The sequence below is a fragment of the Tinamus guttatus genome, unplaced genomic scaffold (assembly GCF_059628265.1).
Source record: "Tinamus guttatus ecotype Peru unplaced genomic scaffold, ASM5962826v1 Tinamus_guttatus_pri_ptg000365l, whole genome shotgun sequence".
Lineage (NCBI taxonomy): Eukaryota > Metazoa > Chordata > Aves > Tinamiformes > Tinamidae > Tinamus > Tinamus guttatus.
Genome location: NW_028288899.1, coordinates 233,236 through 351,942, shown reverse-complemented (window position 1 = coordinate 351,942; position 118,707 = coordinate 233,236). Strand labels below are relative to the sequence as shown.

At 38.9% G+C, this 118,707-nt stretch overlaps 2 protein-coding genes across 3 annotated transcripts; both read right to left on the bottom strand.

Annotated features, from left to right (window-relative positions):
- Positions 1-263: 263 nt before the first annotated feature.
- COMMD10 (COMM domain containing 10) lies at positions 264-103,277 on the bottom strand. The gene is made up of 7 exons (XM_088530303.1): positions 103,207-103,277; positions 103,004-103,094; positions 101,908-102,018; positions 98,914-99,069; positions 85,069-85,179; positions 1,117-1,176; positions 264-478 (listed from the first exon to the last, which is right to left on the bottom strand). The coding sequence occupies exons 1-7, from the start codon at positions 103,236-103,238 to the stop codon at positions 440-442; spliced, it is 600 nt and encodes a 199-aa protein (XP_088386429.1). The 5' UTR covers positions 103,239-103,277; the 3' UTR covers positions 264-439.
- A 4,550-nt stretch (positions 103,278-107,827) lies between these two features.
- ARL14EPL (ARF like GTPase 14 effector protein like) lies at positions 107,828-112,912 on the bottom strand. Of its 2 annotated transcripts, XM_088530295.1 has the most exons (4): positions 112,832-112,912; positions 109,890-110,009; positions 108,514-108,653; positions 107,828-108,134 (listed from the first exon to the last, which is right to left on the bottom strand). In XM_088530295.1, the coding sequence occupies exons 2-4, from the start codon at positions 109,998-110,000 to the stop codon at positions 107,912-107,914; spliced, it is 474 nt and encodes a 157-aa protein (XP_088386421.1). In that variant the 5' UTR covers positions 110,001-110,009; positions 112,832-112,912; the 3' UTR covers positions 107,828-107,911. The 2 variants fall into 2 exon arrangements, with proteins under 2 accessions (XP_088386421.1, XP_010219230.2); XM_010220928.2 differs by lacking the exon at positions 112,832-112,912 and having other exon boundaries at positions 109,890-110,166.
- Positions 112,913-118,707: the final 5,795 nt, after the last annotated feature.

Genomic DNA, 118,707 nt, shown 5'->3' with positions numbered 1-118,707 from the left:
AACAGTTCAGAAAGATAGAGATTTCATTAGCTATCGATTTTATTACTACTGTTACTACTAAAGCTTTATATTGCTTTTACGTCTAAAAGATATATTTTATTCCTGGTCTCTCATTAGTATACAAATTTCCACTGGAAGCAAATATCACATGTAACAGGACAAAAAAGAAATCTCTGAAGCAAGGCAGCATTCTCGCTTTTTCTGCAAGTAAAACTATTCTTCACAAATGCTCAGAAGAACAAGAAGGTCCATTTGAACCTTCAGAACTCTTAACAAAACCCTCTCTTGGCTAATGGTACTGGTCTAAAAGGAGATAAGCCATATAATTTTCCAGGAAGCAGTGCACTGAATCCTTCAGCAAACACAGCTTGGCAATCTATCTGCAATTCAAAATAATGAGGTGGCAGGAGCGCGATGGAGAAACAGGTCTTCAAAAACATCACGTAAGGGAATCCAGCTGTGCTTGTATAGTCTCCAGCTATTTAAAGGGACAAAAAGAGAGAAAAAAAACCTCACTCATAAAATGTTGTTTAGAAACATGCAAACAGAAAAAACCTCACATTCCAGTGTCAACTATGCATACTAAATCTATTCATATATTAATATAAAATCCTGCACTAATGAATATTTTTTACATGCAGCTATTACAATTCATTGCTGCAGTTTACATATTCAGATTTTAAAGAATTAGTTGTCTAAACACTTTTTTTTTTTTAACACGTACAGCTATTTTGCTGTGAATTTCCAATGCACAAGGTAAAAAAATAATTCAAAACAGTTCATTTTGACTGAATTATGAGGCTGGCTTTTTGACTGGAGGCATAACACAAAGATAGAGCTCTTCCAAAGAGCCTGCCGTTAATCATCAGCCTTCCAGATCTCACAGCAGATACGCCCAGAACGACCCAAACCTCTGTATCTCGGGCATATTCCAGCTCTGAATGTACAAACTCTTTCTGAGAATGCTTTATATGATCAAACTAATTCAAGAGCTTTAATTAAAACTGGATCCATTTTCCTTCCAGTTCCATTAGATCTAATTCATGTAGGCAATGCTTCCTGCTGAGCAGCATACGGTGTTTACACAGAAAGTACAGTATTGTAAAATCTACACACCTTGTTATAGAACTCAAACAGCTCCTGATGGCTAAATTCTGCAAACACTTTCTTCAGGTTCTGCAAAGGAAAAAGAAATGACATAATAAAAGACACTTTTTCCACTCTTTGAACAACTGGAACTATTTCAGGATATGAGTTTAAGCTACATGGGAGATAAAATGTTTGCAACACTTACTTTTCTTTCAATTGACCGTGACGTCCCTTTTATAGGCATACTTCATTTTAATGAAGAAAACAAGTCCACAGATACATCTGTGCTCTTGCTGCAGTTATAATAATAAAATGACCTATAACAATTACTTTGTTACCTTATTTTTAAGTCATAAATAAAAATGAAAGTATATATTCCTCTTTCTCAGTAGTCCATGTAGGAGCTGGTGAATACCATTATATTAAGGCAACGTCAGGAGTGTATTTGATTGAACTTGCACAGCCATTACCGTACTGCACCGGCACAGAGCTAATTCTGCCATTCATTAATCCAGCAGTTATGATCTTAGCATGCCGCGGTTGCTACAGGCACTTAAGCACAGATTCAGCCAAAGTTAACAATTAACACAACAGCTTCAAAGCAGTGCTTAAACACTAAAAAAAGCAAAATAACACAATTGATGGAAACTACTGCGGATATAACAGATGGTGGTAATAATCCTCTGCATGCATATGCTGATGTCTGTGGGGAAGGGGGTTAAATTAAAATTTCTATCCCGCTTAACTTGCTTACATGAAACAGGTAGTTTAATGTCTGCCAGTTATTTCCATGATAGTTCCAATGTATTCAAACTGCTTCAAGTCCTACTGCTTGCTTTGCCATTTTATCTCCTTTTAAGCAAATTTTCTAACTACGACTGCACATCTTCTGTGTTGCTGCTAGACTTCCCAAGGCTTGGAGGCGTTCCTGGGCATAACAGTTGCACTTCCATAAACACTAACAAAGCGCTGTGAAAACCGAGTCTGTGGACGTGCCACAAAAGTAGCATCCACTGAGAGAATGTATACGCATGGATTTTGTTAAACTGGCACCAAATTGGCATACCACTTAAACAGTAAAATAGATTTGTTAACAATTCATCTTAAATTAGCAAATTAGCATACAGACAAAGGCGGGGGCCAGATTCTGTATACAGTAGCACTGATGCAAGTCTAGATTTAAGTCAAAAAGTGCTGCTGAACTTGGTGCAACGAATTCACAAATGCAGTGGAAGTCCTGGGAACTCAAAATAGGTACCGTCTGATGTTTGTTCCAAAAACGAATTATAAGACACAGGAAAGGGATAAAATGACTGGGGCCAGCCTGTCTGGTGCAATTCCTCCTCCTGCTCTGTGGAAAGAAGGAAACTTTCCAGTAATTTCAGGAAGGCTACAAAAGCCTAGAAAAGGACCAGTGATTTGTATGACAGACGAATCTTCCCCCTCTGGGAAGGAACAATGAAATTCTGGGAAGTGGATGGTGAATACAAACTAAAACTACCAGAGCAGCAGTTCTCTTTGCCATGATCCAACTGATCCTCCCTCCAAAGAGCATAATGCAGTGACAGGGAAGTAAAAGCATTTGTAAAAGCATTCTATCAGCTAAGAAACCAAAAGAAAGCAAACAAGCAGTTTCTTCAGAAAAAGCAAGGGGGTAGAGGAAAGACGAGATACATTAATAGCAAATGGATCTACCAATTCAGTCCAAAGGTTAGGCATTTGCAATTCCAGCAGGATCGCAGCATTTCAATGGCAATAATTAAAACCAAAGACAGAAGCATCAGGATAAAAGGAAGATATCACACATCTTAAGGTTTATTAGTGACAATAAGTTAATTTAGGGCCATCTCCTGCACAGAGACTGTCAGAAGAGACGGATGGAGTGAGAAGCACCAGCTTGATGCTGCCTCCAGCAGCGGGGCAGGCTGGGTGTCCAGCACCTCTGACCAAGCTCAGCTTCTGCACCAAACCTCCCTTATCACAGTTTAACGTACCAAGTAAGACCACCTGAGAGCAGCAGCCAGGGTCAGCTTCACACACACACACACAAGGCTGGAAAGCATGCCTTGCACACTTCCCTCCCAGTACAACAGTTACTAAAACATACCAACTGAGGGAAGGCAAAGGAACAAGTGTGGTCCTTTTAATTCAGGTTCCTTTTATATTGCGGAAAAAACCATCAGCGTGTATTTATTAACAGAAATCTCTTTTTCCCTTTACTGCTTAAGAGTTGCAGCTTGATAACTCAGACAAAATTTACGTTCCCTTATGGCAGGCAAATGTCTGTGGAGATCCATTAGAAAGCATCCAGGCTAAAATCTTGTGCCAGATTAGGTTTTTGCTTTTTTTAGGGGTTTTGATGGGAGAGGATATAAATATAAGATAATCTTTTATAAAACATGTACATCTGCACAATCCTCTGCTAAGACAGAATTGTTTGTGTGGAAAAACATGGTATATACTATAGTGTACAGCCCGTTGGCTGAGAGCTGTGCCACAAAGAACAGTAATAAAGTGTAGCACCAGTTAAACCTGGTATTTTTACAGTCATTATAATACAATTAGGGGTCCCTATTTAGACCACAAAGCCATCATATCCAAACTAGGCCTGTACAAGAAAACCCTATCCCTCAGCAGGCTGACTGCCCTCACATTTCTAGCTGACATATCCGTTATTCCTTATTTTCCATACTCTGCATGAACACAAGCAGTTAAATACAAATATGCATAATTAAAACATATTGCATCACTGGACTAGGATACAATCCAGTTCTTTAATTAATCCTCAAAACAGCTCTAAAAAAAAAAAAGATGGTGCAGATAGAATATAGCTACAGTCCCTCGAGTACCCAAAATTCCTCATGTATTTTAAGGAATTTTGCTCAGATAAGTATATAAAATTACAAACAGCAATATTTTTTTCTACCATATTATGACTAAAGCATAAGACATAAGAATAACCACTTTCAGCTTACTGACTTAATTAAATGTTACCATATGCAAAGAGAGTCTCAGCCTATTTACAGAAAGTAAAGCTGCCTTCTTATGTACACATAAAAGTTTTTGATGCTGCCTCTGACATAGTATGAATTTCCCAAAATATAGATAAGAACATAATAAACTGCAGGACATCTAACTTCCTTCCTCCTCCTATTAAGTACTTTTCCTCTTTTCTATTTCCTCCCCTTCTGCTCCTCACCTCTGCTCTATTCTTTCCTTCATTTCCTTCACCTTGTTTTCTCTTTGCTATCACCATCCTTATATGAGAGACAACTCAAGCAAGTTTTACACTTCATTTCTATTCTCACACTCAGAAAACAGGAATCCCTTTCCCAAGCAGATCCCAAACTTTGGCCCTGTGGCTGTAAAAACCCCAGCTTCTCCTTTCAAAAGCTTTACCCTTGAGAGTGACAGCTTCATAGCACCTGAGAAACATAGCTGTGGAGACATGTTATTCTTATCAAGGCAGAGAAATCTCCGAAATACCTGACATTGATTCTTTGGACAGCCCAGAAAACCTGGAGACGCGCTGCTTGTCTCAATCAATATTCCATAAGGAGCAGTGCTGCACTGGAGTGATATGTTTATTAACTACCATAGCTAAAGAGGTGGTTTGCATCATTTTCAACCAAACAAAGTTGCTGCTAAGCTCAATGCACTCATCTGCTGTTAACGATGACAGAACATTACATTTACCACTGGCAACAGCTGTACTGATTGAACGCTTTGCAAAAGACAGATTTTAACATAATTGCTGGATCTATTTCCAGGAATATAGTAATAAGTTTTATGAAACATTTGATTTAACATATTTGGCCACATATCACTGGTGAATATGTGTTTAAGTTTAAATTTTAATGACATTTTGCCTTTATATATCTAAGTGGAATACTACTTCATTCTGCTGCTTCTCTCATTACAAAGATGTATCAATGTACAATTCCTAGTCTCTGAAGAATTTCAGTAAAACCCTAATAAGTTTAATTGATTGAGGTTGTTTTCTCCTCTACCTTATCTCCTCATTTACCTCCAGGATCATTTATAAAAGCATAATATCTTCGCTAGTCTCTAATGAAGCAATTCAAAAATAAAATCTGTGTGTGTATGGCAGGGGAAAAAAAGGAAATGAGGGTATAATCTTCCGGCTCTTAGTCAACATTAATACACTGCCCTATCTAAAAGACCCTTCCTAAATGCAGGGATAAGTCTACAAAAATGTCCACAACTGCTTAATGGACATTTAAGGTTAAACCCACCAGATGATAATTAAGTAAACTTTTAGCTCAACATAATTGTCAGCCTGGCTGACACAGATTCAGCCACACAAGATGTAAAGCAGAGTCCCCAACTTCCCATTGCCTCGGATAAAATTTTTAACACAAATACCTTCTTGCTGCAAAATGTTTCTGTGCAAACCATATAAAAATATATCTACTTAAAATACTGCGGAAAATAGAGGCAAATTCCTGATTATAATCATTTTTAACCCTATGCACTAGATATTTCTGTTTTACTACACTACTGCAGAAGGCTTTATTAGTAATGACAGTTTTGCAATCTTATTTGCTGCCCAGCCATATTCCACATACTTAACTCCCCCACCCCACACGCATACTAGGAGATATAAATAACAGGCAAACTTCCACGCTGAAAGTTAACTAGAACATGAAAAATTGATATTGCTGTAACAGTTCTCAACTGCAATGCTATAACTACTTTTACTACATTGCAAAATAAATGCCAAGTACTCTGAAGCAAACAGATGGAGGGACAGGCTGGTTTGTATATCTAAATGTCTACTGATAATGCTAACGCTATATGACTAAGTACATGTGAAAAAATTACAGTATATTGTGAGGTTTGTTAAGAGTAACTAACCACAAGCAACAAAAATTCCACAGTCTTCATATTCCAAAAGAGCCTTTAATGCTACCTTCAATGACTTCTAAATCTGGTTTAAGAGCTAACATATTTCATTTTTGCTTTTCGTTTTTCAGTGTATTCCTGCTAGATATCTGTATGTTCTCAGAAACAATGAAAGGATATAGATAATTAAACCAGTGAGTCTAGGGCCAAATTCAGACACATTCCTAAATATGCCCCAGTTGACTTTGCGCAGCCTCTGCTTCCCTGGGGACCTATCCATGCTGGTTCTACATCAGCTCAGACTTCCGTAAAACTTCCTTGGGCCCTGGGGAAGGGGGCATTTGCCCAGGCCCACACAGATGGGAGCAGGGTCAGAAGTTGTCTCCCACAAAATTTATCTGCAAGTTTAAGCTGCTTGGACAGGAAGAACAAATGCAGCACGGTAAGAAAAGCAGATGTGTTAAAACAGACCAGCATCACTTTAAGGCACACCTGCTTCTTATCTTTCCGGACATCAGAAACAGCAATTACGACTCTGCTAGATTCTTACAGCAATAGATGGACAAATTCAGCTAAGGAACATCAGGAGTTAAAATCAAGTTAAGTATATTCCAAATTACACTTCTTTCATATCATCAAAGAATCTGACCTTCAAACTTGATTCTTCTCCCAAGCCTATTTCCATTTGCAATATCAAGTAATTATTTCCTTTGAGGAAAAATACTCCCTTGCCTTATAACTGAATTACATGCATTTTCAAGTGGCAGTGTGCAACATCTTTCATACTAACTCCCTCTTTTCCTGATCTAGATATTAAGATTCAGTTTGTACATAAACTACATTTTCCACTTTAAGGTATGCTTTTTTGTTGTTGTTATTGTTGCTGTTTTTTTAATATAGACTTCAGGTATTCAAATTCCTTGATGTCTTCAGGGAGGTCAAACTCAGCAGCATACTAAGGATGTCTTTTCTTCCTTTGCAATGTATGAGGAAGCTCCCTACCTCAGCCTCTGTGCTCATTCCTGAGATCTAATCAACATGTTTCTGAAGATAAGGGAATTGGAGATACATACAGATAATCTTATTTTAGCAGACATGAGATAATCTAAGCATGCATTCCTGGAAAATATCTGCAACTTATTGCCCAATCTGATAGGGAGCCAACAGACTTTGCAGAAACTTGGAGACCTGCAGAAATGCTTCTTCCAACTACTTAGTACTTCCAACTAGTAACATCAGTCACTTCCATTTTCTCTCCTTGTTTTTTCCCACCCTCACACAAGTATCCCATAACGGCTGGCTGAACTGGTGCAAACCTGCAGATGAAAAATGATATGTAACTCCCAGAAAGACCCCACAGGCTGTGAAGACCACAGATCACTAGAGCAAACACATGTCTTTCTTCACAGAAAAGGAGAAAAATGATTTTAAAAATCTGAAGGACTACCATAAGTTAAAATCCTGTGGGAAAAAAAGGTCACAGTTTTCACCTCAACACAGCTAGTCAGAGTACATACTACCTTGATAAGCAAGAGGGTGATAGTATTTTGCAAATAACTATATCCAGATAGAATTTGCCTTGAGTAGAGTAAGAACTTACATTCCCATAAATAACATCCAGTTAGGATACGTGGCTTTTTTTGCAAGGAAAAACTCTTTAAAAGGACAGAAATCAAGAGTTGCAGCATTGTCATTTCAGTAAAAATGTGAAATATATTTTTACAAAAATACCACAGTGAACAAATATACTTTTGGTGAAAGTGGGTGGTAATGCCTATCAGTGCATTGTATTGACTTCCTCCCTTTACAATCTACATATGAAAAAAGGGCTCAGGGAAGATTCATTATGACTCATGAGAGTCTGACTTTCTTGTATGCCTGCTCCATACGTCACATGAATACCCTCACTTGCTCTTCCTTTTTTTGAAGACTACTATATACGGTGCACACAATTTGTTGGTTCTGCATCAGCCTCCACACAAAATTAATCACTAGCAGTTTAAAGTGCACAGGTGGACCAATGTGGATCACTGTAATTTTAGGATCTCATAGGAAAGCGTATAGCTACAATTACCCAATAAAATATCCAAAGAAAGACGTATTTGAAAAATGTTCCCTTCATTTGCTAAAAGGTCTTCACACACTTACCAAGAATACCAGCAATCAGTGGAACACAGGCCCTGTTAATAAAAACACTCCTATTTTCTCTCTCACCTCATTTCACTTATTTTACTGTATTCCTACTACTGCAGTAATCTCTGTGAAGGATGACTTGATTAGAAGCTTAAACCAAGTACACCCCTACTTCCTATTAAATATCCCTATATCAAGTATGGAGAAGAGAGTCTTTGGGAAGACGTGCACGTCTTAATTGTTGCATATGGTTACGTACCGTGTAGCTTAAAATAACTGGAATATACATCTTCTTCTTTATTTGGAACTATTTTTGACCAGCATTTTACTGCTTGGAATAAACTTGTTTTCTTCTTTTATTTTGTTTTGTTTTTTATCGTTCACATTATGACCTGAAGTGTTTCGCACAGAAATTACAGTATGCATAAATTAGGTTCATGAACAGATCAAGCCCAAAAAGGGGTTCCAATTCTGTGTTTGAGTTATTTCCATCAGGACTGTCATGTAAGTCTTCAAACATCAAAGATCAGTGAGTGCATACATGTATTTCCAAAGATACCTCACTTCAAGACTGACACAGCAATGTTACATCCACCTGGAACAACAGGGAATTCACTTTTCTTCTTATGCTTGTGCTCAGAGAGGACACATTTTTAAACACCCTACAGTTCCCAGAACAACTACTGCTGCCTCCATAAATGTTCTGACCTCATCTCTTCACCAAATTCATCACAGCCAAATTCCTTTTTGCATATTAAGGATATGTCGCATCGGCATAGCTGTGACATATTTCCATCACTCTGCTCAGAATAAAAATCCAGCTCCGGGAGGCTGTGAGGTTCGAGCATAGATATTAACAGCAACATTACCCCAGTATTTGGCATCTGAAATACTATGCACTCAAGCATTGCAACTTGGCAAAGCATCTTCAGAGATGGAAGCTGAGGCCTAGACCTAAGGCAGACTAGACATATTTTGTTACATAAAGACACATAATGGTCACAACTTCCTACCGAAGAGAGAAGCTCAACAACGTAAAGAGTATTGTAGAGAACTGCTCAGAAAGCTTGCTTGCAGCTGACATGATTAATAATGAGTTACAAATTCTTTACATTCAAATCACATATCCAACTAATGTTGGGTCTGAAGACAGCTGGACTTTTAAAAAGCTCAACTGTGATTCAAACCACTTAGCTAGCCACTTTAAGTAAAAGCCAGATAAAAATCTGCTGTATTGGGGGAGGAATTTGGAGTTTTGTGATCTGCATCCACATCTAGAGCAACTGCTCTGACAGAAGTTTTGTCTGGTGTAACATGACTGGGTGAACATGACTTCAGGAAGGCTTCAGATGGATGGGAGAATCTGCTAACGTTTTGCAGTTTTAGAGTCCACCTGTAGTACTTGAGGGGGAAAAAAAAAGGAAAAAAAAAAAAAAAGGATTTACCACAAAAAGCATTTCTTCAACACCAGAAAACCTGAAGCCTATTTCTACTGAGACAGAAGAAAAGAGGTTGGATAAAAGACACCAGCAGACTAGCAGCAAGAGGAAGTATCTAAGGAAACTCAGACCCAAGTGAAATCAATGTAACCGCCGTGAAAATATCCTTTCTGAAAAACCTGCCTAAGCATTTGCAAAACATCAAGATTAGATAATTTGTAAACTAGTTTTTTTCTTTCTCTTTGGGATGGGTCATTCAGACTGATACCAATTTGAATTTTGTTGGGCAGAAGGCAAAGAGAAGCTGAATTTTTTGTTGTGCTAAAAGGGTGTTAGTGGCTGCCTACAAGCGTGTCTTCCCGCTCTGGGCAGACCGCCCCAGCAGCTAACACTGGGTGCCCGCGCACACATTGCGTGCTGAAAGCAACTGGAAAGCCACGGGGAAACCAGGAGCGTTTACTAGCAGCCTGGTCCTCTGGGATCAAAGGAAGAGATCTTGCCTAACAGCATTTCCATGGAAAGTGAGTGCATTAAGAAACTGCCTGATATTTCTACTGTATTTTGAGAAACAGAACAGATAGATAGTTTCTGCTGTAACACCCGTGATTTACAAATAAGTATTGGACCTGTGGCCAGCACCTCCTTGCTAGAAGCAACCTCAGGGCTGTGCTGATGTCGGGGGTGGTCAGAAAGGCACCGCGGCGCTGAGCGGGCGACGCAACCAAACGCCACCCTCTCTGCAGTACCGGAGAGCAGCGCTGCCTCACGAGCTGCCGCAGGAGGCCTTGAAACGCAAAGCTCTGCAAATTAGACACAAAAGCTTCTCCATTTTTATTAAGGTTTTAAGAAAAAAAAGGGTGACCTTGTCTGGTTATGATTCCATAAAATCACGACTGACTCTTCACTGACTGTAAGTTAGAAAGAAGACAGAAGGGTTTTTCTTTTTCTTTTTCTTCTTCCTTTCCCTTCCTTTGCCTTCCTTTGCCTTCCCTTCCCTTCCCTCCCTGAAATAACTGCAGTGTAACAACTTGAAATCCAAGCTCCGTTGCTGCTTGTATCAAACAACAAGGAAACAACCTCTCAGGGAGTAATCCATCAAGACATTCTCGAGCTCAGTTTGTCCCTGTAGGTTCCACATGTTCTAATGATGCAGAAATGGGCCATGTAAATTTTAGAAAATTTCAGTGATCTTTTTCTTCTTGCTTCATCTCTTTTGCTGAAAAGTTCTTTAAAAGCTTTATATAATGATGTGGTGTGAATCCTTACGGCTTACACAAAAAATTGGACAGAGTGGTAAGGCAGAGCACTTCCAGTGTTTCCATAAAATCAAACCGCTCATCCCAAGTTTCCTTTGAAGACAGGAGATTAATATAGACATATAGGTTGCATCTTCCTGGGGAAGAACAAATAATTTGGCTAATGCTACCAATTTGCAAGAGGGTGTCAAGCCATTTTTTTCTCCTGAAGTCTCTGTGCTGTTTCATTACAGTTCATATAGATTGCTTTAGAAGAGTTTGAACAGGAGGAGAAATACAGTATTAGATTTGGATTATTCTGTAGATAACTGCAATATGGTACTCGTGCTGGCTACAATGTTCTTAGTTAATATCAAAACCAGGATGCTTTTTTTCTCTCAAAATGAAATCTACTTAACCCCAAATTGTTTACATTTTTGACTTACAATCCTACACAGCATGATGCTAAATTGGGATAGTAGAGCAAGGAATAAGATGTGATACTATATGGTGCAAGCTTTTTATAAAGATACATTTAATTATTTAAAATATGCTTAAATATCTTTCATATTTTTATCTTTTTAACATGTAAGTTTCCTGAAGAGGCATTTTAAAAGAGGACAGTACATAAATGCTGTCTGTATGAAATATTTCATATCATAATGCATAAACTAATGTTTAAGATATGAAATCATTTATCACAAAAGATACTCTAAGTTTATGACATATTGTCTACACTTATGAATAAAGAGGTCAAAAGTGTAATACATGGGTTAATCATTGATAGTTAGCTTTGCAATCTAACAAGAAGTGCTAGAACTTTTAGAATCCTAACATATCTCCAGGTTCTTCTTTATATCTTTTTTCATTATACAGAGAATGCTACAAACTTTTGCTGACTATCAAAGGTTTTAAATCTAAAAGAAAAAAATGCAGGAAATGCTTTAAAATATATTCTCTTGAAATAGTATTTATGTGCTACTATAGAGAGGAATTTAATTTTTTTTCTTTTTATCATGAAAGGATTTTATATATGCATTTACATGTATGTATATATCCTCTTAATATAGGACATTATTTTAAAGAGAAAATTAAATTTTAATATAATTGGTATACATTTTAATACTTGCAGTACACTAAAAAGACTAAAGTTATGTCAGGTAATAACTCAAATAACTTGTTTTTAAGACTGACTTTCGATGTATTCCAGTCCAAAATGGTTGTATTTTCTCTTTTCAAGCCATAGGTATTGAGGTAATGGTAAAGGGAACAAAAAGAATAATTATAGACAGGCATGGTAGGTTAAAAAAACCTGATTTCTATCCTGAGATAATAGGTTAGACATAACAGTTAGTTCCCCATTGGTTAAATGGGGACTGTCAAGTCTAGTTTTCATTTATGTAGCAAAAAGATCTTCTAATAGTCTCAGAAAAACAAGTAGCTATATCTTGAACTACCTGTAAGTTCTCTTCTGGCTGTAACACCTCTTCAGTATATGAATACATAACAAATTTATTTGTCTTGATGCCTTTCAGAGGCCACATATCATCTCTTTTCAACAAGAAGTTTCTATGGTATTTGCACTTTTTTTGTTACAAAAAGTGAGTGTCAGTGAGACTGAACTAGCTCAAATTCAATGTAGGCATGTATCAGAGACAAGACACCAACTGAAAAGGCACGGTTTTTCCCCTCCCCTTACTATAACATTCCAAAAAGTCAACCAGAAGGAAAGTGATCCCTGTATTTCACCAGGCAGGGATAAGCATCCCATCTCAGAGAACCTTTACCTTATCACACACATGCAGCAAGTTCTGACAAACTGGAGCACATCTGCTATGGCTTATCATTAACTGGCATGGGTTCTACAATTTCCTAGAGCATTTATATCCTCAAATAGTGCAAAAAAAGAACTACTTATAATTGCACCTCTCCCAGCTGTCCCTGCAGGTCCCACTGTGAGCATGCATGCAAGGCTGGATGCTTTACAACCACAGAGTTTCTGCAGTCAGGCTGCTGAGCTGAGCATAAATTTTGTGCACACTTGTATCATCTCTTTTTCCCTCTGCCAGTGCGAGTGCCAGGCATCAGGAGTCCACATAAATGCTAGGTTCTCTGGCTTGCCCTCTGCTGACATGCAAAAGGCATCCTGAAAGCACATTCCTTCTCCTTTGAGCAACTGCCTCCAAGTGACAGTGTTGCCTGACAAAAGCAGTCCGTCTCAGACGTAGGCAGGGAGTTCTACCAAACAGAAACATGCTCTTCCAAAGGGCACGGTCAACCTAAAGGGCTGGGGCAAGTATGGGAAACACAGAAGGGAGCTCCTCATTGCTAGTTACAAATGATGAATGCATGCTGCTCAGGGAGGCAGCAGAGCAAAGTCAGAGTCTAATGAACCCCGGTGCGTGCAGGATGTTTCCTTGCTAGAGCAGAGCAGGCATGTTTATCACCTTATGGCCATACAGGTAACCTCTATAGGAATGTCAGTCCTCCCCCCAGTCCTCCTGCAAAAAATAAAACTGTCTTGCTCAGGCTTTAATTGATTTCCTCCTATTTAGGTGACAAGACAGTGCTAGAGCTGTATTCACTGTATAAAAGTGTGCGCTGACTGGAAGAAAAATAACCTGGAAAAACAAATTGTTGACAGACACACTGATTGCTGGTCAGGAACTTTGGCTGAAACCTCAATGCGACAGCATTCTTACGAAAAAACACAGTAACAGCATCTCCATTCACTTACTGGAGAATAACACAATTAACAGCAAAGTGCATACTTGAAAGAGAGGTAACATTAGATTACAACAAAAGTTTGTGATTGCTGAAAAGTTAATCCTGTAGACCTGTGTGGAAGAATAAATGACCAAAACTGTAAACTGGTTGCTTTAATGGGAATTAATAGTCCAATATATTCAAACACATTGTTTGAAAAGTATTAAAGCAGTACTACAAAGAAGAATCATTTCCTTTAGGATTACTTTACTTGCCTTGCAGAATGTTTTCGACTTTATCAAAACAGCTTTTTTGGCAAACATTAACTGGTCACAAGTAGGTTAGGCAAAGGCAATGTCAGTGAAAGGGTCTTCTAAGGACTATGTATATCCAACAGATAAATTGACCATAGGTGATGCACCTCTCAAACCACTGAACGTAGCCTCTGTTCTTTGGTTGTTGGATGGCACTGGTTTTGTTAACTTTGAAGTCTACAAAGACGCATCTTTTTGCAGGGATGGGACCTAAATAACATGAAATCCCTAGAGGATGGCAATCACATCTTTTAGATAGCCCTTGTTCTATGTTTTTAGAAGGCATAGGACTGGATGTAGAAATAATTTCAGCAGATCTCAGATGCTCAGTACTGATAGTGCCCCGCATGATGATATATATGGCTTAGAAGTAGCTCAGTACAATTCACAAGAGATGAGGTTCTTAAATTGTCAATCTTGGTACCGAAAGACTTTGCTGCTCTCTTGCTTGTTCAAAAAAACTGCAACTGGAGTTCAAGTTAAGATTTTTGAACATGGCAAAAGTATTCCAGCACAACTTCCAGTATCTCTGAAGCTTCGACAGGAGTATGAAACATCCATAAACAATACGATAGGACTGAATATCCAAAGGGTCCACAGGCTCCTGAATAAAAAACAGCAGCTATTAGTCAGTTATGCCTCCAAACTACATTCAGAGCACCACCTACCCTGAGGGATCTTGGCATAGTATCCAAATGCCATGGTCAAGTAATACAAGGTGCCATCTCCTAGAAGTTTTATAGCCTACTCTTCTAGAATAAAGACAGAATAAAAGCACAAGGTTGACAAAAAACTCTGTAATAGTTGCATATATTCTGGAAAATGTGACAGAAATGCAATCTTGCACCCAACATTACAATTTTGTGAGCCATCTGGTAGTGCTCATGATATGGAACCATGGCTAGACTCTATGGCATAAACCTAGATGTGAAACCATGGTATTAGATTCATTTTCTGCTTCGGGTACTGATTGGCTACAAGATATTTGCAGGTGAAATGAAAACACTATTTACAGGCCAGCATGTGGTAGTACTTCCAAGCAAACAAGAGACTAAAGAGGTGAAGACAAAAATCAAAATGAGTTTGTAAATGACCTTCCTGAAAGCTCTTACCTACCAAAAGCTTTCCTGGAATACTTCACCACTGTGAAGCCGTATCACAAGAAATCTCATAGAGCATTGATCAAATAGTAATAAGAAAAGTTACTAAAAATTTTGCACTGTAAAAAACTATCCATTTCGGATCCTTACGTAAAACCTACTGAATTAACAATAAAAATTTTAACTGAATTAACTGAAGTTAGATTATTACCTTCCATACTATAAGGAAAATTTTTACAGTGGTTATTTCACAAATTCCCAGGATCCTTCATTTCTTTGAGAGATTTGCTGTAATTCTGTAAGGTAGGAGCCATGAAGAAAATGAAGAATGTACAGAATATATGTAATGAAGAGTATACAGAAACATAAAAATTAGAGATTCTTAAAAAGTGAAATACAAATGTTATGTTTTGCAGTGATAAAAGCTTTCTGCCCCATCATTCAGATAATATACTGCTTTATAAACCACTTTATGTTAAAGTCTAAAAGTATGTCCAGTATTCTTGACAATGTAACTGTTTTTCAGTGAATTGCAGTGGATGTATTTATTACTTGGGCTTTTTTTTTTTTCCATCCCCTATAAGGGAATCTATTTATGCATTTCAGACACAGTTTCTTCCACACTACTGTAATTTATTTAGAAAAATATAATAACAAAGGTAAAATCTTGTCCTAAATATTGTGGGTAAACACCAGCTGTATACATGAAACATCCATTATTTAAAATCTTCTATCTTCGCCTTGTAAACATTTTTTCAATTCATTCTGTTTCAAATGACTAACAGGAAACAAGCACCTGAAGTAAGTAAACAACTTCAGAGTTTACTCTTAAACAAAAATAGAATATCCTTGTGGGCATAGACACTTTATAGCAATGCTTTTCCCAAAGCAATTTAATTATGGTCAAGAGATACTTCAGCAGGTGGGAGGTAAACGAAAGGAATAGGAGAGGGGAAGAGTAAGAGTTTTTAACGTATGCCTTGAGAGAATCTTACATCATTGTATTTTAAGACAGCTATACTCATAAGTGAAATAACAGGCTACAAAATATAAATATATAAATGAGCTTCCCAGCAACTGAACACATTACCGTTCTTTGCAGTTTTGCACATCACCAACAGCATAGCATGAGACTGGATTAGTCACACAGCCTAATGCTTTCCTGATACTTCTATCTAACCGCTATTCGTATGCTCAGTTCCCCCATGGCCTGCAAGATGAAATGTCTTGCAAATGCTTCGGTTTATTTGCCTCTTGAGCATCAATACTAAAAGCTGACGTTTTAATGCTAGCATTTCCAAAAAGCGATGGAGACTGTAAGAGTGGTAACTTACCTCATATTTAATTTCATAATTGTATTTTGTATTATTTTATTGGGAATAAAGTGCAGATTTGTATAAAAGTGTGGTAATTGCAAGTCTCTCATGCGCCAGTGAAGAACAGTAACTGCTTCACTCTTGGGATACTTTTTTTTATTTTCAAGCCAATGTTGAACATGTTTTGCATGAGGGATGGTTTAAATTCTCTACACTACAGTGGTCCTAGTTGTATACTCTGTATGAACACATACAAATCACACTAAGTACAGCTTGCTTATGGCCCTATATATTTTTCCAAAAAATCAAGACACACTTACAATATATAAATATTTCTACCAGAAGACTGAAAGTCCTAAATCCCATTTGAAAAATATTATTCATTTTCAAAAATATCCAATTAATTAACAGGCAAGTTTTAAGCAAATCCATCTGTCCATTCCAACAGACAATTAATATCTTTGCCCAGAATATTAATTCATGCCTGGCCACAGAAGTACTGACACTTAATTCAATACCATCTTGCTAGAGGCAAAATGTAGAGTAGTTCTTTTGTAAACCTTATTAAAAATGTATGAGACTTTTTTTTCCCCTCGAAAATTTAATTTTTTAATCCATAACCCTTAAATGTCATGCACATTAAAAACCAACATGCATTCTAAACAAAACAGGTCAGAAAGAGACAGCATATATTAATAATAACTAGGCTATTAGCACGGAATGAGAATGCCGCTCTTTACATGAATAGGTCACATTTCTCTGCAGCCAGTTGACTGACAATCTGAATTTTCTCGACATGCAAACCTTTCGACCCAGACTATTTTCACAGCGTCACTGATGGACGGATTTCATGCAGCCACGACAAAGCAAGGAAGTGGTGTTTTTGAGAACACACACCTGATCTTTTTCTTGTCCAACAACTAGCAGATAAAAGAAAGTTAAATGGGAAAAATAACTATTTAAAAAGTTTTAGATGAAATTTCTTTTGGTACAAAAGACTTTATAAAGACTTTGTAAACTAAAGTATGTTTAAGACTATCAGATTGCTGTGAAACTTCAGAGACACAACCTTGGAGAAAGACGTTACTTTCTGCTCCCGTACCATAAATTCAAATGACCTAGAAAACACAGGCATGTTCAGTGCTGGACTCCGCTCATGATGCAAGGAGATGCCAAGGCCACAGTAAAACTCCTTTTAGAAACCTCCTTCTCAAGCTTGGCAGTACCCAGGGGCTCCAGCAAGGAGCGCCTGTGGCCCCACGCAGCTCCCACCGCATCCCATTCCACTTAAACTCAATTTCTGTTGGAACTTTTTCAATGAACAACCTCTCTTCAGATGTCCTCTTTTGTCTTGGTGTGCTTGCAGGTAAGTAACATGCTCCCTTATTACGAACACAAACTTGGTGGGAATATGCTCTCTGTTGTTTTTTTGTGTTAACTCAAAGTAACAGTCTGATCTGGCCCCTTCAGTCTAACTCTGCCGCAAAACACAAACCCCGATGAATTCAAGCGGATCACCACCACGAATGAAACACCAGTGATCATGGAACAAAGATTTGCAATAAGAAAGATAGCGCAAATTAGTAGGGAAAGTTCCTTTAAACATCTAATTACCTTTCCAGCCCTCCATGTTCCATTTATCATCAAAGTCCATTCGCATATTTATTGTGAAAATTAAAAATAAAGGGGTAGCTGCAGCAGAATAAATTCCATGGAGGTCCTCTGATTTCACTTTATTTTTTTTTTCTGCTCAAATTTACTTGCAGCCAATTATACTCAAAAAAAAGAATACTCAAAAAAAAAAAGTTTTTAAAATACGTTCTCTGGCAAAGCTTTCAAATGGAGTATTTTTTCTCATGTGAGTGAATCAAAGCCTCCATTTTGATTTGAAAAAATCCTGTTATAGCAGGTTACCTAAACAAAGTTAGTATGAGTAAAGACAGTTGTATTGCTAATCTCAGTAAATGTCTTCCCTCCATCTGCTAATGGTCATGATATTGTCAAACTAATGGCAATGTATTAAGATGCTGTAGTTTATCTGCCCTGGTTTGAAAAAGATAAACTTTATAATGCAATAATAAATGATTTGCTTTAACTCCCTGTTGACTCTCAAAGCATCTTATCGGTTTGCTCAGCTTTTCTCCAGCTCCAATCTAGCTTACCTTTACAAAAAAAAAAAAAAAAGGCACTTTTTTTCTTCACGTGTAGAACTTGTGATTTCAGAGACTCTTTTACTCCTTTTCAGAGAGCAGAAGTTGCTCAACTCCACCAATAGGTAAAATATGACTTAGAAAGAAAAATGCACTTTCAAAATACCAAGCCTGGTTTCCAGTTGTGCTGTAGTTTTCAACATACTGTTATTAAAAGTAAGAATCAAGTGCTGATTTCACATAAAAAGAAACGAGTAGGTGATTATAAAGTAATTACATTGGTAATTAAACAGGATTATTGCTTGCCATCAACCATCCTGCAAGCATTCATTTTAAATTATTTTTTCCAAAGAAGACAACTTTTCACATTTAGAGTCTCATTCCATTATATGCTCATTCTTCAAGAGGAAAAAAATACATTTTTTAAAAAGTTATGTTTCTTATATTTAAGGATTTCAGAACATCGATTACCTTAATTTAAAGCAAACACAAAATACACTGGTTGAATCAATTGTATTCTTGCTTATTCCAAACAGATTTATTTCACCATTTTGCAAATTATTAAAAGAATTCCCAAGAATTTTGAATGCCCAATCCTTTCTTCCACCAGTCAGTCAATTGCAGCAGGACCCACCCTGGTACTAAAAATCACAGTCAGATTGCAAAGAGGATGGCATAGGTCTTTTGCCCCAAAAGTGCCTTTTCCACTTCTAACTTGTGGACTACTGTTCCTTCCTTGCGCAAACCCCTATGCAAAATTAAATTATCACTCCTAAATCATCAGCTTACTCCTTTATTAAAAACAAACGAACACCCCAAACAACGTAGCCAGGAGCTCTACCATAGAAATGTCACAGCAACCTGCTACAAACAGGCAGCCCCTGCCTAAACATGTCCTTATGTGTTTGAAAGGTCTGTACGTCTGTAGGTAGTAGTTAGTATAGATTAACGTAAAAACAGGCTTGAGCCCAGCCTAATCTGCTAATGACCAGCAGATGCTAGTGACACTTTACATAAAAGAATCAGGAGATTTTTTTGCCAGAATATGGCAGTGGTCAAGTCTGCACCCTTCAAATGGCTCAAATGTGGTACTTCTCATATTTTGATCTGTAAAGAAGGGGCAAGCTGGTACTTCTCAAATGCGCAAAGGATGCTGAAACAATGGAGAAGTTGAAGTAAACTTCTTGGATTGCTTGAATGTAGATTTTCGATTCTCAGTTTAGGACTCTTAGCATTATTGAGATGACATACATCTAAGAAAGTATTTTCACCTGGATACCCAAAACCTGATCCTACTACAGGTCATCCTTTCCTCTATACACCTCTAGAAAGGTTGTCCTTTCTTCTACAGAGAAATAAATTCTCTATAAGAAAGCAACAATTAATTTTCTAAACTTAGCAAGTAAAATCAAATTTACTGAAATAAAAAATCTGAAATCTCAGATCAGATATTTACAGCATATGGAGTATTAGTACACTCTACATTGTCTCGTTTTCTTTAATGTGATCATGGAAACTTTTTTTTACCTCTTTTTAAAATATTAACTGAGCATTGGAGATTTTAAATAATGATAAGCTAAGGACAACTGTGTATTCTATTCACATTTCTTAATCTTAGCACCAATTTAGGTTAGGTTAGGTTAAAACAAGAACAATTATTTCATCACACACATGTTCATTACTTAACTCAGATTTATTTTCTCTCTAAGGCTGCATCATTTCCACCATCACTGGCAATTTAATGTGTACTATTAAACTCTCACAAAAAGCTAATAAATAAAGACCAAAGAAATATTTTTATTGTTTTAACAGAACTCTGTGAATTCACAGTTCGCAATTCTACTAACATCATTCCATCTAACACTAAAGCATTTTAATAAAATGAAAACTTGACTTCCTTGTACTGCCTTGTCGTGAAAACAAACAATAGCCAAGATTATTTTTCACCAAAGACATGACAAGAATGCTGTAAAAACATAATTTTCTCAAGGACAGACTTAAATCTTGGGTCACAAAATAAAACTCACTTTGATGTGCTGCAGGTAAGCATACATATTTCTCTCCTGTGTGGCAGGAGAGAAAAGAGAAGCAAAGAACAAAAAGTCTACAAGACGTATACATTACATACCAGGAAACACTGAAAGACGTTCTCTCTCTGAGTATCTGCTACTGCATTTTTCAGAAAGAATATCTACACTTATATAATTGGGAGCGCAATAATTCTCTACACTTATCCTGGCTCATGCCTAACTGTTACAAAATTCAGCACGAGAGCACTGCAGTGGTAGCTGGGTAGCTGAAGATCCTGCTGCATCTCCTCAGCTCCCTATGCAACAACTTTAAATGGCAACTGCAGAAACCAAAGAAAAAAAGGAGAGGGAGAGGGAGAGGGAGAGGGAGAGGGAGAGGGAGAGGGAGAGGGAGAGGGAGAGGAGAGGAGAGGAGAGGAGAGGAGAGGAGAGGAGAGGAGAGGAGAGGAGAGGAGAGGAGAGGAGAGGAGAGGAGAGGAGAGGAGAGGAGAGGAGAGGAGAGGAGAGGAGAGGAGAGGAGAGGAGAGCAGAGGAGAGGAGAGGAGAGGAGAGGAAGCTTTCCCCATGGTCTTTGATAAACTTTTTGACGGTTATTCCTTTTGCTTTTTTGTCTCTGCAGCAATGAAGGCAGCAAGGAACTTGCTGAATGCACATACTGCCTAAGCACTTTGTATTTGGTAACTCTGCAAATTAACTGGCATTTGTGCAATGCAGAAGTGTTCAAAGTTTGGACCGTTTATGATTTTATAGTGCATCTGCAGAGTTCATGCATAATGCATTTTTTTTTTTTTTTGAGATTCATCAAAAAAAAAGAACAAACAGCAATCTGCGATGATAGCATGGACATCATCTCAGTTTGAAAAATCAGTGCACCCTTAAAAGTAATGTAATTTTACCACTGTAGTAAAGATCACTTCACAAATTAGAATAACCACTTTAAATATTTAGAAAACCCAGTGTTCATGAGCGATGTTTGTAAATCTAGAGCCCACATACAGAAATACTATGTTTATTCTTTCTTTTTAAGCATAAAGCTGTGCAGAGCATTCAGAAAAAGAAAAGCAGCACAGATCTGCAGGAGCACTGCTCAATTTATATATAAATTTATATTAGTATTAGACACACTGGTACAATCTTCTACTAGAGAAACCTACATTTTGTATACACCAAACATGCAAAAGAGTGACAGCCACAAACACGGGAAGAATCAAGAGTAACTAATGAACTGGCTGCTTGAAAATGCTTACATGTGGCCCCAAATTCTTTTACAGGTTCCTCAGAGTTTCTTGCAGGGCATAAATACAACAGTTTAAATACCAATGTGGGGAAAAAAAAAAAAAAACGGTTAACTGTTAGAATAAAGGACCATTAGAACTACAGAAAAGTGTGTAACTTTTGGCAAATATTCAGCACTTTTGCGGAAGAAGGTTCCTAAACACTATGACAGTGAGGGCCTGGAAGGGCTTCTGATCAAAGCAGTTGAAAAACAAAACAAAACAAAAACCCTAATCATATTATGAAAATCAGTGAAATTATGGAAGTATATGACATGCCAACCTCATGAAGGCAAGAAAATAGAATCCAAGGCCCAAGATAGCAACTTCAAGGTCCAGGTCCTTAAGTCCTTGCCCAAAAACACTGACACCTAAAATCACTGTAGTGACATCTGAATACTTCTTCACTGGATATACAGCAACAAAGCAGCCTTCAGAAGGGTTAGACTCATTCCTCAACCCACTAAACGTTAGCCCCTATTAAAAAATAAGCCCCACATCCACTGTTTATTGACAACTAAGGTCAGTTAATATCACAAACACCCCCAGGACCTCAAAATCTTGCAGTGCAAGACTTCACAAGCAGGCACCCTGCCTATTGCTTGCAACGGGGTCAATAATAAGGCCCAGCACCCCGTAAAGCTTTCAGACGTTTCCCACACGTCATAAACAGCAACATGCACCTCAGTTTCATCAAACCTGCAAAATCTTAGAAGCAACAGAGTCAACAGGGCAGCATATCTGGTGCTGCACAGCCCATTTGTTTATTTTGCTCTAATATTTGTGACATCTGGCAAGATAAAAATCCATTCTGTCCAGACTCTTAGTTCAGTGCAGTATTCCCATGATCATCGGATACTTTAAATTGCATCTCTCCTACACCTAATTTCTCATCAAACATCCTAAACCACGTTAGACTCAGTGATGTCAGAAATAGCTCCAGGGGATATTGTATATTGTCACTGTGAAACAAGCACAGCAGGTTACTTCAGTGAATAATCTTTTTCATTAAATTTTTAAGAAGTGAAATATCATTAGATGTTACAATCTCCATAATCTGTATCATTTAGTAAAATAATTGAAAAAATGAGTTCATTGATCCATGTTTTACCGTTTTTTTAATTCTCTGGGGTACAGAGCAAAGAGAAAGCCTTCAAAACTTGGAGAAGCGGTTTCAGTTTTAGTCCTGCATTTGAACTGAGTCCCAAAAGGGCCAATCTGTAGCTAAGTGAACAGAGAGAGAGAATATTTAATTTTGTTGCCACTGGAGAACTGATTTCCATACAACAGAAAGAAAATGCTCTCAGTCAGCTCTTGTCCAAATGGAAAATCTCTTTCATTGCAATCTTCATATCAGTCTCCGTAACATCTCATCTCTCACAGCCTACTGCTTATGTATTGAAAACCCCCTGAAGCTTTCTTTATTCAAATTTTTCTTCAAATGCGGTCTTGTAATGCTTCTTTCAGATACACAACAGAAACCAATTTTAATTTTCTCTTTTTGCCTTCATTCTGCCAACTGGTGTATAAAGAACATTTAGACTGTACAGCCTAATTTAGAAGATTTTGTGGAGAAAGGATCCTTTCACCCTTCAATAATTGTACATAACCAAATAATCAGCACTTGACTGAAAACAAGTCTCATTGAAAACAATGAAACTTTGCTTAAATAGTAAGAAAAGTTTGCTATTCTCAAAAACTTACTTCATAAATTGAGGCCATAACCAAGGCATATTCTCATTTCTGAAGAGCAAACTTTTTAAAAACTTACATGTGGTAATAACTTCCTGCGGTTTAGAGGAAAGAGCTATAAGCAAAACAGGGACAAAGTTTGCTATGAATTAATGTAGAGACATATGCTTGTGTGAAGAAATGTAGAGGAAGTAATAAATTCACATATAGTGTATCAAGGCAGGCGAGCACTACAAAAAATGAAACAAAAGTCCCTCAAATAATTCAAGTTTCATTCAGTGTGTTTCCTGTTTCAAGGCTGAGACACTCATTCCTCAAGTCTTCAACTATATTAAATCAGACAATATGCAAATTCAAGTCAAGCAGTTCAGGGAAGCCAAAGTTTGGGATCATGCTTGAATATATTTTTTCTTTTAAAGAATAGGAAATAAAAGGGACAGCATGCTTTCAAAAGTAGCTAGAAAAGATCAGAGTGTCTGAGTACAGGGCAAGAGCTAAAGGAAAATGAAATACCTAATTTTACAAACAGCTGAAAAAGGACTTCTATATTGAGACTATGAGAGGCAGAGGAAGCAAGATGCATAGAATGTACATTAGAGGAACAACTAAAAAGAGTCCACAATCTGAACACATGTCAGACAGTAAGGATACTTTATTCTGTACTGAATTCCCTTTTCTCGTCACCAACAAAAGATTTACAATATATTAAAAATTTTTGCTTATACATACTTAATAGTTCAGCACTGTCTCTCATTTTAACTTCTTAAATTTGCTGTATTCTTATCACTATGTACGGATATTTATGTAATCACTTCAAATTCAATTCAAAGGTCAATGAATTATGTAATGTTAGACCCCAAAATGTTCTTAGTTCTAGAAAATTAAGAGACTTTTGCATAGAGACACATACAAAAAAGGAAAGCAGAACAGAAAATGTCATGTGTTTCTCCTGCTACACAAACGTTACTTCTGGCAATGATAAAGCTGCTTTACAATATTTTTGCACTCACTTCTCATAACAGTCACTTTGAAATGTAGCATTTCCAAGTGGAAAGATGAATTCTAGGCAGGTGGGGAAAAAGAGAGAAAGAAAGAGAGAGAGGAAGAGAGGCAACCTAATGAAAGAAGGAAACCATTTGTTTTTTATTAACTCACTGGTGATGCCCTTTGGGTTAAAGCATTTAATTCATATTAGACAAAGATAACTGTTGTGCTTTAGTTAATCCTTGTAAAAATTCACTCAGCAATAGGCACGGAGATCATGCTTAAACTGCAAGTAGGTTTCAAGCTTTACAGTCATACGGAAAAACAAACTGTTCTCCTATAGTATGCTAGTAATTAAAATACAAGTCCTATCAACAATTGAGATTGAATTTTTGTTATTAAACCCTGATTCTTAAAATTTTAAAACCAGAGGCTCAGGAGTGTGAACAAATATGCAGGAATAAAAATACAAGCATGAAAATGTTAAACATTTAATCTATTTAATACACAAGAAGTCCTGGGTGACGAATCATCTTGTACACTGAACAGACTCAGATTGTCATCTCCCATAGGATAACTTTGGATTAAGATCTGCAAAGGCTAAGAAATTATACACAACCTCAAGTCTTGTCATCCTTCAGATTTTCCAAAGATCCCTAAGTGCACTGCAAAACTTTCTTCACTGCCTAAAGCTCCTTCCCAGGAAACAAATACTCAGTCCTTTAGCTTCTCATTGATTTTTGAATTGTTTCAGTTTTCTGATCTATTCTACACTTCAACAGAACAAAACCCCAAACGCGTAAATGCAAAGGAGGTAGGAACTTCTTCCAGTCTATTTTTTACCCTCCTCAGGTTGAAAGGATTCACACTTGGCAACAGTGCAGATTAAGACCGTTCCAATACAACAACTTTCTGCTGGAAAATGCTGAATTCAACACGTTCCTGCAGAAATGAGGAAAGCTGAGCCAAGAACCAGCCTCTCCTGGCAGTTCCTCCCCCTGTCCCCTGAGCCCTGTGAGCCATGTGAGGCCAGCAGGGCTCGCAGGTCTCCGCGCACCCGTCCCCAGGGCTCCTGCAGAACCGCAGTGCCAGGACGCCAACGCGTGGGGCTTCCCAGCCCGTGGCTATGAAGAGCCGGCGTTTCCTGAGCTCCAGGTCTCTGCACAGCCCTTTGGCGGCTGCAGGGAGTTTTGGCTCCCAGGTTGTTGCCACCAGGCTCTCCTGGGACCAGTGGGATCCTCCAGGCTATCACTACTGCTGGTTGGCAGCTGGCCAAGCGCCTGCTGCTCTCTGGTAGAGCTCCGGATACAAAGCCCGAGGTGATCTCAGAGCCCAAACATTCCTTGGAAAGGTACCAGGATCCCTATTTGCACTCCCTACCTACTGTAGACTGGAAAAGGGTTCGTAGTTACTGTGGTCCTCACTGGGAGGGGAAAACAGACAGCTGTAAAATACTGGGGAAAACCACATTAAACAACTGTTTTCTGTTGCTGGGGGGCTTTGCAAGTATAAAAAAATATGAAAGAATGTGGGATTTATCTTTTTTCTTTTGGTACTTTATTTCCTACTATGCAATATTACAGGTTGAACTGCAGTCATGGGGAATGACTGTGGTCAAGGGAACCATGATACCAATTAAAATTTGCTTTTGATCACACAAAATCCAGACTGTTTCTACTTGCATTGAAATTAAAACATTTAAAGCAGAAAAAGACCTCTGCAATAAAGTATATGAACGCTAAGATATATTGTACCCAGAAATCTTGAGCCCTTTTCCCTGCAATACCTGGTAGGAGAATCTGAAGAGTAAAATCTGAGGAAAAAAAGAAAGACTGAGCAACTATTTATTAAATAATACATTACTGTAGGTATTATCATATAAAACAGGACCAGACAAACAGGAAAAAGTCTTGCAGTCAAACATTAAATCTTTTGCAATGTGAGCAAAATGTAAATGGTTTTCAAACAGTAGTAAAATCATCATTTTCTGAGCACAGCCAGTAAATCAGGGAAAATAAAGTGGTTTCTTAAGTAGAATGAGCTTTGAAATGAAGTAGAAATACACAGTGCTGAAATGGATGAGAAGCTGGTGAGGTGTCCAGTAATGATGCATTTAAATAAGCCATTTGGCTAGAATTTGCAGTCATCTGTGAATAATTTATCAAATTGAATAAAGAAGTCTCAAAAGTGCAAACTGTCTAAAAACTGCTGAATATTTTTGCTGTGTTAAAACTCCAAGTCTTCCACACTTTCAGTTCCTTTTCTTCTAAAACCAGAAAATGGATGAGAACATTCTTTTACGCTATTCTGCCTGGAGGACAGTGAATCACAGAGTGTTTGTTTTCCTGAAATATTCTCAAACAAAGACTTCAAATATGGACAAAGGGTTTCTTCTGTCTCTGGGTGAAAAAGAGGAAGAACACCCCTGATCAGGCACCCCGTGCGCTGACACAGCGTGCTGGCAGCCGGCAGGTTTCTGCCCTCTTTGTGAAGTCTCTGCTGCCTGAGACTCGGGTATCCTCCTGTTCACGGCACACAGCCTACCACAACACACTCTTCACATACTGACCACCCAGAAATAATAAAATAAAGACAAGCAAACAAACAAACAAGAAACCGCAAGAGCTTTCATGGTCTGTCCTATCTTAAACTCTTAAGAAATAGCACATCTTTAGACTCCTTTTGGAAGAAATTCCAATACAGATTCAGACTGACTTCTTTTTTTGGTCTGACATTTGAGGGTTTCCAATCCAAGTCTCGTTAGAGAGAAGAACTGTTGCAGAAGAACAATAAATTCTAACTACTCCTGAAAGAACTTAATTTATGAAGACAAGTTGTGAGCACATTTGCACCACACCGCTATCTTTTGATCAAGAAGAGCTTATTTATTATTACAAATTCTAATATCCAGGGTCATCGCAAAGAAGCCCCTGCCTCTCTGTTTAACTTATGCTTTTACCACAGGGGTTTTGTCCTGAGCAAGCATGCTCATCTCAAATGCAATGGTAAAAGACAGGTCTTTCAGTATCAGGTTTCTTCCTTCCTCAAGTTTAGTCTCCATTATTATGCTTTATCCCATATGCACAAAACTCCAATTTCTGGTACCTTGCTCTAATATCCTGTACTTTCTTGCTCTCCCCTAGTAATGACCCTCATGGCCAAAAATCTCACTTTCAAAATTCTGACAAAAGCAGATTTGTGTCCAATTTGTCAGGTTCTCCCCTTCCCTCTAAAGCTCCTTGTCATCCAGCTTCCAGAAATGCAATCCCTGCATATCTCCACCATTTAGCCACCTTCCTGTATCACCAAAAAAAAAAAAAAAAATCAGAATTGTAACTCTCAAAGTTAAAGCCTCCACTTGTTCTCAGTTCTTCCTGTAACCATTTCCAAGACCTTAGTGCCCAGACCTACAGGGAAAGTCTCTGAAAAGACTGTCTCTACCTCCTGAAGCTCACTGCAATCGTAGCTACCACGACTCTCCTCAAGCACTTTAAGTCAGGAAAATGAAGAAAAGCATAGTGATCCATTCAAGATACTTAGCCTGATAAAAACAAATCACCCCATTAACAAATTTCTTCACTATTCCATTTGACAACAGAATAAAATGACTTTGCACTCTAAGATTCTAGGATTATGAAGAAATCAATTTTCCTGATTAAAAGCAAAAAACCCCACCCTTTATCTTTAAAAGTCTGATGACAGAATACTGAAAAAAAAAAAAAGTCCTGAAGCCAATTAATTAAAACGCTTTGGCTCATTTTGCTGAAAAAATTACTGAATCTGTGTAGAACCGATCATTGTTATGATACTGAACTTAACAATACAGAACTCATGTCTTTGAAAGGAAAAACTGTATTTGCTTTTTTGTGTCTTTAGTTTTATTTTTACTTTTTAATACAGATATTAAAGGATTTGCTAAAGAAGGAAATATAGCAAGTATCTCATAGAGAAATTCATAGCTCAAGTTTGAAAAAAAAATCTGCTGACATAACCTGTGTTGACAGTTCGGATTGCAGTAAAAATTTAAAAGAAACTTAAAATAATAGTAAGTTCGGAAACACATACATGCTACTACAAACAGTATCTTCAGACACTATTTCAAAGAAAGTAAGTTCTGCTAAGGCTATCTATATGCCAGTATTCAGGGGATGACAGAAGTGTGATGTAGCACCCCTCAACGGCTGCACTTAAAATGCCGTATTTGAAAAGCAGTGAATGGAATGAAAAAATGGAAATGAATACAATTTGAAATCATGAGTACATAGATCATGAGTTAATTCCATTAAAATGTGAATAGAATTGTGTCAAAATGAAGTATAATGCTGAACAAACTTCCTTCGTCATTCTGGTTAAGTGAATTAAACTTTTCTTGATATATTCTCACTTGAGGCTTGAGCATCTATTACAAATGTCTAAACCAAGATCAAATAACATATTTCCTGTGACTTTTTCACATTATCATTTTAATTTTCACAGTATCTCAAGAGAAGAAGTACTGAAGATGAAAATACTTCTATGAAAATAAGAAAACAAAGAAAATCCCCGCACAATTTAATTAGCAGAGAAACCAAGATTTGTAAAAAGTAGTAAATATAATAAAGAAGATTATCTCTCAGCCACAGGAAACATATCCCAGCATGCCTTTGAAGGAAAGGTATTTAAAATTTGTCAAAAGATCAACTATTGTTTGTAAGGATAACCATGAAAGCTAATAGTGCTGGCAAGTGTTGTTCTCAAAATAAGCCAGCAAAATACTATGAATAGAGTAATACAACATACTAACACTTTGGAGACTATGGCTCTCCCAAACCACAATCCAATATATACAAAAAAATGAACAGGAAAAGGGCATATCTGACTCTCTGGAAAAATGCAATCCAGAACCTTGTTATGGTTTGGCATTACTGAGTACCCAAAACTCAAGATCAGCAAAAGCCTTCTTCCTGAATTGGCTGCCCTTAAGATTTCCCCTTAAGGCACCTCATGTGCTAAATCCTTCTTCCTAAAATTCATTTCCATCTGAACTATAGCCTGTAGGACTTGTTGAGCCATGTGAACAGGAACTTCAGTTTTATGGTGGGACCTAAAAGTTTTAGTCAAAGAATCCCAAGCCCCTGTTTTAGGTTTTCCTATGAAAAGAGAAAATGGAAAAAACATGGAAAAAATATACTTTAAGTTTTTGTTACATGTTATATATTAAAATGCTTTGAATGACCCCACGTTTAGTTAATACGCGTTAGGGTTGCTCAGTGGTGTCTCAGAGGCTTTTAGATCATGAAGCCTCAGACAGGCAAGGAAAAATAAGGGTACTCATCAGCCCTGCAAAGTGACCTTGGCTATGCACAGCCAGGGAATTGCCAGCAGTCCCTGGGAATTATTTGGTGACAAGGGTTCACAGATAGGAAAACCTCTGCAACAACCAGAGCCGCCCATCTCTTGACTGCTTTGGAGCTGAGAGAGGAACTCCCAGAGATTGCCTGACAAAACTATACAGGAGAGATATCCAAGAGACTGGACTAGATTATGGTTCTCAGGGGCCTGAAAATTGCTACAAGATATCTGAATAGATATGTGAAAGGACCAGAACAATGTGTTATTGTTTATGCGGCATTCACACATTTACATTCCAGCACATATTTGCAAACACTCCAGCTGCATTCACTATGTTAACTCTCAATGCAGTGACTAGTGGAGTTATTAGCAAGAGCAGCTTGGTAGAGCTGCATCTTGTGATTTGAAAAGAGTATATATTTATCCCAAAGAATCAAGAATGCCTCCTTTCAGGGCTGAACTGAATTGATTGTGTGGGAATGATTCAGCTACAAAGGTTCCCTAGAGATGAACAAAAATGCCTTCGTGTCATGGAATTACTAATAGCCTACTGGCGTATATGACAATGAATTTGGAAAGTATAGTGAGGGTAAGTGAAAGGAGCATCTCAGAATGAAATCTCAGGCAAGTCTGCTGTGATTTGTGTAGAGTACGCTCAATGCTGGGAAAAGTTCCTACTTGACATACCTATTTAGAACTCACATTCTGCCAGGGAAAGAAGGATGTGTCAGGACTTTGCCCAACGAGCCTAGGTGTTTTGTGCCCAGCGCTGCTGGGGCATCTGCAGAACCACATAGGGCACCGTGAAGATGCAGCGGGGTGTCCTTGTACAAGGGCAGAATTAAAACTACGTAGCAGAACACAATCCACCATGCATTTCCACATTTGTAGGGGCCTTGGATTGCCTGCTTTCCACATCTTCAAAAGGTACACAGCACCCTTGACCAGCCTTTACTCCCTGTTAGGAAAGCTTATAAATCATTTATTTCTCTGGTCTTCAAAGCAACTAATCTTTGGCATGTCCTTAGTTCACAGGCTTAGTCCTTCTCACCACTTATGAGGTATTCTTTGAGGAGAATCTTCTGAATATTGAGTGCTGTAATTACCTGTGAATCCTCTTTCTGCCCTTACATCATTCTCCCAGTTCTCCGTTGTTTTGGACATCCTGATTCATACTCCTGAGATACCTTCCTACAGAGACAGGCCTCACCAACTGAAGATATGTGCAATATATGCAATAGTCCATGTAACTGAAGAGCAAAATGCATGAACTGATTCAGGTCAAGGGCATACTTAAGGGGTTACACAGAACAGGGACAAGTAGCATGAGAGGAAAGATGGAGAGCAGCAGAACCTGTGCCTTGGGAAACTCTGGTTTAATTTTCTGGTGTTAGAAACCAGTTTGGGACACACTACTTAGCACTAACCCATGCTTGAAGTTATACTGAGATTTGTCTGTATTGCCACTGCAGTTCTAGTTCACAGGGAACTACAGACACAATTCAGGTATAAGAGGCAGCTGTGGGACTTCATTATCAAGGCCTGGACTGTGTTAATAGACCCAGTTTAATAAACCCTTCATTTAGACAATTATAACCTTCTAGTTGGTATCTTCCTTCTCCAAACAAGACTTCCACGAGCAAGAATAAAGGATATGTCAGTGGGGTTTAAGCAGCTAACAGGCAATGCCTTCAGGTGCACGTCCTCGGGTCTGGAAAGAGTGTCTAATCACCATGTGAATCAGCAGAGAAGCTGCCTGTGAAAATCAGAGGCTGAGCAGACATTATGAAATCATTAGCCAAACTACCTACTAATACAGAGCACTGACAGTGAGTTCTGACCCCCCTCTCCCAGCATGGGAGTCACGTAATGGGCATCAGACAGGTCTTCACGGCGCTGCAGACGCCGGAGACGGTGTCGCCTTTGGTCTCCTGCTGCACCCAACTCCTGACATTTGTCCCAGCCCTTCACAGAAAGAGACGAGAGGTGTCTGATGAGAAGGAAAGAAGAAAATCCCAGAGTAGCATAAAAATAATCGCATTGGACCACGTCCACCAGAATGGTTCACGTCTGTGCAGGAAATCTGCCAGACTGTTGATGACGGTCAGGAAAAGAGCAGCTACTTGGAACCACCAAGTCGCAGGACTTGAGAACTCCAGAGGAAAAAGATGCCCTGGATTTTTTTGCACGAGAAAAAGAAGAGTATCATGATATCCATATATATTGAGGAAAAAATATATTGCTGATTTAATTTACTTGAAACAGTAAAAAATATTGCAGATATTCCCACTCAAAAAAATTACTACCAGCACTATTTCACAACCCTACGTCTATCCAAGTAACATTCGACATCCTAAAATATTCAGAGTAACTGAAGCTTGAACAAAATTTTAAAAAATTAAAGAAAGTTGGTGTTCTAAAATATTAGTTATTGCAATGAAATACACATAAATAGACCAGACAGTGATAACAGATATGACAAACAACTCTTTTCTGTTCTATTGTTAGATTTCCTGTCTTCTGACCTCTACGAATCTTATGTTTCAAACTTTTAAAAGATTAGCCAAAAAAAAAAAATATTATCCACTACTATTCCACAATGATATTTTAACAGTGACAAAAACAAACAAACAAAACAATTGGAATCAGCTCAAACACCAGTTGGGTCACAAACAGAGAAAACGTGGTTTCTTATTACATTGTTCAATTTTGATAAGTACTCTAATTAAAAAAAAAAAAAAAAAGCTGAGCTACTGTATAAGACGATTACATTCTTCCTGTTTTGTACAGATTTATAATATTTGGAAATCAATATGACTCAAGTAGCATACACAGTACTGAAAATAGAAACACCCAGTGGCTCAGCAGGATGCAGCATCCTTGAACTTTCTAATGAGATTCATAAGAAAAGATAATTCCTACAAAGTGCGGCACTTTCATCCAAGGTAACTTTTGTACAGTTTCCAGAAAACATTTATAATTACTCTTACAAAATGACACTGTAAAAAACAGTTGGTCAGAACAATGGCCACAATTCTGGAAAAAAAATAATTGCATGTAATAGTGTCTACTGAATCATATCCCTCACAAATATTACTGCCCTTTCATAAGTCACACAAGTTGCACTATGAAAATTCAGATTTTCTCAGAAAATATAATTCATTAAGGAGTTGCTGATTACATTTCTCACTCCTTTGATCTTCATCAAAGTGAGAAGTTTTTCTGCTCCCAGAATGCCTCTGCTTTACATGTCTAATTGCATTCTCCTAGATATAACTAAATACATTTCATTTTTCTACTTAAATTCATCTTTACTGTCCTGCCTACATTTCTACACCACCCAGTGTCCTGTGATGCTGAGGAGGCAAAGTCAGCCTACTCTGGCATGATAGTAATGACCTAACATTCATCTTTATTAAAAATCTGCCATGCAGAAGGATTTGACTCGTCTTAATGGCTCCATTATAACAAGGCACAGCCCCATGTGGCTGGGAAAGAGAAGACAAAGATTTTAAGACGAAATCCCAGGGTATCCGTGTATTCACGGGAGCGGCAGGGCAGGCAGGCAAGGGATCGTACAGAAGGGGCCATTCAGACTTGCTGAGGCAGGAGCTGTCTCGTGTTTAGGAAATTCCGCCCCTCCGTTTTCCTTCCACATTTTCCCTGGCAGCACAACTGCAGCAGGAGCCTGCAGCCGCCAGCCGCTCCGGGGAGCTGCAGAGGGGATTCTGCAGGAATCTGCGCCCAGCAGGAACAGAGCTCGGACAAGGGACGTGTCAGGAAGGGTTTCTGCCTTTCCTCCATTTTCGCTTTGCCTAGCAGGGCCTTCTCACAAAACAGCCTCGGAAAGACAGCCAAATGCCCAGGGAAATGTTAAGTGACAGCAGACAGCAATCGTGGGTGCTGCTTCTTCCATACAGGTGGCCTTCTGCGGATTCGCAACCACCTGCACCTTCAGAATCAGAACGGTCTGCTTTTCAGCAACAGAATTTTACGCACTACTCAGCCTGCTTCAGCTGCCTGAAACATTATACATATACAGTAAAGCTAAGTTATAGTTCTGCCCTCTAACCTTAGTTCAGATTTGAACGAAACAAAATAACTCGTGAAGATCAAGGGGCTATGTCAAACTGAAGAGCACAGTGAAAGTCAGGGTATTAGAAATTAGCCAAAAAATGTTGATCCATATGCACATTAAACTTGTATTTCTGAACATAAAGGCCTCTTAGAGATAAGGTATATTTGCACCACTCGACAGTCTAGTTTTTGATATGTTCAATATAATTTGAGTATGCAAAATACTTGAAATAAAGAATATTGAGAAAACTAGAGAATACCAAGAATAATGAAAAATGTCATTTAAAGCGTATCCTATACAATTTTAAATCTGAAATAATTTAGAAACTGACTATACTTGCAGTCAACCTACCCCCAGTAACACAGCAAGCCACAAATTTTGTGATACCGTTACCACCATGGCAAATAAAAAATACTGCTTTTAGATTTGTGCTTAAACAATATTCTTGAATGGCATATGTTTTAATTATACGCTAACATGTGATAATGATATTTTTAAAGGAATTCTTGTAATACTATTGTTAACAAACTTCATTTCTGATATAGTGCCAGACTCATGTACTACTTGTTTCCCTAAGACCAAAAATAGCCTCTTTTGTCTATCCTTCAAGGAAACAGCTTCAATCATATTTTGTTAATAGCTTGGCTGCTTTAATTAGACAGCTTTTCCCATATATTTGAAGTGGATTTTCTACATCCTAATTATTTATTACAGTAAAAGTACAAAAACAAAGAGAAAAGTCACCTGCATTGCGCACTCATTCAGATATCTCAGTGGGGAAAATCTCTCTCTGTGGGACTAATGAATTTGATGCAGTCTCTCACACACCTGGAAATCCGCCTACAGACGTGTATCTCTAAGTTAAGTTTATTCTAAGGAAAATATTTGGAAATATAGCAAGTATTTTGCTTACAACAAGTGTATTTTAGGAAGACAATCTTAGGAAGACAAATCCTTCTGTTTTTAAGTATAAAGTAGGACCTACCATGCTAAGTACCAACATGTTACCAAAAATAATTTACAGAAATCACGTCATAATTTCACCAAAGTGATCAACAGATTAACTCTTATCCATTTAAGAAAGTAAATTCTGTCACCTAATAGTGAGCACTAAATCCTGTGCAATTTTGAAGTAGATGCAATACTCTCATCTTTTGAACCTCACTACGGATCCAATTCAGTAAAGAACATAGGAACTTGTTTGCGTGTAGACCCATTGAACACAACATAAATATTATGGATGCAAAGTTGAGCACACATAGATGGTTTATTCCACACAAAGTGGAACTAGAGTTCTCACACAGTCACAGTTAACAAAATCTTACTGTATAGCTCAGGACTTGATGGGTACATAGTCTTGAAACTTCTTTAAGCCAGATCAGGGTGAAAAATAAAAATTATTTCATGTGTTTTTATATATCTCAAGAAATGACAAAAGCAGATCTTACATGACTGACTGAATAACTTAATCCCTTACAAGAACACTTGATAAGAAGCAATGAGCTAATACTAATTAAGCATGGTTCCTATGGGTTGTCTGTGCGCGGGGGCACACACCTGTGTGATTGTCCATGAGCCCCAGGCAAGGACAGGGACTTCTCTTCCTATGTAGGCTCATGCAGTCACTTATTACGTGAGCTCCTTCTGCCGCCTTTTATTTAGTCTGGGAGCCAGAGGGAGTAGGTACCTCCTGCGCTCATAACAAACAGGAAAGAAATTATCTTGGATGCTTCTACCTGCTTTTCCAATTTGGCTAGCGCTTCAACTACTAGTGGATGAGAAGATAAACACAGATATGAGCTTTATGACTTTCCAGGAAAGCTAGGGCTAATGAGAGCAAGAGCCGGAGTCCAGTTCTTAAATAACTAGAGCACTTCAAAGGCCACAGCACCAGGTGCTGGTAAGATCCCATCAAGGCTGCTGCATACAAAGCTGTTCTTTCATTTGCAAGAAAGTTTATTTCAGGTGGCACAAGAATGGGAAAAGGATGGAAAGCCTATCTACCAAACCAGCTTATGTAAGGACTGTAATGCAATGACAATTAGGAAACAAGACTGTTCTTTAAATATTAGAGGAAGCACCAAACAAACAACACCAAACAACTCCTAGGATGAACAAGAATGCTTACACAAGAAAGCCTGGGTAGACTTTGAAATCAGAGTCTGTACAACTATCAGCTAACAATTGCAAAGGTCAAAGACTTAAACAAAGTTGGTATAGATTTTGATGATGAGTTCCTGGATATAACTGCGTGATACTGCTAGGAAGATATCTTTGGGTTTTCTTCTCAACATTCGTTTTTGTCTTTCATTAAACTTTGCATTTAATATGTCAGAGTGTATCATATAATTAGTGTAAGTACTAATGAATGCACATACTAGTACATTCAAATGTGTATCCATAAAGACTGCAGCGGTAAACAAACTAAATTATCATTGGCCATAGTTCCTACTGGTAGTTCCTAGTAGTTCCTACTAGTTTATTACTTTGCTATAAAAAAAAAAAAGGCCATACCACTAACCCCCCAAAACTGAGAGAAACAAATTTATTTAAGTATATGATATAGCAACTCTTACCCATTACTAAATCAAAATTAAATTAGCAGTATTATGAGTTTCAGAGCTCTCTTTTTTTTTGGAAAGTGGGAGTGGGGGCAGAAGTGGAGAGGAAATCTGAATTTGTAAGGATTTTAAAAACACATCTGGCTTGCTTTCTACCTATATTAAAAGGAAAAGGATGAGAGGCCACTATTTATTGTTCCGAAGTACATACTAGTGTTTTCACATGTTTCTTTTTCAAACTAGGTCCAGGAACACATCCCATTGATCTATGAAAAGTATGACTCCAACATTTGAACTGCTCTAAGTCTAAGGAATCAGCAGGAATAATACATACAGCATCCATGTTATCAAGAACTCTCCTCCTGTGGAAACAGCATAGGTCATGCAAAAAGTTGAACAACTCCTTAAATATCCACTATTGAGCAAAGCTTGTGAGAACTGAAAAAAAGGCATTGTTCACAATGGCAGAGCTTCACAAAAATAAAACCACAGGAGTAGCAGCTGTCATAACAGAAATCCATGTGAAATCTCTTTGCTGTTTCTGTAAAGAATTTCAGGCCCCCCAACATTTGGATAATAACCTCATGGTACCTCATGGGCATACCCTTCTCTCCATTTTTCATGTACTGGGTTATTGTTCCCTGAACTTTAACAAAGAATTTGTTATTTTTCTTCACATCTGCCTGCATACTAACCGGTAATTCACATGATTTCTATAAACCAGGACTGTGAGTTATCATCTGAAGTCCTGATTCCATTACTGGGGCCATTATACTCCAAATTTGCAATGCTCAGCAATTAAAGAAAAAAAAAAGCAGCCTATTTTAATTGTCTTTTGAAAAAAAAAAACTTTATCACATAATTGCTAGTAAACTAATGAAATGCACTCAGCTTTCTTATCTTGTGTGCTTTATTACTGGCAGATCAGAAGATGGCCTTATCCGAGCGGCGCTGCCCTAGGAATAGGTGGGAGGACCCGTGACAGCGAGCGGTGCTGTCGCAGCCGGGGAACCTCCCGTGGCTCTTTCGCCAGCGCAGGTGATGGAGGCTCTGCAAAAATATGCAGCAAGTTCCCCCTCAAGTCCTGCTGTTCTGCCATAGCAGGACGTTGTCTGAGACACCTGCCCCAAGACAGCCCTCCCCAAGGCACCAACTCGTGCATTAGAGGTTCAGTGTGAGAACCACGCTGCTAGAAGTTTCTGCGATGCTGGAAGAGCAGGTTAGTGCCTAACAGTGAATTAAAGTGGAAGGAGATACGTCGAGGACAACACTGTTCTTCAGAAAAATGACCTTGATGACAAATAAGCAGAATAAAAAGAATGGCAGAAAACATGAACAATGGAGAAAAATATTGTCACCTGAAAGGTGACAATTCAAGCCTGCCTCAGAAAGTAGCCTCTTCTGCTGACCATGATGGATCTATACATTTTCCCCATTAAATATTCTTAGGTAAAGACCGTATTTCTCTTCTGCTTTGGAGGGGAAGTCTGTAGCTCCATGCTGATGGAATGGCCAACAAAGTAAGTATTATTTTCAGAGACACAGACTAATGAGACCTTAACTCTGCTTTGCAAATTAAAGATGCACAAGAGTAACAAGAGAAAGAGAAAAAAACACTTTTCATTATGCTTCAGAAACCTACAACACACCTTTCAGATCTTGGCAACCTTTGTTTATGATAAATTAAGAGTAATAAACTAACTGAGCTAAAAATTTTCTGCAAAAGATGCTGCACTCAATCTGGAACGTCAGAACTCTCCTGAAATTAAAAGTATGCCAGAGGCATATGTAGGATTGTTTGTTTGCTTTATATGCTAATTATTTTAAAACTGTTTTGCATGTGTGTTTCAAAAAAAAAAAAAAAAAAAAGAAACAGGAAAGAAAACCTATTTCCTGTAACTAAGTTTATTTTGCAATAAATACCATGTGGATTCTGAACACAATTTTACCCTCACAAGAATAACAATGCCATTGTTTCCTTATCCTCCCCTAAACACTAGTTTCTAAAGTGACTGTAGTTAGATAACAAGCTTTAAAGGATAGGAAACTCTAAGGGCTTTTAAGAAGGAAACAATAATAAGTCTACTCAGGGTGTTCAGGAAAAGGTCTAGATTCAAAAATGGAGACTTCTCTCATGGAAAAAAAAGGGGGGGGGGGGCAGGCAGTCTTGCAGATTTTATTTCCTTATTGGGATAAACCTGGGCTTGTGGCCATAGAAAAGTCTACCAGTTAAATATTAGAAGTTTTGTAACTTTATTGGGAATTTTAATGAGAACTCCAAATACAATTACTTTTCATTTTTATCTAGAAGGAGTTGACGACTCTTTATTACTGAGTCTTATTTATACAGACTGGGCTCAAAAGTGACCATCTTCATGAACTTATTTTTCCCATAGAATTCTCATCCATTTAAATTTTCTCAAAAACAACCAGTTTAGTCTGAAGTCACCATGGGGGAATTATGTTATTGGCATCACCATTGATCAATACTGATACAAAGGAAGTCAGATTTTCTTACCGGTCAATGCACTGTCATCTGGCCCATTCTGTATTTCCTTGCTTTTACTCCTCTCCTCATCCTTGTGGGATCCTGATGCAGTTAAATCCATTTGTGTAGCCCATTAGGAAGAACCACAAACTTGACTTCTCATCGAAAGACTCTAGTATATGACCTCCACTGTCCTCCATCCATCCTTCTCACATATGAAAACTAGTTGACAAGATGCATGAAACCCATTTATCTAGTAAGGACTGATATTACAGGGCTTCCTCCTCCATCGTTGTTCTCGTCTCCACAATTCCTTTCTGTGTCGTTTTATATCAAACTAGAAGAATATTTGCGTATCAGCAGAATAAAAAGACAAGGAAAATCCTTTCATTATGATAAAAATGTATACAAACTGCACTGGAAGATGCATCCAAAAAAGTGTGATGGTGTTCTTCCTTGTAAGAGGAAACTCATTGTTCTGATTGCAATTGATGGTATGTGTTTCAGCTAGTCTTTGAGTAAATTATTCTGTGGTTGATACTTGAAGGAAAATAATGAATTTTCCTTAACAAATCTCTGACCTGTTAACACACAGTGACTCTGCAAACACAACTGCACCACGACATAAGATGACATAAAATAGTTTTACAGTGAAGAGTGCAAAACATTCTTGATGAGGACCCAGAGAAAAAAAACACTTGCATCAATATTTGCATCAATCAAATGGCTGAGACATAGTGGGTAACTCATGGCAAGAGTCTTGTAGTCACAGGTTCCTGAGCATCAAAAAAAGCTTTCTGGAAACTTAATATGCCAGTGCACATAAATAAAGTTAGCTGCATATGTCTTTTATTGGAGCTGACAAATGCATATCACTTCCTTGACTTCAGGGTTATACTATTTTTGAAGTGCCATCCAGGCAAGATACTTCTGCTAGCAACGCTTTCCATTGCTTTTTTCTCTTTCTCTGACGTAGTGTCTATACAACACACACACACAAATAATCCTTTTTATTTTTCTAAGGCTTCTGCCATAGAGGATCACTGGTAACAGCAACAAAATCTGCATGAGACACAGAAAACACTGTATGCACTGGAAAATGTTGGGGTGTCTCTGCTTATTATCATGTTTTATAAAAACCTCTTCAAATACAAGTAGGATAAATTTACATATGGGTGTATTCATTCCTTTGCATGTGTTTATTTTGAAAACTATGATCTGAAACATAACGCAAGCGAGAGTTTCAGAATGCTCCTTCAAAACCAAAATGTTGCTGGGCTTTACTTGCTAAGCACTGACCCAAGAAGAAAGAGCCACCCTTGCTCCTGCAAGATGAATGAGGAATACTCTGATCTTCCCACGCCGTTTTTGTCCTTTTCAGAGACTTTCCAGCAGAAAGATTTGTACAATGGCAATCTTGCCTGAAACTCAGGATTTTTTTACCTCCTTGGGAAAAGCCAAGTCTTAGAATTTTTTTTCCCCTATAAAAGAGTGACCTCTGCAGTCAGTCTCTGCAAAACTCTCTGTGCTGGTCTTTAATCTCATTTTCCTCAGGGGGAAACAGATGGAGGGCAGAGAGAGGAGAATGGGACAGGAAGAAAAACAAACTCAAACAAACACAAAAATCAATTTATCAGAATTCTGATACTGAATATTTCAAACAGAGGGAACTTCCTTCGGTCTTCCTTTTTTCGCAGGATCAAAAATAGTTCCCAATCTTGAAGAGGAAAACAAAATACAAAAAAAAGAAATCTGCTAACAACAAAAGAAGCACGCTACCATGTCCTCTTCACCAGGACTGAAATAAAATTCAATCTTGAAACGTTCACTGAGGAGCCTCCTAGGCAAGCTCTCAAACTCTGGAAAAGGACCCTGAACTTCTTGTGGACTACAAGCTGAATCAACAGCAGGATGCTGCTGCCCTCTGAAGTGCATTAACAGCGGTGTCATAAATAAAGACACATGGAGGTAATTATTTTTTTGTAGCAGCGAGGCCTCAGCTGGCATGCTGTGTCCAATTTCAGCTCCTTCACTCCAAACGTCAGCAAACTGAAAAGAGTTCAGGTAAGAGCCACAGCATGAAATGACACTCAAGAGAGCATGAGTGAAAACAGAAAAATTGAAGAAATGAATTTTAGCTTACAGGAGAAAAGATGGAGGGCATATACTTTGCATCTTGAAATATACAGAAGATAAAAGAGATCCATAATCAATAATTCTCAGTAGTGCCTTCACAAGGTAAAAGCAATAAAAAGACTAATTTGCAGTAAAGACGATGTAGGGTCAGTATCAGGAAAACTCTCCAGCTGAAGGGCTTATTCCCCCTTGTGCTAACTGCATAAGGAGCTTAGGGAATCAATCTCTGCCACTCTGGAAAGTTTTAAAGAACGGTTTAGAAATATCTCCTGGGAAGGTTTAACCACAATTGCATCAATTGGAATTTGCTTCCCAGCCTGTCACTTAGGCAGCAAGTTAAAAGGGACACACATAATGAGCCCCCCTTCCTACTTGGCAGCTTCTCTGTTTCCATCCAGAGCAGCGTGAGAGCGCGGGGCCTCAGCGCCGGCACGGCGGGACCGGTGGCGCAGGGATCTTTGCATCAGCCCATTTTCCCTGCCTGCTTGCTGGCAGGATGGTCACAGCCCTCCCAACCACGAGCTGCACTGAGCCCCAACAGCTGCAGGCAGCGAGAGAGTGACGGCCTGCCAACCTGCTGCAGGAAATACAGAATAAAAACCAATCATCTAGCCATTTTGAGCAGGATCCCATTCCGCTCGTTCTTAGGATTTCTGATGTAAGCAGCTAATACAGAAAATGTTCCCAGCATAGCTGAGGTCAGAAGGGACCTCGGTGGACCTCGTCCAACTTGCCTGCCCAAAGTTTCTTCCCTGGACGTATTAAAAATGGACAGCTTGGGGTGTCCAATGTGCTCTGTCACTTCCAACCCATTCCAGAGGAAGGGCTGGTTCTGCCTTCAAGGAGCAGCAAGTAAGGGAAAGAGCCATCACAAGTGATCAACTAACATGCCCTATGAAAAATCTAAAAAGTCGTTATGAGAAATGCCTTCCTTAACCCCAAAAGAATACCTGTGTTCCTATGTAGTATGATTTCAGGCTATACCTGATTAAATGAACACAGTCAGAAGAAAGTAAACAAAAACGGGAATAATTAGGCAGAAAAAGAAAAAAAGATACACAAAAAAGTCTTACTATACCAAGAAAATACAGCAAAAAACAGCACTACCAATGGACTCCTATGCAAACTCTTTTTCCTCATCAAGATTTATTCAAAACCACCCAACACATCAGCACAAACATGGAGCTTGTTTTCCAGATATAGAAGGGTACAACGAGTGAAATGATAGTAAAAAGATTAAGTAGGCATACGCAGCAGCATGCCACATACTGTACCAATTTTATCTTACAGACCAAACACACAGTTTAGATTTCTACAAAATCACGTCACAAATTGTATCATGGCTTTTTGTTAACTCAAATTCAACTTTTTGTTCTCCTGTAATACTCTGATATCTATGGAGATTTTCTCTCATATTTTCTCTGTCTTAACCTTGTAGGTCCATTATCTAACTGTTGTCACTGTTTTTTAATCTCATTTATGACCTGGCTTTCCCATGCTTTTTTAAGTAATGCAAATATGTGAGCAGTGCCTTTAGACATCTAGGGGCTGTATGGTCAAACCAATATAACAATCTGCAGTTAGACATCACTATAAGTTTTGTTAGATATATAAGAAATCCTGGAGGGGAGGGGTTGTCCAACAGTAGAAACACAGTGATTTAGGTTAGCAAACTTGTTAGCAAACGTGTTTGATCTCTCGAAAACAACATATGCTTGCAATACTATGATAAGCAGTGTTGCACAATGTAGGTCTGTGCACTGCTGTCCAGAATAAAGGAAAAAAATAATAAAAAAAGGTAAAGCAGTTGGAAATGCCAACATGCAGAGTATATAGGCAACACTAATTTTGTCCTATTCAATATGCTTTTTGTAATTTAGGCAGGGAGAGACCTCAAATCTTAGCTTAGAGTTCAAGTCATCTTAAATACAAAGACTTTCTGTAAAAGAAAATAACAAAAAGCGTTGCGCAAAAAGGTTACAAAAAAAGAGGAGTAAAGAAGGCAAGAACAAAGATTAAATTATCTCAAAATGTGCAATGAAGGTGTTTTAGAGAAACAACTTGCTCATCTATAAATTTTATGGTTTTTATTTTTCTGTAAAAGTCACAAAAATGAATGATGCAATAGTCATAAAATAAATCAAAGGCAACTATATTCATTGGTATGTATATAATAAGTTTTGTTTTAATAATCAAGTAATCTTTCCCCCCATCAACTCCAAATCTATTATAAACTTGTATTTAATTTGCAAGTACATATTAAATACATACATACTCCAAATACAATACATACTGCCCAGTAAACCCCACTTTAAAACCCTGTATTTCACAAATCTCAGTAGTGACTGAAAAGACAGTATAGTACAGACTGAAAAGACCATACAAACTGGTTTCTGCAGAGTTAGTTCATAAAACTCAGATCCATTTAGTCCTTACCACTATTTATTTTCTGGAAAAAAATACTCCCAAATTTAAAGATGTCTCAATTAGACGGGTTTAAAAAATTTCTGCTGTTCTAAAAAAAAAAAAAAAAAAAAAAGTTTCTACTTAAAAGCAGGAGTCTTGTGCTTTTTTCCCCCCCTTTTCAGCTGTGAAACAGGATGCAGATATTTCTGAAGTTTTTCTTGAAACTGCTTAGAACTATCAAAAACTTTGTCATGTCCTATAAAGCCTTAAATCTAAATGGAAGGTGACACAGACTACCAGCCCCAACAGGCTATTGTTGCAAACCAATGCATAACAAATTCCTCCAAAATGCAAATTCAGTCAAATCCCACCCCAAAATTATTTTTGACAGCCTTTTTCTTTATGATGTATAAAAGGTTCCAATAAGCAGTGCATTGTTATGGGGAAGAATGCTGGCTAGGGTTCGCACTGAAAACTTAAAACTCTATCTCATTTTTTTGTATTTTTCCTGTCTTCCTTCTCTAGTGGTTCTGGAACAATGCACATTGTCTAGAAATGAGTTTCTTGTATGTTTTATTTTTTGCATGAGTTTTGGGAAAGGTGTGAATTATAAAACAAGAGATTCATAAAAAAAAAATTCCAAACGGATTGATCTTCATTTAAAATACCATATTTCTATTTAAAAATACAACTCCCTGGTGATCTAACTTTCAGAAGTTTTAAGCAACCAGTAGTGTCATTGATATACATAAAATTGTTGCAGTAGACGGATTCAGAGCAACGTATGTAGAGTATAATACAATCTCAAGGGGAACAGATTAGCATGTAACAGTTTCTTCCAAACAAAAACGTGAAGTCTTACAAATAACTAAAGACAAGCTTTCAAGGTATTATAACTGATAAAAGCGACAGTAGGTCTACTGACCTTTGAAACAGATAAACCAACTCCCAGTAAGGCTAGGCATTCCTATCATACCATATTAAACAACTTATCCTCTATTCAAGCTGCCTGTACCTCAGGTCTCCATGTACTCTGCATTGCTTTACCCAAACCGCACTTTATCCAGAATATATATATACTTCATCATTTCTTAAGGAGACGGTTTCAATTATAAGCAACAATGCCAAAATTAAACCACGTGGGCTTCCATTTTGCATGCAGGTGTCTGCCTCAGGCTTTCCTTCATCATTTACTTAATTAAGTTTTGGCAGAAATGATTTAGCTTTTTCCAAGAATTCCCAAGAAACATTCCAATTTGTTCATCATGAGACTATTATTTCTCTTGCTACAACCTTTTGCCTCATGATGCAGGTCCCAGCTTCTACAACAAGTAAGATAAAAATCACGGAAAACCAGCATCTAATCTTGCAGTCAAAGACTGTACAGTTATGACATTCATATGCAGATGCATTCCTTAGCTTGCATGCTTGAATCGCTCGACTCAATAATGTTATAAGCGTAATTGATTTGGTTTCATTCAATAAACATGTATCGGATCTACCCAACTGCTCCTCCATCCAATCCATCCCTGGTTAAGTATTCATTGAAATGACAGCTGATTTCCCTTTGGAAAAAAGGAAAAAACGGGGGAAAAAAAAAAGGAAGAAAAAAAAAAAGAGGAAAGGAAAGAAAAAAGCACCCATGAGAAAAAAAATGGCAATCTTTGCAGCCTTTAGCAATATCTCTTATCTGTGCATCTTACTAGTGACACATAACTGTCCCCTTTGTCTTGTCATCATGTAGTAAAGAGTTGGTTTGGATCAACCATAGTGAAAAAAATAACTTCAGCCAGATAAGTAATCCTGCCCTGACATAATGTCAGATTCCCAACAGTGGGCAAGTCTTGATGTATCTGAATTACAGAGACTAAGTTTTAGTCTCTTTAGAGGAAGGGAAGAAGGAAATATGGTATAAAAAAAAATCCTTTTTTTTCTGAACCGAAAAATTGATGGTAGCATGAAAGGCCATGCATCACCAAGTCAGGTTACTGAAACATTTGCTAACAGGCTTTGGCATAACACATTTTACAAAGGAGACCAGAAAATGCAGGCCAAACTAGTTGACAGTCATTAGCTTAAAAATGGTAAGTCTATTTCACCTTTATACCAGTCACAAGTGTTGTTGATAATCAGCCTACAATCCTTGAGTCTAAAATACCTAGACATGTTTTGACTGCATCTACAGCTGCAACTAATAATAAAAAGTTGTCTGTGCTCTTTAAAATACAAGACAGTTTGTCAATAATTTTGCGCTCATAAATGTAAATAAATCATAACCATAAAAACTGTTTTCCCTCCTTCCAATGCCAAGTATAGATAGTACAGAAAGAAACTTGTCCTGAATTACAGAGCGAGGAAAAAACAACTAAATGAAAGTACTTTCTAAGATCTTGAAGACTCTAATAAAAATCTACCTAAAAACTTAGCTTTAAGTAATATTTCAGGAAAACACAATTTCAAGAAAACAGTAAGACTAGAGGAGTTTTAATTTCTATGAAGCACAAGCAAAATGACATGAGCATCCAAAAAACTTCATGAAAAACCATAACACAGTGAAATTTGATTTGGCATAATTACTTCTCAAGTAACTAAAATATGCACTTTGAAAGTGAATTGTGTTAAAACCTTAGAAAGTAGTTATTTCCCTGCAAGCAAACCGGGAGCTGTTTGCACCTATACCAAGCACTGAACTCAATTAAAGTGAGCAGTTGCATCTAATTTTGTGACAAAAGGATGAAATTACATCATTTCTAGAAGCTAGTAGCAACTGAGTGGCAGACAGTAACCATGACACTAGTTTTATGGTACTCTGTAGGATCAATAACTATTACCCAAATAGATTCAATACTCTAGTGAGCAACTTGGAAGATAGTCTTTCCCTTCAACACTCACAAAAAGGATGCTTACACAGGAGGGTTTACAGTGTCTACAAGTACAAAGTCTTCAAATATCTAATGCACCAATAAATAGTTGATCCATATGGTCAGCCCATACACCAGATATACCTATAATATATACCTAAAAATGAGTACATTACTGCAAGACTGCTTCTTACTAAATCTTTTGTGTAATTGCTTTCTGCATATGGACTTATAGTAAATGAGACTTAGTTGAATTTAAAAACATATAGACCTGCAATCATAACCTATGCACATGACTACATTTTAGCAATTCACTGTATCTCTCTTTTCCAAATGCTTAAATAAAGAATATACTAAATATCAACTAGAAAGATGAATGGAAAATTAGATCAAGAACAGTATTGATCAGGAGACTTGCTAAATGGAATAAAATGCAAATGCATATGCCATACAGCTCTCCTTCCCCTGGACTTCTCATTTACATAATACAGTTACTATGGTCAGTAATTTTTAATATTGTGCTCTGCTGTCTGGGATTAGATAGAAACATAACCAATTTACCTGTCTCCACAAAGAATGCCAGCACTTCAGGTTTCCTACAAAGTGTTCTAGCTTACACAAAAACACACCTGAACTTCTTCGAGTTTCAACACCGTTAACTTTCCTACAGGGACAATACAGGGACATCAGATGTGTTCTACAACATCAAACTCTCATGCAAATTAAAGTATCTTTCAGAGTTCTTGAGAGTTTTGACTGACTTTGTAGTCCATAACTTGAGCTGAGCACGAGTTTTGAGTAGAATTGCATCTTCCTGCAGTTGGACCACATCCATCTCCCTCTTACTCACGAGATAGCCTTCCCTCTACATATCCATCTTTCCACTTTCTGAGCTTCAGTCTTGGTTACTTTAGGTACTTAATTCACAAGTTGCCTGTCTTCTACATTACCCATGAGTTTCATCTTACAATCTAGGTATAAAGATTTGTCAGGATTCAAGATGCTACTGTAGTGTGTGTGTGTACACACACTTCTGTTCTTCATTGCAGGTAGCGCAAAGGAAATAAGCTCTCCTTGGTTAATCATAACAAAATCATCACTTCAATCACATCATAACAAAGAGAAAAAGACTCAAATCCCTTAAAAAAAATATATAACTTAGTGCACTGAAACCTAATACTCTTTCTGGCTTTTCATGTGAAAAGGAAAAGAGAACAAGGTCAAGATTTACAGTTGCACAAAAACTGTCCCCACAATTACATTCTCCTGTATTAGTTTCCAGTGCTCCCGAAATGGGGAGAGGAGGTGATCACTCATAGGCAATATGGGTTCAACATTTTTTATCCAGGGCTTTGGCCAACACAGAAGCACTTCTGTAGAAACAGGTCACCCTACTTCTTACCTAAGACAGTCAGCAATCTAGATGTACAAAGGCTCAGCCTTACAACTTTCAGAGGGGTATTAAGGTGCTCCATCTGGAAAAGTATAGGAAAATAAATATTTCTAGTATGACTCATATTACAGTCTGCATTTTCTTCTATTAAATGAAATTTCAGCTTGAGTAGATTTCCAAATTAATCTATTAACATTCAATTCCAGTGGCTAAAACAAACTTGTCTGCAGACATGGTTGGCCAGGCTCACTCCCTGCTGCACTTGGGAGCATTTTCACAAAAGCAGGGTTACTTGTGGAGGTTAAATTGAGCTCGAGTGTCCCAGAAGTTTTTTGGAAGTGTTATAATGCCTTCCCCACTGTGCTCTGGGCCCTATCTCCCATGAGAAAGTACACAAGTTCTCTTATTTTATCTCCTCTCTCTTTGGATAGCATTTCGTAATTGTTAGCACAGCACCGAAGCATCACAGCCCACCCTGGATGGGTAGATTAATTATCAGTGCAGAGGTTCGATGACATACAGCTACTCAAAGACCTTCTGATGATCCAGAATAAAACATGCGCTTGCATAGGAATGGAGGGGGCAGATGTAGGTTGTATATGTATATACATGCAAATATGTACATTTGTAAGTTGACATATTTTTACACATCTCTCACAAACGTTTTTGTTTTAAATACTTAACATTACTAGTTTTGCAATATACAGAGTTTAAAAGATTAATTAGGCTCATTAATAATTTTAACAACTTATAATAATAATTAATAATTTTAACAACTTATGGGTTTCTTCTCCTAAGATTATCAACTACAGCCAATATTATACTACATCATAGCACTTTGCACCACCCACAAAAATATTATCTGTTGAAGAAGCTGCAATAAGACTGAACACAGCTAGAACATAAGCAGGAGAGGTTGCTTATTTCCAGGGTTAAAAATCAGAGTGAGGAATAACAAAGGGACAGAGCATATGCTTTGTTTACTCCGGAGAGGATCCAGACAATATACGGAAGTGGGATTTGCACACAGAGACCCTTACCCCTTCTCCTATTCAATAATAATCAACCTGGTAGAATCTGAGTCTTCTTTCTTAGCACAATCCTTGTACTACCAGTTTGTGTTGAGTAATTACGGAAAAGGCTGTTTCACAGACGTTATGTTACTAATGTCTATGTTCTCCAAAGCAAAGAAAGTATTCTTCACTGCTGTACTGCACCACACACACATTGTATGTTGTCAGTGCCATTGGACAGTAAGACAGAAACAGCATAAAAACACTTCACAACCCTCTGCAACCATTAAGTTTTCACTCTACCGTTCCTTCCTCATGAAAGAGCAAAAACACATTGCATCACACATCTGTGGCCCCAAACTGAATTATTTACGTTACAGCAGAGCATTAGCTGCACTGCAGTTCACGTAGCACGAAGCACACTGCCCAGTCCAAACTACAGCGTGCTCTTCTGGGACCGGCCTGTGCTGCTCAGGGCACAACCTGCAGCGTCTCTCCTGCCTGCAAGGTCCCTTCTCTCTCTGCTGCTCGCTCTCCTGCGACCAGAGACACTGTGGGCCGCAGCGCCCCGCGTGCGACTTGCACGGGACCTTAAGAGAAGGCCGCAGCGCCGCCTCGCAGAGGAAGAACCGCGCGTCTCAACTGCGTTCACAACCGAGGCTCCAACCTTCGGTTCAGCTTCTCCCCCAAGCACCTCACACTTTCAACTGTGAACTAATCAAGGTAAAGAGGCAGAGGGAGAACGATCGTCATTTCTATTTTTAAGTACAAAGGAGACACTCAAGTGCATTCACAGTGAAGGCTAGCAAGATTGACATGGATAGGATTTATGTTTAGCAATTATGTTGGTTAAAGAAAACCGCGCATTACTACAGAGCTTTTTTCTTTTTTTTTTCTTTTCTTCCTAGATTTGTAGGGTGGATTTCTGTGCAAGAAAAGCAAATTTGAATATTGTATTTCATTAAGACAGACTGCAAGCCCAGTGCTGGCATGTTAAAGGAATATTACTAGAATTTTGTTTTAATACTTTGAAGATTTATCATGAAGACCAGAACTTAATATCTCACAAATTTTGTTATGAAATCCTTTATTTCTTTCTCACAGTATGCGGCACTAGGTAGAACCTAATGTACTTCTTAGTCTACACAGTAATTTTCAGAAGCCATGTGTGTATCACCATATAGATAACAGCAGGATTTCCAATTATTTGCCTAACGCAGCTCTGAGAAGTAGTCCAAGTAGACTTTTAAAAACACACACATTTTACATTCAAAAAAGCTCAAAGGAAATTCAGAAAGATTTCTAAGGGTCCTTAATGTTTTTTATGACACTGAACAACTCATTTTCTTCATTTGGAATATCCACCAAAATATGCAGAGATGTAAGAGAGAGACACAGATTTTCCAGCCCTCCCCTCCACAGAAAAAGCTGGGCTTAGTTTTAGTCTCATCCAGAAACCAACAGCTGAGGGTAACTGTCCACAGTAATTAATATTTGTATCACGCAAATGAATGCCTTAAAGTAGATACTTCACTAAATCTTATAATGCAATACTATATGGACGTACTAATACATACTGGAGATAGAGAAGGAGAATTGCCAAAATAGTGAGGGCCTTGCTAAAAAAGTGAGGTGGCAATGTGGAAGGAAGCAATTGGACTGGAGTGAGGTTAAGAGTCCAGTTCTTACAAATAATTCTCTAGACTGACCTTATAACAAAAATGGAACGCACAAAAATGGGTCACAACAATGAAACTCGACAATGACACAAAAAAAAAAAAGGAAAAAGAAAAAGGAAATTTTGCAAGATTGTTAGCACCAAAGAAGAACAGATCAGAACATCATATTGCATGAACTGAATAGTCTTGCAGCACTGCAATGGCAGTAGAGACAAAATGTAATAGCACAAAGTCAAGGTCAAGCACTCTGGGAGTAGCAAGAACTCCTGTAAGCTGGAGGGTGATCAACTGGAAATAATAAAGGAGGAGAATGACTTGGATGCATTAATCAATCAGGATGAATACAAACTGTCAGACATGCAGTTGCAAAAATGGCAAATGCAATCTGCGGTGGTATCATGGGAGGCATTACCAGTAGAGATAAGGATGTATTAAAGCCATTTTAAAAGAAATTGGCAAGATCTTGACTGGAATACTGGAGTTCGAGCGCCTTCTGCAAGGTGCTGAGGAAAGCTACCACGAGGGGAAGCAAAGCGTGGGGTGGCACAAAGAAAATCCTAACAGCGTCTGGTTTAATTAGCAGAGTATAATGAAGGCTGGGCGGCATTAAGAATACTGCCTATAAGTAAATCACAGCATTGTGGGGCACTATACAGTATTATTAGAAGCTATCGAAGCTATAAAGCCTACAGAAGGTGGGTTCTTTGCTTGATGGCTGCAGTATCCCTGGCAGTCCTGTTTTCTAGAGGCAGGTGCCACTTTTTGACAGTCATTCCTTTTATGGTTTTTCTCCTATGGATAGTGTAGAAGCACAAGAGAGGCTGCATGCACTCTCCTAGAAAGCCTCCTCACCTTGCCCTATGTCTTAGCCAAGGGTTCTAACCCAAAGGTTATAACATTAAAGTCTGCATACATAATAACTGGTGTACTTAAAGGTGCAATAGAAGTTTTGCCCTCAAACAAAAAGCTGGAACATTTTTAACGCGTGTAATACTTAACAACCCAGCAACATCAGAGAGGGACTTTATACAGGATCATGCTGTTCTACATAATTAACCAGTCTGCAAACTCCAGCTCTTTCTCCCCATCCTCATATCGTAATCCCGTAGAAAGCTGGTAATAAACTAACATCTGTTCCATGCTGCATTTTAGAATAAACTGAATCAACGAGTCAATCACTTCAACACTAGATATTTAACTGAATGGCTCCTGCAAGCTCCCAGTATTTATATCTGAGCTATTTTTGCAAAGATACCAATCATTATTGAAAAGAAATGTGGATAATTTTGTCATTTAACATATCAGTAAATATTTCATATTAAACACAAAGACTACGTCATACCAACGATAAATTATAGTATTTACATGTTGAAAAGTTAATACATTTTGAGATTAGGCACCAGATGGGGGAAAAAAAAAAAATCCGTTGCTTAAAAGTAATATGCCCTGAAAAGAGTCTCCTTCATCGAAGCTTAGGAACTTTTTCACCATTAACAGGATCCAGCTAAACCATGCACGTGAACATCTGCAGAGACCCGACAGTAGCCTGATCCATTACACTGCATTCAACCATACCTCTACATCTTCCCAGTCTATAGACCAAATTTGCAATACTTAAATGAAACTCTGGTTTGCATGCTACAACAGCACTTATTTTCAGATACAGGGGCAGCAGACTACCAAAATACTGTTCGATCCAGAAGTCTCATGTTTACTATTGTAGAATATTAAGGCAAGAAAAGCCCTATGCTGTGAAAATAATATGGCCAGAAATACAGTATACTTTGCAACAGGCTTCCTCAGCAAAGGACCCTGAAGCACCTGGCACTCTAGCTACTTACATGAGTCTGGCTAGTGTAGGAATGGGCATCTAGCAAAACACTTCTGCAGAGAAGTCCCAGAGACCTCATGCTCAGACACCTCGGGATTTTTATCCAGCCAGATGTAGGAGAGCGAACGGTGGACAGAAAGCTGGAAGACTGCAATATTTAAAACTGGTCTGCAGATTCGAAGCATGAATTAGCCTCAGCCCTGAGATTTTACATACAGATGGTAATCGAGTTTGGACAAATATAAACACAGGAGCACAGGCTTAATCAAAAACATAAACTATATGGACCGCTGAAGTAACCACAAGCTCTTCACTAGGTGCTACCCATGCCAGGCACGAAAAATAATGCGCTCTCTGCCTAGGGCCAGGGGGGGAATTTTCATTCAGTACGAAAATGTAATAGATATATTAAGGTTCCATCACTGTATCAGTTCTAAACTTCACTTAATCAAACTGCAGATTTTTTTTGCAACCACTGGTTACGTTAACAGATATTTTCCCTTCCAATTCCAGTATTACATTTGGAGATGCCACACTAACACACAGATGCTAATTACTCCTGCTATTGAAAGCTCAATGCTGGTTTTCATAAATGCTTAAAGTCAAATTTAGCTTGGGCAATTATGGCTTTTTTATGTTACTCCCTTGCTAGCTATGTTTACTCCCATTCAGCTACATTAATTCACATCTTGGTCTCTGCACCATTTTATTCTCGGTCCTAATAAAAAGACCTTAAGTAGGGGCAGATGTCATTCATTTTTAATAAAATGTAACCAGTCCTTCCAATATGCAGTCCAGACCCAATGCGCGCAGATGGTATATATAAAAACATGTTAATGGAAGTAACATGGTGATAAGGGAGAAAAAAGTCAACTATAAATATCCTGATGGTATGAGAGATACTATGAAAATGTACGATAGCTTGGTACATAATAAGCACCGTGCTGCTTCTAAAGACACATTCCTGGAGAGAAACAGCAAATTGCTGGTCTTTGAGGACGAGGTATATTCAGAACTCTCTCCGCACTGACTATACCGATTTAGAGACGTTCCTTATGTAACAGCCATCTGTAATGCTATAGTTAGAGCAACATACGTGCTGGGTTCTTTCTGAATTCCACACGCGCACAATCCTCCACATAACTGGCATATTAAACGCCTTTCACAATGGCCTCTCTCTCTCTCACGTTTTGAGTTGTCATTAGAGGTTTGATGATATTCTTTCTTTTTAGTGTTCTCTGAAAACACACAGTTAATAGTGTCAATAGGCACTCGCATTTTGACTGACTCTGTACAGATCACTAATTTACAAAAATCATATGATTACTGAATTTACTTGATTCACTAATTAGCATTAGGAAGGATTTTGAGGCAACAAGTGAAGATATATTGACAGTCTGAATTAATGTTTTTTTTCTAAATATCAGAATTACGTTTATCAACCAATGAAAGCACTGATTTTATTTTCTACTCTACGTTTTCTACTGTACAGCAAATTCCTGTACAGTTGGAGAGGACATTCTTGCTGGTATAAGAGCTGCAAAAAGGCAGTATGCTGTTTTCCCAGCGCAGAGTTTTGCTCATTACTTCTGGCATCAACACAGAAAGGAGTTTTTATTTTAATAGCACAGATTTTTTTAAAAAAAGACAAAGATCCATAGAAAAGCTAAAATAAACGAACCACCTTCTAAATCAAATGCTACTGTCAGAAAATTTGAATAATTCTTTCCATAAAGTGCCAGAGAATATCAAGAGTTTGGGACAGAAGACAGAAACCATAAGGACATTAGCACTAGCAAATACATTTTTAAAAATTAGCATTTACAAAAGATAAAGAACCAGAAGGCTAAACACAGTGTATCTGGACGTAATTGTGGATATCAAATCAGGCATCTACAGTAAGTTAAATTATAGTATTCTAGCTCTGCAAAACACCTGGAAGGAATCTGATCATAGTAACTGTTCAAAGCTGCTACAATCCAACAATTTTTAGCTATATATAGTCTCAGATGAGAGCCCTAAAAACAAGTATCTGCATCTGAAGATGACCATCACTATTAGCACTTTTCTGACAGATTATTTCAGGGCTCTCCCTCTTTATCTCCAAGTGATTAATTCCATCCAAACCCAGATTTAAGTACACCAGCAAGAAGTTGAGATGACATGTAATAGCAGAAATCAAGGCACATTTAAGCTTCTGGCCTTCCTATGCCTCCCTCTGATCATCTACTCTCTGCTTCAATACCCAGCTAGAACACTGTTTGACCGATTAGTGGAAGAATAAGTGGAAGAAATTTCTTACTTCCAGATGATTTTCTGGCATAAATAAGATGCTGTAGGCAGTAGGAACGCACAAGAAGAGCCATTTCTCCCACCATCCCAGGTGAGGAGTCCTTTCTTAACACACCTCACGCCCAAATGAAGTTCAGTATGTCCTTTTTCTGCGAGATAAACATGATCATAAACAACCATTTGCACCAGCCCAATGAGGGGAGCACCAGTAACATGACTCAATGTGATGAGGCGGGTGGCAGGGCAGCACGATGCATTCTAGAGAGTATCCCAGTATGTCACATAGGGAGCATCCAGCAGGAAAATAAATTCCCACCAATACATCACGGATAGGAAGATGACGCTGAATAAAATGTACAGTGGGAACACTAGAAAACTCAAAATCAGTGTAGTATTAAAGTGAATTTTATTACTGTATTGAGAAAAATATTATTCACTGTTTAGAAGGGCATTGTGGAAATCAATGGGCTAACCCTCAAAGACACGCATGAAAATGAAACAACCTGCAAAAACACATTTTCTTCTCATTAGTATAGCTCCTATAAGATATTTTTAAAAGTGCTAAAAACATATGAAGCATTTCCTCTTCCGCTCCATAGATACTGTGAAAGCTTCAAAGCAAAGTAAAAGCTTCAATGGAAAGGCAATGTAGCCGAGCTCTTTCAAACAGCATTCTGAAACTAATTAAATTGAGCTACAGTAGAAGATGCTACAATAGAAAAAGCCGCTGAACCTGCAACAGTATTTCAGCTGAGCACACTGTAGCAGAATAATTTTTTTCCGCATAGCATCTAAGCTTAATGACATTTAGGAAAATGGTTAAAGTAACTGGAGAAATTAAGTAGGCCACAATTGTGTGCGCTTGTGAAAGGCGGACACTGAGATAAGTAGCTTAGGCATGTTGATAAAACGGCCCCATAGTGGCTTTGCTCCGTATTTTGGTTCCTTATAAAGTCAGTTCTATTTTCTGTGCACTGAAGCCTTGCATTTTGACTAGAAACGAACTTAATTTGGCCAGATGTATTTTACAGCAGGGCTGTTTTAAATACAGTATTCCATTCTTCCTAATTTCAGTGGCCTTGGATTCTAAAGCTCATCTTGTAACACCTTGCTACCTATAGAGCAGAGGCAGTCCTGGCTCAAACAAGGAACAGATGCGGATGAGACATAAGACATTTCTCTGCTGCACAAAAAGAGCAAGTGTGGATACTAGTGTTCCAAACTAAACTGTCCTCTTGCATTTTTAAGCCTTTTTCGTTTCTGATTTTAAAAATGCTTATACTTAATGAGTCATTTATTATTTATTATTCAGTGAGCAAGTTTCGTTTTTTTTTTTTTAAATACAGCCTTGATAGATTACAAGGCAGATATTTCTTTTAAAATGTCAAGACTATCCCAGTAGAACAGATTTTCATGCATGGTTTACTTGGGCTTTAAATATTTATGATCATTTCAAACTACAAATGAAAATAAAATAGACAGTTATAACAACCCATGCTGTATCTGCACCATTGAGCATGTGAGCAGCAGTACTGTCCAGCTCATATTTTAATAAGTGTTATCCAACTTTCAGACATCACAATGCTGAAATTTTCAAATGTTTATTGACATACTTTTTGAAAATATTCTAATATTATTAGAATACATTCTAATATTTATTATGAAAATATTCTATACGAACATATTCTAACAAAATCTTTCTTTCCTTTAAGAAATTAGCGGCAATGTGCAAAGCCAATCTCTGATTTGAAAGTTTCATTTTTTTAAAGGACTGAGTGAATTCTGATGTGAATCTCATAGATTCATCATTCTCAACAAATAACAACAATAGAAAAGTTTTTCTGTTTTTCAATACAGAATTACTCCCATAAGTAATTCAGTAACAGCAATCTGGGTATCAGTGTTCAACAGAATGAACAAGTATGCAGACAAGAATGGAAATTCACATATTTCTAACCAGTAACCCTGGTGAAAGCTGTAAGTCGCAATTCAGAAAGAGCTCACTTCGCTTCAAAATAAATTAAATCTAAGGGTCTCATGTGAAATCCCAGGTGAAAAAAAGGAAATTGCAAAATTAATGCCAAAAATACTTCATATCGATCTGTTTCGTTTGCCTCCTTCAAAAGTATGTCCACTCACAATGACTTCTCCTTTGCAAGCAGGAATCAAGGGGAGCTTCTTCCACACTCAGAGCTCAAAATACTGCACAAGGCTCCAGGAGCCTCCAGTATGATGATGGTTTCTGAAAATGGAAGTGAACTTAACGGAAGTTTAGGAAACTTAATAGAGGGCCACAAAAGCAAAGTTACCTAAGTCCTGAATGTTTGATTATAATTCACATTTAAGAAGTTATTTCGTGCCCTCTAAGTTGTTTATGTGTATCTTGTGCAAAAATGAAGTATTTCTTGAGCTGAGCATAACAAATCTGCAAGAAAGACTTAGAATCATAGAATCATAGAATGCTTAGGGTTGGAAGGGACCTCTAGAGATCATCTAGTCCAACCCCCCTGCACATGCAGGGTCACCTAGAGCACGTGGCACAGGACTGCGTCCAAGCGGGTTTTGAAGATCTCCAGAGAAGGAGACTTCAACTCTATCATAACAATACCTGAAGACAATCTCTTGTCTTCACTGTTAAACTTTGCTTCATGGGTATTTTATTCTGCCAAGTCATATTAAAATAACTTTTATTACTCATAATAAAACTTAGCAACTGTGACGAATCATTTGTATACTGGTATCCTCTTATCTTAAAATTCTTCGTTCTTACAAGTTGCGTTAATTAAAACTAAAAATTTCTAAAACATGCACTATGGACACATTTGAAGTTTATGATGAACGAAAATGACGGAATGTCTATGTCTTATGACCTTAAAAAAGTTTTCAATAATAAATGGTGTTCTATAGCTCAGTGTAAGTGCTAACAGATCACAGCCGCCAGTGCAATGTTAATAAGGTATCAGCTTACACTTTTTTTTTTTTTAAACCTCTGGTGGTAATTAAAACAACCTCAAATTTAGAGTTTAATTAAGCAACAAGATAATGGGATAATAAAAGTCCTATTTTAAAAGCTTAACATCTTCAGTTTGGTATCTCTAGTCTATTAGCAGTTTGTACCGTGTGTTTTTTTTCCAAGAGGCCCTGACAAACTCCATCCTTGGCCCCCCAGATATTTCAGATGGTTCTTTCCGGATGCAGATGTGAGAGGGAGTTTTTTTAACTTCCTGAAGCAAGAAGCAAAGCAACGTTTTTTCATGGGAACAAGGGGGTTGCCTTTTGATCTTTCCCCTACACCCTTTAAATACTTATTAATGTAATAGTGACATTTTCAAAGCTGCCAAATATACTAAGTCTCCCTGCAAATATCATCCAATATTTTAAACATGAGAAACTTAATGGGCTATGTCCCACTGTTCTTCCATTATGCTTTGTGTTGTCATTACATTATCTGCTGCAGCTTACATTGAGGTGTTGCTGGGTACTCCAAATTACCATTAAACTGATTAGGACACACAGTATAAATATGCCTACGTACATAACAGAATGTGGCTTAAATGAGGAGTCATCGTCAGTAACCATTTAATCAAGATAGCTCATCATTTTTTTCTGAACCTACTCAGCACTTTCTACAGAATCATAATAAAAATTTTCTGCTGCCTCTTGCTGCAGCAGGAGAATAGAGAATACAGTCTGCCTCTCCTTCGCTCTGTTAATGCTAATACAGAAGCTGAATTTAGGTCTGCTTAACCAGTTGCCCACTGAGGTGTCACCTCTGCGCGTGCTGAGAGGAAGCCAGGCAAGGAGGGTCTCAGAGGTTTCCTCCTAGAAGAACAGCACAATAAAGACCTGTGGAATTTGGGCACTTGTCTCTGCTCAGCTTGTCATACAAAGTACAGCTGTTTTGAATTTGTATTAGAAAAATCATTTGAAACCATGAAAAATTTAGATTTCTGAAAACTGAGTAAAGGAAGAAATCTCAGATGAGAAAATGCCAAATTTTCAAAATTACAATTTTATCAAGAGGGCATAATTGAGCTGGACAAACTAAAATCCTTTCAACAAACCATCACCTTAACTTAAAAAACTATGCAGGTCAAATATAAACAAACACACATGCAAAAGCAGAGTGAAAATCTGGCACATTAATAGCCAGCTTTAGTTATTAGCTTATTAGCTCATTAGCTTCAGTAAGAGTCAGATTTGCTGTGTTGTTTTCATCCTGTTTTGCCAGAAGAATGGAAAAATCAGAACTGTTTAACCCTATTTTCAAGCATGAAACTATTTCACCATACATTATCCCATAATATTGTAAATTTGAGAATTTTCAAACAATATTACATAAGAAAATCAGAATACCACCAAAGATGAAGACAGGCTAGAGGTTCAATCAGTTTGCAAGTTAAGAATTAACTCGGGTCTTCATGGGTTCGCACTGAGTGAAGAATTAATGAAAAGCCGTAAGTGTAGGGCTGTCCCATCTTTTAGTAGGACAGGAGAAAGGGAGAGGGATAGCCACTACATATTTATCTTCTACTTTTACAAATATTTTTCCACCCTCAATCCAATCTAAAACCATGATAAACAACAGCAAGTTACATACTGTTCAGTTTGTAGGGTCAGTATACATCTAATGAGAAGGTAAATTTTTAGCTATCAACACATTAACTCAAAATTGAAAATTTCCAGGAGAATCTCATCAGCAAGGCACGATACTCACCTAACACAGACCATCAGTTTTCAGGCCGTAAGCTCTGCTCTACTCCACAACACCAATAAATAAATAATAAATAAAAATTTACAAGCCAGCATACCTACCACAGATTCTCAGCCACACATTGGGGAGATCAGGTTTTATTGCTGCCTACTTGCAGACTTATTCCAAGTCCCCAGGATTGCTTTCCCCAAGTTGAATGATTTGCAGATAAAGACATTTTCTCTTCCTTGCCCATCGCTCACCTTCCATTTTGGGATTTTTTAAAAAGTGTGATCTGAAGCTTTAAGAAAAAGAATCAAAGCTAGGGTGATATAAACACTGAGTCTATTTTCTTTACAATTAATAAGTGACTATGTGCCAAACCAATATTGTGGCTTGTATTTTTGTATTGTATTTTGTATTGTATTGTAATTGCATTTTTTTCCAACAATTATTTTGTTAGAGATAAGGCAAGGAGGCAGAAGGAAGAAATATGTTTGCTTTTTTTTATTATTATTTACAACTCCTGGAAGCTGATAAACACAGAGGAAAAGAGGAAATCACCAATTTTATAACTACAAGAAAACAATTTATATTGCAAGTCATTTTGGTATGTGAGAAGAAATATCGTACTAGTGTTCCCTTACCCTTAAAACATCAAAGGAACAGGTGGGTCAGCTGGTTATTAAAGGGCTTTTGTTACAGCACAATTTTCCAGAAAACACTGCACAGGATTATTTTAAGCGTCACTATATTTTAGCTGTTGCTGTCAAAAAAAAAAAGCAGACCCCCTTGAGTCTCCTGGGGAAAAAAAAAAAAAGAGAGCAAGAAAAAAAATCAGAGAAAAGGAAAAGAGAGAAAAAAAAAAAACCACCAAATTGTATTCCTAAATACACCAATTCCTAAATAAGAGCTTAACCTTTTCTCCCCCTCTCTTCTCATACTTCACTCATCTGAAAAATTCCATTTTGTTGATTTTGTCTTTCTATACATTTTCATTTCCTCCTAGACCTGTTTGTGGTTGTGAAGAGACTCCTTCCTGCATTCACTCTATTTTATTTTATTTTATTTTAGATATCTGTTTATATGTTTAAATGTGTTAGTCGATATGAACGATTTGGATAGAACAAGACTGTTGTGACCTGTTCCTCTGTGTTGTTTAATGAAGTAAAAAGGGAAGTTGCAGGGCAGTTTGGCAGCCTGCGAAGTGCCATTAAGTAAGAGACGGCAAGTTTTATCATGCACCTTTGACTACTAAATGCACAAAGCAAACAGAAGGTTTACCATGGGAGGTGGAGAGAGATCGGGCAATATCCTCAAGTTGCTCTTCCAGTAAAACAGCGTGTGGTTTCTAAAATTGCTATGGGAACATGGGAGTTCATTGGAAACAGAGTTCTAGGTGAAAATGTTCCTTATGCTTTTTTATTTTTTTTCAACATTACCACTGCTAGAAAAAAACCACAAGGTGCGATACTGGTGCACATATATCAACACAGCTCAAAACGTGAAACTCAGAACAGTATTGTGCTAAAATCTTTTATGTAGTCTTTGCTGTTAGGCTGTAGCATTTGATTAAGGAAAGAAAGTCTCCGCATGTGTCCTCCAGTAATGCACTTCAGTGGATTTTAACATACCCTGTAATTGCAGCTGAAAAGAAGGGAAGCCACAGTAAAGGGGTAAACAAGAGGCAAATGTCTTCCCTGGAGTGGGTGCTGCTTGCAGTTATTCAGTTCAGTGGACTACTCACACGATTTTGGAGGAAAGGACAGTAATATTGGAGGGGACAGTATCTCCACTGTGCACATAAAATTTTGCTCTCGTTTTCTTCTGTGTTTTATTGTTCCTTGATAATAAAAGCATATTAAAACAAAAATAGATTTTCAGTCAGAAAACAATTAAATCCACCAGAGTTTAACCTAGCAGCCCACCATGTTATTCTTTTTAGCTTGTATCCTGTTTTCACATGCATTTACTATATTTAAAACAAGGCCTTTATTTGGACATGCTTACACTCCTGGAGTCTAAGGCCAAAAGAGATCCCTAGATACAGAGGCTGTTAAATTGCTTTATTACTTCTATTTAATGCCTAACGACTTGAATCAAGTGGGTTTTTAGAGAGGCAGCCATCCATGTCAGAAGTTGAAATATTCACCTCCATTCTTAATTGCTGCATCAGAAAACAGCTCCAGCTCTAACCTCCAGGTACTAGAAACTGAAATTTCCCCATCAGGGGGTCATAATGCTCACGAGCAACAGATATTTTCCTAACACTATCTTTTTTTTTTTTTTTTTTAAATATACAAACTGTAGTCAGGACTTACAACAATCTCACTTTTAAACTAACGAAGCAGTCTCTTCAGTGGTCTCACTTCTCCAGGCTCCCTATTTCTATAAAGTTTATTTTACATATAACTACATCAACACTCCAATCTGAACTTTTATTCACATGCTTTTTAACTATATAATTGTCAAGATCATTCAGCCATTCACCCACCAGTCTGCTGTGTGTGCCATAACTGTGCTGGTGACAGTAAAACACAAAGGAATAAACTGCAATATATACAAGTCCAGACCTGCATAATTGTTTTGCCATTATATTAAATAAAATTTAATGATATTAAAGAACCTGGGGTAGATTCCTGGCTTTGAGGAACTGGTAATATCTCAGACTTTCATAATCATTAATTCAGAGTATCTTTTAGTATAAGAATAATCACATCAGATCACATCAACTGTTAAAATGCAGCTCACGAATATTCCTGTTCCCCCTTGTTCATAAGGACCAGAATTAAGATATTCTGTATCCCAGTGGATGTTACTTGGATTCCTTTCCTGAATTTACCATCAACTTATTCTGTAATCTTTTGTTAACATTTTACTTCTATATTCATCTATTTCAGAGCAACGCAAAAAAAAATCTTTTCTGTTGTAAAGAACTTAATTTACCAATAAAAGTCTCATTTATATTAAAAAAGCATGTCAGAAATTACAGCAAATCTGCTCAAAAGCATATCCTTTAAAATATCTAATTATACAGCTAATTCACACTTGCCTGTAGCTGCTTAAGTTTTTGCAAGAACCAACTGATCTCTGTGCAATTTTTAGGTGAAATGGAGGTGAGGAAGATGACAGTATTATTACTCCTCCTATGTTTGATAATAAGTACAAGGTACTTCTGTCACCAGTGAGCACTGCAGCTTAGGATGCAGTTTCACGTATAACTGAGTAGTGCCTTGCACAGGCAGAATACAGCTGTGAAAACACACTATCCCAGCAAAATCCTGCTTCCAGGCCTAGCCTGACAATAATTAATACCAAGTATGCTTTGACATGTTTATTACAGTCTATAAACATTTTCAACCTAATAAATATGCTGCTATAACATTTTAAAACCTTCCATTTGTTCTTTATGCCCTATGAAACCTGAATGTGAATTAGTCCAATAACTGTCTTGCACACTTTGTTTTCTTCTAAACTTTCCTCTTCTGATAGGTTTAAAAGGCAACCACGTGTGCCCCGGGCAGCAAGGGCACAGGAACGTGGCCATCCCCTGCTCGGCTCGCCCTCGCGAGCCGCCCAGCTGCCCCTGTTCCAGGCACTGTTTTCACTCCAGAGCTCGCAGCCGCCAGAACGAAGGTGTGAGCTTAGACTGTGTCCTGCAGGCCAGCTTACCAACACCACCCCGTGAACACCCGAGTCTCCCGCAAAGCTACTGCAATCGCAGGTGCCAGAGGATAGCACCAGCGGCTGTGGGCACTAACCAGGCACCAGGAACGCCAGGACAAGATGTCTGAAGCCTTTTTTGAGCTATTTGTCAGCTTTGTGCTGACACTGGACTGCACCATGTTCGTGACTGCTCCCGTCATCTCGGGCGTTCGTACAAAGCCTGACATACTGAAGGGGAGAGAACACACAACTTCAACAGACGGCATATTAAAATAAAGAATGTTGTTGTTATTCCACTTACAAGCAGCGGGGATGAAGCTACTCAGAATCCAAACAAAACTCAATCCTCCACAGCATACCCACAGCTTTTGTAGAGCTACCCCAGAAAACAAGTATCCAGAGAAAGCACTGCAGAATTACAGAACACTTCAGTTAACAGAATAATTACTGGACTGAGTTGTTTCTGACAGTGCCAGACCAAAATTAACTGAAGAACTGAATTTTATAATGGTTTGGAGAAATATTTTGCAGTTGTAGCAAGAATTCACTCTGCTTCAGCATAGCAAAAATGGTTTATGGCTGCAAGAAAGTTTATCTTCTCATTCAGATACAATGCAACAAGCTAAAAAAAAAAAAGCCTATCAATTTTACACTTGCTTAGGGAAATTATTTGTAAAAGTTGCCTATTACAATAATGTACTTTCTAAACACAGAATGTTGCAGTTTTGAGAAAGGAATCTGCAATGAAGTAGCACCAAACTAATTTCAACATGTAAAACATGGAAGCTTTGCAGAAAAACTCACTACTGAGTTATTCTAATACACAACTTTATGCCCCACTGAGCAAATCCCACAATGAAAAAGGTGATAGGACCAAATTACAGAAAAGGGAAAAAAAATCACAGTGGAAAATAAAAAGAAGAAAGAAAAACCATTCCTTCTCTTAGTCACCATTGCCTTTATTGGCCTCAAAGAGGCTCAAATCATTACCATCTCACTCAGGATAAACCAAGTCAATAATCATAAAGCGGGACAAGAGATCAAAATCTAGGCCCCAAACTAAGTATTTCCTGTGCTGCAGGTTCTATACAGAATATGTGCAGAGAAGTATGTCCACTTGCTAACTTAATATAATATTTAATATGGAGCAGCACAAAATTTGCACTCCAGACACAAAGATACTGTTAGCAGTGGTCCTGTACTTTGTTCTTTGGTTTTATATGACTTTAGTACTTTTATATCTCATCAAACAGCTCCTTATTATTCAGGTTTCTCATAATGAATGCAATGCACGTTACACTAAATATAGTAATTCTGCTTAATGCTTGACACAGGTCCCGCATCTGCCAGCTGATGAACAACTTATTATTTTCTATTATCTAGCAGACACAGAGTGACTTTAATGTTTCACTGAAGGATTGGTCTCTCTCTCTCTCATACATCTCCAATTACATAGGATTCCTAGTACCATTTCACTTAGACAATTTAACACACAACTGACTAGAATTTTGTAGTTTGTAGAAAGTGCCAAAATAAATTAGGAACCTTTCAAAAATGTGAAATCTGTCTAGGGAATAGGTCTTTTGATCTGTGGATTTAATGATTCAACTGTTTTTTTTCCATTCAAAAACTGGACTCACCTTTGATTCTTTCTGGAACCTACTAATTCTCATTACTTTTCTCATTTAAACGAAACAAAATAGACTACATTAAAAATTAGTCATCCTTATTCAACTGCTTTTTCAGGACTCTGAAGAAAAGTCTAGTTAAATCTCCTTCCTCCATAATTACAGAATAATTTAGGGCTGGGGTTTGCAAGGGTTCTCGAAGGTCATCTGGCCCAACAGTATGCTCAAAGCAGAACTAACTTTGATTTTTTCTTTAATGAATTTACAACATAGTTGAAACTATAATTTCTCCATAAACAACCAATTTTCACATCCTATTCTAGAATAATTCTGTGTGAAAACTTGAATCTTTTTCAAACTATAGAAACATGAAAACAGTTCCTTCCAGCTTTCATCTTGCCATTGTCAGTGATGTTGTTGGTTTTCTCCTCTGCAACGAGCAAATTTTATTTAAAAAACTAATTCAATCCATTGAAATGCTTTTGATAATAATCACTATCATCTTAGACAGGAATCTTTCAGTCTCAGTTGTGGTTGCCTTAATCACTTTGTTGCTTTTTATCTTTCCTTCAGAGATTTCTCTTTTTTCCCCTTTTGTGCTCCTGCACATGGTACAAGCAACATCCTTTATTCCTATGATTTCCTTAGCTAGCTGCAAGTAAATTGTTAGTTGAGAAAACAAAGCGGTAGGCTAATTCCTGCAGCTCAGACTGGTTTTTGCTGTTCAGTCTTTCATTTCCTCCCTCAGTCCACTCCTGGCATTCCAAGTCCCTGATGATACTTTAACCAAAACCATTCTGGCAATTTTATCTTATCTATTATTAACGTGCATGGTATTTACCCTAAATGTGTTTCATATTGGCATTTCCCTAATTTCTATTGTTCCCCCACTCTCATTTTCTTTCTCCAATATATGCTGTTTAAAATCAGGTAACTTTCTGATCATTGCTGTTTCACGAATGGTACCTCTGCCTAGCTATATGTACTTTAATAACAATTCAAAAAAATCTCCTTACTTATTTGGCTTATATTTGGATAACACAGAAAATGATTCTCAAACAGTTACAGTTCCATGAGATAAGCTCACCATCTTCAAAATTTTATATGCAAACTTTATACATAAAGTGAATCCCTTGGGGTAGAGATTATACTATTATTTAAGGGTAAGCATACTAACAACAACCAATAGCAGAAATGAAACCTAAATCAAATATGCTTCACATAAACATGCAATAAAACAACATAACAAGAAAGCTTATCAATTTCCTGGGTTTTAAATTTATAAGCATGTTAAAAGCGTTTAATTTTCTGTTCATCTCTCACTGATCATTAAGAAATGCAAACTTATTAAATTCCATACTAGGCATTTCCCTTCTCCCCAGCTGAAGACAATATCATGTTTCTAATCTTACCAAAATCCTCCTGAATTTTATGTTACTAACCCTTCTAAAAGCCTCACTTTTGTGCCTGAAAACAAAAGAGTCAGCCCTTAGATGTCTCAGTGCCAGAGCTCATTTCTTTCCATGTCAGCCCAACTGTTTGTAGGACCACGCTGCCAACTGAAGCAAACCAGGATTTCCACAAACTTGTAAAAGGTTGGGTTCGTTTTGTTTTCTATTTCATATCAGTGATTGTGCCACAGCTTCACAAACTGGGAAGCACAACTGTGGGAGTCATGGTTTTTCCCTGGCCTTTCTTCTAGCTGCTATGGGAGAAAATGCACACTTGGGGTTCTCATGGATTTAGCATGAATAAATTCCTCAATAGCCAAAAGGAGAAATATGGGGAGTCAGTTTGTTTGATTTTGTGCTGTTTTTAATTTCCAAGGCTCATCTCTATGGTCTTTTAGTACTTTTTTGGTTGTCGTTGAAGGACAGTTGACAATTGTTCACATAGACACTATTCACATGCCAAAAAAAAAAAAAAAAAAAGTTAAGCAACATCCGGGTTTAGAGCTGCTTATCAGTAATTGCAGGATACAATGTCTTAGTGAAGATGTTAGGGACTGGAACCAACTAAGTGAGTTGGGCCTGCCTAGCCTGGAGAAGAGAAGATCAATAGGTGCAAGTACCTGAGGGGAGAATGTAAAAAGGATGGGGCCAAACTCTTCTTGGTGGTGGCCAGCGACAGGACAACGGGTAATGGGTGCAAGCTGAAACACACGGAGATCTTCCAAACCCACCTGGCTGCGACCCTGTGCCACGTGCCCTAGGTGTCCCTGCTTCTGGGATTGTGTGTGTGTGTTCGTGTGTGTGTGTTCGTGTGTGTGTAAGAAAAACAACCAAATCGCTCAAGCCCATGTTGCTCCCTGCCCTGTGCTTCTTCTAAAGCCCAGCAGTTTCACTGCCTTCAGTCTGCTTGAACATTTCAGGCCCTTTTCCAAACTAACTTGCTGGCTAGAAGCAGTCAAGAGCCAGGGTAATGAAATTGTGAACTTTTGTTCCCACATCTACAGTCCTTTTTTTTTCTATTTCTTTACAAGTCAGGACTTTACTACAATCAGAAAACTTGCTGGAAAAGCCCTTTCAGTCTCCTTGCCAGTGCAAGACTGTGTGTTGTAGCACATGCTCTGCAGAAAGGGATTTCTGTACAGCATTCATCTATCTGGGGAGATCAGCCAGCTTCTTCTCTTTTATTTTACATGCCACCTTCCAAAAGTGGAGGATACCAAGCCGACTCCTTGGGCTAGCCTGAAGGATAGAGCGAAGCCCATCAAAGAACCCTCCACCTCAGCTACATTATTTCAGCATTTGGGTTTTGTGTTCTCCCAGGACGGTGTTACCCACTTGCGCTTTACTGACTGCATTACCATCAGGTATTGCCTCAGTAAAAGTCTAGGACTTTTATGAGAAACAAACAATAAAGATGAAGTGATAATTTTTAAGTAACTGAAGTCAACTAAACTTCAAAGAAATGTTATACGACAGAATAAAAGGCGTTTTTCTACCCCAAGGCTTCTTGCTGACATATTCCAAACACTTTTACAGTTGGCACAGATTTCAGAGAAGGGGAAAACACCACCACCACACTTCTGTAATGGAAGGAGTAAGTCAACTACACACAGTTTCCTCTGCTGTTGATCCAAAAGTGTAAGATTTAGGGTAAGCTATAAGGAGATAGAGACTCCATACAACTAGATTTAAAAAAAAAAAGGGGGGGGGGAGGGAGAAATTCAACACAGTTAAAGAATAATTTAATTTTCTCAAGCTCTGAAGTAATATCAAGATACTAACATATAGTATAAATAGGATAAATTTCCCAGGCCTCTTGGTGGAACAGCATGATACTAGATTTTCTTTCTACTGGCAATAGTAACTTGCAGTCTCCTTAACATTCAGTACTCCCTTTTGCAACGCTGTGAAAGAGTTAAACACTTCCACATAATTCTGAAAATGTGGAATGTTTACTCAGCTATCTAAGATACACATCAAAATAATATTATTCTGAGATGCAAAGCACTTCCTGCAGTTTTATAGGCCAACTCATGTTTAATCCACACTTCCTATTTCCGTCTCTAAACTAAAGAAAAAGGTGCTAATGCTGAAGTATATTATCAAATTCCTTCAAAAAGGGGAGAAAAACAGAATGCTGACTTTTTTTTTCAGTTGTCGGAAGCCAATTACCATAAAAAGTCAGTAGTCTCTCAGGTTTTCATGTGTTTGAGTATTTTGAAGTTTATTACATCATTACATTAGCAAAAAACTCAAGTTATTTTAACAAATTCAAACCTTTGACTTATGTTGGATTGCAATGTTTTGAAAGCAAGCTGCAGAGACAAGGGAAAAGCTTAGAATGAACAAGAACAAATTTTTATTCACAACATAAACGTTTTATTGTGGTACTTAAGTTATAGTAGTCCACCTCATGTTTAGTGCTGACAAATATGTTTCAGTGGTTTACGCATCAAGAACAGATAACATTAAATGGGTATGGGATCTCTATTGTTTGTCGTTATATCCTTCCTCTGCCTTCCTTCCCATCTGCACAGGTCTTTGAAGTGTACTTGGTAGGTCTGTAAACTCACCCTTTGATTGCTCTGACTCTCTTAAACAGGTGTCAAAGTCTCTTCAAGCAGCACTAAAAACAAGTGTATTCTGCCCTAGACAGACATCACAGGCTAAGCCCTGCTTATCTTAAAGTCAAGGATGGCTCCAAGCTTTTTGTGACTCCCTCAAGGCTACGGTAGTTCACACTGTGGCTTAAACTGCTATCTTGCATTTTAATATAACTCCGCTAGGGGAAAAAAAAAAATACTCCCGAAGCTTCATAAGATTCGTTTTATGCTCTACTTGAATTTTCTCATGGAATTTTCAGAACGATCCTTCGGACAGCAGGCTGAGCACAAGGCAGCACGACGAGGTGCTTTGCGGAGAGCGCCGCTCTGCTCCGCGCTCATCACCCCCAACCTCACGAGGAACCCCCGCGGGCCCAGCTCGACGAGAGCGGCTCCCCGTGCACAACCCCTCGTCGCTCGGGGCTGCCGGGCCAGCCGCCCGCCCAGCTCCCCGCTACCCACGTTCTGGTTTCGTGCACTTGTGCTCCTCGCCAGGCCGTTGCAGTCAAACACGGCTCTGCCAGCCTGCACCCGTCTGCCCTGCTGCAGCACCCTGGCAAGGCCAGCGCGGCCCAGCGGAGACTCTGCCGCAGCCACAGCAGCTGCAGCAACGCGGTTCTTCTGGGAAGGGCCAGTGCCAAACGCTTCCTCCCCCTGCTCTACATTGTCTCAAATAAACGTGCACTTGTAACAAAACCAAATAGCGCTAATTCCACTGCTGAAGACTGGCTATTGTTCATCTCTCCTGTATTATTCATAAGCCAGCCTGGTCCTCATCAGAAAGCCAGTCATTTTCACTACACTTCATACACATTCATGACGGGTAAACTAAAGGGCTCACTCAAGAACTCATTAAACAATAGCCTCCAACATTACAACTGATGGGAATAATCTAGAATTCAGGAATTTCAAAACTATCTAACCACTGCCTAAAGACTACATCTTTCTTGCATTCCAAACGTTCCATAGTATTCCTTCTGGGGAAAAAAAAAAAAAAAAAACTATATGTATATATATGTCCTATTCCACAGGAAGGGTTTTAAGGCCTGAAGAACAAAAGAAAACAACCTCAAAGAATTATAATGAGACTATTTAATCTGCTGTTCGAAGATGAAATAGTAGACAGGAATAAGGGGGAAGGAAACAGAATTTACAGAAGCACAGTGATCTATAAATGAGAAGAAAGTAAAAAAACTTAGGAATTCCTGCTGATTTTTCTGAATGTACAAATATCTTATTTGCTTCCTCTGAATTGTTCCTCCAAATAAACTTACTCCAAGTACTCTAAGGGTACTTCTAGCAAAAGGACTTATTTTCTAGTAATGACCTCGGATATCTGTATGCAGTATTAGCAATTTTTTCGCATTTGTTCTTGAATAAAGTTTTTTTTTATGGTTAGATTCTGTAGTTTCTTTACTTTAGATTCAGAGCAGAGGAAAAACAGTTCAGTTAATGCATTCTATACTCAGCTCCAGGCTGCAGGAATCCTGGCACTATTAGGTATGACAGCCCTAAGCCGTCATCAGGCAGTCCTCGACCTATAGTTTCCATACTGCAAAGCCATCTGTGCTCCTTCTGCACCACTACAGCAGGTAAGATATTACCTTGTATCATCAATGAGATACATGCACCCTTCAGCGCTGACATACCTAATAGAAGAAATGCATGTGGGCCAGAGCAGCCTGCCAATCTGTCCCTTGACAACAGTTTTGATACTAATTTCACATTTTTTCCCTCCCTTCCACTAGAAAAAAAAAATCAACAAAAGTAGCCCAAAACCTCTTAACATGACTTATCCTCTATCATAAGCATTTAGTATCCCAAGTATTTTCATTTCTGTTGACACTGGAAAAGAGGAATGAGAATGAACGTAAGATTGTCAAGCCTCTTTAAAAATTTGCTGTCTGCCTCCGATGACAGGGCATAATCTAAACGCTTCGATCAGGTATTACTGAAAAACTAAGAGCATAATCCCAACAAAGATAAGGAAAAAAAGTATTTAGAAATATCATTTACAGAGCAATCCTTGTGATATTTTGCTTGTGCGCACAGCAGAGATTTCCATCCCCTTACATAAGGGCATCTGTGAACTCACTGAAAGCGCCTCGCTGCACAATCTCCTCTTCAGTTTGACCCATACACATGGTTCCTTCTCACACTCTAACTATGTATTTACAAATTTCTAAAATGCTGCTGGGGAGGCCAAAAAAAGAAGGGTGCATATAATTTTTTACCTATGTATAAATTGGAAGCTAGAATAGCATTTTCATTAGACTGATTTCAGCTCTTTTTTCATTTTTGTATTGCCCTTTCTTTATTACAAGGCTTAAGAATGCATCCTTAGTAATATGATCTTAGTAACATGAACATGAAGGGGTAAAAAGAAGGAAAAAAAATGATTTTCCTTTCCCCTTTGAAATATGTTTCTATTACTGTCTGGCTACAGCATGAGCATTCCTAGAAATACACATTTGTTATTTCATTAGTAGCGATTTTATACAATTATACTCAACAATATTTGCTCAGGGGCTGCAGGCTACATTGTGAGTTGTGGTTATGTTGTAAGAGAGGTCATATTTCATGTATTTTAACCAGCAAAAAAAGGTCACTTGTCACGGCTCCTTTTAAAGTTAGCTAAATGTTCATACGAACTCAAATGGCACAAAGTCAGATGCCGCATAGCTCCAGATGTCAGACTCCTGCCACCTGTAAGCAACAAGAAACAGGTCAGGCGCAACGTGCCGGCCTTGCACATGATTGAGGTGCTGACCTGCCCCCCTTACCTGAATCGGGACTGCAGCGGGTGTCGCAGCATTGCAGCAGAACCTGCCCAGGTCAAGAGCTCAGCGCTGGTAACGCCTCGCAGCACGAGCAGCGCAGGGACCGCCTCGAGCAGGACTCACGCCAGCAACCCAGGAGATGCCTACTTGGTGCTCTTGCAAGAACACATGTATTATTTCTCCAGGATGCCTGATCTGGCAATTTCACAAGTTTGCACACTGACAAAAGGATTAGCAAAAAGTACGCCCAGTGATTCTGCAAAATGGACAGAAGAAGACAGAGTAATCCAATTGCTTTTAGAGATTCAAAAACGTGTTGTTAACCTTCATAGCAACTTGGGTTCAAAAACTGTAATCACTGAGGGGATTTCTCCCCTCAGTGACCATTTTACATACAATTTTTACATACAATTTTACATACAGTGCATCTGAAGAATTGCTTAAAAAAAAAAAAAAACAAGAAAGATACACAGAGATGAACACAATCACTCTAAAAATGCAAGCCAAGAGGTGCTCTGAGCAGTCCTGGCGAGATGCATGTCACATGCAATACCTAATTAGTTTGTAATAGCTGAGTTAACACAGAGTCACCAGTGAGACAGGAATCCACAGCCTAACTGGCTACGTTCCCCTCACCGCAGTATTTTCCAAAGGTGCCTCCAGGCACGAGCAGGCTGTAAGCCACAGGCTACGGCAACTCCCCAGGCTTTAACCACCCTGTGCCCCTCTGTGAGGAAGGTGCTGGGCAGACCAAAGCGCGCAGCGCGCCGGGCCGCACCGCGTGAGCGCGGCCCCTGCAGCGGAGCCGCTCGGGCCGAGGGGTCCCGCTCTGCTGCGCGACCCGCTCCCGGCGGGAGGCCAACGCTCCGAGACAAACCGGCTGCTGGCGCCCAAAGTGCCGCGGAAACACTGCTGCAGAGCTTGAAAGCGCCTTCCCACGAGATGCCCTTACTTCTTCTGTAATGACGAGGCACTTATTCTGCTCGAATGCCTCAAAAACAGTTGATTTCTGTGTTTTGTGGCTAACTCTAGGGTGAAAGCACTAAAGAGAATGTCAGAAAGGAAATATTGTCAAGCATTTTGTATTTCCAAGACAAACTCACAATTATCCAGCTTCCTGCTGATGAGGGTATTCAAGGCGCAGTACAATTAAATGCCAGGCCTGTAATTTTATGAAAACCACGAATCCAGGGAAACTCTAACCTCTCAGTTACTCATCAGTATGGCTTACGTAAAAAAAAACAAAACAAAAAAAGAGAGAGATGTGACCAGGTCCTTAAAGTCTATGCAGATGGAAACTTGCAATCTCAAGCAATTTTCTTCCCGTTCCAGTACAAGAGATAAGAGTTGTGAATGCTGCAGGCCAGAAAATGGGAGGAAGGTATAGGGCTGAGGCCTGTTTCTCAGGACCAGCAGTTCTCTGTTATCTGTTTTATAGCTCAACATATATTTCAACTGCAAAGAGCTAAATTAAAATTCGACTAGTATCATGCTGCAAACTCACCAGCTGATGTTGATCTACCTCCAGAGTGCTACTTACTCACATACAGCTCTCCATGTCCATTTTAATAAAGCTGAAAGATTTGTTAGAGAAGAAAGAAAACACTAAGATATTTGAAAACATTCTAGAACATGATGGGTCAATTACAATATCAGACAAAAGCATGTGAGAAAAAAAAAAAAGATGTAGCACATATGAAAGCTGAGAAACAATAAAAGTAAGCCTTGTTAAATATTCCCAGATTTTTCAAATTACTTTAAAATTGTAAATTATCAGTTTTGTGAAGTCTTAATTCATGCCATTTTATTTTTCATTTCAGACATTTGAGAAAGCAAAATCATACTCTTAAGATGTAACCTAATTTAAACTCTTTTGTCCAGGAAGACTGACATCTTACAACATCTAATGGCTTTTTTTAAAAAAAAAAGATGTAATTATACTCAGGCTTGCAATACAAGCTTACAAATATAAAATGAAGTTCTGTAATTTTAAACGTCAATTCCAGCCTGTACAAGGCAGACATTATTCACAGCTTCACCATCAGGACTGCCATGGAAATGTCCAAGTCTTAACCGGATTCGATGTCCAAGCTAGTATTATTCTGTCAGAATACACAGAGTAACTATACATTCAAGGAAAAATAACTAATGTTCAGTTCAATAGGCAAGGAAAAAACTTCACAAATACAAGAACTGCAATAACTAGGTCAACCACAACTGAAGATTGAGTAATTTATTCTGATACAATAAGGGAAAATATGCTTGCACCTTATTAAAATGACGCATTTCATGTGCATAAAGAAATGACACAGCAACAGTTATTCAAGTAGCATGGCATTAAGCAAGGAAATCAGGACCTTAATACTATGAGACTTACATAAATACTTAATATGTCAATCCAATTTGCCTATTAAAACTTTCTCCATATCAATAATCAGTCAGAATGTATTGAAATACATTTTTAAATCAGAAACCAGTTATTCTGACCTCAACTCAACAAGAGTTTACAGGAGGATGACTTACCACAGATGAAGGGTGAGATCGGAGTGTCTGACTCAAGTTAAAAGGTAAATCAGCCAATACATAGGCAGATTTCAAAAGCTACAAGCTACAAAGAGTCAGCATAAATAAGAGAGAGGCTGCGTGACTACTCCATGCCTCTTGGACTTGTGTATCTCCCTTCCTCTTAGGCATTCTGGAAAGCTTCTTTTCATATAAAGGCAGGAACGCAAGTACCAGTTTTCATTCACCTAATGTTTGAAGATGAAAATGCACAACTCCAGACAAAACTAGCAAAGTTCATCTTCTTTAAAAAAACCTCACAGGTCTAGGTATAGCCATAACAGAGCAACAGTTAAGAAATTTGTGCAGGTACACTTTTTGTGAACTGCTATTAGATTTCCAGTGGCAGACTATAAAACAGAGGCAGACTATATGCCACGGAAGACATGAGTGTTAGATACTTGCAAGTGACTTTCAGAACTCTGTAATAGTTCCAAGTTTAACAGGGCCCACATCATTATTTACAAAGAAAATGAAATGTAGAGTTATACAAATAGCTAAAGTCTGCGAGGGTATTTAGTGGACAGGAAGAACCATTTCACTACCATTTGCCTTTGGATATCTTTCTGCTTCTTTGCAGTCATAATTTTGTTTGTTCTTCTTATGAGGTAAAAGAGTTTCAAATCTATCAGTGCCCACCACAGAGCAGCTGAGAAACACCAGCACTTCAGTAAGGAGCACTGCTTAATGCAGAAATGGAAAGCAGAAAACCTTCTCTGCCAAATCCTAGTATATTTCCTATACATCCTGACACTGCAACAAAAGTAAAATGCAGTGGAGAGAAAACAGGTAGCCTCTTTTGGGTCACCTGTAACAACAGCTAGCCTAAAAGACAGGAAATCACATGGGAAAGACTTCATGTAGTCTAAATAAGTGTGCACACCATACTCCTCCTTCCCTCCCCCCTCTCTCTTCTACAAGCCTGTTATTTATTTAATCACTTTGTTTGTTTACAAATAAGCTCCAAGAGACTTAGTGCATCCTTCGGACACTCCACACTGCTCCTTCTGATATCCCAAGTAAATCGTTAACCCAACTCTCTTAGAAATGCATTTGTGAAGATACTTCAATGTTGCAATTACAGAAGTTATTCCAGCTATTTAAAGGAAAGTTCCAGTTCGCTGTTTTCATTAAAACACCCTGTAATATATTTAGATCTTATTTTTAAGCCAGCCCTTTCATATATTGCTTCTGTTAGACTAAAGATCTTCTCATGTTCATAGAGCATCTAGATCACAGCATGTGCTACCAAAAGACAAATGATTAACACGAGACATCTCTTCCAGTCCCACGTGGGACAGGACAGAAGTGCATGGCAATGCATGGATTGCTTCCAAAGTTACTACAATGAGACAACTGAATCTCAAATGGCAAGATAAATGAAAAACAGGCAATAATCCTGGTTCTAGAAGATACTGCCACCTCTCCCAACAACCTCTGAAGGAAACTCTCATATGAGAAGCAGAACAAAAGGAAAGTAAAACATATTTTGGGTCCTAAGGATGTTTCTAAGCACAAGTTTAACATGAAAAACACACATAAAAATTAAAAAAATTCACGTCTCAAATAGTTTTCCACCTTTAGAAAGTTGCAGAAAAATAAATAATTAGAAGAGGACAAATTTCGTATACGTAAAACTAAGTTGTTCATGTTAGACAGTAGTAAGTTGCACAGATTTCATAAATCATAGAAATGCTATTTATTCTTGTCAACGTGGAGTGACTGCCACATAAACGCACTTGCCAGTATCACATTCAAATGTTCAAACTCAATCCTGGCACCTCTAAAAACTGAATTTTATGCTCTGCTCCAAAAACCACTCAAATCAAGTCAAGCAGAACAATGTTTTAAGAGAAGTTAAATAAAATATTGCATTCTCTCAATTTTTTCCAGATTAATGTGAACATTACATCAACAAAAAGTAACGAGAAAATGTGAAGTACATCAACATGGGAGGAAGACCTGTTCTGCTTGAGGGTAGGAAGGCTCTGCAGATGGATCTGGACAGGCTGGATCAATGGGCAGAGACCATCTGTAAGAGGCTCAACAAGGCCAAGCTCTGGCTCCTGCACTGGGGTCACAACAACGCGAGGCAGCGCTGCAGGCCTGGGCAGAGCGGCTGGAGAGCTGCGTGGCAGAACAGGACCTGGGGTGCTGGTCAACAGCCGGCTGAGCACGAGACAACACTGGGCCCAGGTGGCCAAGAAGGCCAAGGGCCTCCTGGCTGGTACGAGGACCAGTGCAGCCAGCAGGACCAGGGAAGTGACCGTCCCCCTGTGCTCGGCGCTGGTGAGGCAGCACCTTGAACACTGTGTTCAGGTTGGGCCCTCACTACAAGAAGGACGTGGAGGTGCTGGAGCGTGTCCAGAGAAGGGCAGCGGAGCTGGAGAAGGGGCTGGAGCAGAGACCTTGTGAGGAGCGGCCGAGGGAGCTGGGGTTGTTCAGTCTGGAGGAGAGGAGGCTCCAGGGAGACCTTGTCGCTCTCTACAACTACCTGAAAGGAGGCTGCAGTGAGGCGGGGGTTGATCTCTTCTCCAGAGTAACTATCTATAATAGGACAAGAGGAAATGGCCTAAAGTTGCAGGGAGGTTCAGGTTAGACATTAGGAACAATTTCTACTTGGAAGGAGTGGTGAAGCCTTGGAACAGGCTGCCTTGGAACAGGAAAGTGGTGGAGTCACCGTCCCTGGCTTGAGAAACATGTAGATGAGGCGCCTAGGGACATGGTTCAGCAGTGCTGAATGGCTTATGGTTGGACTCAGTGATCTTCAAGGTCTTTTCCAGCCATAATGATTCTATGAATATTTTGTATTTATGGAGGAAAAAGGGATATTGATTTGATTCTTTTGCCTAGGAATATATTTTTTTAAACATTTTTTAAAAAAACTGATCACCACTTGACAGGCAGGATTAAACAAAAAAAAGAGGAACATTTCTAACTGACAGCAAATCATTATAGTGAAAGAAGTTAACCCAGCCCATATGCTACTCAAACTACTGGACAAGGATATTTACCGCAGTCTTGTCTGCATTTGGAACAGGGTCCAGACTACAAGTAGCCAAGAATGCGATCTGCTTCCTAATGTCTTTCTCATGCCACTTATTATCTAACTAAACAGTAAGGTGGATTGCTTTGGTAATTCTGATTTCTGAAGTCAGCAACAAGTCATCTTACCTAAAGAACACAAGTCACAAAGGCCACTTTCTCCAGCGAGTAAGTAGAAACAAAATTTGTGGAATTTCTGGGCATGAAGATCTACATCTCTCAAATAATCTCAAATAGTATCAATTATACTACCATTTTTATGAATAGTTCTAAGGAAAGTACATTACATGTACTTTTGATACTGCACATAGCTGCCATGGTAGTAATTATCAGTAACCTTAATAAAAAAATGAATTAATTCCTTCCAAGGGATCTGCTAACATGAGCTTTTGAGAAGCTCATGAGAAGTGAAATCCTACACGCTGTTGCCAATATACAGTAACTAATGGTATTTAAACAAAAACAAAAAATCAAAGTTTGATGTAACAACACTTCCGGAACAGGGAGAGCAGGAATGGAATGCAGTATTTCAATTTGTGTTAAGGATTTGCATAGGGATTTTATATTGCTTCTTGTAGGTCTTAAGCTTTGTGCTTCTGTCTGTACCAGTAGTGGCCTAGTCACAAAGCTGCTAAGCATTCAAAGGAGTCAGAAGGCCCAGCATCTCCAGTGGTACTCAAAAAGTGTATCCCGCATGTACTGGTGGTCCAGCAGAGCTTCCCAAACATCTTCACACAGAAACATCAAAAAACAAACAAAGCAAAAATCAAAAAAACCACACACATCTGAGACGCACACAGTTTTAGGAAAAACACATTTAATCTCTTCTCTGCTTGCTTCTAACTGTCAAATAACACAAGAGAGAAGTATTTTTCCCTAATTTAAATGTCATAAAATGCCACTCATTGATTTGCCAGTATCTAAAGGCTTTTCAAATCTCAAATCTCTACTTCTTTAAATAGAGGAGAAAATTTTATTCTGATGCACCCATACATGGAAGAATATCTGGTTTTAGGCATCCAGATTAAAGAGCTGCTGACTCAAAGGCAGCATCACCAGCAGAGCGGAGGGCACAAGCAGAAGAGCTACATCCAAAGGCAGAGCCTCCCTTTTAGCCTCTTCAACTTCTATACTCTGTTCTCCCTCACCTGACCCATTTCTTACACCATGTCTTTGCCCGAAGAGACAGATAAAAGGGAAACATCAATTTTAAGGCCTTTGTAAAGGCAATACAGAGCTTATTAGTCAAGTGTGTGGAGGGGTGGAATAGTATTGAGAGAAAGTACATAAGGGGAACACTGACAAATTACAGTTATTTCCCATCACTATGCTCAGACAAGACAACAGTTCATTTGCTAGCACTCTGAAGAGTTTCTGAGTTTCTGGCAAAAAACTATCTAGGGTTTACCGAGAATTGCCAGTGAATCCCACAAATATTTTTCCTTCCCCTAAAATGATTAAAAGATCAAGCTCACAAAAATAGTTTGAGGCATCTTGAGAACAGAGGTGGCCTACAGAAATACAATAAACAAGAAAAACTCACCAAATCTTTGTTCTTCAGATGTTTTTAGGCCTTAAAGGGCCATGAAGATGTACAACTTTACCTGACAAAGCAATGGGTCACTAAGTATAAACTAGAATCTAAGCACTTATGCTACTTTTCTGTTCTTTATGAGGACTGACATTTGGAAAGTTATACACTACACAAAACTGATTTTAGTCCTGTGCAAAAGAAACAACGAAGGTCAACACTGATTACAGACTGAGCCTGTCTACGGCCTGCAACTCTACATGGCCAATGGGGATGGAGTTTTTTCTGAAATTCCATGACACAAAGACACATGGGCAGAGTTGAACACTGTTTTAGTGGAAACAAAGTAGGTGCAAAGGCTGCAGGTAATTACATGGTCGCAGATTTTATTTGTAAATTGTGCATTAATAGATGAAGCATAAGGGGAAAAAATCCCTGCATATAGCCCTTTGCTTTAAACTGGATAATTAGATCATGTAAGATCACAAATGGAGCTAGATAATTAGCCACACCCTGCAGTACAGTTGCCAGAGGTGGGCACATACTCCTGGAGTCACACCATCTGGAGCTGGTTCCTGCAGAACACGTCAAGCTACCCACAGCACAGAGCACGTGGGTTATTCTGCCTCCCATTTCCACACTGCCAGGGAAACAGAAACTCTCCCAGCTTCTTAAAAATTCTGGACAGCATCTTTAGTTTCTCCTTTAATTAAAATGCATTTAAACAGGAATAACAGACATGATAGATCGCAAACACAGTCTAATGTTAGAATTGTTGTGCACTGCAACTCTGGAAGTTCTGGCTCTAACAGTTATGCACAGAAATTTCTGACAGCTTTCGGTAGCACTGTGACAACCTGGAAACAAATTCTAAATTTCAAGCTTAGTTTTCTGAGCTGTTCCACATGCTCAAGATCCTTCAGCCATTTTACTAGATCTTCTAAGAATATTAAGACTTTTCCCCAGTATCCCTTTTTAGGGCAGCGACTGCTGTCTTATCAGCATTATTATTTATGAGATTTTATTTGTCAGAACAATATCCATGATCTGCCTTGCCAAAAGCAGCAACCTTGCCTGTATAGAGCTCAAAAGGACCTTGAACTGAGACTGCACTGTCTGACGTCATGTAGCCCAAGGACCATCCTGGCCTCTATCTTCTCTAAACAGAGATGATCTGACCTTTTCTCTTAAACACCTCCTTGAACATTTTTGCATTCATGCAAAGGCCTGCCCTATTTACTCTTCTGGTAATTGCTAGAGCCTCACAAATCCACTCGGTGAGAGGACTGAATTTAATTCAAGTACACAACTAGAAGCACAAGTTCTTGGTTTTCTGAGAAGGAGGAGGATCAAGTCCTCATCAGAGCCAAGCAGCGCGAGCAGCAATTTACAGCTGTTTTGTGTTTGCACTTCAGGACAGTTCCTCCAATATCGCAGCAGTCCCTTAATTGCCCTCCCTTGTGCAGGCCTGGAGAAGGGACTGATCTAGCTCAACTAAAATAAGAGCTTTGTTTAGCAGCCTACCCTGCTGTTAAAGACAGGGAAAAAATCCACAGGGGCACACTTATAAAGCAGAACGGCATACTTGCTGAGGAAAGCGGGACAACTCATAGATTTGCCCACAGTACAAAAATGTACAGAAAGTCTGTTAAAACTAAGAGGAAATAATAAAACTGTGATTGATAAATAAATAAACAACAAGCATAACAACAACCATTTAGTATTTCCAGGCTCCGCATCCCCTGTGGAATGATGCATATGTATTATCATCTCAGCTTCAACTGGAGCCAGACTTCATTTTGATTTTGATGAAATAGTTGCAGGAAAGTGAGCTTTAAACACTTCCTTTCTCCCTTTTTAAAACAGCAAACAATTAGGGAAAATTCATAAAATTAGATTACCTTAGTAGAGTAACGCTCTAGTATTTTCTGTCTTTTGTCAAAAGGATTATAGTAGCAGGTTTAACCATCCACCACTTTAACCTCTTGCATTGGCAACTGCAACAAAATCCACCACATACAATTTATAAAAAAAGTACTGAACTCTCTCATGGAGTCTATGCATAGCATTCCCATTCAGCATACTAAAAATAAAAGCCCCCCCCAAAAGGCTATGAAGAAGTCCTTAAAACACTAAAAGGAAGACTGTGTATGCAAAAGAGGAAAAAAGAAGAAAGCAAAGCAAAACCTTCTACAGGAAAAAAAAAGCTTTAATTAAATAAATGACTGTAAATACATACATGGAACAGAGCTACAAGAAAAAAAAAAGAAAGAAAAAGAAAAACAGAAGCCTTAGACAACTATCAAGACACAAAGCCAGGCAAGACAATTTTTACTAAGGATTTTCAAGTCTGAATGCTGCAGATCGTGTGCAAAAAAACAAGAAAAAGAAATAATTTTTTTAAAAAAAATCAATAATAAATACACCTTAAAATACACCTTAAATCAATAATAAATACACAAGATGCCTGGCGCTATTTTCCTAGCAAAGCGGTACAGCAGAAACAAGCAAGGGCACCACGGAGTTGCGGTGCTTGCAGACAGAGCAGGTCGGAGCAGGCTGGCCACGTCTCCAAGCCTTTAGGCACTCGCAGCCTAAACCTCACCTCCCACCTCGCTCTGGGGAGCTGCTCAGCAACGACAAGGAGACATTTCTGATGCTCTCAAACCTTTCCTGCAGCTTCTATTACAGTAGTGTTTCTTAATACATGGCTCCTGTACCTACAGAGAATGATCACACCGTCTAGAAAGGTTTGGACTAGACAGCCGAAGGAATTGCTGTTATTAACCGTGGAAAAGAATGTGCTCCTATGTGGATAGATATTAATAAATTATTGAAATAAATAAACACAGAACTTTTTGGGGCTAAGTCTCTGTTTGCAAATCAACATCATAATTAGCAGCACAGATTATCAGGATTATTAATTTGTACTCCCTCTATTGGTTAACTCACTCTATAACAATAAAAATAATAATAGGCCATAAAAAGTCTCCAGATGGCTGTGTTGCAATTCAGCAACACAACAAACTTGAAACCAAATTAAAAGCCCCATACTCTGCCTCTAGCTTACACATCAGTTTGTGAACAGCTGTTTCTTCTTGTTCTCTTGGTTTGTTAAAATTACAGGATGGAAGTAGAAGGTTCTTGCAGGTCAGAAAGATATTCCCTATCACCCTAGCTTGCTTTTTGTGTGCCTTCTTCATAGAAATCTGACTTCCCTAAGATTTACCTATGCCGAACCTTTGCAGCATGTGGTAGCAATTGATTTTTAAATTAATGTTATGGGAGTTTGGGGGTGTTCTTTGACCAATACAAAGCATCACCAGCCACGAAACCTTAAAGCAGTCAAGAATCAGCACAGCTCTTGGCAGGCCGTCCGATCCACGAGCAGAGCTGGCTCCAGGGTTACACCCGGCGACTCCAGTTGACTGCCGAAAATTTCCACCACGAGCAACTCCAGTCTCTCCAAACGACCCATTCCAGTGCTCAGCTGCTCGTGGTGAAAAACTTCTAAGAACATATGTAAAGTCTGTGCAAGATCCAAGCCAAGCATAACTCAAAGACTGAAGATAAGCAAATGCTGAACACCTAATACCCTCCCCCACAAAAGATCTGTCACAGCAAACAATAAAGGAGTCATAAATAAATATTTAAAAATCATTTACCATATTACGTAGAGAGTTATAACGTAATAGGGTATCATAAGCTATAATAATTATGGGACTCTGCATTTCATCTGAAGATGAAGAAACATTCACACAGCATGCAGGAGATCCTCTACCTCCTATTTCATGAAGCACAGGGTCATTCCTACAGCCAGGGGTCTTTGATCACCTGTCCTACAGCAATGGTACTAACATTGAACATCACCTTAAGACAAAGAGATGTTTAAATTGCCATTAATTGAGTTGTAGTACATGTAAGTGTATTAGTAGAATTACTTTCAATCAGTAAAAGCAGAAACAAGGCAAATTTCATTTACCTTGCTCAGTACATTTTTTATTAATAGGCTTCAGTTTTGGAGATGAGCAAGACGAACTTCTATTGTTCTATGCAGATTAGAAATGTAAACACCTTGCATTTCCCACAACGGCTGACTTGGAGAGCGATGCTGAATATTGTTTCAGAGCGTGCCAAAAGCAGGAGATGTGGTGCCATGAGAAAGAGCACTGCTGCCCCCTAAAGAGCCAACACGCGAAGATCTCCAACAGCGCTTCGCTGTGTGTGTGTTACACATGCAACGAAAACTACCATGTGCAGGATAAAAAAAAAAAAAGTTCAGTTACAAATGAACACAATTAATCATTACAAATGAATACTCCAAACTCACCAAATTTCTCTGCAAAAGGCTGAGATATACCTAAGTGCAGGAGGAAGGAAATCCTCAGGTGTATCTAGCTTCATATTTAATGCACAAAAAGTCGATGAAAAATACTTCACAAAAATTAATTATGCTCTAACACTTCTGTCAGCATGTAGGCAGCTATTAGCCTATCTCAAACCTGTTCTATACTGGGATGTTAACATTCAGTAGTTATCTTCACACCAAGCCAGATTTTTAAATTTTAGTATCTGGAATGTGAGAACATCGGCATGTTTTTCTTGATCTACTGTCCTACTAACTGCCACTTTTGGATTTGTTTTTCTAGGCTTGTAATTATTGCAAAAGCATCCCGATATCTATTACTTAATTACACCAATGAGAAGACATTGAGAAGAATCTATTAAAAAACATATACTTTCTGAACTCTGTTTGTAAAGGAAACAACTTGTTTAAGCAAAATATACACAACTCATAATGGAAATAACTTCTCCATTTTCCCAAACTACAAAGTCACATGACTACATCATTATGCGCACGATTTTATCAAAAAGCCCACTTTTGGATGTCTGTGGCTTGGGAGGCTTATTTAGTTTAACCACTGCTTCCACACATACCTCTAATGATCGAGACACATACAGTAATTTTATCTCTTTTTTTTTTTCATTTGTTTTAAAAAAAGCTTTAAAAAAGCTGCAAAACCAAAGCAAAGAAAGTAGCATCTTGCTCCACTGAAGTCTGGATCAGTTCTCAAATCCTAAATTAGTATTTTATAAGCAGATCACAGACAGCTCCCTATCAAGGAAACTGTGTCTAAAGCTATCTTTGCGTTAAGAACTGATGACACAATAACCAATAGCCAGATAACCAAAACATGGACAAGCAAATATTCTTCTGCATTTAAATATCTTGTCACCCAGTTCCACAAAAAATTGGAACAAGAAACACGTAGCAGAACCTACAGAAAGTTAAAATTTGAACTATCCATGCTAGGCATATGTCTAGGATATAGAATTACTTTCTTTTCTTATAAAAAAATGTTAACAATGTTCATCTTTATTCAGGCAGCAACATGTAGAATCACAGGTTCAGTACCCAGGCAGAAGACTGGTCCCCATGGCCATTACCAACTGCATTCTACCAAGGGCTCCTCTATCCATGTAACAACACACTTTGCTTTAACTGGGCTTACATACAAGCAAATGTGAACATCGATTTCTACAGTCTTCCCTACATAATTTCAACAAATTTCTACTAACTTCATCTTGGTTTAAGGCAAGGCTGGGGAATTCACTCAAACAACATGCAAAGAAATTCAGGAGAACATTCTTTTTGAAAAGTCTCACACTTTTCTCATATTTCCTCATAGCTGCTTTGTCATAGATCTGAACCAGTATGCTGTGCTTCTTAATGCAACTAGCACATAAAATACTATGAGATTCCTGCATATGTGTTTCAGAAACAACTTGCAGTGAACTGCTAAAAAATAACTCTATTGCAGGTCCTGATATGAAGCACAACAAAGCCCTATATTCTCTTAATCTTCTGGAAATCATAAATTCTACTCACATTTGTACAATTACTAAGATTTAAATGCAATGTGAAATCAGAATTGAGTCCCGGATCAATTTTTTTCCTCAATTCTTTTACATTGACTGTTTCATTGATAAACGTTAGAGACACTGCAGAGGATAAGACTTTCCAATTTCCATTAGCAAGATAAGGTGAAGAGTCATTCATGTATTTAATTTAAAACATGCTAACTAAAACAAGATACAGCTTATATGAATAAAGATCTTCAAAGCGGTGCTTGGCACTGAAACACCACCAGTCACTAAAATGCTTGAATATAAGACTTCAGTTTGTAGATTTGGAGATTTTAGAAAAATCTCCAAACTATTCGCTTTCCATGCCCTTGCATACTACATCATCTTTCATATATAGATACAGATATATACATATATATGCGTACACACACTATATATATACACACACACACATCATTAGCACAGAAAAGTTTCAAGTGATGAGTAATATAACCATATACATGGTAGAAAGCAGCAAGGAACTGGGCATTTAACAAGCACTAATCACAAGGTATGCACTATAAAGATATTTTAGAAACATAAAATAAGCGTATTTCCATGACTCCATTCCTGTCTCTCCATTACCTCATTGCCCAAAGAGCTGGCAACACAGTTTACAACCTCCAGCCAACTTAGCATGTATGATAGTACATCAGAATTTCACAGTTTCGATTAACTAGTTGTTTCATAGTTTTGTAAAGCAGAAATATGAAAAAATGTGATACTTGCAATGACCAAGATTTTCAACTGCTGCCTGAAGACTTTACATAAGGCCATGAGCATCCAACAGACATGCATTTCATACCTTCGAATCCTCATTGCTCACTCCCAGCTCTAGCACAGCTCGAGGAGATTTTAGCTTTGCTTGCATGGACTCAGCCATTTGAAGATTAAGCTGCCATCCAATTGTTTCAAGCTACAAAACACAAGTTTAGATGTGGTTAGAAGTAATCAGGCACTACAGAAGCTCCGGGTAGATCAACTTTAAATGTTCATGAATGGTCTGTAACAGCAAACGTTGTCGCACTACACAAAGAATCACAGAACCCTTAAGTTTGGAAGGGACCTTTAGAAATAGATCTCGTCCAACCTCCTGCTCACGCAGGGTCACCTACAGCACGTGGCACAGGGTGGCGTCCAAGCGGGTCTTGCACACAAATGTTAAACATTTTCATACCATATGTACTCTGCAAATTCTCGTCAACTCCACTGACTTTTACCTGCAAATAAATTTAACAGTTTAAAGTGCCTGCAACCACCTGATATGATGACTTAAAATTCTTCAGATCTTCTGAAACCAATGTACAGAACAAAATTAAGATCCCAAATAAGGTGGATTTCCCCGTAAGCAAAAGAGGATGGGTAAGCTTGAGGCATCTACTTTTATTACCTGTTTCTTTTAGGGAAAAAAAGCATAATGCATGGTAACTTATTACTCAATGGATCTATGTAAGGTATGTTCTACCATATGTGGACTGTTAATGCCAAAAATAATTCTGAACTGCTTTTTAAATTCTTACTCCTGGAAAGTCAAAATATAGCCGAGCATTCAAACAACAGAATTTGCTCATTTCCAACAAAAGACAACAACAAAAAAATCTCTAACTGCTTTTTAATGATGAAACTAAAAATATATTCAAACATGATCAAGCTATGCCTCACACACGAAAGAGTATATGAGACCAGTACTACAAGTCTTTCAGGAACTAACCCACCTATCTTTCTCAAGTGAAAAACAGGAGAAATCTCAAGTCTTACCATGTAGCAAGTTAATTTGCACATAAAATTTTAATTAATGCTCACCCTCTGTTGGTGAATACTGCAGCTGACATAGCAAAACGAAGTGTGCCACCGATCAGTTAAAACACCTCACAGTATAACAATTCCATTAAAATCAGCAGCAGCAAAAGCAACCCCAGAGATGCCAGGCTGTGAGAAGAAGAGCAGGGAAGCCAGCACTTTTGCTCCTTCCTACATGGACAGTAATCTCTGGATGAAGGACTGGACCAGTGGTGAATAATGATAAATATCTTACACGGGCCCATCTCAAAGCCAAAGCTTAGCAAATACATTAAAACTGTATCGCTTATATGCAACTGTACCATTTATATATGATATCTTGGATACACTGTGTACTGCATACATAATACACCAGTTATATAACAAACACTGTACGTTATGTGATCAGGTATACGACCAGGAAAAATATGTGTCGTGATCTATCAGCCAGCAAGAGGGATAGTGAGCGTGGCCAAGTGCAGACAGGGCTGACACTGTGTCTGTCTCTAAGACTTAGAGAGACCAGCATCTTATCCAGGATTATAAAATAATGCCAGCAGCAAGAAAAGCAACATCCTAGGAAGACAGACGACTTCCAAGGTTTTGCTGTAGTTGATAAACACTGCACCGTGCATAACACGAACATCAAAAGGGAGAAGATTCAAATTTATGGCTTCTGGTTCACTTTTAACTCCTATCTATCAAGGAATATCACTCAGAACAAACAATATATATGGTTGAACAGTGATACACATTTGTAACTGAATAGCAGCCATAATTCTCTTTTTACATTGCTTTTCCTTAAAATTACTCTGTTTTTTTTCTATACGATTCATTTGCCTTTCTGGTTTAAATATAGCCATATGGGAACAAGTTTTGATGAACATGAAGTTTGCTGCCCAAGGCTTCAGAATTGTCTGCCTATTACTTCTCGTGAAAGGAAGCTAGAACATATGTCTGGCCGCAGCCGTGTTTACTTAGAGGACACTCAACATTCTGAAATACCAATTAACCTTTTCTGAGTGTTTCTGTCAGTGCACTGTATTTGGTAGCCATGAAGTGGTACATATTTAAAGGCTCGGTTTTTCCAGAAGATATGAGGACTGTTAAATTATTACTAGTTAAAGGACTATTACATTATTTCCACTTCTGATACAACATAGGTCATAGAAAACAAAACGACAGGAAGAGTTTTTATGGTACCAGAACTTGCGATAACACTCACATTTATGTGAAAAGCATTTACTGGGAGGAGAAGATAGCGTTTCTCTAGAACGAGCACAAAAATAAAGTCATACTTTTCATTACTGTAGACCATTACTTTCTTTTTACAATTTCTTATCAGCAGTTTAGAAATGCGAGAGCAACATGGAGGAAAGCTACCCTGTCACTGAAGTGACAAGTGTAGTTGAATACGCACTCTCTAGCTCTGCAACTTCTCACTGGTATCTCTGACAATTATTTAATCTCAGTATTGTATTTTTTCTCTTAAACAGGTAGGTTGGGCATGCTGGGAAACAAGAAGAGGAAAAAAAATGTAGATGTTAAATAAAACCAGTAATAAGTAGGCATGAAAATCCTCCAGGTTTGTCCCACGAGCACTACAACAACTGACCCAGGGCAACTAAAACAGGGGAAGCTTTGTGTGAAATCCAATCTCTGCACAGCGTATCTGACATGAACTTCACGCCAGGTCTCTCACCCAAAGAGGACTTCACACACCACAGAATAACACCCACGAAATTCACTGTTTCTCTCACCACTTAATGTGCTTTGTGTTTAACATGCTGTTACATTAACCATACAGTTATCAGTGCACTGGAATCCACCAGAAAGGATGGACTGCAGCTTTGACTGTGAAGGAGGACTCAAGGTCCAGGAGAGAAACATAGCAAGGCCACAATCCGAGGGCACAGAACAGAACCAAAGCCACCAAGAAACTGAGAGTGGGAAAAGAAAACATATCTGATCTGTAAAATTAAGCTTTCCTGTAAAATAAAGTAAAATAGGAACATTGAGAAAACTGAGAAAATAGAAAGTGGAAGCAGAATTTCAGAAAATACATGAACAGCTAAACTGTCTGCCCCAGTGCTATCAACTCCAGCCAGGCAAAACTGCTAGAGTACGGCACATTGTTTTTAAGCAGTCAGGGAAAGAGTAAAGGGTTTTTAAGTGCTAGGAGGTGCTGAAGCAGGGCAAGAGGTGCTATTTTTCAAATATGGGTCTATGAGATACAGGGAGATGACATTTACCATCTCTCTCTAGGGCCACAAGGGCTAGAAGCTTGCTTTTAATTTTTAATGGAAAACTGAAAGTTTAATATAATTTATGTGCTTCCAGAAGCTGAAGCTTTCAGACAGTCATCCAATATCATAAAAAATAATTAAAGGAAATACCAAAAATCAGTGCTAATTCCCTGAAAACTCACCAATACAGCAAAAACAGCCTACTACTTAGTGTAATGCAAGCAGAATGACAAAGTAACATTGAAACTACTCCTTTTCCTCCATGGGTCATCCATGATTTGACATCTCTTTGATGAAAAGTGCTAAAAATAGTGATCTCAGAAAGAATCAGGAGTCACAATGAACCCTTGAACCAGTAAGAACACACTATGGGAACACTGCTTTAATATATAAAATCAACACAATCATAGTTTTTACAACAGCCAGAGATACAGTTATGGAACAACCAATCACTTCATATCTCTAATGTATGATAAAACTGTAGTTATTTCACTCAGATTCCTGAGCTCCATTCCCTTGACAAAACTTGCTGCTTCCAGTGCAACTAGCTTCCCCCGAACAGAATCAAAATATTATGTATTTCATTTCTCTACATGTAACCATTATAGAATATAGTGGGTTTTAGTTAATTCAAGACTAAAAGAATCTTGATACGATTCAGGACACATGCGCAAATGCAGTTATTCAGTTTTACAGACGTAACACAATTCAACAAGTAGTTATAAATTAACCAGCTACAGGAAAGATTACGAAGATCTTCACTTATCCATTACTGGATTTCAGATAAATAATCATATACGTTTCTACCAAGAGAAATAAATATGTTCCTCACTATATAGCAGAGAACTACAAAAAAAAAAACTCTTAAATTTAGAATTTAACCTTAAAGAAAAAAAACAGGTCTCTGAACTGAAATCTTGTTAACAATGGTATGGGGAACACAGAAGTAATTCTAAATTAATAGCAGTGTTCTGCCATGTTAAGTGTCTGGGTGGGGGGAGGAAAAAAAAGCCTAGAAAAGTCCACCATGGGCAAGAAACCCTTAGTGCATGCAAGCATCTCATTTAATGTAGATTACTATTACTACTACTTTCAATATTGCCAAAGGGCTCCTTATATTACACTTGGTAATCTTTGAAAAACAAATATATCATAACCTAATTTTTGAGATAATTTTGATGCTATTTGGAAGATCTACTTTGAGCTTCATTTTTTTTTTTGCTACATGAAAGGGAATCCTTCCATTGTATGCTGTGTTTGGCTTGTCTGTTTGCTTTCTTGTTTTAAAACAAGTAAATAAAAAATTCCTTTTTAGGAAGGAGAAGGTTTTCATTACTCTGAAGTTACTAAGGAACTGCTAAAGTTTAACATAGAATAGCTTGGTAAGAAATTTAAAGAAAAGAGAGTTTGTGACCCAAAGTCAGAATTAGAAGCCATCAGGAGCGTTCTTTATAATAAACAGGTCACACTGATGCAACTATTCAGATATGTAAAACATGAGAAATCTACTTAGGAAATTACAATATATGATACTAAATCTTATTGATCTAGATCAAAATGAGATTATCAATCTTGCCAAATTGGGCTGTTTGCCCAAATGCTAATTTGAGTAAAATTTGAGAGGGACACGATCTATTTTCAAAAAATGCAAATCTTGGCATAGATCTGAGACTACTTTCAGTACTTCTTGTATTAGTGGTGCTAGAGGACTTGATGAACATGAACAGTCATAAAATGCTGTTTTCATTTATACAGCAGAGAAACAACATCCAACTCTCTAACTACCATCAGAGGAACCATTTTAAGGTAATTTAATTGCGCTTCTAATTACTTTCCTTCACAGATAGGCAGACATTAATTTGAAGACAACCTAAAGCTATGTAATTGACTTCATTTTTGTGAGCTTTTTAAATAACTATATAATAGAAATAGAATGCCAAGAAAAACTTTGTTGACTTATTGTTTACAGGTATCACAAAAGCTACCAGTCTGCTATGGAAAAGACAGAAGGCCACCAAACTATTTCAGAAAAGCAAACTAAGAAGGTTGCCTCAAGACAGAAATTAGTACACTGGTACACAGGCTCTATTTTAAAGATAGAGGCTGAACACTGAGAACGTGCACTATATGATACGTCAGCTTACTTTAATAGCAAGTTGAATAACCCAGGTCTTTTGCCACAGGTACTCTAAAAAACAAACGTATTCTGTTCCCTAAAGCAACAGTCATAGGTGAAAAAAAAATTAAATCACATATTAACAAACTAAAACACACACTTTGTTTTAAACTAGAACCTAAGCCCATATCAGCTATTTTACCTCTAATTTGAGAGGAATACTATAGCCCAACTATAACAGTGAAAAAAATTCCTAGAAGAATCTGAAATTGTTGTTTATACAATTTAAGACATCAGGAGCATTACTGTCAATGTAGCTGGTATGAACACAAGTGAGAGATAATGTGATATGAAAGATGCCTTAAGCGAATCCCTTTCTCATATGATTATAATAGCACATATCACACTGACACAACAGGTTCTTAAATATTTTTCAACTAACAAAAGACTTGGAGGAAATAAATCACCTGGAAAAGAGCAATCACTCAAGTCTATTTTTCCCCCAATTACAAGACGTTTATTTTAGCTGTTCTAGTCAAATATCTTTATGAATACAAGGACATGAGTGTTCAACTCTCATAACTCCTCCTGCACTGGAAGGGAAGCATTTATTTCTTTGTAGTAAAAGAAAATCATCCAGAACTCTGGCATATTGGAAGTTTGGGGGTTCTTCCCCTCATGTTTCAACAATCAAACTAGCCAAGGTATATACTAAATAGTAGCTGCTTTCACGCATAATTTTGAACACATCCTCCATCTGCAGAGAGTATCCGAACACCTAGATATGCAAGTAATAATCTAACCACCAGCCTGGTATGGGTGACAGAGGTGCATCGTACGTTAACCAAAACAGTGGTCTATAGTGCACCACTGTAACTTGAGACCTGTGTAATCACAGTGACACAAAACTAGACGACAGCATGGAAGCTGTTACACGAAGGCTGCTCTCAACTGTCCAGCCTACAGTCCCGGCTCTGCTCTCCTTCAGCCCATTCAGAATTGGGGGAAAAAAAAATCAGAAGTAATGATAATGGCATTTTTGCCAAACACAATAATGATACCTGAAGACAGTTTACACAAGAAGCAAAGAATACACAAGAAAACGTGTCTTGACAGCTAACTTATCAAAGAGCTCTCCCAATTTGTTTAAAAAAAACAAGGTTAGTGCAAAGGAGATACCACCAAGATAAAAACAGAGCGCTCAATACTGCAAACAAATGTTAAAACGGGAAGAGGTGAACATTTTTAAAAAGAATTATCGCAAGTTACTGATTTTTTGTTCGTTCATTTGTTTCGTTATCAAGAAGGATTTTTTTCCTGTTTCCTAAAACGAGTGAGCTTAGTTTCCTATAGATATGAACCTCTATCACTGGATATGGGGAGGGTAGATGACTGGCGTAAACGCAATGTCTATTCCTAGTTACTGCTACTGACTTGTATTTAGTTGGCATGAAAATCTTCGAAGAAAACTCAGTCAAACATGTCTGGATATTGCAGGGCTTTTGTGTCTGTTTGTTTTCTAAAGCAGGCCTCAATGTAACAACAGTTCCATGGAAAAGGAAGTCTGCAGTGAAACAGCTGGCTTTTCACAGCAAGAAATTATACCCTTTCCACAGAGTATTTACATCCTTCTAACAGATTACTGAATTTTTATATGCCAATTTTACGTTTCAGCCTCTCTACTGAGAACTCAAAACAACCCATCTTTGTGTTTAATTTTTCAACTAATCACTACTGCTTGAAAGGCAGAAAGAAAAGCACAACACCAACAAACACAAACCAGGAGGGCAATGATGGCAATTATGTTTTCTTCTGCCCTTCTGCATTCCAGCAGGTAACAGTTCGTTAAAGTTTCTGGATTATTCTTAAAACTCAAAAATATTTCTGATTTATTTACAAGCTAGGTAATATTAATATCATTTGTCTGCCCATGCTAATACAATACGTCACCTCGTTTATTTAGGGGAATGGCCTAGAATCTACTGTTTACAGGACAGTTCTTCAGAAATCCTCATGGGCCAAACGGTGGCATACAGTCAAGAGCCACTTTATAGTATTTTATTGCATCATGTTGGGTTGGGATTTGTGGCTGGCGTTATACACAGTGCTTCTTTTTTTCTTCTGAATTTGTGAGTCTTGCTGGAAGTTTGGAACGTGTGGCATTGCATCGCATCTGGAAGAAAGGCTCTAGAACTGAGTAAATTCTTAGCAGAAGTTGAACTGAGGTGAACTATTTTAATTTATATAAGCAGCAGCGACAAAAGGAAAAATAAAACCAAAATCCAAAGACTTGGGGAGAGGAAATCATGTGGGTATTCTGGAAAACAGACAATTTTAAAAAACACATATAGCAGTTTCAACTTTTTACCAAAGATACCTAAAACATCTTGGAAACTTGACTGATTATTATTTTCCAAGACACTTAAGTGATGATCTGCTCAGAGATGGCCAGCTTTTATATAAGGTGCTTCTAGGAATAAGCAGTACTTAGAACTCTAGTAATACCCACTTAGAACCTATATACCCTCAGAGATATAATTACCATCAAATATGTATACAGATTTGCAAAGCTGTCATACTCCAGTGGATCTTTCTCTGCTGAAGCACCCTGATAAAACTGACCTTTTCCCACTAGTCTGCAGAAAGAACACAAACAAACAAATAAACAGACAGTTCTCATATACCCAAGTGCCCTTCCAGTCATCTTTTGGGAAGTGGCTGCACATTAAAAAAAAAAAAAAAAGAACTACGTAACACAATATCTGTATAGAAAAATGACGACTAGAGCCTACAAAGGTGCTGTATAACATTATTCACCATTTTTGTTCCTCCTTATTATTGAGAAACTATCTCCAAACTGTACAAATTGAATATCTGACTCCAAAATACCCAATACTGCTTTCAAAAGTAGTTTTCAGTAGTGTGAAGCACTTCTGCATCTCTCCCTAGCTCCTTACCTTGGACTCAAGTTCCATCATTCCAGTAGATCCATCTCCCTTGTCCACTCACCATCTTCTTCCCAACCATCTGGCCTGTACTCCTGACCACACTACCCACCAAATTCCAGTTCTCCATAAATCCCACCCATATTCAACCTTCAGGTCACAGGTTTGCTCTGCACATTTTTTAAATCTTTGATTTTAAACAAAGAAATAAGAAATAGCAACATGCTAAAAAGTTCCAGTGTATTTCAAAAGAGGAAAAAAAAATGGCATGGGTTTGATACAGAAATCTAGTGCTAAGCTTCAAAATATGTTTCCCTATTTTTAGTTGCTGGAATATTTTTATAAGTATTTTAAATGAAAAGTAACCTGCTTGATAGCAAATAGTACAGGAATATATGGCAAATATTGGAATCAATATTTAAGTTTCCAATACTCTAGTATATTTAGAGAGTCACTTAGCGTAAAAGATAATGTATTGTTTTATTTTAGCTCTACCTGAGAAACTTATGGGCACAGGGCGACAAATAAAATGAAGTGAAAATATGCACCAGTCCATAAGCAGTAACACTTAAAAGATTTCTAATAGTTCTTTGGCTCTTTCATCAAGTAGAAAATGTATAACAAGTTCCAATGATTGTAAGATGGCATCAGGCAAATTTAAAACACCCTTGTCATAGCAGAAATGCCTTGACATTACAACTGGCCCCCATTTCAAACGCTGTTTTATATGTTAAGGAAAAAATCATGGTGTGTGTTGTACCGGAATTGGACAAGAGAAGCACTGGACTCCTTTCAAACCTTAAATTCTGTTATTTTACCTGCTGAAACTAAGCAAAGGTTTCAGATGTTTAAAAACACGTTTGAAGCATAACTTCTTAGCCTTTATCACTTACAATTCTTAGGAGAAAGAAGGATAGAAAAAAAAATAAGTAAAAAAGTCAGTAAATCAAAATAAGAATTTTTAGAGGATACTGAAGCTGTCCCTAATAACTGTAAATGATTAAAATAGCTACTAATGTAAAGTTTGCTGTGTGGTAGATTAAGCAGATTTGGTCATGCTGCAGCTATCTATTAAAATAAATCCCTGTATGTATAAAACATACTGAATACATCTTTAATACATTTCCAATGATTCATTTTCTCTTTGCCAGAATGTGTGAGGGCACCAGATAATGAAAGCTGGTTCACAGTTCACAGTGACAACACCTCCAGAGAAGACACTGTCCTTGTTGCCTGTTAGTCACCATATGAATGACAAATAAAAATTCAAACAAGAATCTGAAAGATGTTTGTTTTCTCTTTCCAAAATAAGGAGGAATATCACCCACGTATTTCTCTTGATACCAGAATTTTTCCAAATAAGTAAGTATTTACGTATATAGTGCCCCTGTTCTTTTCTCATCATAACAACTTCAAAATGCTTCAGAGAAGAATTTCTATTGATTTGCCACAGTTTAGCACCAGGGAATTTAGTATATTCACATTGCATATACACCCCTCAGCAAGAAGACCAATTTCTGAGATAACTACCTTTAGAATTTTTCCCATATGAGTTCAAACAGCCAGACAAGATACAGAATTGACAGTTCTGTCAAGAGCTTTAGGTATGTAATTTCACTAGTTGCATTCCCACACATCATTATATTAAGTAACACTGCACAAATGCTATAAAAAACTTCCCTTGCCTCTCTTGCCTGGCAACACAGAACCAGATCTTCTTTTAATTAAATATATTTTAAAGACAATATGAATATTTTTCCAGTCCAAGAAGTCTGTGAGGAATTTGGCTTGACTGCCCTTTCAAAAGGCAGATTTACATCAGTCACCAAAATCCTTTTACAGAGCACAAGTGATTTTTTTCTTTAAACTAACAGTTCTAAAAAAAAAAGATCAGTGGAAAAAAAACATGGGAATTCAGAGAGAACTCTACGGAAAAGATGGCTTTGCTTTGCAGAGGAACAAAGAAATATCCTCCTTTTAACTAACTGATTCTATTATAATGTAGAAATGATATAATAACAGGATACAAATAAAGACTCAAAGAACCAATACAACAGCAGAAGATACAGAATTAAAAACCCTGGACAGCTGAAGACTGAGTATACCTCAATAAAGAAAAATGAGGAATGGGAAAATAAACACTAGTAAAAGCAGCCTTAAATTTACTACATGTTTTTTATTCATCTCTCCTGAGACAACAACCTCATGGCCAACTCAGTAGCAATAAAATTTAAAGATTTAAGTTTAGAAAAGAAAAAAAAAATGTTTTTAACAGGCAGCTTTAGCAATCAATATGCCACAGAAAAATCGGCATTCTTCATTCAGTCAGTACTCTTGGAAGTACCAGTTCTGTAGCACTGGCATTCAGGTTGCTTCTTCACCCCAACAAAGCTATTGGGCAATACCAATACACTGGCCACCTATATCTACTGCACACAGTTTAAATACCCAGATTTTAAAACAGCAGCTTTCATACAAACTGTGATTTACAAGCAAGAAGTGAATCTGATCTAAGAGGAACACAACAAACAGGTAGACGCAAATGAAATATCTGCAAGAAATTACTTCCCCTAATAATAAGTGATGTCCAAATTTAAGCATTGCTGCAGGCCACTGGATGCAGTGGTCCATTTCCCCTAAACAGTGGTGAACCAAATCAATAAGTAATACTATCAATTAATGATCCTGGACAGTCAGTTAGTTTTGACCATGAATTAATAATTTTCAGTTCTTCCTTCAGTATCCCACATTTGGAGTGCAAAACACTGTGAGCAGCAGTAAACGCCTATAACACAACACAGCTTAGAAGAGATGGACAAGGTGGTGCTCATGAAGCTCAGGTATTAATATAGGTTATGACTTATAACAGCTGTTACAAAGAAAATTGACTTTATTTCAACATGAAAGAGGGACAGGAAGATGGCTTTTGTTTTACATGGATAACTAGGCCAGCTGAGCGGATCAACTAACTGCATTCTAGTGGAGTGAATCAACGAGAGTAAATGCTTTTTCTAATGCTTGTTCATCAAAACAGCAGAGATGAGATACATCTCCCAGTGTTATCCAGACCAGCATAGGGGAGACTGCATAGGTGGCTCAGGACAATTCAAAGCTTAAAAACTGCACAACTAACAAAAGAACTTTGAAGAAAGTGATGGGCTTGAGCTGGTTTCTACTCTCGTATTCCTTCGTGGTGACTTGGGGAAGTCTCACATCATGATGGTGAGCAGGTCGTAGAATTTGATACTGTATTTCAATTACTGTATTCTCCTACATGTAATTTATACCTGCATTTCAATTTCAGCACATTGCTGTATCACTCTGCTAAATCAAAAACCCAATGTAACATCTTTATGTAATGTTCAACAATACACCCTTCATGTGTGGAATATCTAAAAGACCCATAGACTCTGGCATGAGAAATGAAATGGTCTAACATTTTATGTTGTCTTAAAACTCAAATGAAAGACAAATCAATGCCTGATCTGTTCACATCTATGCTACAGGCAAGGGATTTATTTACTAGCTACTTCTCTTAATACTGTACTTTTAAGTAACGGATGCTAGGTGAGATCAGTTGTTTTGCCACTTGTATTTTAACAAAGTAGTTTGGAAAGATAATAAAATTCCAATATGATCTTTCTTGGTTGCATTATGTCTTCTACGTCCTTTCTCCAGAACACCTTTTCATGCTGGAGAAGAGCTAGTAGGATCTCAGTAATACTGACCACACAGCCAGATCCAGATGAACAACCCCATGCACGCTCCCACTAAAGTCTTTGCAAACAAAATTCAGAGTTCGTAAGTGTACACTAAAATGCAGAGAGGAAAACCATGAAATATTCATATAACACTGCAAATTCTAAATCATTTATGTCATCCTGCACACCACTTGGACAGGTCAGCAAAAGGCCCCACTAGATGTAGAGTGACACATTTTTTTTAAAAAAAAAAAAAAAAGCACACAAAAATATATATATTACAAAGCCCCTGCATAAAACATTAATATTCCAGGGAAGCACATGTCATATCGTATTCACATTAGCTTCTTCAAAAGCATAGCAAGATACAGAAGAGACAGATAATACGAAAGATTACAAGCAGAAGAGACTTGCATAGGACGAAAGAGGGAGGAATCACCTACTGTGTAGCTTAGAAAGAAAACAAGAATGGACACAAAGAAAGGACAGTTTAACCAACTCAAGCGACACTGCAAACCACTATTTCTTCTTTACCTTTTCCCATAATAAAAAGGGATATCCATTAAAAAAAAAATCAAAAAGATCAAAACATATATATATTCATATGCAAATATATACATATACATGAATGCATATCTTTTCATGATAGTTTCACTCAACTGGTTAAAAACAAAAGTCAGGTATGTATATAGATGGAAACCTTCTGGTTCACTGAATATTTCACGAGTGACAAATAGCCAGTTTTTAGGGTAGAAGGAGGCTTTCAAGCAACGAGGTAAAACAGAAATTGCTCTCAAACAATTAGAGTTATGGCCTATGGCACAGGCCAAAAGCAAGATACACAAGGAACAGATTTTCTGATCTAATATAGGAACAACCTATATTCCTAATTTTGAATTGTTTAAAAAAAAAAAATCCAAGACATGCCCCTGACAAGAATTAAAAAAAAAAAAAAAAAAAAGGCATCAGTGTGAATCCAATTTTAGACATATTCAGAGCATGGAAGGATCATGCGGTCATTTACACAATACATAAAAAAATGGGGAAAGGGAGGGAAAACTTTCAGGCTCCTAATATAGGTGATATTTTATTTAACATTCTCTGTTTAGGTACCATGTGAGGTAAGTTTAGCCGTTTGTTCTGTGGATTTAATTGCTTGGACAAGGAAAAGCTCTCCTGGACTTCAATTTTCTTCACTAAACTACAATCTAATATTAAGAGTGTTTTTATAACTTTTTTTTAAACAAACCAAAAGAGAAAATTAAGGCTGTTCAAGTTCAAAATTATGATAATGAACATGAATGAACATAAAGGAATGAATACTAATTGAATGAATACTAACACTGTTCAGTATTAACCATCCAGACTTACATTAAAACAGAATTTTAACTGTTAACAAGCACATAAGGAAAGAGACTATGCAACAGTAGAAAAGTTTTCCTAAGATATCTTACAAAATGCACTATTCAATCAGATTACAACATTTTAAAATGTAGGAGTTGATACACACTTTAATTAGAGAGAATCCATGAGCCAAAACCGCCACTGTCCATATGCACATTTTAGCTTTGCCCTACTGCATAGCACATTCACAAACACCTACAAATGATACTGACACTATGTTTCTTTGCATTGGCCAAGAGTCAAGATCCAACAGTTACAACAGTCAGCTAACACAGAACACCTCTTCAAGAAAACAGAACTTAAATGCCTCTGATTCCATCTATCCATGATCCACTAGGTATTCTTTTTCAATTTTTTTTCCCTTGACCCACCATGAAGTTTGCATCTTAACTCACAGTCCTTGCTTTAAAACAGAGCTAAACAGATTTAGCTTCTTTTAGAACAACAACGAAAAATTACCTTCTGAGGAGTCAAAACCCTCTGCCTGAACTTTTCAATTGTATCTTGGCCTGCAGCTGCCCATGCACTGGCAAATGCTTCTGCTTTGTCTTCATCCAGGTGAATGCTCTGAAGCTGCTGTTGCAATGCAGCAGGCTTCAAATTATGATAGACTGCCTGTTAAAAGAAAAATAACTGTTGTTGTAGAAGTGCTTTTCTACAAGTTGTGTCAGACATATTCTACCACAGATGGCTTCACATTCATGCAAGATTTTTACTAGCAATTCTATTGTGTGGCTGCAGAGATCTTGTTCAGCTTGACAAGTTGACTGAAAAGATGAAAGGGTACAACTATCCCAGTTCTCTACAACCATAACATTATAAATGACTTAACAAGACAGACAAATTATGAAAACACATGGGTGAATCTGAGTAATAGTACAAATCATAATATCGTAGAATGCTTAAGGTTGGAAGGGACCTCTAGAGCTCATCTAGTCCAACTCCCCAACAGGGTCACCTAGAGCACGTGGCACAGGACTGCATTCAAGCGGGTTTTGAAAATCTCCAGAGAAGGAGACTCCACAAGCTCTGTGGGCAGCCTGTTCCAGGGCTCTGTCACCCTCACTCTCAAGAAATTTTTCCTTAAGTTCCTGTGGAACTTCTGATGCTTCAGTTTCGGGCCGTTTCCTCTAGTTCAGTGGCTGCCACTAAAAAGAGGCCAGCACCATTCTCCTCACTGCCTCCCTTGAGGTACTTATAGACACTGATCAGGTCCCCTCTCAGCCTTCTCTTCTCCAGGCTGAACAGGCCCAGCTCCCTCAGCCTCTCCTCATAGGGCAGATGTTCCAGGCCCCTGATCATCCTTGTGGCCCTGCGCTGGACTCTCTCCAGCAGCTCCACATCCCTCTTGTACTGTGGAGCCCAGAACTGGACACAATACTCCAGATGTGGCCTCACCAGGGCTGAGTAGAGGGGCAGGATCACCTCCCTCGACCTGCCGGAGACGCTCTTCTTAATGCACCCCAGGATCCCATTGGCCTTCTTGGCCACGAGGGCACACTGCTGCCTCATGGTCAACTTGTCGTCCACCACAACACCCAGGTCTTTCTCTGCAGAGCTGCTCTCCACAAGGTCGGTCCCCAGCCTGTACTGGTGTCTGGGGTTATTCCTCCCCAGGTGCAGGGCCTTGCACTTGGCCTTGTTGAATTGCATGAGGTTTTTCACCGCCCAGTTGTCCAGTCTGTCCAGGTCCCTCTGGATGGCAGCGCAGCCCTCTGGGGTATCAGCTACTCCTCCCAGTTTGGTATCATCAGCAAACTTGCTGAGGGAGCACTCTGTGCCTTCATCCAGGTCATTGATGAATAAATTGAACAGGACTGGACCAAGGACTGACCCCTGGGGGACCCCGTTAGCTACAGGCCTCCAACTAGACTCTACACTGCTGATCACCACCCTCTGAGCTCTGCCATCCAGCCAATGCAAATATGCATATACTGTACATATTTCATTTTGGGTAATGACAAAGTGGTTGGCACTAGAGACAGCAGGGCTTTGCAGTCTACTGAGACCATGAAGAAAGGACAGTATTTCCAAATTCACGCTGCTCAGGAAAGCTTTAACTGTAAGGTAGCATTGTGTAAAGGCAAGTGCAGTTTGCCAAGAAAGGTGAGCTAGCTATTGCTGCCATGCAAGTACCAATTCTGGTGACAAACACTCTGTGTCCTATGCTGGCCTCAGGGCAAGACACAGGTTCTGGGGAGGAAAGTGGGAGGAAAAAACAAATAAATAAACAAATAACCCCCCTCACACACACATAACATGGAACAAAGACCATGCAGTCATTTTAGGTTGCCTGTGAAATGACCACATATCAAACGGCTGTTGAAAATATTACGCTGTGACAGATCAAGCAGGTACTCTAAAGAGAAGATGTCTGTCAGGCAGAACATAAGAGTCATGAAGAGACATGATGTACTTCAAACAGCAATGTTCTTTGGATCGACACTATTTAGCCTTTAATTTTCTTATGCAAAAGCAATGCATAGATGAGACTCAACTGCTTTTCTATTCATCTTCAATAAATGTATAAATGAAGCAGCCCAAAGAAATTAAGAATAGTGAAAAAGACAGGTGAATTAGTTGTTTGGCTGAGATGAAAATTTAGAATTCCAGACCGGATGCACCGGATGCAATCTCAGTTTTAATATTTACTTTGTGGAGTTAGGAGATATGAGGAAGATTGTTTAGTTCGTTTTCTTTTTAATGCTATGGAATATGTTAACAAAGCAAATGAATCATAAATTGCCAGGTGCACTTTTGACTAAACAACTGTTTTCTACCTCTGTATCAGAAAAAAGAAAAATCAAAAAATGGTAAGAATAAATTCAAAATCCCGTAACAGACCTATCTGAACTACATGCATGTCTTTCCTGACAAGACTTTTAAACATGCACAGAATACATCTACTACGCTTCTATGCAAATGGATGGATAACACACCACATGTAACAATTTAAGAAAGAGCCCAGACTTATTCAGTTAACATATTTACTGTGTAATATTTCGGCTTCCTGTCTGAGCGGTAGAGTAGCTAACCACAGCAGAAACAGAAAACCTATTTCATTACAAGATATCTAGCTCTACATCATACAGCCATCTCCCATTCCAAAGCCAGAGCTACGTTATGTGGCTCAAAAATAACACAATATTCTTCTTATAAGAGTTAAAAATTGCATGGAGAGATTACTTAAAATCAGTAAGACAGCATCTCATAGTTTTCAGTATTTCTCTCACAATTATGCAAAGCAGGTTTCTATATTTGCATTAGCTGGAATGTCCACAAACACAGTCCAATTCAGACCAGCAAAGTGTGCAAACAAAGGCAGCAATATCAAGCCACTACAGATGCTTATTTTTAGAAATATCTTTTTAACTTCAATTCTATTTTTTTGAAATCTCCAGTTTAACAAAAAATATACCTACCAATTGATAATGGTAAAATAAAAGCAGGTACCTGTTCCAAAATGAATGATATAGTTTCAAGAACTAGATGAAGATCCTGCTTTTCCAATGAAAAAGCTGCTTGAAGTTTTTCTTCCTCCTCTTCACTGAAGCTGCTTTCAGCCTAAAGTACAAAAATAGTTATTCCTGGCATTCTATTAGCCACCAAAAAGAGATTTTCCAAAATAAAAGCCTTCTTCTCCTTTATACAAACATAGCCAAGTGGTTTCTAAATGGAAACACAGGAAATCATTTTTCCAACAGAAAAAATACAATGTGATTCACTTTCCTGGAACTCCGAATGAACTTCTCGTTCATTCATGAAACTGTGGATTTATATTAAAAAATAATAACAAAAATGCATCACAAGAACAAGCTTTCTCCCTGCTCTTAATAAATATATTTGGGAGCTACTAAGCAAACTTTTTACTACATCAGATCATCTGCAAAATCCTTTTATAAATAAAAGTAAGAAGAATAAGAAGTGCACTACTGAAATTAGAGCTAAAAACAAAACAAAACAAACAGAAGACAAGACTTAAGTTACATATGATTCTTCTGCTCTGGATAGTGACATTTTTTCTGTTTTGAAAACTGTCCATGTTGTTATAAAAGAATTAAAGCAAGGGTGTTCCCTCTAAGTTATTTTTAAAGTCTGCTTGAATACAATCTATAGTGTATTTTACTATTAAATTACTCATATTAGAAGATGGAGTACATTTAAATATAAGCAACCATACTTAATGTATTATAATAACTTAAATATATAATAATATTTTAAGATGCAATTATTAATAATTCTGCAACACAAAGCACCATATTTAGACCAATTAGCAGTCCAAAACTGCAAAGCTACACAAAAAAAAAAAACAAAACGCACTCAAGCTGTCAGAACCAACCGAACAACACAACTACACAAAAGCCGTAAGGATCACAATGCTTAGAACACCGAAATGGAAACATTATTTAAGCCGTGAGCAGCCAGAAGACACAAGCTCTGGGTGCGCTTTGTAACCACCCCCGACACCCCGAAACCCCCCAGCACCCCGGTGCCCCAGCCCGGTCAGCCCAGCACCCCCCGCGTCCCGCTCCCGCTGCCCCGGGCCCACCTTCAGGTGCAGCTTCTGCAGGAGGCGGGAGAGCAGCCGCGGGAAGCGGCCCGGCGCCACGGCGTTCAGCAGCGACACGGCCCTGCGGATGCTGCGCGCAAGCAGAGGCGCACGTGAGGACAGCGGCGGACCCTGGACCCCGAACCCGCCCCCATCCCCGCAACGCGGTCCAGTGCGGCCCGACCCGGCCCGGCCCGCGGTACCTCTCCGTCTCCGGGACCACGGGCGCCGCCATCGCTGCCACAGAGGCCCCGCCCCGGCCGCGGCCGACGGGAGCCCGGCGGGGCCAAGCCGCGGCCGGGGCGCCGTGCGTTGGGCGGGAGCGCGCGGCGGGTTGGCCCAGAAGGAGGGGGGGATGCGGAGAGATGGACGGGGGAGGAGCGGCGGGACCGCCTGGTTGTCCCGGGGCAAAGTGGTGAAACTCTTCTACTTTAGTTAACCTGACTGCAGCGTGGGAAAGGGCTGGGGGCTTTCGGTGTGTTGTGAAGAGGTGTTCTGGAAGCGCGTGTGCCAGAAGCCTGGCCCCGTTGAAGCAGGGGGATTTTATCAGTGGTGATACCGTTTTGTCAGCTGTCTTGACTCTTCTTAAAACCTCGTCCATCTGCTTAAAAAAAAAATAAAAATCTTAAAATCTTTTCCATTTAGAATGGGCCACTTGGGTGTGGGAGCAGTGGGGGTTTTTAAGGTTCATTTTCTCGAGGCCCATGACGAGTCTTGGGCATGATGAGAGTGCAACATGGGGAGTTTGTCTCAGATGCAAGTTAACTACACTGAAACAGCCTCTCCGTCTCCCGGAATGAGCCTTTCCAGAAACCGGTGTGTGTGTCCTGTTCTCTCAGTAATGTCACCCGAGCCGTTGTGTTATTTCGGTGTGATTTCCTATATAGGTTCTTCTCATCACTCAACTTTTTAGCTAGACCTCACTTAGGCATTACTTTTTGGGAAGATCTGTTTTAGAAATACTCCTGTGGATGTGAGCAGAACCTCTGCATACAGAGACCCTAAGAAGGATGTGGGAATTATGGAATACCTTTCAGCTTCAGACAAGTTAGGCATTGTAATCAATTCCTTCGGGAAGTTGAGGAATCGATTTACTGGAAGTTTCAAAGCAGAAAAATATCTGTCAAGAAAGATGTCCATGAAGCTTATTCAGCCCTGAGGACTGCATTCTTCTATTTTCTTGGCTCCTTTTGATCTGCTTTTTAATTCCACAGTCTGTTACTTGCAGTGTCACCGTGCCCACAGATAAATCCTCTCCTTTTCTATTGTCTTCCTTTTCTCTGTTTTTTTTTCCTTATTTCCACAGTTCTGAAGGTACACACGAAATAATCTATTGAACTCCTTCAACTGTTTTCAAGTTATGATTTTTACAATACCTCTAGTGCTATGTATTGACTGTATAATTGTCCTACTATTCAATAAAAATAAAACATCATAAAATTTCACTCACAACTGAGCATGTACCTTAAGCAATTGCATTTAACAGACAATTAATTTGTATGGCAGGAATTGATTTTTGTCTTCTACCTAGTATTAAATAGCTCAACTCTTCAAATCTAGTTGAGAAAATAACTTTTTTTGTAAAGTGTGTTTTAAGTGTTTCAGTTAGATTAGAACTGTTTGAAAGAAATACTCCTCTGTGAGTATTTTGGCTATTTCTGTTATCATTATGAAACAATCTGCCACTCTTTCCATGTCATTAGCTGCATCCTGCTGTATGAAAAATCTCATTAAAATCAACAGGACTATTTGCAATGTCAGATGCTGTTCAAATGAATAGCGGCAGGGGGATTTCACTTTATTTGTTCTATATACTGGTTTATAGTTTGCTGTTTTATGATTGTACATGAACACTTAGATCTGGTCATGTGAAGAGAATGAAGCAACTTGAGTGACAGAGTCCTTCACAGCAGCAGTGAGTGCTGCACAGCACACTCCCTTTACTCGAGTGTAGCCATAAGCACACAGCAAATACAGTTGCAGACAGTGGACTTTAATTTACTCAGTTATAACACAGGTTATATAATATATAACTATAACACAGACAGGTATGATGAGGAATTGGTGCTCATACGTTTGCACCTGAGTGGAGGTGGAAGCAGATCAGTAGTTGATGGGGCCAGGCCATTGGAGAAAAGATACTTTACTGGGATAGCAGATCTTGTGGTTCATGCCAAGGTTACAAATGAGGGTTCTTGAAATGCAAATACTATGTTCTCACAAATATTTAAAGTTGCAGGTAGCTCAGACTTGATGTGTCTGTTTTCCAGGTAGAATGGGATTAAACAGAGAGGTCAGCTGAAACAGGCATAATTTATCTGAAAATATTTTAAATTCACAGTCAATGTGTCAAAGGAGAAGCTACAGTTAGTACTGCTATCATCCGTTAAGAAACCCAGTAGAGAGCAACAGCAGCTGTAATGCTTTTGGCACAAGTATTTAGCTAGGATTACATTCACTTAAATATTTATCCAGAAAATAGAGAAATCCAGAAATTTTCTGTAGTTGAGCTCTTCTAGTTTTCTCATAAAGTCAATTAAATCTCCTCTGATTTGGATATATGTAGAGAAAGTCCAGCTGTGTTCTGAGAGGAGATGTTAAAAGGATCAAGAAAACTATGCAGAAAAGCGTTCGAAGTATATTATTTATTTTATGGCTTTTCTGTGTTTGTATGGATCACAGAGACTGAGAGATATTAACTATGAGAATTCTCGCCCCAAGAGATGGTGACATATAGTATTAAGTACAATAACAGTTTGGATTAATTTTTCTCTAAACTATGCAAAGGGATTAAGTAGTCTCTAGCCAATATGCAGAAGTTCCTTTTAAACTGGAAAAGGAAGTAGAGGGCGCAGTGAATTCAAATTAAGCCAATTTAAACAATTTTTAGGTAAAAGATTGGCAAGTGGTATCTTAGTCTATACTTTAACATACACCTGAGTTTTCATCTTTCCGTGAGCCGCAGTGCGAATCACTGGTGGCTATCGGCAAAGCGGCCACAGATAGCCAAGGAGCAGATAGCCTGAGTAAACTGACAGTGTCACAGACTGTTTAACCCATATATTTTGGGGGGGAGAGAGAAGAAAAAGTGGCAGACCATGTGAAACAGTTCATTGAGCTGCTTTGACCTTAATAATTTTAAACATAAGCTATCTAAAGTGACCTTATCCCAAAGGTCAAAACATATTCTGTTTAGACTGATACCTTATGAGGTAAAGAGATGACCTAATGTCATCTCAAAACTGAACAATTTCATAAGAGGTTAAAATATATCATCTCTCTCTGGCAGTGGTTTCATTTAAAAATCACCTGCAAACATTCTTCAGTATGGCATTACATAACTGCCTGACAAAAGCTATCAGACAAGGGCACTCTTACTGTTTTACATATATCTATGTACCAGTAAGTTTCACCATCAATTCTTGTGACATTGGTCTTGCTTTGTTTGTTTGTTTGTTTGTTTGTTTGTTTGCAGGTAGCTGCCCTGATAGAACTTGTTGTGCAACTCTCAGCTGCTGATCTGGGCAAGTTGGGGTGACCGTGGTCTGCAGCAGTGAGGGGCTGTTCTCACCGCACAGCAGAACTGCCTGCGCAGCGCGTTCCTGGTTTCAGTGTCCTTGCCCTGGCGCTAGCTGCTGCCTCTCAGCTTTATTTTCAAAGCTGCAATAAGTGTCTCTCTCCTGCTGTCTGCATTTGGCTATGACAGTGATGGGGTCAACATCCACACTAAAAACACACAAAGTAACACCAAACAATGAGTTTAATAATAGCGTTCTAGATTTACACCAATCTAGGTTTAATCACATTACCCAAAGATTTAACATTTTTCCTGAGAAACTGTTCATTCTTTGCACGTTAGTGTAAAGAAAGTAAAGCTAGTTCAAACCTGACCATTTCAGATTCAAGGCAATGCTCCCCCCATGTTTCCCATGCAAGTTAATTTTATTTTTTGAAAAGCTATGCATCCTGTCAAGTGCCAAGGAGCCTATGGCTCAGAGGAAGGCCCAGGAGCCCAGCACCCGGGGTGGATGACTACCTAGTGACATGGTGGTCCGGGGCAGCCAGCAGCCTTCTCACCTTCAAGGCCACAGGGACCCTCACTTCTGCAGGGAGGTGCAAGTGGAGACGAAAGGTCCCCATGCTGAACCAAGCTCATATGACGACAGGGTATTTCAAGTCCACCATGACTAATGGTAAGGAGGAATCTCCTGGATCTGAGGAGAGTTCTTTCCAGTGGCAGAAGGATAAAAGCTATTTCCTTTAGTCTGAACTATAGTTATTTCCTAGTCAAGGCAAGTGCACAATTTGGTGAAAAACTTGCTGACTCAACGGATTGGTTTTAGTCTCGTAGCACTGGGCAACAGGAAAGAATTGAAGAACAGTTTCCATGTTCCTTTATATCCTAAGGCAACTGGAAAGTGATGACACAGTTTCAAAGGACAGTGTTAAGGGCAGTGTTATTTCAACAGTGTGCCCTACTTCGGACAGACAAGGCATAAATGCATCAGAAGGGAGACACGCTTAGATGAGCGTTCACAAAAGGACAGCAATGTCACACCCCTGAGTAAATGCACAGGCAAAGAAAAGACAAAAAGCTGATTCCAAGAAATGTGATTCAGCTTCCCAGGGTGAGAGAATTGTTGCTCACAGCAGTCCAGACATCCTCCTTTCTGGAAGGACAAGATTTAGCAGGAACTGTTTAGGTGCTGCCCTGACAAGAAATAGATGGAATGAAATGCATATCAGGCCTAATGGAGAAGGTTAGGATGTGCTGGATAGCAGTGGCAAACAAGCATAAACACCACTGGAGGCACTTCACTAGGGTCAATTCATAAAACCAAGATTTACTTGAATAAAATTAGAAGAAAGAGGAACTTTGCTCAGATGCTAATAAAAACAGGAACATCATCAGTCAGGGACAATAAATGGCAACATGCTGATCACATCCCCAGCCTCAGTCTCAATGGTATCATAAACCCATTTCCTACTACAGCGACATTCGGGTCCACATTTGTTCGAATTGCATTTGGGGCAAGGATAGAAGCAACCCAGGCAGTTCTTTTCCAGGCAGTCACATAAATCAACATTATTACAAAGCAGTCTGCCATGTTTGTCATACTTCCTTGTGATTCTGCAGGAGACAAAAACAACAACAACAACAAAGTGATACTCAGAGACCACTTCAACATACTCAAAGACTAAATATAAATAATGTGTAAAATGTTTGTTCGGGAACAAGTATTTCCACTTCAGCACACTTACAAGACAGTAAAATGCCAGCATTATATCCTAATTGCTGCAGGCACTGTTATTAAAAACATGTACCCAAAAGAAATAAAACTCCTTTAAAACAAACAAACCCTGCTTTTTTTACCCCAGCACAGCTTTCACATCTAATAAATAGTCTCTCTGAAAAATAGTAAAGCTTATATTCATCTCATATATCCTCAGTAAACAGCATAATAGAAATTTTTTAAAAGTTAATTATGTAAGAAATTAGTCCATCTTACTTGGGCTTATAAAAAAAATCTTGGTTCATCTGTGACATGCGTGCTTTCTTTCTCTGCTCTCTAGTTTCAGGATTGAAGTCAGCTACCTGGGGCCCCGGATTTTGAAAGGCCAAGCATTTTAATTGTTTCTCTATTTGTTGCTATAAATAAAAAAGAGAACAGCAAAGTTATATGCATTACAGTCAGACCAGTTATTTATTAGCTGCTAAATGACCTTGCATGCTTCCAAATGCCATTAAAATTAATATTGTTGATACCTTGCTACCTGTGCTGTTTTAAGTTGAGACAATAGTTGTGAGCATTGTACATACACTTGTCTTTCGTTATACAAAACGCAAACATATGTATACATTTATGCTTTTTCCTCTCAGGTAATGGCGTGAATTGGCACCTGCCAGCTTGGCTGGCAGGCGTCATTCCTTTCAGAAGACCTGGCAATTTTTCACTACTGAGGAAAAGCTTGGGGGCAGCAGGAGTTCAGTCATATCTGCTGGCCTGGTGACTTTGAAGCATAGAATTAGAGAATCCCGGAATGGTTGAGGTTGGAAGGGACCCCTAAAGATCATCTAGTCCAACCCTCCCTGCTCCAGCAGGGTCACCTAGAGCACAGGGCACAGGACTGCATCCAGGCAGGTTTTGAAGATCTCCAGAGAAGGAGGCTCCACAACCTCTCTGGGCAGCCTGTTCCAGGGCTCTGTCGCCCTCACCGTTAAGAATTTTTCCTTAAGTTGCCAAACAAATAAAACACAAACTTGACAAGAGGTGCCTGATGCTGTGCATCTTCACCTGTACCCTTCAGAAAACCTGAAAGGCAATCTCATGTACCAGCAATATTCAGATATTTTCACTTTTGGGCATGGAATAGAGCTTGTTTGTTTGCTTGATTGTTTGTTTGTTTAAAACAGTTTTAGCCTTATCACTGCACTTGATGCTAGGTTATATTTCAAGCTGGAAACAAATAATCTATGGAGATTCGAATGGATAACAAAGTGTCAACTTTCAGGGTTTAAAGAAGACTTAAAAGACAGGCAACCCTCCCTCTAAGAGAGAGAGTAGCACTCTGCTACTGTGAGGATTGGGCCAGGTGATCTCCAGAGGTCCCTCAATGTCCAGCTGCTTTGTGATCCTGTAGCTCTCCCCTTAATGTGTTGTCTGGGCTCTGAAGTGCTCTTAGTTTTCCAAATTACTGTACTGCAAACTTGGCAAACTTGGCTCCCTTTACTGCTTCTTATTACTGGTATTTTTCTATTGATTCCAGCTTGGTTTGTTTGTTTGTTTGTTTTTTGGGTTTTTTTTTGTTTGTTTTGTTTTAATAAATACAAAAGCAATTAAAGGTAAGGATCATGACCAATAAAGTGGTTCATCGGGTGTCATACCAACTGTTTCTGTGTTATTGAGCAGTCCTTAGGAGGAAAGGCATTTCTTTCTGTGAATGTTTCCTGGGCAGAATTGCTTTTCTTACAGTTTTCTTCCAGATGATCACTCATTTCAAGGCCCTAATGGAACATAGACATACATATGTGTTAGACATATACCGAAGACTGAGATCTACAGAAGCCTTAGGTTTTAAGAACAGGTGAGTGGTATCCGTAGACTTTTGTATACTCTCAACCCATTCCAAATGCTGAACAAAATGTGGCTCCATACCAGCCTCTATTTAAAACTGCATTAGTATAAAATAACTAATATAACTAATAAAACATGCTGTTTCACCAAAGCCTCTAGCATTCACCACTAGACAAAACTCAGTGAAGGGGAGAGCGTGGGGGGATGCTGGTGGCCATGACGGTGTGGGGTGACTCTTCGCTTACCACTAGGTGCCACTCTTGTCCAAGCTACAGGTCTTGTGGCACGTCTCTGAAAACGAAGGGAAGAAAAGTCACTGCGGGGTGCACCATCCAGCGTTCCGAATTTTTCAGATACCCCAAGCGAGAGTCAGAGCTGGGTCTACAGCAGCTGGACTATTCCATGCAGATCCGCGGTTTTGCTTCTGAAGGCTTCAGATCTGGCTTTTAAACCTCAACCCCTGTGAACGTTTCCTCTTCAAAAAGTGCACATCTTTTACTGCTTACAGAACACCCCAGGAGAGCTGCAGGCTCTGCGAGGCTGCCCTGCCCCTTTCCTTCTCTCTCTATCACACAGAAACGATGGGGAGGACTGTTCACCATGGACACTAGCTACTTTATTTTACTCGCTACTTTGATACAACTCCATACAATACATGCTGTTCCAGGGCCTCAAAGTCCAGTCTCAGAGAGTGCAGAGAAAGTTTAAACATTCTGCTTTTGAGCTCCTCGTGCCATCGCCCGGGTGGCTGGTCTCTCCTCTTGTCCCCAGAAGGAATACCTTCCCCATTAGTATTACTGCCCAAACTCTGTCCCTGACAAGAACTATTATAGGACTTCTGTGTCAGATGCACTTTGCTTCTCCACTGTGCCTCAGGGCAGGGGCTCTTTGCAAGGAGAGGGGACCCATCAGAGAGGAGCTCCTCTGGCTTCAGGAGCTCCTCTTTCTCTAGGCTCTGCCAGGCCAGCTCCAATCCACATAGCTCCAGCCAAAGCTGGGCTGGAGATGAGAAGGGGCTCAAACAGTGATCTGGCAGTGACAAGAAAGGAGACTTAGCAAGAGAGGGCGGAACACTCCCAACATCTCATTCCAAACAGACATATTTCAACTGCTCTTTCACTTCAGTGAAATTATTCTTCATAGAAAACACAAAACATCTCTGCCTCCACACATATTCTAAAAATAAAGTGTAAATATTTACTCTTTAGGAAAGATACTATAAACCATGATGAGTCCAAGGACCTGCCCAAAGTTCAGATACTCACCAGGCTAATTTTCCTCCATATCATCTTCTAAAAGAGAGCCAGAGGAAAAAGGGAGGCTACGAGACTCACACATCCACTCTTAACTCTACAGAACTTAACTATCCAAAGGAAGGGAATCATGGTCCTGAAGCAGTGCTTACCCTGCTGCTGTGAATCACAGGCTATAGTGATCAATTCCCAAGCCAATGCATTCAAGGACTATCCACTTGCATACAGGCTTCTGCTCCAAAGCCTTTAGAGGACAGCTATCAGTTGCAAACTTCCTCCCTACAAAAATTGCGCTTTCCTATGCCTTTTGAATGGACCAAGTGCTTCATGAGGTGATCAGCCTCCTCTCAAGGTACCACTGTGCCCCCAGCATCTGTCTAGGGTACCAACCCTTGGCATGGCAAATGATGTTAAAAGCAGATGAAGAAAGCAAGAAAAGGCTGTGTTATATTAAGAGAGACTTGGATTTATCCAAGACACAGATGTTTCTGTTCAAGAGCAGTTTCAGGAGATAATGGAAGCTAGGAGGAAGAACATTTGTTTATGATTTTTGCAAAGGAAATATTTTTCTATATCTGTTCTTCCAAAAAATTATTATTTCTATTTATGAGCTTTGCCATTTTCACTAAATACTTCAGTGTATACAAAATGTGGTGACCAGTATCCCTGGTACTTCAGGCTGCTTGAGCACAGCACTGTATACTGGTATCTCCACAGAGCTTGCCAGAGCAAATGCATGCTGTTGACTAGTTACATGTGTTCGCTCCCAGCAGATCCAGCTGTCTGGCTCAGATATGTAAACAGGGCAATGCAATTGCTTTCACTATGGCTCTGATGCTCTTGTACACAGAAGTTACACCAAGCCATTTTGATGATAACCATGGTCTAGTTCTGCAGAGCTCCCCCTGAGCTCGGGAACCAGTGGGCAGGGTGGAGACCCGCTCACATATGCATCGTGAACTCTCTGTAGGCAATCTGGTGCTAGCCTGATTAACAACGAGTTTAAATTCATCACCCTCAGTCTACACTGTAGAGTGAGCTGTAAATAACTGGATGGGACACCTACCAACTAGTGCGTGACTTCTCTTGTAGTTTGAAATGCAGATGCGTGTCCAGAAGATGAGCTTGGGGACAGAAGAAAAACACAAAACAGATCAAAACATAGATCTTGTCTCTTGCAACTTAGCCAGTTTTCCAGAGATCCTATAATACTGGTGACAGAGAAATGACTGTGCATCTCCCAGTAAAATAGAAGAAACCTTTTTAAGAATTTTCTGTTTCTTTATCCTTCCAATGCTAAGAGCACTCTGTCATGTCTGGAGGTGAAAGATCCTTTAGTCGAACTCTAAAAGAATAATAAAATTGTGGGCATCTGTCATGTAACAGGTAGAAGAGATCTGCCCGATCCACCCTCTGAAAACCACAGTTCTGCATATATCCAGTTCAGATCACAATATAAAAGAAAAGGAAGGTACCACAGAATTTTAAATTGTACTCACCAAAGAAACAGGCTGGCACCGCAAAGACTGATTGCTCTAGACTTGCTGCTGCACAATTCCTCTGATAGCAAGAGTATGACGTCAGCCCCAGAGTGACTGAAACAGAAGACAAATCGTGGAAATAACACTCCCCAGAGAGGCGAGCAGGAGACAGTGCCAGGTACCTGCTTTGAAGAACCTCACACGTGTCTCCATATTTATGGCTTTTTAATATAATTTTACGTAGCACAAATTGTGCAAATAGAGGAAACAATATAAACTATGACAAGAGTCCTCATTTATTACCTCCATCTGTCACACATTTATAGGCCGAAAGTATTTCTTAGACCTTTTTTTTTAAAGTGTAAGTAAGCAATAAAAGTGTAATGAGTATTGCATTTTAGAAAAAAAAATAAATTGTTTTTAGAATGTAGATGTACAAAGGGAATACATTACCACCTTAGACAAAATGTTTTTGATTCTGTTTGCAATCTCCAAAAGTCAAAAATAATCAAATAAACACGGTTAAAACTACATCACAACCTCACAGTTCAGTTTTCTACCTTTCAGGCTTCCTGGATGTGTCAGGAGAAACAACTCAGGCTTCTCCCAATACTTCCATATGCCAATTTTCAGCATGCTGCAATCACTGATGGCTTTCATTGCCCTTTCCTAAAAAAAATTAAATCTTGACAAACATCCAAAATTGTCAAGTTTTATGAATTCTTCTGTTGTGCTTACACAAATGGTCCAACATATCTTTTGTCTTCATCAGCTGAATCCATCCATTTCTCTGAGGCATTTCACAATCCACTCTGAGTGCAAGTAAATTTATTATTTGCAATATTGTTTTCTTTTCCTTCAAATCCTTTTAAAATCAAATGTTAACATTTTAGCAGCAGATTTTACCTGGAGAATTTAAATGCTATTACACACACAGTCATTATATTCCACAGGCTATTTTCTCTGTTCAGAAAAATAAAACAGATATCCCTCAAGGGAAAAAATTACAAAATCTCTGCGGTACTCCTAGAAGAGTAAGCAGAAAAATAAAACGTGTTTGTTTTATTCTTTATTTTTCCACATATTCTTCTGATTCCTTCACATTCTTTAAAATAAACAGAATTTAATAACTCTGCTAATGCAAAAATTATAATTGAACTGCTTTATGCTTATTATCTCTTTTTATTCTTCACTTGGTCTCATAAATTCTTTTAATAATTACACACACATAAATCTGAACTTTTTCTGAACTTTCTCTTCGCGTATGAGTTATTTATCTATCACAACATACATGACAACTAGCAACCTGAAATATACTCAGAGATATTTTCTCTGTGTGGGTGTTGGCTGAGGAGTAAGAGAAGACATAAATATTAATTAAAATCTTAGGTGATATCTTGAGAGATTGATACCAGTGGCGAAACTCCTAGAGATTCCTACAGGGCCAGGTCTTCTGCTGCTTGTACATATGGCTGCAGGTAGTGGCTTGGGAGACATGAATAAAAAAAGCGTATAGAGAAACAAAGATATCTAGATTCTAAATAGATTCTAAATACTGATTGTATTCCAATATCAAGTTGATTGCTTTGGTACAGATTCCTTCTTCATACAGCTTTATCCCAATAGATCCTGAATGAAACTGATCTTTGGGATGTCACAAGGTCTGCCATAAGCCAGCCTGCTCACTCAGCATTTCAGTCCCTAAAGACCAGAGACCGGTGCCAAGGGGTGGCAGCATTTTGGTGAGAGCAGAGAGCACTAGATTAAATTTTGAGACATCCACTGTTTGTTTTCTGTAGAACGTGGGATATTCTTTCTTTCCCAGACTAAGAGCTATGGGTATGAACATAAAAGCTGTCAAAAGCATAGGCCCACTGCTGAATGGGACTGAAGCTGGTTGAGGCACTGGAGCATGTCCAAAGAAGGACAATGGAGCTGGTGCAGGGGCTGGAGCAAAGACCTTATGAAGAGCGGCTGAGGGAGCTGGGGTTGTTCAGTCTGGAGAAGAGGAGGCTCCGGGGAGACCTTGTAGCTCTCTACAACTACCTGAAAGGAGGCTGTAGTGAGGTGGGGGTTGATCTCTTCTCCAGAGTAATTACAGATAGAACAAGAGGAAATGGCCTCAAGTTGCCAGGGGAGGTTCAGGTTAGGTTTTAGGAAAAATTTCTACTAGGAATTGGTGAAGCATTGGATGGAACAGGCCTAGGGAATAGGTGGAGTCACTGTCTCTGGCAGTGCTCGAGAAATGTGTAGATGAGGCGCTTAGGGATGTGGTTTAGCAGGCAGGGGGTTGAAGGGTTTACAGTTGGACTTGAATCTTGAAGGTCTTCTCCATACCAAGTATAGAACCATTTTCCTATTATATTGCCCAGAGTTAAAGAGTATTATCTTAAGTATATCATAGGTAAGGCCAACACGATTACACTGGACATGCTTTTCTCTGTAGATAAATTGAGTTGGCAATTTCACTGGGAGGTTTTCTCATCACAAATTTCCTCCTCTATTAAATTAAATGGCAATAAAAAGTTGCAATGAATCAGAAACACCCTCATTGCTGTTGGTAGTTCCTCAGCAAAGCAGGAGCACATAATAGGGTCAATAACGTGCCACTGAACATCCTCTCACGCCTTGATGTACTTTGCTGCACCATGTGCTCAGCATCCTGCAGCCAATATAAAGTGAGCAGCTGAAGAGCAGAGATTTTAGTTTTCAGCATTCAAAATTGGTCCGTAATGTTCTTATCTCACTGGCAAACAGTTCCTTGAGGCTTCATGATTTGATTGTTAAAGCATAAGTTGGACTTGGGTTTTAACACTGCTTTTTCTTTTTTCTTTTATCCATTTTTCCCTCATTCCCTTCCCACTTTTCTTCTAAATTGCCACTGCCTGTCAGTCACTTCTGTCTCTTCTTTCATCCCATCTGGACAATCAAACCAGTAATATTTATTTGGGGAAATATTGACAGAAATGAAGCATGAAATGTGGTGGGGAAATATATTTTTTTGTTGCTAAGATGCCAACAGCAAGGGATTGTAAATGGCTTGTTGGAAACCCTAGCAGAAGTGAAGACACCTTTCACTCTTGGGAAGAAGAGAGAGTAAAACCCGTCCCAGAAATTAGCCCAACATGGGCAAGTCTCAGCTCCCCCCGACAAATATCAGCGATTATTTAGTGCTATTTCTTCCACGCAAGCAGCCACGGATGTTGCTCCCCATCATGGATTACTCTTTCCACCACCACCCCAGAGCCACAAGCATGGGCTAGTCCTTGCCTTGACTGGCAAGCAACCCCTGGTGCAGGGGGCCCTTCCCCAGCGCCATCTGACCACGTTCCCCATGGTGGGCACCTTCCCAAGGCCACCAAGCACTGGGGCCACTGGTGTGCCTGCTCATCGTGGGAGTGCTCCAGGCTCCGGCTCGGTGGGAACGAAGGGGACACGGCCAGTGCTGGGCCTGCTGCGCCCTGCTGAGCAGGCAGGCCGGCCACAGCCCATGGCCTCTTGTGAGCCTCGGCCAAAGCAGTTCTGGAGCTCATCCTTGCGCTGCTCCCTGGGAAGGGCCAGGGCAGCGGGGCAACAAGCGCCATAGGGCTTGGAGGCAGGAGGGGGTCCTCGGGATGGCCCAAGGGACAGCGACGCACCTGCGGCCACGCTGAGGCAGGGCGCCCGACGCAGGAGCACGCACCCCGCGCCAGCCCTGCGCCACCCGCTGCCTCAGCGGGGCCCGCGGCGGCCCTGTGGAAACATGGGGAATGGGGACCAGCGCGGGGGAGGAGAGGCGTGCGGCTGAGGGAGCCGAGGAAAGGGGAAGAAAGACATCGTGCAGGTTAGTTGTTTCATTTATTTTCTTAGCAAGTAAATGTTTTTGTGGGGGTTTTGGCAATAAATTAAGTAAGATACTCCAAGTTAAGACACGTTTTGCAGCAGTAGGGATCCAACTCTTTCTGGACAGACTTCAAAAGAAGACAGGGTGATCATCCAGAATGGCTCCCGGATAGCTCCACTGGGGCAAGGAAGCCCTCTTGATCCTGAGCCCTTGGAGTTAGTAGGACTCCATCCTTAGCAGTGCAAGGAACACATGCAAAGAGCAGCCTCCCCTTCCACCCCATTCTCCTTGGATCCTCCCTTGCTCCTGCAGCTCTCCACACTCCTTTGGACCTTCTAGCTTCTTACCTCTCCATCCTCTGGTCCCAACTGTACTGTCTGCTCTCCCTCTCCCCTCCTACTCCCACTCCATGATTTCTCCCCTCTCCCACCAAACCCTCAGGGCTCCTGGCCTCCCACACACCCTACACAGGCAAAGCAAGTGTCACTTTTCACTTTCAGGGAAGAGAACAGCACTTACAGCAGGACTTTTCTTATCATTTTATATCTACATTTTCCCTCTCAGGGGCTACTGAACCAATCCTGCTTTTCAGTGTTGCTCCTCTCGCTGAAATTACCCCATCATAACTGCATGCCCAATAGCACCTACCTGGTCTATAAAAGGACTCCAAAAGCTCCTAAAGTCCTGTCAATCTCATACTTTTCAACGAACTCCCTTTCAGTTCAACTCCCTTAGCATTCCCAGATCACTCTGTCTTTCTTCCTCCTGTCTCCCCTTCCCTTGTTGCATCTCCCATTTCTCCCTCTCCAACTCTCCATACTCAACTTGTACCCAATAACACAAAGAAATGCCATTGCACAGCTATGGCTGCTTTAAGCCAGTAACATGCATGTGTGAACAACTCCTACTCCTATTCAGGAAACTTGTGTACAAACTACCTTCACCATTCACCTCTGCCATGAAAATTGTCCAGCTACCCTGCTAGAATACAGAGAGCCAGTCTAGAGATAAGCACTAGTCAAAAGCTGTCATACAAAAAAAATTTATTTAAAACTGTTAGTAATTATTTATATATTGACCAAGTGAAAGAACAAAAGAAAGAAAAGAAAGGAGGGGAGGGGGAGGGGAGGGGAGGGGAGGGGAGAGGGAGAGGAGAGGGAGAGGAGAGGAGAGGAGAGGAGAGGAGAGGAGAGGAGAGGAGGAGAGGAGAGGAGAGGAGAGGAGAGGAGAGGAGAGGAGAGGAGAGGAGAGGAGAGGAGAGGAGAGGAGAGGAGAGGAGAGGAGGGAGAGGAGAGGAGAGGAGAGGAGAGGAGAGGAGAGGAGAGGAGAGGAGAGGAGTCACTGGGAAGAAAATGCTTTGGACATGCTGGGCTAAAATGTTGCAATGGGAAGATGAATAAACAGATCCTGCAACAGTGACTTTCTAAAGCTTTGCTTAGTTTATCTCATGAGCCATTCAGAGCCAGCAGCAGCCTGATGGGAGAGACTGGAAACACTGAGGCACCCCTGCCCCTGACTCATCCTAGCCCAGCTGACTTGCTCTGATGTCTAAATCAGCTTGGTGGAGGCCCTCGAAACCACACACGCTTTTCTCTGGTACTGTCCCTGAAAAAGATCAGAGCAAAGAGCAAAACTGGCTCCATCCCATATGCTAAAGGGATCCTCTACTAACTTCAAATAGCTTCAATTCACCCATGTAGCATGGAGAAGCAAAGGAGATTTATTGCAACCAACATGGCAATGCTTTCCTTAAACGTACTTACTAGAAAATAATGACAAAAAAGTTTTTATACTTACAAGTCTGATTTTGAAATGTTGTATATTGGGTCTGATTTTTATTCCTTGTCTCATTACAGTGTGACATTTAACTTGTTTTGGCTCCCACATACCTTCTGTTTGTTCATTTGCTTTTTGTTTATATTAACCAGAGCACCAGTACAGCATTTTTGTTGCTAAACTTTTCCCACACAGATAAACAAACTGTAGTCTGAGAATAACTGTGGACTGAGCAAGTCTATATTTCTTCAATCATAAGCTAATATATTTTAATGATATTAATTGCTTGAATTCT

Coding starts and splice junctions, on each gene's coding strand:
- COMMD10 (XM_088530303.1), bottom strand. CDS start 103,238: ATGGCGGCGCCCGTGGTCCCGGAGACGGAGAG. Junction 99,070..101,907: donor TATCATTCATTTTGGAACAG/GTACCTGCTTTT, acceptor TTCTTTTAACAG/GCAGTCTATCATAATTTGAA. Junction 85,180..98,913: donor GGGTTTTGACTCCTCAGAAG/GTAATTTTTCGT, acceptor TGTGTTTTGTAG/CTTGAAACAATTGGATGGCA.
- ARL14EPL (XM_088530295.1), bottom strand. CDS start 110,000: ATGAGTGATCATCTGGAAGAAAACTGTAAGAAAAGCAATTCTGCCCAG. Junction 108,654..109,889: donor CAATAACACAGAAACAGTTG/GTATGACACCCG, acceptor TTTTATTTATAG/CAACAAATAGAGAAACAATT. Junction 108,135..108,513: donor GATTTTTTTTATAAGCCCAA/GTAAGATGGACT, acceptor TGTCTCCTGCAG/AATCACAAGGAAGTATGACA.